At 45.5% G+C, this 143,406-nt stretch overlaps 1 protein-coding gene across 1 annotated transcript; it reads left to right on the top strand.

The window, feature by feature from the left end:
- Positions 1 to 58,140: 58,140 nt before the first annotated feature.
- On the top strand, positions 58,141 to 141,691 carry ADAMTS9 (ADAM metallopeptidase with thrombospondin type 1 motif 9). Its single transcript, XM_075713654.1, has 40 exons — positions 58,141 to 58,234; positions 58,358 to 58,746; positions 60,020 to 60,182; positions 73,281 to 73,567; positions 74,533 to 74,616; positions 74,719 to 74,840; positions 75,246 to 75,286; positions 75,409 to 75,514; positions 77,509 to 77,655; positions 78,517 to 78,658; positions 78,875 to 78,982; positions 83,614 to 83,759; positions 90,505 to 90,686; positions 90,788 to 90,924; positions 91,545 to 91,662; positions 91,926 to 92,021; positions 94,798 to 94,964; positions 95,073 to 95,202; positions 95,785 to 95,911; positions 97,664 to 97,874; positions 98,626 to 98,790; positions 99,972 to 100,136; positions 101,010 to 101,129; positions 102,906 to 103,010; positions 103,156 to 103,323; positions 103,519 to 103,803; positions 104,450 to 104,611; positions 105,196 to 105,372; positions 119,207 to 119,374; positions 124,572 to 124,745; positions 130,678 to 130,848; positions 132,350 to 132,544; positions 134,865 to 134,997; positions 135,243 to 135,337; positions 135,496 to 135,590; positions 135,685 to 135,818; positions 137,308 to 137,399; positions 138,647 to 138,781; positions 139,399 to 139,503; positions 141,602 to 141,691. Exons 1-40 carry the CDS (start codon positions 58,141 to 58,143, stop codon positions 141,689 to 141,691), a joined length of 5,931 nt encoding a protein of 1,976 aa, XP_075569769.1.
- Positions 141,692 to 143,406: the final 1,715 nt, after the last annotated feature.

Below are 143,406 nucleotides of genomic sequence, written 5' to 3'. Positions count from 1 at the left end.
AAGGCCCTGCTTCCAGCATGGTGTCCACCCGCCTGGCAATGGTATGAGGACGATGACAAGAATGACTGTGCTTGAAAAGCCCTCCTCCCTCTAGTCCAAGAGGTATATAAAACTTGGAGTAAGCTAACTTGTATCACCTTTTGCACACATCGTTCTTATTTTTAGTAGACTGCCCCTTATTCATGCACATCAATCCTTTTAAGCTCTCTTGAGAGCACACAAACAAGGAACAGTCTACTGTCTTAATTGTCAATGTGTGAAAAGTGCTGAAATTGAATTGTCAATTATGGAATATCTATTTAAGTCAGGAGCATGCTTTGATGTAATGGTTAAGGCAAAGAGCTCAGTAGGAGTCAAAGAAAAGTGAAAAGTGAACAAAACTGAATAAAGATACTTGAATGTTCCAACTTTAGGCTATAAACTAATTATTGAATATATGAAGTCAGAGAAAAATTTTCCCCAGCACAGCTGGTGAATAATTATCAAATAGGAGTGTTATAATTTACACAGCAATGCCAGGGATGATATTTGTCTATAGTGGACATTAATCTCCTGGTAGAGCAATGCTCTTGTTCCTTGTCTTCTGCAGTAGCAAGAAAGTTGATCAAATGGCTTAACATCCATAGAACATCCATATTCCGAGTTCAGTCATTTGTATTGCTATCATATGTAATTATTGCATATGATATCGATTTCTTTAAAGGTCTTTCAGTCAGAGTTAACAGCCCTCTTGTATTGACCTACTTATAAACTTTGTTTTAGACTCTCAGCAGCCATGCAGAAGCTGGCATGCCATCTGAAAATCTAGCTTCTTTCTTCACAGACCCTATAGATTAAAGGGAGAAAGGTCCCTAATTCTCAATTACATTAGCACTCCTTCTCGTGGTTTAAAGAGAAAGGGGTGAGAAAGGCAGGGTACTTGGTGTTCTCAGCCTGGCTTCTTTTATAGTTGAAAGCAGGGAAGTTTGAGTCCCCACCCCTGTGGGATTTCATTAATACTTCTTCCAGGTGAACTTAGCCCCTCACAAAAGGCTTCTTTGTATTTTGTCTTTAATCAGCTCTTTGTTTGGGCAGATATCCAGGCCAGTAAGAAAAAAATGTCAATATTCTCTGTTGAATCAGTGACTTTTTCCTGCTGTAAGTTTCAAAAGAGAGTTTCAGAGACAATGTGGTTATGATTGGACATAGATATAAATGCATGTGTGTATATATGCACATGAGGAAGAAATACAGAATTTGCATTGAAAAACATAAATTTCTCTCAAAGAGGAAAAACTAATGAAACAATGCCCCTAATGTGGTTTTGTTTTGGTTTTTTTTTTAAAGACAAGTGATTTGCCCAGATGGATATTAAGATGAAAATAGCCAGAAATTGCCCTTAAACCCCCTGACCTCATACCAACATTTTTGCTGTGCGTATGTAGCTATGGATGAAGGGAGAAATGCAGAACTTGATCCAGGCACGCTTTCCAGAGGGTAGAAGTTAACGGTGCATTTGGGAGCGTCCATACCTGTGAGTCGCAGCTGGCAGGATTCACGCCGCGTGCTCTGTGGGATGGACTGAGGCCACCGGCAGCAGCTCTGCATTTGCTCTGCATGCACCAGAAGTTTTCCTGCTCCTCTGAACCACTGCACATAGGTCGTGTGTTACAGCTTTAAGTGGCTCAATTCTGTTCATTTTACTTCTGGCCCCTCTACTGATAACTGATATCCCAAAGAGCCCGTACTTGTAGTAACTTCTGGAGACAGTCTGAAAACAGGCAGCTTTAATATGAGCTTCTTGTTAGGCTTGCAAGAATACAGATACTGTGCCATGTAGAGCTCGCTGGTACCGTTGTGTCTCCCATCACCATGACATCTGAGCATCTGTGGCTTTAATGTAGTTATTCTCCTAATGCGGAAGGTAGACAAATACTACTGTCCTCATTCTAACGGTGTGGTGTTAAAGCAGTGAGAGTCGCATCCAGATTCCTCAAAATATTTCAGTGCCTAATTAAAGACAGGGTAATGAATACAGCGGTTTGAATCTGAGACTAGTGTCCTACCTGCCAGACCAGGTTTCTTTCCCTAAAACAGTTCATAAGTGATTGTCTTATTCTGTAGGTGTTGCAGTGAGGTTCCTCTTCCTTAATACAGACATTTATCTAAATAAATTTGTTTCCTCCTGGTAAACTTGTGTGTGTCATCTGTAGTTACAGAAGTGGAAGCAGGAATCAGAAAAGCGCTATTGATAGGCTGCTTTTCATTTCTCAGTTTGAATAGACTATCTTTTCTGAAAAGACCCCTTACACCTGAGCATTTGATAATTTTTTTTTTTAAATATTTTTTCCCTCCTCCTGTGGGGAGAACATGCAACAACCTTGGTAGACAACCATTGCACTTTGTTACGCTAATCTGGCATTGAACTGGGACCCATCAGTGGCATGTCTCTTTCTAAAGAGCAAAAAGAAGAGGAGGAAAAATAAATTTAAAAAAGACCCAAACAACTTGCGCTTACTTCATCTCACCAGAATGTAAACTAAAGTGAATCTTTGATGTTACATGCACAGATGTTGTAGTTGACATATCTCATGGCAAGCACCAAGCAAGAAGTGACAGAACGGCAGGAAGTTGAGTAGACCACAAACATCCAACGCTACAGGGATGGCCCAGAGTGGCAACCTACACAAACATAATGATCTAACTCCATTCTTAATTAAAGCAGTGTTTTCTGAGATACGATAGAAAATCAGTGCTGTATTTGGACTCTGATTTTTAGCTGCAGTTATTGATGCTAAAGTAAGATCTGGGACCAGTGATCAATATGCAGGCACCCACCCAGAAGAGATGCATTTATTGCAGTCTGCCAGCATGCAATAAGCTGTGATATCTGGGTGCTCTTTAAAGAGTTACAGATTTTTGGATAACCAAAGAGCTAACATATGTCAGTTGTTTGCCCATGAATTTAACCATTATTTTATTAGCTAGACAGATACTCCTATTTCACAATTTATTATGCTTTCTGTTCTTGGAGTATCTGCGAGCAGGGAGGATGTCTTCCTCTTGTCATAAAAATAAACTTTTGCAAAAAATATTTTAAAGGATGTTTAGACTTAATCACAGACTATTGACTCCATGTTTTATGCTCAATGTTAACATGGAGTTTAAATCAACCAATTATCATCAGTTATATTCATATTTCAGTTCTGGGATTTGAATATGCAGTGTTATAGAAGAGTCAGCTGTATTATATAGTCTCCTACTTCCACCCCTTTACATGGAGATTTGGGGGGCAGTGTTGCACAGAAAGAAAAGAAATGTGAATGTCTGTATTCAGTAAAATGCACCAAAAAAAAAAAAACCCGGAACCATTTCTTTATGGGCCAGGAGAGCTTTTGTCTTGATGCAAACTGACCGCACGCGTTTGCACAGCCCTCACATGAAAATGTGTGTTCAACCTTCGTGGTGTTCATTTAGTTCCCCTTTTGAATCCCAAGTGGCTTTGGGAGCAGTAGCTTGTACCATGTGAGCAGCACTGCTCCGTCCTCTGAATGACTTCTGGGGGACAACACTTGAGCTTACAAGCTTAAAATTCTTATTGCAAGCACTGATGCAGCAAACTCCAGTGGAAAAGTCTGGCTGGAACAAACTCATTTCAAATACAATTGTAATGCTCACAGGTGATTTTTATTTTTCTTGTGCTCTCTTTCCATTGCCTGTGTGCTTCCTTGTGTACTGCTGTGATGAGATGCTAGCATGCTGCATAATGAAAACCCGGTGTTAGACCCATGCAAGAATAAGTTGTTTTATGTAATGGATGTAGTTGGATTCTATTGAGTGCATCTGTAACGCTACTGCCATTGTCCTCAATACACTCCTTCGGCTTTTGATGGTTTTGATGTTGACAGTGGATTGTTCTAATTTCTCCAAGACTTGATAGTTTAAATAAAAAGTTCAAGATGGTAGGAGAACGCCCAATGTATTTGGACCTAAATATTACAAAAAAGTGTATAAAAAGATGTGTACAATCTGTCAAGAAATGTAGCACAATAGCTGTTAAATGTTACCAATTTATCACCAATATTAGTAACTCTGTGTGGGGCAATATGTTTCATATATGTGCTGCTGGGAGCGTTCCCAGTGGGAAGTTGGAGGGGACATGCTTGGGACAATGCACTGTTTCTAATCAGCTATATAAATGTTGGTGAATGGCAGCAGATTTATCATCTGAAATTATTTCCTCCAAGTAGGTTTTTTTTTTTTAATTGCAATACCAGGAAACTAGTCCTTTTTTTTTTTTTTTTTTTTTTTTTTTTTTCCCTCCAAGTGCTTTATTGAAATCATCTGGATATACTCTACCTAATAAAACAGTAGTCTATGGCTGCTGGACTTCCTGTGAGAAAGAAGAATTAATCAGATATGCACAGACACTATAAAGGGGAATGGAAGTTGTATCAGTTGCTGTAACATAATGGAAAATATGTTGGATCCAGGCGTCAGTGGGTGTAAGATGGTTTAAGCACAGGGCTGGTCACTGGAGCCATATCCACTTTCCCCAGCTGAAGATGGCGTATTTGTGTTACAGTTGCTCACATACTAGAGACAAACCAAGCAGGAACACTGGTACAAATGTTTCAGGAGTTATTTTATTTCCCTTGCAGTCAGCAAAAGCAATGTTTGGAAGCTGTTCTGGGTGGAAATCATTCCAAGTGGGAGGCTTGAATGCGAGCAGCCTATTGTCTGCTGCTTACCCAGAGCCTCTTGCAAAGAAAGACGCGGTGCATCGCGGGGTGCTTCGGAGATGTGCATGTTGAGCCATCTTGGATGACTTATTGTCTGATCGGTGCACAGAGCAACTTTGGCTTTGCTGTACGTAAGAAGCAACTGCAGATCTGGTTCCCAAGTCTGAAAATGAAGAAACAAAGAGCTGCCCTTCAGGATGTCTGATTTTGCACTGTGCAAGCAAATAATGGCTTGCCCACATGTCACTGGCCATTTAAAACTCCAGGATGCTCTGCAGAGGTGCAGAGAACCCTCTTTCTAGAGCCACTTGTATAATTTAGGTCTGTATTAGGAAAAACCTTTCTTCTTGGTTGTTCTGCATATGCTATTGCAGTTGTCTCATTGCTGTAATATCTAACTGCTCACTAATCGTGCACTAAGTGATGTAGCTAATACAGACCCTGTGTGTTTCTCATCCAGGGGCAAATACCTGTTTACTGTTTTGATCTTAGGGAGGGGTTTTTTTTTTCCCAAAAAAATTTGTTTGCTGCTCTGTCTCTTGCAGAAAAGAGACCTGGCTAAAATTGCCTTACTTCTCTCTTGGAGAATGTTTTTTCAATGGATGAGGAGGAAAGTCAGTAAAATTGAATTGGTCAATGCTTGTATGCAGATTATTTCTTTCTTTACCCCCTGAAGATAGCTGGGGAAAAATTATTTCACTTTTCCAAGAGCCAGCAAGTTAATTTTAAAAAAAGTTGACATAGTCTGTCTGAGCATTCTCCTCTCCCTATTACCTGGCGGATAAAGTGAAAATGCTTGCAAGAAGGAAAGGAAGTCATAGAAGACCAAAATGATGAAGGCTGTGAGACCATGAGGAGACCAGGCTGCAAGGCAGACTGATATGGGAAAATGTAGTGTCTGGCAGCGAGATAACAGGACTTGTGGTGTCTGTGGCCAGATTGGTTTTGATGAATGACCAGCTTAGTGGTGTTGTCTCTATGACTCACTTCTTAGCTATCTAAAGAGGTCCCAGCTAAATAGCACTTGCAGTTTTACACTCAACAGTTTTCTCTCTCCCACTGTGAATTCATGGCCGGAAAGCACTTGAATTAGCTTTGTCCAGGGTAAAATTTTGGTTTGGAAGCCTTGTTTTATATCAAAAACATATTTTTCCTGTTTGAAGGAAAAGGATTTCCAAAAGTCTTTTGTAACATCGATCTTAAATAAGCAATAGATAATGTGGTACACTGTCTCCAGCTAGTACTTGTCTTCAAAGGCAGGAGCACTTAAAATGTAGCAATGAATGGGCCATTTGCTCATTTGCACCTTTCTGGAGACGCATACATTAGCGGTCAGTCTGGAAATGTCATGCTGTCATGGATTCTTGCTTTGAGCTTATTTTGCCTTATTTATCCCTTGCCCAGACCAGGCTGGCAGCTGCCTTGGGATGTGATTACTTAATTCAATGGTTCCCGGACATGGAGAGCAGCCTTCCTGGTGAGCAGGTCACTGAGGAGGGACAAGTTCAGGGGTTTTCTGTGACTTCTCAGCAAGGCAGAGAACAGTGAATAAATGGGTCACCTCCTTTTGGATGCTGGCAGCAAGAAACTCTTCTTCTTTGCCTGTTACTGCTTCCAAATGGGGGAAAAAAAAGTCTTTCCTGTGCCACAAAGTGCTGTGAGAATGATGGTTACTGTAAAAATCTTCATGTCTGGTGGATCTGTCTAGAAGTCTAATGGCTTGCCTGCATGAGAGCATTCAGGTGACATAATCCAGGGTAATTAAAGCTTGAATTTAAAAGGGTATTAGGCCTTGTAGTTTTAGTAAGACAGCTTCAGTTCTGACTAAAGGTATCTGCCCAGAGGTCTGACGCAGTCTTAACTCATCCACTGTGAACTCAGAGTGATTTTGCTGAGTGTCCCTGCATAGCTGAGAAGAGGCAAGATGGATAAGCAGACAAAGTGCTGAAGATTCCTCTCTCATCAGCTGTATTAATTTTAGGTGCTTCCCCAAGCCAATCCCCACCCACCCTTCAGCTTCAGTCCTGGTGGCCTCCTTCATTTCCCTGCCCCAGAAGGTCCCCTTCATCCTGCTCACTCTGTATACATTGCAGTTGTAGAAATACGTGGATATTTTTTATGGTTAAGTCAAAGTCCCTTATGCCCCCATGTGCATTTTGCACATAATTTTTCATATTCTTGAACTATGTCCACAAGCCTCCGGGTGCCAGTAGAAATCTCTGATTTTTTTTTTTTTTTTTTTTTTTTTTCCTGTTTGCACAGAGGGTTTGTTTCTGATTTGCAAGGGTTAGGAGAAACAAGCTGGAGTCCAGCTGTAAGCCCTGTGCATTTTTATATGACTTTATTCAATAGCACCCCTGAGTAATATTTACAGTGCCTTGCAGTGGGCTTCCAGATCTTGACTCCTGCATACGCACACAAGCAAGACAATATCTGTGGAGAACTATTAACTCTTATATCTAACTTCAGGCTAGTTCCCTAGGCTACTAGGGACAGAAAGGCAGGCAGGACCCCAGAGCTAGAGCGGTCACCCTGTATTTATTGGTCACTTTTCTCCTGTTGAAGACAAAGTATTTTTTGGCATATGGGTGACATCTGACCTTCAAGGACCAGAGATGGCGCAGCTAACACAGGGGCCTCCTCCTGCTCAGAGTACAGGCAGTGGCCAGAGAAGAGGGCTCTGATTCAGAGCCTGGGATGAATCTGTCTTCTGCACCCTACAGTGCTCTGTCAAAGAAAGGTGTCAGGGTTGGGGGCTTTTTTTGAGACTACTCCCAAGCAGCCATCTATGAATCTGCTTATAAGCAGAACATGTTTGATGGTGTCTGTAGAAAATGACATAACCTCAGGCAAGTTATAAATAGAAGTTTCTATTAATGTATATCCCAGCCCTTCACTAGCTGAAGTCACTGGCAGTGGGAACAGGCCCCGAATCAGCTTGAGTGACATGAGTGAAGCAGTTTTTATTTAAAAAAAAAAAACAAAACAACAAACACCTTATTGTGTGGTCTTTGGGAAAACAGCTACTAATTCAGTTGTATTTATTAATAGCTTTGCTGTTTTGAGCCTTTCCCAACATCTTCCTGGGTTTTGCCAAACTTTTGTTTTAATTAAGATCAAGGGATGCTGTACTTCTCCCTGATTCATGGCTAGCAAAAGAAGTGATGATACAGAGTCTGTGCACACACCATCACTTGGGCAAGAGGGTGCTGTGTTCAAGTGACACGTACTAAAAATGCAGCCTCTGCTTGTGGCATTGACTCAGCCTTCCCACTGCCTACCAAGAGCAACCATGCTGCAGCAGCTGGAACAGCTGGGATGGAGAAAATTCTGCAGAGAATGGGGGGAGATGGTCTGCGCTTGGAAGAGAGGGTTCTGGGCAGAAAAAAACTCAGCTAGGGCTTTTGATGTGGGCTCAGGACTGAGAGTCCCGTTCTGGCATTTGTGAGGGGGTTTCTTCTTTTTGGTGTGTTGTGGAGGTCTGTCTTCTTTTTCCATGTTGTTCCCTGCATTTTGGTTCTTTGTCCATCTAGAGATGGCACTGTGTCAAATTTTGAGTGACGAAAGTTGCACCATTCTCTGTGCTGTAAAAATTCCAAGTCTCTCTTTAAAGAAAATTCTCTCTTCTTATCAAATGTGCCCAGCCAGAAGTTTGGGTCTCTGTTACAGATTTGGTACACAGGGGCTCACAAAACATGCTGCTCCATCCTCACTACCGTCACAGGCAGTAGCTCTGCTTTTTGATACGGTACGTGTCACAGTATTTGTGCCTTGGTGTTATGGCTGTCCCCTGGTCTTCAAATGACAACACATCTATTCCCTGCAAAGGCATGGTAGATATCCTTCCCACCAGCTCGTTCCACATCAATGCCTCTGAAATACTTGCAGAACAGAGAAGTATCTCCTATTTTGTAGCCTTTTAGACTAGAATTAGGTTTTGCCCACCTGATTTCTTATCCATGGCTCATTACATTTATTCATTACCATCTCTTTCCTTCTCATCTCTGTTTCTTGGAAAGAAGAATTTCTCACCATACATTGCTTGGAATATGATTGCTACATTGTGCCCCCATCCTACACTAGGATCCTTGTGTCAGTCCCTTTTTCTTGGACTGAGACTACATGAATTCTGGGGTTGTTCACGTAGATCTTATGATGTATTTGACTCTTCCAGCGTGTCAGAGGATATCAGATTTTAGCTGTTAAGTGGCTGATCTGGGAGGTGGCATGGCAGAATAGGGAAGCTGGTCCCTCAGGCAGGGGAGATATCCTTTCTTATCTCTACTTAATGAAGGTGGGTCTGACTTTAAACATGCAGAAGTCTAGTGAGCCCTCAGGATGAGGATGTGAAGTAACTTGTAGCTGAGCCTTTTCTTTCCCCCCTTTTTGCTCAACTAGTTCCAGCTCCCACATTGTTTCATTGCCTGAAAGAAAAGCTCTTGTTATAATACTGGAACATGCAGTGTGGGTAGCTTAGGGAAGCAATGCCTATTTGCTCCCAAGTCAGAGAGGGATGTGGGGAAGTAGCAGTAGTAAACGTTTGGTTTAAACCAGAGATCTTAGGTATGATTTCCTTCCTTGCTATTATCTTAAGTGAGGGTGAATAACACAAACTCAATGAAAATGCATCATACAACCAAGGAATGTCCTGCAACATGCTCTCAACCGTTGAGCCCAATGTTTGAAAACCATTGATATTTCACTGTTTCTCTTGGGAATATGGCAACAAACCATTCTTCATTGGAACATCCTGAATAAGTTGGTGAGTGAAATTGCTCAGAGAAACCTGCCTTTCAGCCCTGTGGAGTGCTGGAGCTGCTAGCTGGAGCGCAATGGCCAGAAGATGCCTGGCTGGCCTCCACGCAGCTGGCTCTGCTCCAGTCCCCTCCTCTCCTTCAAGAGAAAGGGGAATTTTATGGGTGTGCCATGTACGTGGCAGGATCAGCTCACAGTGTACAGATCCTCTGCACCTGCTGCCCTGGGGAGCCGTGTTATGCAAAGGCAGTGTACAGTCATCTTTGCTTCCTCTGCCCGGGTTTTGCACCGTGTGGCTCATCCTGACCTTCACCTCTGCCCCATCTTTACTTCACTAGCTTGTTTTGTTCTCTTTGGCAATTTCCGGAGTACATTTTAATTGATTCTGCCTCCTCCTCCTCCTCTTCAATCGCCTGGCTACTGTTCATCTATTCTTCATGTACAAACATAAACAAACAGCTGAAAAGTGGTACAACCCCAGGTCAGAGCTCAACTAATGCCTTCATCTTCAAAGGCTTCAGTTATGTGGACAAGGAGCTGCTAGTCATGACCACCTTGAGATGCCTTTGGCACTGAGGCAGGTATTTTTGTCTACTGGACAGAATCCTAGGTTTTTACCCTGGGGTTCAATGGCAGGGCTGTTACCTCTAGAGCCACTCACCACTTGGAAATTATTTAATGTGAATCATTGTCTCTCTGTGCAAGATCTTTGAAATAGAATGGAATAATCAACTTTTTTTTTTCTCTCTTCTGAGAAGAGGGTAGAAGTGGTGTCTGGGCGTTGTATGCATATTTGGTGATAGGCCATTCTCTGTGCTGTTTCAAAGAGGTAATTACAATTGTAGCTTATAAATCATTGGGGAGGTATAGGACTGTCCCCTCTTAATGCGGCTTTTTGCAAGTGAGTGCTGATTATTTACTTCCTGATGGTGTAGCTGTATCTGGTCTGAACTTACCATACAGATTGCATACCGCTGTGATTATGTATTTGCCTCTCTGAGGCTGCCAGACACATACAGGGAAGCACGTGTGAGCTAACCTCTAGCAGAGGCTCTACAATTGTGGTTTCTTTCCCCTTAATCCCATTTCCAAGCAGTGGTATCGCTAAGACAAAGTTTACCACCTGAACTATCACAGCAGGACAGAGGACAGTTGTGCTAGGGTACAGTTTATCCTGGAGGAGGATATTTTGGCCAGTTGGTATAGCTGGTGTAAGTGGCATCAACAGCATGAGAGGATCCACTATGTTGTAGCCAAAATGCAATGGCTTAAGTATGGTATTAATAGACACATAACTACTAATGACACTTTAAGGATTAGATATAACATGGCTCAAGTTTGAACTTAATAAAAATCTGGGAGCAAGCTGGTAGAGATCAGTTCTAGTTGTGAAATACATGCAATTGTTAGGTATCATAAAAGGGGTTGACTCTGCAACGCTAACTGATGGTTGCTTACGCAAATGAGTAATGCCAAGGAAAAATCTGAACTGTTCTGCTCACAATATTTTCTCCCCTTACAAACAGAGGAAGCAGTGGCTTTGGGATTAGTAACACTTAACACAGCGCAAGAACAAAACTATCTATATTTTGGCTGGTCAAAACACTTAGGGAAAATAATCTATTGCTGGATTTCTCTGTGAAATTGGCAGAGAAAGCAACCTTGAGCCGGGTCCTATTAAACCCACCAGTTTCAGGACTGGGGAGGTCATCCCTTCAGTTGATGGGCCCACACTGAGCGGTTCCCACCTCTGCCCACAGCAGGCTCTTGTTCCTGTCACATGTTCCCAAACCATGTGGCTATGAAGTAAGCAGGGCAGAGGTCTCTTTGGCTAAAATTGTTCTGATTTTCACTGAATAATTAAAAAAAAGAATGAAAGGGGGCCTGGAGTGTATTGGTTAGGACACTGACCTGGAAGTAGAGATACTGGGACCCAGGCCCTGGAAATTATGTGTTATTGTTTAAATACAGAATAAATACCTAGGTTAGGCTGTCAGGTTCTGCTGTGATGACAAGGTGCCCAAGTACTTTGGTATGTTTAGCTATATAAATAGATGTTTGTCTATCTAAATGTGGTGTGGTCGTAGAGAGATTTTTCTAAAGTATCCAGTACACCAGAAACACCAGGTGTATGTTGGCATTTTTAGATGACAAAAAGCTTTTTACAGTTTGTGTTCCAAAGCCATTTATGGAAGCAGACTTTAGACTCCTGGGCACCTTACTCATAAGTCACTTTAATGTCACTCATCCCAGAATAGGGCAGTAATTTAAAGCAAAAGTTCCTAAATTTCAAGCTCATATTCTAACTGGGAGACTTTCTCTGCAGAGATGTTTTTCATTCCCAATGGCGAAAGGGGACAGGGAAGAAAGAAAAATATTTGACAAAGGGAGAGGGAGAAAGGAAACCCTTTGTGCAATTTGGTAATAGTTCCCTTCCCTCCCCACCCCCTCCACCCCCATTTAAATCTTCCAGATACAGGCAATCCATAGAAGTCACTAGTAAAATTCACATAAAGATAATAATTTAGCCCATCTAAAAAAAAAAAATACATCACATCGTTTGCAAATTGAGAAACTCTGTTGTATTGTTACAAAATTTCCATGAACATCCATTAAATATTCAAACAATGCTGTTTCTTCATATCTGAAATGAGCTCTTGTTAACTTTGCTTTGAACTTTATTTAGCTATAAACTTTGAAAATAGGTTGTCTGTATGTTTATGTAACTTCTGTGTCTTTCTCCTATGAATTTTCCAGTCTTAAGGTTCTCTGATGGCCATAATGATTAGAGAAGGGACTACATTTAAATCCACCAGCTGAATTTTTGAGAGATCTGACATCCGATTTAGCCCCATTACTCTCACAGCTGGTCTGTTCCTCAAAGAGCCATAGCCAGATATGCCCAACTTCAGGGACTTTCAGCTCTAGCTTCCCATTGTGCTGATGACTGTGACTGTAATTTCTGCCCTCTTTACCATTTTACACTGGATAGGGATAATAAAAGATTTTCCCACATGCTTGGTGACCCCCAGTGTTTGCACGTCACCTGTGTGCCCCATCCAGTCTGGTCACCTGTTGTCACCGCCTGATGTTGGGTACCCAAGCACCCACTCCAGCATCCAGGATTGCTGGATACTCAAGGTCCTGTGCCCAGGCGTGTTATTCGAAGTGCATAGTTGCCTCAGTCCATCTCTCGAGCAGTCTTTTTGTCTGTAGCTTCATGCAGACAAAGAGTTGATGGAGACACAGTTGAGCGAGGAGGGTGTTAGCCTCTGCTATGTATGATTTTGCCAGCATTGTGAAATCAAGTCTTGCAAACTGAGTGCTGTAATTGTGCCTCATTGTGAAATCAAGCATAATATGCCTGCATTTGTGCTTTGTGTTGTGATGGAAAAGGCACTCACCAGTATATTTGAAAATGCCTGTCTTTGTGTGCAGTTCCCAGAATCTTTTCTTACCGTTCGCACATCTGTATTTTTCTTGCATCCAGACTGTGTGGTTGTATCTAATCCAGGCAGGAAACTTTTCCATGGGGAAAGGTAGTAAGTTCAGTGTTTACCTGTAGTTAAAAAACAAAACCAAAAACACTACAGAGCACAAAAATTTTGCATGTTTCTAGACATTAGGAAGAGGATAGGGGAGTATACACCCTAAAAAGCGTCTGCATGTTAGGTGCACTTAACAGTATGAATGTAATATTCAAACAATTCAGATAGTTTTATTGTGCATTCAATTATCCCGGCTCATGAGAAGTTTTTGCAAATTAAAGTGAGCTAGTAATTACCCTCCAAGTATCCATCAGTGCTCCAAGTAGCGCTGAAGTAGGTTTTAATGGTTCAAATGCACTGTATGCCTCTTGGCATGGCAGCATGAGTTTGGCTTTGCTGCCGTTATGGTCTATCTCAGTGTGTCGGTAAGTATTGGAAACTGGAGACAGATAAATCTTTCCTTAAAATATGTAAAGAAACAGAGCCAGTGAAGCACTCTGTAAGCTGTTATTGTAACTTTTCATATTCACTGGGTTAGAGGCGGGGGGGGTGGAGTATTTTGTGGTACATTAAGATCATGATCACATTGTAGTCGATCAGTAGGTTGTATGTATGTAAGTTGATGTATTAAGTAATGCTGCTCTTCAAAATCTCACTCTTCTACTCCTGTGTGTCACCAATTTTGGCACTTTACCAAGGGGGGCATCCTAGCTTTGGTGCCCCCATACCCCTCCCTGCCAATGGCCCAGGTCATCTACCACTGCCTTCTGGTTTGGGGTGAAGGCTTCTCTTAAGTTAGGGTCCCACAGGGTCAGACATCTACACCTCCTTTCCTACTCCCCTGATCTGGGGTGATATTCTTTTGGCTAGATTTTAAAATCCACTGAAAAATCTGGTGTGCCTATTGAAGCCTAAAGGCGAGCTTTTGGAACACTGTGCATCTTTCAAAACTGGTTTATTTGCCTATGTGTCTAGAAGGGAACTGAGTTCCTCTTGAAAAAGCAAAGCAAAAGAATCCCACTTAACCTCCTGGGAAAGATTTAACTCCTTGACTTTAAACAGAAAAAATAAAAAGCTTTAATAGAAATACATCCTCAACTTCACTGAAACTTGTTTACCATTAAAACTTATCTCTGAGCTTGCAATTGCAGAAGCTGGTGTAGTAAGTATAGTAGAGCCATATAGCACATACTTTAAAGCAATTTACAGTACTGAGAATCTAATAAAGGTAGTTGACAAGATAATTGCCAAATTATATGAATGCATTACCACCAGTTGCACACAAATGCTCTTTAATTATTTTTTGGCATCTGAGGAAAGGAAGAGAAATGCTGAGTTAATAGACAACATGTAATCCATCTGTGTTTGTTTTGGTGCATCCTGGATTTGTGGAAGATACCAACAAGAGACGTTGCCTGGGGTACAATGACCTTTGTTCACAGGAAAAAAATTGCCACTCGCTAGACTAATAGTGTAAAACAAGAGAGTTGCTTGTCTTTGGATTATGACCCGGTCACCTAAAGCATGTGGGAAAAATGTGTTCAGATAAAGGCTACAAAATTGTTAACACTTTTAATTATGTTTAGATTACAGAGCATTATACAACTAGCAGTGTCCGTGTTATTGAAAACCTTATCAGCTGCCATTCAGTGAATGGCCCCACTAATAAAGTGCTTCATGGAATTTCTGCATGTATTTGTGCCTGGTGTTTGTCCAGCCACATCTCGGAGGTTTCCTTCTGAGGCATCCATCTGATCCTAATCCCAGCCAACAATAGCCGTTTTATTCTATTATACTCTATCACACAGTAATTAAAGAAATTATTTCCTTGCTATCATTATCATTGGCTGTCTATGCATCACACAGATGAAAATAAGAAGAATATTTCTTGTTTAGACAGTCATCTGAGGTATTATTCAGCCACTTGTCTGTAATGCTTTCTTGATCCATTTAGAAAATGACTTCAAATTACAATGGTATGGAACTCTTTAATAGCATCATTGTCCGATTTTTTTTTTTTTTTTTTTAAATGAAGTCAGCAGTCTATTCTGTGAGGGGTGATGGTAAAATGTTCCTCATTTGTAATACCCTGTTCAAAGCTTGCTGCTTCAGGTGGCAGAAACAAAATGCTTAATGAAAACTGACTTATATTACAACAGGAAATATCGGTCACACATTTCTTATGCATAGGACAGATAGATGAATAATTCTTCTTGTAAAAGAAGGCTCACTGGCAGTGCAGAATACCAGGGTTATGTGACCATGTACTTTTCCCTGCTTAATGCATTCAGCATCCCCAAAGTACTCTGTAGAACCAAATTAATTTGGTAACTTGAAAACCTGAGTTGGTGGTTTGGTACTGAAGAAGCCATCAGACAGGGGTGGGGGGGATCAGCATTAGCATTCAGCATTGACACTTTTGTGCGCCAGGGAAGGGAACACAGGAATAGAAGGGGAGAGCAAGGAGGCATGGAGAGGACCTTGGAGGAGAGGGAATTAATCTTGTGACTGTGCCATGGCCCTGGGCAGAGCATGCTCCTTATCTGTAAAGAAAGGGTGAGATCGCGTGCACGTGGGGCTGGGGATACCTGGCACAAACTTGTCGGATATCTTCTTATACCTGGCACAACCAGGTACTTTGGGAGAATAAAAGGGGTAATCCTCTCCAATTGCTCCACAGAGCAGGGAAGTGATGACAGATGGTAGATATCTGCTCAATGAGAGTTGGTTGGAAATCCTTTCCTCCCAGAATCCAAAAGCTTGGACTGTTTCATGGCCCAAACCTATTAGTCTAGGTTTCCGAGTAAAAGCTTCCAAGAAAAACGAAGGCTTGCCCTGAGGTGTTATTTGAAAGCCCTGATTTTGACTTGTGGGGATGGGAGCATACTTGGAAAAAGCTTTGGGTGGTGATTGTTGTTCAACAGCTGTCAGGAGGCTGCACCTTCCCCTCCCCTCCCGCCCCTCTTTTTTTCTTTTGAACTGCTTAGTTGTTTTTCCAGCAGTGCAAGGCAATCGCATCTTCAGTCACCAGTGCCATGCTCTTTGGAGACATGTAGAATTTGGGATGGGCAAAAAGAATGGTAGGATTTCAGGTAGCTGTAATATCTGGAAGAAAATGGAAACCCTTTCAGAGGATTTGTGTTCACCACCCCAGGAGCCAGCACAGCCTTCAAATGTGCCTACTACCAACCGGCTCCCCTGGGAACACGTTCCTGGCAGCTGGCTTGACAGGGCATGCAGATTCATTGTTTTTGCCTGTGTTACTTGAATGCAGATGTTTCTGTCACACAGCAGTTGTCTGACTTGGTGTAGGCACAACATCAGTCCAAGCTGAACCAGCTGCTTTGGCAGTTCCTGTAACACCTTGGCAGAGCAGTATCTTGTCCTGTCAGTGCTCAGCCTTGTCCCAGCTGGGGTTAATACAACCATCAGACTCCATACAAGGAAGCTCCCAATAACAATGTAATCATTTTGGCTAAAAATATTTATTTTTGAAGGTATGGGACTTCCAAGTAAGTCTTCTATTTGTTCTCAGTCAGGCCTATGGTGTGGGCCTGCGGTTACAGCTGTGGACAGCACATCTGTTCTCATTAGTTACTCAGGCTCAGTCAGATCTCTCATCAGCCCTGTAAGATTTACCCCTCGTTCAAGCACATGGTGCAATTGCAAGTTAATTGGCTACCAAGGTACTTTTCCTGGATAGGAATTTTGAGACCAGCTTCCTAATCGGTTTTGCCATTTCCTACTCAGATCCGATTTCCACTGCCATCGTTGGCATCAACAGGAAATCTGCCTCTGTGTGTTTGTCAGCATTAGAGCAAAGCCTACAGCTCTCAAAACAGCATACATCTTTTCAGTGCATGGCAAAGGGATGTTTTTGAACACATCACATGAGCATCATCTCCAGTATGGAATAATTCACCCTTATGTTAAGTTTTTTTGCTCACAAATGCATGGTTGAGGAGTATAAGCTGGTCTTCCAATAGTATTGATCCTTTAGGGTACTTAAACATGTGCATTATTTAGGTACCATTATATAATGAATAATATAATTGCAGAAGCTTTACCAGAACATGGGTACTGAAGTGATCTCAATCTGCAGGTATTGGCTCAAGAATTGTTTCTAAGGCATGTTGTCTTCTGTGATCATTTGGTTTGCAGGCTCATTGAGCTGTACTGGGGTTGATGGGAAACAGTAAGAACAGGTTATCACCCTTAAACAAAACTCATTTTCATTCTTTTTCTTTATTTCTCTGTATTCTTAATTAATCAAAAAGTGGAGGTGGTGGGGCTGAGACAAACATGCCCTCAGTGTGCAAAGATCTGCGGAGGGCAGAGAAATAATTACTCTATAGAAAATCTTACAGAGTTGCTTTAAAGATTTCTTATTTCTTCCCACACACAAATTCTACTCTCATAAATCCTCTATGTTTTTGCTCATGCTTTGAATAATCCATATATGTCACCAGATTTTTGTTGAATTTTGTCTTCTCTTTTTTTATGAGAAATAGGATAAGATCAACAGGCCATGTTTTTACTCAGCTATTTTGTGTACCACTAGTTTTAAACAACTTTCCAATTATGAGTGAATCATTTCTCGTTAGGTTTTTCTTATCTCATGGGGTCTCTGAATCAGATTTCACCCCTGTGCAGTTAAGAATTTAAACACACTTTACTAAGGCCTAAATATGTGCTTAAAACTAAGGCTGTAAGTGAGTATTTTTCTCAGATATAAGCGACTGTAAGTTCACGCTGCTATTATTTTCTGCAGGGTTGTATGTGAGTCACTTTATTCAAGCACCGCAGCAGTCCTGAGGTCTGTGAAATTTCTAGCGCACATACAGTTAACCTTGGATAAGTGGTTGTGGCATCTGGACTTTGGTTTCAAGAATATATTTTGTAAATGTAAACATTGTCTCTCATTAGTATGCTTCAGTATCTGCTTAAAACATGTTGTTTGTGTGAAATTCCTAGCAGAGAGATTTCCTAACAAATTATACTTGCACAGCAGCAAAACTGCAGCAAACTCATTTGTGGGGTAGAATAAATGCATACAAGGTACTACAGACAGCAGCCATCCAGTTTGCACTGACAGCATTTTCATTACAACACATTTGTGATTTAAAAAATAAAAATCACAGAGCACAGTAAAAGCTAGGCTGGGGTCTGTCCTTGTCTTTGGGGAGAGAGCAAGTATGAAGACTCCCTTGCTCGCATCATTGATTTTCTATTTAACTTTCATGATACTTCAAGTAGTTACGCTGCTAGCAGGTAGAGTAACAACTGATTAAAGCTGTTTCTGAACTATTTCTCTTTAGCTGTAACTAACAGGCATAAATATTTACTCTGTAGTTATCAGTAAAATATATTTTTCTGCAAGTACCAATAACAAACCAATCCCCTAATTAGGATATAAAACAGCTGGTGGCATTCACAGAAACATTTCCCTTTGACAGATAACTCAAAGAGCAGAGAACGGTGCTATTTTCATTTGGACCCTTTCAAAGAAACAGGAAAATAGGAAGGGAGTTTTAAAATTATATTCTACATGCACATTAACTCCCACATTGTTTTCTGCCCAAGATTATAAACGGTGTTTATTTGAGCGGCTTTAGATTTGTTCATGTTTCAAATACTGTAGGGAATGATTAAAGACATTGAACGTTAATCTCGTGGTGGTACATCAGAGGCACCTCCAGCTTGTGCCCCCCAAGCTAAGCCCTGTGCAAACACTGGAGGTATGTAACCTTTTTGCTGCTCGCAGATCGTTCGGTGAAAATTTCATCAAATACTTGGCTCTTTTTGATGTCTGCCTATGTGGTGCCTGTCAAGAGTTGGAAAGATAGATTGGTGTCAAATAACTACTGTTTGGATCCAAAAGGCTTTTAATAGCTGTGTTACGATCCCTAGAAACTGCTCAGGGATTCTTTAACAGTAGTTAATGAATGTGTCTTAGTGACGAGAACAAAATAAAGTCAGGGCAGGCTGAACTTTTCCAAATGGTTTGTAAATACTAAACACAAGATCTATTCTATTCTTAACTTCATCCCACAGTTTATAAATTGATATGTGAATGAGGGTGATGGGAAGATACGGCTTATAGTCAGCTGTTGTCTCATGCTTTTGAGAGCAAGCAGACTGAAATTCAAAGCATCTGTTGCAAAACTAAATGAATTCTGGTTGAAATTTATTTCTAGAAAAGTTGTCCATTGGGACATTCCTGTAGTAAGTTGAATATTTATTTCTACTGTGAGACAAAATTGCATCTGCTGTGTGTTTTTGATTTCTGAATGTCTGAGGGCCAAATCTCAGTTGCTCTAAATGGGTATAGCTGTTCTCACTTCTTTTCTTACAGAAAACTTTGAGATATCAAACCAAGCGAAAGATTTCTTGTAAGGAGAAGACTTTGGATTAGTTCATTTTTTTTGGTGGGTTTGGGGTTTTTTCCTTGTGGAGATAGGGTCAAACTACAAGTAGAATACAGGCAGAAATGATGTTCTGCTGTGGCTGGTAAAAAAACTAGTTTAAATAGTTACCTTAATAAAAAAAAAAAAAAAAAGGGGATGTTCTAGTGAAAGTTATTCTTTTGTTTTGCTCAAGCTTCTATTTCCTATGGGCATAATAATATTTCTTTAACAACTTGAACATTTTCATTCAAAATGGTGCCGCTGCTCCTTGTGGGGAGTATGAGGTCTTCATGCTCCGACCCTTCACTGTGGGCCAGGCTCCCTGGCTGAACTGGTGTCCATTATGGGGAAGAACATAAACTCTTCCTCTGCCTGGTTTCAAATGACAGAATTTGGGGTTTGGGAGTATTTTGGGGGGCATTTTGGGGTTTGGGTTTTTTTTTTTTTTAGGAAGAAAATACTTTATTTTTAATACCTTTAGCTTTGTACTTTTTATCAATGTCCACAGCAAGATCTTTTGCTCAGCAATCGTTTTGCCCTTGAGGGAAGGGTTATATATGGGGCTACTTCTATGATCTCCCAACATATCTCCACAAAGCTTCTCTAGTGTCATTTATTGCATGTTGTAGAAGGTTCTTATGGGAACAGCGGCATGCAGATAGCGTAGGTACACATCCCTTTCCGTACCTCATTGCTGGTGCCCTTGTGGATCTCAATGTGAGAGTGGTGAAATATCTTTATAATGTTATAATTTTAATACAGAGGGGTTTGAGTTTTTCAGGATTTTCAGCCTAACTTTGTTTCTTAGTTCTTTGTCTAGCTACTTGGTGCATGAAATAATTAATGTGGTTTGGACATCTATTCAGGAGAAGGCTTTAAGTTCAACTTTTAAACTGTTTCGTTTGTGTATGAGAAATTTTTTCCCACTAGCTTTACTTTGGGCTATTAGCCATAGCTGTATCCTGGCCAAGCTTTTTCATGAAGCATCAAGAATCTACTGAGTGCATGTGTTCATTTTTTTTTTTTTTTTTTTTCCTGTGGGACTACCTTTCTCCTACAATCCAGCCTGGAAAAGAAACTTACCGCTAAACCTTCACACTTTGCACAACGTTTCCTATACTTATACTCAGGTTCTTCAGGAAACCAGCACCAATGGGGCAGTGTAAAAAAACTGCAAGTAAAATGCAACTTTACAGTCTTACAACTCTTAACAGAAAAATCACAATTTAAACAAATAAATGTGAGTGGTGAACATGTGCCAGAAGACAGAATAGGACTGGTTAGCAATTTAGTTGGTATGCAGAAATCTTTACTGCTTCATTAGTGTTGACACCATGTGCTGGTCTAAGCTTTAGAAACTTGGAAACAAATTTCTAATCACAGAGGGTCAAAAGTGGGAAACTCAGCTGAGGCACTTCCATCAGCTGCCTGCTTACCCCAGGCCCTCAATAGTGAGTAGATGTGACCAGGCTGCAGAGCTGGGTGTCTCGTACTTGCCAGAATGTATCTATCACCAGATTTTATTACAGGTTATAGTTGTTATTTCTTCAGAATAGATGAGGCACACTACGGTCTGCATTGCCTGCTGGAAGGCTTACACCTTCCAGTACCAGGGTTCAGCAAATGTTGGAAAGGGTGGGAGAGGCTGAGAGCTGATTCAGCTCGCGAGGTGGTTAGAGGGATGCAGCTGGGGGGAGCTACATATATCATTTTTCTTGGTAAATCCACATTCAGGGGTGCTTTCAGTGTGGAGATAAGCCCTAAAGCCTGCTGTGTATTGGACAAGTTGGTTTCTACTGGATGAGGTTGCACAGCAAACATTTTGTGGAACTGCTTACCTTGCTTCTCAAACCCAACTCCTTCAAACATTTCCTTTTCAATTTTTCATGAATACTTAGTACTGACACAGGATGCTGGATTGCTTGCTTAGCTCTAGAGACACAACAGCATTTGCTTGATGTAGTGATTTTTCAGCATAAGATGTTTGTCCTACTTCTTGAGACTGGTGAAAGTGCCAGCCAGTGAAAATACGATGAAACCTGTTACGTTTTTAACGAGGTCTTTCTTGGCCACTGATGTCTGTATGTAGGGTGTTCAAATCTGTTGCTCTGAGTTGTGAAGACCCAATTCATGTTGTTTTTTTAACCAGACAAACTGAACATGCTTTGACTTTCAACAGAAGACAGGCAACCCAGGAAGAACACAATAGTCCCCAGCCCACTGATTTTTTTTTTTTTTTTCTGACTTCATCTTCCAATATCCTGTCCTTTGCTATTAGTTTCCCAGGAAACCTAGCCTTGCAACACTCCACTTCTTTCTCAGTTAGTATCTGTGAGTTATTTACATTATTTAAGATTGCCCAGCTTGAAGCAGATTTTCCAACAAGGGTGGAGGACTCCAGCTGCTTAGGTCCTTTAAGAAGTCTTAAATTTTACAGCCAAACAATCATGTAAGCAACTTACCACACCACACCTGAAACTCTGGGCTGTAGATTAGTCATTTACAATAGCACCAGCTGGTTGTTTCTGTTCAGGTTGCGCATGGCTACAGCAGCAGTACTGAAACTCTGCCTGTACTCTTGTGTAGCCAACCTCCGCACACCTTTTGAGTCCACATATTGTTATGCGTTTGCACAGCTCTCGCATGTAGCTGGTTGTTATCTGCTTTCTCTCTTTCCTACAAAAACATTGTACAAGTTTCTCTGCCTGCTTTAATAGGGTATCACGTTAACATCAGCAACCTCCTTTTTGCTGAAGAATACTCATGAATATGAAGCAAAAGTTTTCATGGGTTTGGGTTTTATCTTATTTGGCTAGACACTTTGGACTGAAAGCTTAGTAGAAATGAACTTTACCTTTGCAATGAACAGCATCACTTTTTCCATAGCTGTTGACTGTATACTCTTTGCCCTGGATCTCCAGGGGCTCTTGTGAATGTCTTGGTTCCCAATCACTGAGTGTGACTGGCCAAGGACTGAGATCTACGGGTCAGAGTCACTGTATTAGTTTTACCTTCTCCTCCAACTTGACTGATTGCCAGGCAGGGTGCAGATGTTTTCAGGTAGTCCCACTTGTTGACATCAGGACACCATTTTGTACTTTATAACTGTATGTACTGTGGTATAACTTTGCCTTGTGTGCTCCAAGTTGCTGGTCTGATTTTTTAGGAATCTTAGTGTAGTATCGCTGGAGTTTGAAATCGGTAAATTGGTAACATTCCTTGTTTTGTCCTGGGGGAAAAAAAAAAACCCCTACCTCTTTCTACATATTTAAAAAAAACCAAACAAACGAAAAAACCCACCCAAACCTGCTTTGATTATAAACGCTACATAAATGTTCTGTATAACTATGTGACAGACGAAGCAGAATAAGTTGTTGCAATTTGGTGAGTTCATATTGGGTATTTAGCTTGCAGCAGGAATAAGAAATTTGCCAGTTTTGTCCACTATTTTGTTGAGGACTATCACTAACAATGATAACAATGATAAAAATGACAAGATGACAAGACCACATGTGCACTTAAGGGGGGGGAAGCAGGATTAATTCAATCTGTAGATTTAATTTTCATGCTCTTGCAGTCTCTAAGGACTTATGTGACTGACAACTCTAATAGCAAAAAGCTGGATCTGAGGGTCTTCCTCCACTGACCCAGTAAACCTTTGCCAAGTCATGATGGTTGCCTGATGCACAGCCTGAGTGTCAGCTGAAGAAAGAGAAACACCTGGGATTCAAGAGCTGAAAAAGATATTTAAAAAGGAAATACAAGCTGAAGTGGAAGAAGGTCACAGGCAAAGAGCAAAGACTGGGGTAGCTAAAACTAATAATATGGAGGAGCAGACATCACTGGAGATGAGGCCGCTCCTGCCTTGTGGATCATATGGATTTCCAGCCTAGGTTTTCATAGAATCATAGAATCGTTTAGGTTGGAAAAGACCTTTAAGATCATCCAGTCCAACCATTAACCTAACATTACTAAGTCCACACTAAACCAATTAAGGGTAGGGTAGACTAAACCATGTCCCGAAGTGCTACCTGTTTTTTGAACACAATGTCACTAGTGATACAATGCTATTGTGATGTTACTGTTTCAAGCCTGGATCTTCTCTAAATGTCCATTGTGTAGCAATGCTCTGGGCAATGGGCAGTCCTCTACCTCTGAAAAGAGTACTATCTACATCCAGGTGCAAGTGCCAGGCAAGAGGATGCACCAGGGAGAAGTGGCCTGCAAGGAGAAAGGTTTTGCTGCCAACTGGGAATGTCACAGAGCTGATCTGCAGATTTGAGCTCCTATTTCATGTGATTTCCAGCAAATCTTTAATCAAGTTCATGATTATGACTGACCAGCCATTCTTATGTCACTTTTATCTGGATCTCTCTTGTCTCACCCCATAAAAAGTGCTTTTTATGAAGATGTGGAGTAGCCTACTGCACAAGTGACGCATCACCTCCTGAAATCTAATAGAGCTGTCATCCTCATGTCACCATTGTATCTGTTAAAGTGATCAGCTGAACATCTGTCCCTCCGTATTTTATACATCACAATCCACTCTGCCAACTCCCTCCACCCAGCCAGGTTCCTGGAAATGCTGCATTTTAAATGCTTTTAGAGTGGGAGGAAAGAGGGAGTGTTTTTTCATTTTTCAGTCAGCTGCGTCTGATAAAACAACAATTTGTAGCGCTGGGTAACCCCAAACATGTAAAAGCTGGTTTGCAAGCCATGCTGCAGTATTATAAAAAGGACTGGAGCTCTTCAAAATCCATTCGATTGGAATCACATTGGGCCCAAATTTGGCAAGAAAACCACCTAATTTCAGTGCTGAAATCTGTAACAAACTGGAAGTAATTCTCCATTAGCATGGAGTTCATATAAATCAAGGCTTCTGCTTCCAAAACTGAATTATCCACAACAGCACAAGCTATTGTTGCTCTTAAGAGCAGACATCCAAAGCCAAGCATGGCCAGTTCCAGGTGTTCAATGCTGTAATGGGGGCCAGGATTTTTTGGAGACATTTGGATACATTAAACAGCATGTTGAACTCTTCTGAAAAATCTGGTCCTCTCTTGGCTGCTATGGAAGGGATTTATACCTTTTCAAAAAAATCTGACCCCTTTTTTTTCTGATTGTGAACATTTTTGGAAAGTCCATTTTCTGACAGGATCTTTGTATTCGTTTTGCTGCTGCCCACAGGAAAGAAACGCAAAATGCTCATGAGTCTGGACTAGCAGCAGAAAGCTGGAGAAAGCAGTGATGAAATGGAGGGAGCAGGAAGGGGAGCAGACTGCAGGGCACGGCCACAGGAGCTTGCTTAGCAAGTTGCTCTTCCCCCACGCACTTGGATAACACAACTTCGTCACATGCACCTCAAACAGAATTTCATCTCCTTCTAATGAATGAAGAGCTGAGCAGATTTCTATTAAAATCAATTATATTTCATAGCATTAGCTGTAGGCTTGCAAACACAAAATAGCAGACTGCTTTTTTTTTTTTTCCCCCTTTGTTTTGATGCTTTTTGCCTAAATGGCAGCAGGTGTTCTGGGCTGCCCTGCCAGCACTTCCATATGGGTCAGGAACCAAATCAGCTACCAAATACTGATGCGAAGTAATTAATTATTTCTGCAGTACTTCTCAACTCTCTCTTTCAGATATTGCATTTCATTTCATTTATGGGCTGTACTTGTCTATGGGGCAGTTTCCAGGTTAGTGTCTACCTTTCTGTTTTCAACTTGGTGTGAGTAAAAAGAGAAAAACCTCCTTTCCTATCCTTAATTCTAAATTTTACTAGTGTGGGGTTGGTTTTTCTTTTTTTTTTTTTCCTGACACCCCTTTGCTTAGACATGGCTGGAGAGCCAAACCATGTGCAAAGATGCTGTATGTTTAATACAGTCCTATTGGGATTGACATGGGATATGCAGTATTTGAAAGTTCATCCTGAGGGAAAAGTCACAGTACAAGCAGTTTATTAGCTGTGATGGTTCTTGATATCTTGAGAAACTCACCCTGTTACACCTGCCAAGAAAGACTGTCTCCTTGAAAAGCTAAGGTAGTTTATCTCAATAAATACTTGGATACAGCATAAAGGATACTTGCTGGCTGTGTACCTGCAATCAAAACGGGTTAAGAATAAACTGTGTGTGTCTGCAGCCTGATTATGTGCTACTGATAAACTTGTAATCAAAGAAGTAAAACTCTTTTGAAGATCAAAGGAACTGTTATTCATGTGGATGTGTACAACATATCTGATTACAGGCAATGGTCTAGCAGTGTCTTACAGCAGCAAATACAACCAGGGAAACAAACAGCAGTGGTTGGGATGGATGGGGCTTTAGCACTCTCTTCTCTGGTCTTGGGCACTCTGACCCAGTGTTAGGAGTAAAATACGCATCGCCAGGATAACTCCAGTTCCTTTTCCAAACTGAGTTTTCATTCAAGTGGAGAGACCTAGGAAGGATAGTGAAACTGTCAGAAATATTTTGTCATGGAAAGCTATCCTGATTTTTAGGGAGAAAGGAAAGCTGTACTTTCTCCCCCTCCTTCTCATTTTCCATTGCAGACATGGCCAAGAACCGGGGAGGGGGGGGAGAAGTCTTATTCAGCTAAGACTTCTCTCATCTTTACATTTTTAGTGTTATTCATGTTGCGTGGTTTAGGTTTTGCCCTAGTACTAATGTACTTTCTAGCATAGTAATACAAATACATAATTAAGAGGTCTCAGTGCCCGCTCCTCCTCAGAGGGCATACTCTCAGCACTCCTCACCAGGACGATAACCCTGTCTGTCTCCTGAGGTTTTGGAGGACAAGAGGAATTTTTGTAGGCTCAGGGCACAGAGTTCAAGGAGTCCCTGAGACAAAAGTAGCTGTGTGCTAAGACCAGTGTTGATGGGGTGTGGAGGAGTTTGATTAATATGCTGAAACTTAAGCTGTGTCTGCCAGAGGCTGGTACCAAAGCACCAAAAAAAATTGCAACAAGATACATGTTTGAGAAATGCTATAGATGGCCTCACGTTGGCTGGGGCACAGTGAAGAGAAACTTGCCGCCTTGTATATCTGCACAGGCCAGACTTTGTTGCTGGTAGATATTTAAAAGCATGAGAAAAAGGATAAATTGAATATCTGGCGACAGGGATTTCCCCCGGAGCCACCCCAACAGCAACCACAGAAGAGGTTTTTCAATCCAAAGCAGGTGAGATGCACTAACATGGGCCGTAACTAATCCTTCCCTCGCACATCCTCCATTCCAGGCAAAATCATATGTGCCTGTCAACACCTCTAGCAACCGTGGTGTAACGGGTTTGTACAATGATCCCAGTCTCATCCAGGGTATAGAGTGCTCATGCTCCCTGCCCCCCTGCCCCGTGTATTCCAGCAATGGATTTCCCAGAGCTTTTCTATCCTGTCAATAAAATGTGCTGTCACTCTTGCTCGTCTGCCAGAGAAACTGGTTAACACCTGAAAATGGGAAGGGAAAGAAAAGAATTATTTCCTGATAAATGACAAATTACTTTTTGTAAACTAAGAAATTTAGAACAAGTGAGTCAAAAGTATATCTTGAGGAGGAGGGAGGTTCATGCTAAGAGATAGTAAGGCATTGTATATTGCAAATTTCATCTGCTCTAAGATTTTTCTGTGAATGATCATGTTTCAAGTCCTGGATCAACGTTGTTTGAGAAATGCCTCATGAAGAAAAAAACATCTCATGATTATAAGAATGTCCTGGTCTTGCTATTTCCCGGGCATGTTGGATTGTGCCTTGCTCTTGCCAAGGTCAAATGGTGTCACTCTGGTAGAGTGGGAAATGGGGCTGGTAGGCCACTTCCCTCCTATTAGTTTTCACACACTCCATCTAAACAAAGACTGAAGCATAATCTGTTGGCGTGAGGTTGACTGAACTAGGGTATACAGACAAAGAACTTTTTCAAATACTTGAGCGCTTAACATTTCAGTCTCAACCAAGGTTTACATCTGAAGTAATTTGGAGGTTTATTTTGATTAGAATCTGAATAGTCATTTTTGATTAGCAGACTGCATAGATCAGAAATGATACTGCAAAGCTGACACCATGCAGATTGCCAAAGGTAACATGCTATCTTTGCTTACTCAGGTTTTCAGTGCTGAACTTATTTGAAGTTGAGCTGAACCATGGAATAGTTGTTTGTTTTGCAACTGTTGTCTACCCATGTGCTTTAGGTTTTGCTTGGTTTCAGGGAGGGTTGGATTGTTTGGGCATTTTGGTTTTTATTAAGGACGTTGAGTGCATTAATCCTCTGAAACATCAAAACGCCCTCAAGACTAATTACAGATATGGGTCAGCTATTTGTTGCATTCTACCCATATGAAACAGGTGTTTGGGTTGGCAAGTCAAACACAGGCAAGGGAAGGACTTAATAGATGAGAAGCATCACTGTGACTTTTTTTTTCTTTCTTTGAGTTTATGGTGAAAACAAGTTTTACATATTCTTCAGGAGTCAATTACTTCAAATGTCTTGTTCTGCAAATGATCCTCACTGGAATGGTTTCATAGAATCATGGAACAGTTAAGGTTGGGAAGAAAAATTGCAGGTCATCTAGACCAATCCCTGCATAAAGCAGGACTAGCTGCCAATGTCTTCATCATAGTCACCCATGAGGTAGCTGGAGAAAGCAGTTAGATGCACCCATCCTCAGCGCTCTCTTTTCCAGGCTGGACAAACACTGTTCTCAGTCTGCCCTATGCTCCAGCCCTTGTCTACCTTGGCTACAGGTTGTTCATGTCTTCTTGACTGCAGTACTTCTGACGTAGCCTTCCTATAGGAATACAGGGTAATAATCGCTTCCCCTGACCTGCTGGCTAAGTTGTGAGTTCAGTGCAGTAGGTGGTTGACCTCCTTTGGTGCATTGCTGGATCACACTCAATTCCTGTCCACCTAGTCCCCACCTCCTTCACCTCCTTCTCTGCAAAGCTGCTTTCTATTTAGTTAATCTGCAGCATGTGTGGGGATTATTGCTTCAGGTGCAGGAGTTTGGTAGTGGACTTTGGATTTCATGAGGTTTCTGTTAGTTGACTTCACCTGCCAGTCAAGGTGTAGCTGAACAGAGCCCTACCCTCTGGCATATATCAGCGGTTCCCACCAATTTAGTATCTTATGTGAACACATTGAAGGTGCACTCCATCCTGTTGATCAGGTTAATGTGGGTAAACACAGCGAGCCCCAGTATCAAACTCTGAGGTGCTCCACTGATGATCAGCTACCAGTTGAGCATCAAGTCACTAACCACTACTCTCTGAGCCTGGCAGCCCACCTGTTTGTCCTATATGTCTCCATGTGTCCCCTGAAAGGCTGGCTGGGGTAGAGGATAGTGCAGATAAGGTCTGGGGAGATAAAATGGGAAGGCAGTGAATTCACAACTAGAGGACAGGCATCATTTGCTAAATGGCTTTCAGTGGGAGGTGATGTGCTCGCAGTGTTTTCTCTTGGGGGAATCTCTTTCAGTAGCATATGTCAGCGTTCCAGAGACTTGGGACCCAGATTTGTTTTCCTAAGATCTATTTGGCAAGTGAATAATGCTTCCAGCAGCCAACAGTGCTGCAAATTTGATACAGTGGGGAGCCCTCTCATTAGGTAGAAGGGATTCAGACTACAGGGGTTAAATCCAAGTGCCAGAGTCCCAGTCCGGTGCTGTGGAAGGCCACTCTTAAGAAGAGCTTGTTTGCCAAATGCTGACGGATGACTGTCTCTTCCTCAACAGCTAAACTCTTGTTTAGCTTTATTTCGAATGTTTACTTTTCTGCTGGGATTTCAATAAAAGACCCTTGTCTTGCAGCAGCAGCAGCAAGTCATCCAGCACAAGAATGGGGTCTGTAAAACTGTCCTCATTTTGTGCTTGTAAAGCTCTGAGAGAGAGAGAGAGTGTGCGCTACCCATCCTGTGTTTTGTTTTTGGAAGGAAGTTAAACATACATTATTTAAGTTATTTGTGTTATAGTTAGATCATCAGGACAAAGGGGATGACTGGTAGCAAGCATAAAATAGTGGAAATATATGCCCCTATGATTCTTTTTCAAAACAAAACAAACCCTCAAAACAGGAAAAAAAAAAAAAATAAAGATCAGTCATTAGGTTTTGAGCTGCTTTGGCTTCTGGGTTATCCTTTTTCTTCTGAGCTCCTATTAGCCTATTGCATCTCCAGTCCCCAGAAATAAGGCCACTTATTTGGTTTCTCTAATAGAACAATTGCTCTTGAAAAGGAAATTCTGCAGATAGATCATTGGTATATGAGGTTCACTGAGGAGGAGTGCATCCAGAGCAGTAGTGTGCAGTAGTGTGCAGTTGCTTCTCTTTTCTGGTGGCTTTTCCTTCTGCTACTGCACAGTGATCATCTCCCCATCACTAAACTGATGCTACAGCAGCTCTGGACAGGAGCAGAAACCTGTATTTTAAAGTTCTATTTGCCTTTTTCCATTTCAAGATTTAAATGGTGCCAAGTAGTGGAAAAAAACCCAAGCTTGGAGGCCAGGTAGGAGCAGCTCTCAAGCTTGTGAGCTCTGCAGATGCAGCCCCCATTCACAGCTTACCCAGCGTTCCTAGTTTCTGCGACTTTTCAGCAGCTCCCACCACATCCAGCCCAAGTGCAATACTGAATTCACCTCTTCTTCCTGACCTCTGAAGAGGGGGGAGCCATGGAGGCAAAACCTTCGGGTCCTTCTCCCCCACTGGTGTTGACTAAATCATGTGAGAGGGATTAAGGAGACCAGTGAAGCATTTTTAACCCTGCCCTCACCGCAAGAGCAGTGGGGACCTGGTGTGTTCACTTAATAACCAGGCATGTGTATCGAAGAGGCCAGTGTATGAAAGGGGGAGTGAGGCGGAATTTAACAAACAGCCCTTCATCCAGTTAGCTCCTGATGCTGATGATGGGGACGCAACTTGGAACTAAAGAGTCTGCGCTCCAGGATTTCCTTTACGGGACTGTAAAAGTGACGTGTTCCCTCCGGACAGTGAGCATTAAGGATCCTTTGCTGCTTTTAGGACGGCAGCAGTGCTGCAGCAGATTTGTGTGGTGCTCCCACAGTCATTCCCACTCCTCCCTGGAGCTTTCTGAAACCCCTCTGCCTTTTCATAGTGGCCCAGCTCCCCAGTTCAGTGCCTCGTCTTTGTGCAGGCACCACGGAGTCCGCGCTGGAAGGGAGATAATACTTCCTGAAGTGCTCTTTTAGCCCAGCGGGAGAGAGGCAGCTAGCAGCATCCACACGGGTTATTAAGCTACACTGGAAAGAAAGAGCAAACTGCAGAGTTGTATTAGTTTATGTATTATCAGCATTTGTAAGGTACCTGTTGCCTTAGTAACGAGGAACAATGTATATAGCTTTGACCAGGCAAAATCACCTTCTGGTCAGGGAAATAAAAAATTCATGGCCTTTCCTCAGGAGCCACTCCTCCTGTGCTTGGGGAGGGGAGCTTAGGAGGCAGAAGAAACTGAGCTGGTTGTTATGATCTTACAATCCCGGTTTCTGTTCATTCACTGCTCCTGGGAACCCTGCAGAGCTGCTAACAAGCTGTGTGTATATTGAGAGCACATAGGAATATGTTGGAGGCAGGGGGGCCAGAGGGGTATGCAAGCTCATGTAACCCAAAGCACGCACAGTGCCTTTCAGTGCAAGGGGCTTGGGGTTATCCTGAGCTGTCCTTTAGGTGTCCCTCCTGCCCTCATCTCCAATGGACCCATGCCTGGTTGGGGAGCACGTTAGCGGTGCTTCTCCGGGCCCTATCCACCCTGGGAACTGGACTGTTTCCGCATGAGAGGAGTGACGAGCTCTACTGTTTGTGTGGCAATTGCATGTGTGGCACTGTTCTTGCTTCTCTGAGTTTCATGCTTTATCATTAAATGGGAATAACAGTATTGCCCAACCTGAAAAGCTGCCATAGGTCTCACAGTAGCAATTACTCTTCTACAGTGGGCTGAATGAGTGAATGCATCAGATACCGCTACTGTTTGTCTCGCAGGAAGGTCTGAGGGCCATTGTGCTGGGCACTGGGAGCTCAGCGCTGGCACAGTGGTCCCACTGGGGCACGGCAGGGTTGTCCCATCTCTGGAGCAGGGAGCGTGCCCCACGTATACGGCCCTCTGGACTTTCAGATGCTTGACACTTGATATTTCCCTTGTGGAAAAATAGTCTGCTCTGTGTAAATAGTGTAACAAGATAAACATTGCGCTCAGCATGACAACCAAGAAAAATACTGCAAGGTCAACTTAAAGGCTGAGATGGGTTCAGAAGACAATGCTGACTTTGTGTCAAAATCAGGGGAGACTCATCGCACAGGTCCCGGCAGTCGCAGGAGATAAAGCAGCACTTTCTATCGCACGTGGGTCAGCAAGCAGAGGCTTGTTCCTTTTATTTCTTCTATATGCTGGCTAATGACAATACAGTTATTGTTCTTACACCTGTTTGCAAAAGCAAAGGAACCACTGACAGAATTTTAGAGCCTCTCCATGAGGCAAATGGGTCAGGTTTCTTTTTTTTTTTTTTCTTTTTTCTTCCATTTACTGCAGTACATCTGGTCTCGCAAACCTGAGCTGCAGCCCAAGATATATATAGGCAATTCAGAGCCTTGTTTTATCATCTTCTAAAGGACGATAAAGTCAGTCATGAAAATCTCCACCAGGGTAAAATAAGAGGTGAGATTCTGATAGTTGTAAACCAGGCAGCCAGCTAAGGTGAATCCAATTACTTGTGGCATCGCAGGTTTTTGCTGCAGGAACATGTCACATGTGGTAGCCAGCAGCACAAAACTTACTTCACTTTGGCTTGACACTTGTTTTCACAATTGCTAAACAAACAATGAAAATGCATCATTTATTACTGTTCCACCCTCCTATCACTCTCTCCTCGTTGCATCAGAAGAGATTTATCTTCACCCTCTATCATCCACTGCAGTGGTTGCTGCCACTATTACTTTGACTATAATTTTATTTGCCTATAGATGTTGCACTGATCTTCTTTCTGACACTGAAAGATTTAACAGTGGTGTTAAGCTTCAGGATCGATGTTAACAAGTCTTTACTTGGGACTATTTTATTTAATGGACTTTCATAGCTACTAGGGGTGATTTACAAAGCTGACCTCCACTGACTGTCTGGAAAACCAGAGAATCAGCAAATACATTTCTTCAGCAAGTAATTGACCCTTCCTTATTGGGAATCACCCTGGCCCCTAAGTCATGGCCACAGCTTTACCTGCCCCAAAGCATTACTGCTCTAACTTTTAACCAGGTGATTTATTGCCCTGTGAAGGGCAAAATAAAACCAACCTTCTTGTTCAAGACGTTTTAAGATGTGGCAGCAGAGATGGAAGTAGCTGATTACTTGCAGTGCAGAGCATCTTCCCGTGTCTAGCTGAGCTGGCAGTGTAGTTTTAAAGGTCCCAAGTAATAGGAGTCTGAACCAAATGCTGTAAAAGATATGGTATGGAACAGCCAGGCTTTGATGGAGACATGGCTGGCTAACCTAACAGGCATTCCTTGGCTTTAACAACCCTGCTACAATGTACAATGATTTGTGTGGCTTTGAGTTCAATATGAAGGTTTCTGCTTTAAAAAGTAAAGGGGAAAAAAAAATTGCATTGGCATTCTGTTCTGACGGACAACGTGCCACTGGGACCGTGCTCCCCGGTGAAAATGCCGTAGAGACAATCTGTCTGCTCCTACCCATCACATTTCTTTCCACGCCAGTGGCTGGCAGGGCACTTCCATCCGTATGCAAAATCCAGGCTGCTGACTGCAGTGGTATTTGCAAAGGTGAAATCATGCAGCTGTTCCAGAAGTTTGCTTGCTCCCAATCAGAAAAGCCAATAAGCATTCTATGGATGATAGGTTTGGACAGTTCTTCTGAAGTGACTCCACTCTGCTTCCTTTTGCCCTCTGGTCTGACTGTTGTAGATGCTGTATGTACTTCATAGTAAATTATATAATAAAGGGTTATTAAGTGATACAAGTGTGCTAAGAAGTGCTATCCACAAATCAGTATAAAATATTACAGGTTATTATAAGACCCTATTACAAGAAAATTGAAGGATTTTGCATCAGTTGATTAACCAGTTATGAAACTGTGCCTCTTATTAAACTTTCATATGACACATTAAATATACAGTTGTAAATGAAAGGCGACTAGGCCATTTATTGCAAAACAAATGGATTGATATGATAAAAAGGGGGTTGTGTGGGGATACTGCCATGAGGCATAGGAAGAGCTGTCCCAAAAATGAGAATGCCACAATGTGTTTTTACTCCACCACTGAGTCCTGAATTTGCCCTGTTAGAAAAATCTATCGCAGGGACTTGAGTGAAGCATTATCTAACCATCTGAGACACAGCCCTATAATTCATGGGTCATTGACACAGTAGAGAAGATCAGTTCTGTCTATTGTAGCAGTGGAGGGACTCTTAATCCATGGATTATTAACGTGGAAAATTGAAGGGGCTGTTACAGGCTTGTGGTTTATTAGACTATTGTGGATTTAGGGAGCTTTAATTTGAAGATTATGGGCACAATGGAGTGCAACAGATCCCTTGACAATGTCAGTGGCAAGGCTTTTGTACAGGAGAAAGCTTCTGCCTGAATTCTGGCCTTCCCTATCCCACAGGATACTGCTTAGAGAAACACTTATGGGGCTGTAATCACCTTTGAAACTCATTTGATCAAAACAACTCAGAAACACACTTCTCTGAAGATAACGTTCCTGGAGCTCTCCAGTCTGGAAATTATTTTGTTCTAGGGAAGATTTTCTTGCTAGCGCTTGATCTGCACCCACTGTTGTTTTGTCTTGCAAACATTTGATGCTATACATCATTAGATCCATAGGATGTTTTGTAGTGCTAGTGAGCTGAATGTATGTCACAGGTTAGAGAAGAACCAAGGAGTGAAACCTTGGACTTCTGCTACCAACCGCTTTAAGAAATACGCTCCTGCCCCTGAGCCCCACCTCAAAGGAGCTGAGTGAGACTATCTCCGTTTCCAATCCACTGTGAAGGACTAACAGAGATGTGAGGAATTTGTGGGTATGGAAAGGCACAGTGAGGTTTGAACACAACCTTAGTTCAAAAGACAATCAGCCTGCTCTGTAAAGGCCACCAGGGAGAGTTTCTCTCCTACCCAAGCATCTTGCAGTTTGCATGTTCTTCTTTTATCCTCTTCTGTTCCCGAAGCAGGGAAGGGAACCAGAAGTCATTACAGGAAACACTGCAAGGAGGGTTGGGCTTAAAGTGTGGTGAGTAAGACTCAAAGTTGGCATTGGAGTAAGCTCTGCAACTGTAATGATATTTGAGAATGTGAATAGTTTGCCTCTGGAGGGCATGAGCCTCTGTCACTGGTAGTATCTGAGAGCAGGTAAAACATCTGCTGGGAAGGTTTCAGCGGTAAGATGCTCCACCGCAGAGCAAAGCATGAAATGGATGACCTTCCCCCTCAATTATCTGATTTATGTTTGCAATAAAAGAGGAAGGAGCTATGAGAAGAACTAATGTAAAATGGCTGGTTGGATTGAGGGTCTCGACGTGTCCTCTGAGCACATGCTCTGCTCAGCGTGTCTGTGCTTTTACGGGTCAGATTTGCAGCTCTTGCATGAATGTCTGCAGCTGTGGGTGGACCGAGGGGAAGCAGGGAGGAAAACCAAAATGCCATCTGTCCCTGGCATTGTTTGGTTTATTGCACTGTTGTCCAGAAAAGCACGATTTGTTCGTGAAGCTCCTTGCCGCTGGAAGTTGAGGAAGCCAAAGCATGAATGGGATCAAAAGGAGCTACACAAATCCATGGGAAACAGCTCATGAATGGCTTTTGAACGATGGTTCAGACACAACCTTGGGACAAAGATTTCTAGAAATTGGGACGATGGAGGGAGAAACAGGCCATGCTTGTCCTCCTGTCTAGGTTCTTTCCCTAAGCTGGATACTGCCTACTGTTTCTACTCTATTTCATTTTAGGGCCAGACAAAACCTTAGAAGCTTTTCTAATAAAGGACTGAAGGAAGAAGAAAACTATACAAAGTAAACTATAGGGTACATGAATTGAGGAAGGGGAAGAGAAAGGAAGTGGGGAGCTCTCCCAGGCCAAGAGAGGAGCAGAGAGGTGAACTGAATACTCCCATTTCTAACCCATTGGTGTTAGGTAAGGAGTCAAAGGCACTGCATGATGGAGTTCACAGCATGAGGACAGGCTTAAGTCAGCAAAGCTGTTTCTCATATTTGTCTCTATTTTGCAAGAAGGGAATGCTGGAGGAGAAAGCATGTGCAAGACTTCAGAAACTGGCTCAAGAGAGTTTCTAGGAGCAGTCTTGGGCACTAGGATGGTCTCTGTCCTCTGATGCTCCAATGTGTACCAAGGGCTTGGTTTCTCTGCAAAATCCCAGCAGCCGTGCAGAGCCCTGATTAAATCAATGTGAAATTGGTTGAGGTATTTCACTAGCCCGAGTGTTTATTTTAATTTGAAAAAATACATATTTACTTGAAATAAACTCTGCTTTCTCAACTATGCTTACGTTACACAGATAGCTTGGTTTATATTTAAATAGAAAATGTTTAATATTCAGCCTGGGAATAGTTGTTTAGCACAAATAACTGTTTCTTCAATATTAATTTCCACTTCAAGTATTTACATTTGCTTGCTTTCCCTCCCTTGCCCTCTTCCATCCCCACCCCCTCCCCCAAATTTACTTATATTTCCTGGGGAATAGATGTGGTTTAGAGTAATGTAAAACAAATGATGGATTGAGTGTATTGGCAATGGCCTTTGAAAACCGTCCCAGTGTCCAAAGACTGCTCAGTTTTATTCCTCTGTGTTCTGTGCTTACTGCTGCAACATATCATCTACACAGCCAGGAAGTAGTACAAGATATACAAGATTCAAGCCAAGAGGATAAAATCTAACTGATCTTTTAGTCAGCTTTTGAAATTAATAGAATTTTGTGACCCAGAACTCTAGAAATTAATATTAACTGAGTGGTCAAACACAGATGGTGCATATGAAGTTTTTTGTGTAACTTCTAATTTGACACATGAAATGTTTTATATCATTTTAAAATATACCAGGATTTTGAGCACTATGTTACTTAAGGAAGCACATATTGTTGCAATAAGAACTTTCTGAGAAGTGCTTGGTTTTAGAAGATAACTAGGTTTAAACAGTGTTCAGGATTTGTGTAATATGGTTATTGAGTTAATATTCTAGCCTAATCTATGGATGTACCAGCCATGAGATATTCTGAAACTGCCAATTGTAAAATCTGCGCAGTTTGAAGATGTCTTGCAAACTTAAAAATTTTGATGTTTGGATTTGTGAAGACAGGACAATGGCTGCTAGTGCTCTTGCAAACTCAGGTCTGTAGTCAGGTGTCAAGCTGTTCAATGAGAAGCTAGGAGTGAGGGTCAGGGCTCTTGCTGGTAATGGTGCTGAATCAATACCAGAAAGCAAACTGGTGTGTACAGACCTCTCCAAAGGGAGGAGGAAGTATCATATCACATTGTGCCTGAGCCCCCTCTGGCCTGCTCTGCTGAGCACACGTATCTTCTGCCTAAGCTAAAGATGCCTGATTTTTGGCAAGTACTGTACGTGCAACTGCATGAAAAGGGAGCTTACCTTTTAATAGTGATGTACTGGATACCTGCAAGGCGTTCTGAAAACTTTGGTTGTTCTGAAGCCCTAAACTCTAAAGCAGTGGGAACCTTTCCATTGACTTCAGCAGATGTCTTCCACGAGTATGCAACAAAATATTTGTCTTAATATTAGCAGTAGTTTTTAGGTTATGAAATAGCCGAAGGTCAGAACTTTATTTTCTCTCGAGCATGGCGCTGAATGAACAATAGCTGAATAACTTGTAGTCACTGGTTACACTCCCTCAAGATATTCTCGCAATTGTTTATTCTTCCAGTTCTGCTTAATAAAGTGGTTGGGGTTTGGTAAACAGCTGGAGAGAAAGGGGTGTGGGAGGTAAAACTACTGTAAAAACGAGGTAGGTGAGATGTTCTCCTGGTGAGTATAGGAGGGAAGGAAAGGAAAAACACTTGAGTTCCTGGAGCTCCGGGCATCACCCTCCCTGTGAGAGGATTGTGAAATAATGCATATTTTGGTCATTTGGTTGCTAACGTTCAGAGCAGAATCATATCCTAGTTGTAAGGTTTTTGCCAGCAGATGAAGCTTTCTTACTGAAGTCTAGAAAGTGGAATGGTCGTTTGACGCTCATCCTCAGAGGAGATACCTAGGGCTGTTTGTTGGACAAAGACTCCCCACCATGCGTGGTGAATAGGGGCTCCCCTTGCCATTGCGGGGTAAACCACTGAAACTTGTCCCCAGGGGTGGAGGGGAATAATGCTGCCTGGACAACTTCACCAAATTCCTCCTACTCGGGCTACGGCTGTCCTCTGTCTTGTGACTTTCCTGTACAGCAAGGTCAGATGGAGAGCCATCAGAAGGCTGCTGACACTAATTCAGAGCAAGCTTATCTATCTCTCCTCTTCAGCTTTGCCAACACAACCATCTCTGCTATGGAGAACCAAGGTGGAAATTTCTTCTTTCTTCACTTGATTAAAGCAGTCAAATTACCTCCTTTTGGAGCTTTACATATTAGCGTTGCATAACATTTCTTTTCACTTAACTACTCCAGCCATTCATTATCCATCCAAATGGAACCTGGCAGCGCTTTCTGTATTCGAGTTTTTTTGGATCAGTAGTTATATCTGTTGTCAGTCCAGAAAATGTCAGCTTTCATCTATCTTCTCCCTCGCATGGAGCTTTTCCTATTAAACCAAATTTTTTGTTTAAATATTTAAACATTAATTTATTTAAGTAGCAAACTGGTGCATCCCCTGCTCATGTCAGATTTCACTAAACTGCATTTCTCTGGCTTTGGTTGTTGTCTTATGGCTCAGCAGATAACATATTAATGGTCTGTAAGAAAACCCAGCAGGATGTATCCTGGGGAGAAAATGGACTATGTCTGTATTTCTTGATGGTCCTTCAACTAGGAAATGTTACTCGGAAACATGTTGTGACTCTGATGGAACAAATACAGCTGTTTCTTTGCATGTACTACATCCACAAGGAAAGATCTTCCATGGTCGCTTGTCTTGTATCAAAAGTTGCTGGCGTCTCCTACAGGAACGCTAAGCTCTGTGTTTATTAGTCAAATAAATGGCTGTCATCTAATGCTCCAACCAATCCTCCTAGTAATTACAATCAGCATGCTGTGCATCAGTGATGGTTCGTGAACTTGCTTCAGTAACTTCCCGTGAGTCATCACTAGAGTTGACACAGCTGAAGTGTAGACAAATGAAACTACAATCACATAGTTTTGTTGGGTTTTTCTTAAGCATGGTTTCCTAAAGAGATTTCCACCATCACACTGTAAGTCAGACTCTACATCTGAATACATTGCTAAGTTTCATCCAAATTTGACAGGCAGCTAGATATGTCAGCAATAGCAAGATAAGCAACTGAGGAAAGGAGAGATTAAATTCATGCCCCCCAATCAGGAACAAAAGTTGCCCTGTAATCTCAAGTAAATCTCCAGATCTCACAAACTACTCATAGGAAAAGTATTTCCGCTATAGGAGATGTTCTGATTTGATTTTGTGCGTTGCTACCCAGAGACTGGCCCAACCCTGAGCCAGGGAGCCAAAGGAAACAAGGCTTTGCAGCTTCTGTTGCTTACAGATTGGCCTCTTGTTAAACACTTTCCTAAATTCACTGTCAGAGATGCGTGTCGGCTTTTGGTTTTTTTGTTTTAAATATACAAAGATGTTTTTTCCATTAAATATTGTGCAACTGTCCTGGGAGGTACATTTCCAGTACTTTCTTTACTAATAATTCTTGCGCACAGGAGGGAAATGGAACCAGAGGGCAGAGGGCAATGAAAGCTTTATTGCATTAGATGGGATGGCAACCTGAGAACATCTCTGGTGTGGGACAGAGGCTTGTATAAGAAGAAAATGCAAACATGCCAGATTCATATGACATGGTGCGATGCCTTCATGATCCCAGAACTCTGCCTGGGGTGTTGACATTTGGACCACAATGGTCCTCTGATGAACGCTGATAAAAAGGTGAGTTTCTGCAGACATCAGGTGTGTTGCATGGCAGGGAAAAAATGCGGGCTGTTTTTCAGCTCTGTGGTTTTGGTAGACCATCATGACCAACAGCACAGCCTATCATTGCTCAGAAAAGGTGTTGGAGCTGAACCCCACTTTCAGGTCTGAAGCTTCCTCCAAGTCTGCACGAGCATCTGTTGCTATGTGTAAAAGAAGGAAAGCAACATATAGGAAGCGAGACATAGTATAGGCTCTAGGTAGTATTGCCGAACATGAGGACAACGGTTCTGATGATCAGTATTTCATAGGTCATTCATGTCTGGTAAAGATGAGAAGCCATACATTCAACTTTCCATATGCCTCCTTCTATCTCCTTTTTTCAGCTGACTTGTTTGCTGGAGCACCTCACTCTCCTGATCCTTCCTCATAAGAGGAAATCACTAGTTTTGGCGTTTTCTAAATAGGAAGAGTGGAGGCAGGGAAAACTAAATCTCTTGAAGCAAATTAGGAGAGAAAGAGGCACAAAGAACAATTCTCAAAATTCTCCCCAAATGTCCAGCTCCCCTTGGCACCAGGCGTTAAAGAAATTCCTATAAGTTTTCTGTCTGCATCTTTGCAAACCTAAATCCCTCTGAGTATCTGGCACTAAATCATCTACCCATGGTTACAGAAGGAATTTGAAGTATCACAGGGAACTGATCCTTCTTCAGCAACAAAAATGGTGTTTAATTGCTGTCTTTTCCATCTCGTGTGGTGCATTCTAGAGAGTTTGCCAGCTTGAACTGGGTGCATTTCAGCTGCCAAATTCCTTGTTGAGGGAAACTTCCAAACTGCTTTGCATCAGGAACAAATGTGTGTGTATATGTATATCTATATATATTAAAAAAAAAAGTATATATAAGTGTGTGTGTATATCTATATAAAAAAAATATACATAGCGTGTGTATGCATTTGTGTGTATACAAAATATATTTACAGTATCAAGAAAACAAGAAATAAGGGAGCTTCTGAGATTCCCAATTCTCCTCCAGAGGAGAATTATTCTTGTTGCTAGTGGCTCATGAAAACATTTGAAGTGCAAGTGCTAGGTTGCACTACATTCCTTCTAAAACTTAAAGGTGGCAAATGAACACTAGTAAATTCTGAGTAGCTTTTTTTTTTCCCCCAACTTATTGAACTTTTTCCAGTAAACTCCCTCTCACCAGAAGCTCAGCTGGGACTGCTTGCTTAAATTTATTTTGCTTAAAACAGGAACTGAGCCTTAAAACCATTATTAATAAACAGTTTATTTTTTACTGTGAGGCATCCAAATGTAATTCATAAATTATTGTCCATTTAATTAAAGACACTCACCTTTCCAGCTGTTTCTCTAATCAGCCTAATCTAAAGCAAATAAATTCAATGGATGCTTTGCCAGTAACATCAGGGACTTTGATGCAGGCACAAGCACTTTCAGGGCTCCTTTCCTCATCACCCCGGGTGTTACAGGGTCCTGTTGGAGCTGATTTGCAGAGGCCCTGAGACATGCTTGAACTCTGAGGACAATGCCTCTTCACCAGCAGGTTGTCCAAGGTGGGGGCTACCTCTCCTCTTTACTTTTTTCTTATTCTCCTTGAATTCAAAAGTAGACCTGTGAGAAATTAAACTTAGCCACAGCTATCCTAGAAGAGCAAGTCTGCCATTGACATAGCCAGCAACTTGCTCAATGACACTTCAAGCTAACCCATATACAAGATCATTCCCTGTGAAATGGAGTGGGATGGTTCAGGCAGCTGGTTGGAGAGTGGAGCCTGTCAGTGGCTATTACCCACAGGGGAGGGAAAAAAAAAAAAAAAAAAAAAAAATCTCACTTTCGGTCCTTTCTACAAATGGTGCTCTGTGAGCCTCCTGAGTTCAGGAGTAACCAAATGAGTTCATGGAAAATAATTCTACTGAGGACTATAAAGTACAAAGACACCCATGAAGTTTGTTAGAGAGGCTTCAGAAGAAATGCGATGGGCAACAGAAGATAAAGGTAGCTGGAAATGGCTGGGCTGGTAAAATTCTCCCCACTTTCAGTGACCTGCAAAAGAGGGGGAAGTGGGTTAACCTTTGTTTATAGAGATGTGCATTTTTCTTCTCTGCATCTCACCTTTAATTGACTTCTATTCCCAGTCCTTGTATGCTCCAGTGGCATCTGTGATGTGATTCAAACAGGGGTGAGAGCCTGCGATGACTGCAGATAGGAGAAACCAAGACCTGTCAATAATTACAGGTAGCTAGGCATTATTCTGCAATAACACAGAATGCGACTAGCTGACTCTCACTGTGATCTGCTTTAACTTTGTCAGGCATCAGAAAGCTGCCTTGATCCTGTGTTTATGTGTGCGGGGCAGACAGAAAAGGGATTAAATGCTCATTCTGCAATGTTTTTTCAAGCATCTGAGCCATCTCTGCTGACCAAGTAGCTGCACTTTAGTGACTGTATCATCTGCATGGTGGCATCAGCAGTGGTTTTTGATTAGATAACACTTCTCAGAAAGGGAAATTTAATCTGTTGGATTACTTTTCCAAGTAATTGGGGGAAAAAATAGAAACAGGGAAGCTTTGCAAGGCCAGAGTTTGCTTTTTCCTTATGACGTCCTTTAAAACAAAGGTTAACCATCTGGTCAGAGAAGCCCTTGTAGGGCTAAGGTTCAAAACTGAAAGTAATAGCCCAGCAAAAGTGTGCTAATACTAGACATGAGTGATACTTGCATAGCCAGTCAGGAGCTATGATAAATCTGAATTGTAACAAGAATCTGTGAGGGCTTGGGTGTTGGCTATTTTGGGTTACTTTCTCACTTTCTGAATTTTTAACATTACTTACTATTGCACTCAGTCCTGTTGAGTGGTTTGTTTATTTATTCTTTATGAACCCCATAAAAGAAAACCTTTTTAGGTGGGAGAGAGCTGGAAGAGAAGGATGAAGGCAACCTGGGAGGCTGTCCCCAGCCCCTTTGTCCTCAGAGGCAGATTTCCTCCCTGCCACTTGACCTGGTTTGGGATTTTTTTTTCCCCTCTGCAGCCCTGTCCAGGAGCCATTCCATGAGGCAGGATCACTAACAAAAGCCTGCAGGACTGTACCGGGACCAGGGGCTTGCTTTGCAGAAGAGCCCCTTCATGTTCTGCAGCAAAACTGGAGCTGGTGCTGCTTGACTGAATTGGGTCCTGTGTTTGTGGATTTAACTTCATGTTCTGCTACGGGCCTCCTGGTATGTAAGAAAGCAAATTCAAGCATGCCACTGTGTTCACTGAGGCAGCAAACTTGGGGCGGGGGGCAGGGGGAAGAAGAAAATTCTCCTCCTTCTGCAGTTCACGGTGTTCTGCTAAACTATTTAAAAATAGGTCTACTGTAGCCAGTGTTTGCATTTGGATGGCTTCACTGTTCTCATTTTCAAGGCTTCTCTCAGATCTGAAAGTAAAGGTCAGGTTGACTCCCCTCATTTGAAATAGAGGGGAAGAAAGTTAACCCTGTGGGCAGGTGGCTCTAACGCAGTAATTCCTGGGAACACGAGTGAGTCCTCTCATGCACGGCAGGGGCAGAGCTCCGAGCCCGCTCTCCCTTTTGCTCCGTTTTCATTTCCCTGCCTTCTTCATCAGCTGATGGTAGTTCTAACTTCCTGCATCCTTTCAAAGAGATCCCCCCACATCATTTGGGATCTCATCTGGGACTCATGAAATGCAGATATCTGGTAAGCAGCACAAATCACACGCTTCTGGCCCGTGCTTGCCAGAAGCCCCGGATAAGTTTTCAGCTGAGTTTATACTTCGCCTCCTCCACTCTACAGAAGAATAATATATGGCTCCATTTGCTCCAGAAAAACTTGCACCAAAAACCAACAATCTATTTTGTGAAGGATTATTTTTTGCTGATTGAGAGGTGTTTGGAGATGACAGGCATCTGATCTCATCTTAAGCCTTAAATTGCAGTAAATCCTGTATTTATTTACTTTTTACTTCAACCAAATAGGACATTATCCTGCCTTTGAGTTAATGCTTTCAGTGCTTGCCTTAGCTGAGTGCTGCATGCCAAAGGCATTATTATCTACCGTCACTGGACAAGAAACCGCACAGAGCCACCAATTCATGTATGAAAGAGCTAAAACACTAAATAGGATTATGTGGCTCATAAGACACAGAGAATCAGAACCAGCCTGTTAAGCAGTCTTTAGGTTGTACTGCATATATGTAACAATCGTTTTGCTTCTGCATGGGGCAGTTGAAGGACAGGTAAAACACTGAAATGGCCTGCGATACTGCGTTGTGTGTATGGGCACAGGATGTGATGCCTCGTCATCTTCCTGATGTTGGCATCCAAAGGCTGGGAGTAAGAAAGGTCTCAGTGGATATTTTCTCAAGGTCACAACCTGTATCTGAATGAAGAAAACATGGCTTTGAATAAGGGTGTGCAAAAATTCACGTCTGAAATGGAAAACACTTTTTGGGTTTGGTTTTTTTTGTGGTTTTTTTGGTTTTGTTAAATAATCAGAGCACCTTACCCTCCTGTATCCACAGGACCTGGCTAGCAACCTTCTTCAGAATGTATTATCTTCAATTCAAATGGTACATTTACTTTGGGATGGGTTACTAGTAAATAGAGGTTTCTAGGTGTTCTGAATGTGGGGAATGTATGTGGTAGGTTGGTACATTATGAACCTAAACAAAGAAGACTTATAAAACTAAATATTGTTTTATTGCCTATTTAAGACTTTGAGATTAAATGTTTGTATAAAAGAAGGTGCATTATCCGAAGACAGCGGTTTTATTTCTGCTATTACTAGCACAGTGGTACAAAGACCCAAAAGATCTCTGTAAACTCTGCTCTGACTGAGCTATGAATGAAGGCCAAGATGAACTTCTCACAGTAAGTCCCAATCACTGAGACAAGGCACTCGCCTTCAGAGGGGTGTCCTGGGCAATAAGGCTAGAGGTGGTCTGATCAATAACAGAGCTAGTTCATATACATTTTTACTGATGTATGGGTTTTTTCACCCAACAATAAGGTGTGCAGGTGTAATTTCTTTTAGCACAGAAGCACTGAAAAATTAATTGCCCCTGCTCTCCTTGGATGTGTTCAGCTGCAACTTGTTCTGAACATCCCACAGGCTCTGAGGGATGGTTTCTGCGCAGGCAGTAGCTGTTACCCTGGCAAATAAGTGTTCACCCTCTGTTTAGAAACCTGATTTTCTTCCCCTATTTGTTGTGGGGAAAAATTGCATGGCATTCTTGTCACAGAATTCCTTTTCTTGTTTTCCTGTGTTTTGCACTCTCGCAATCTCTGCAATTATCTTTGGCACAGCGATTATTATTGTACCAGCTGTAATTCTTGCAGTAGGTGATCCTAATGAAATATGGTTAGGTGTCTTCTGAAATTCCAGCACCGGTGAGAACGGACCCCACCAGAGCTTCTATTATAGACTTCTGCTGATTTGTTTGGGTATGCACATGAAGGCCTTGATGTGATTTACCTCGCATGCCATAGCAAAGTGAATTGCCAAAATTATTTACCTCTGAACTGTGTTCTTTTATTTAGAAAAGTGGTTTATGGCAGGTGTTTAGCGATGAGTTTCTGCACAGTGTGTTTTTTCAATCAATGCCTCAGTTGAATGCCACAGGTTTTAATTTTATACATCACTGAAAAAAGCAAACTTACAAAGCACAGCTTATGAGAACTATCTCTGTATTTCAAAAACTGTTATAATTATTACAAAATCGTTTATTTTAATATCTTGTCATTTCAAATTTTATTTTTGTAGATCTATTTCAATTACAGAGACTAGCCATATATATATTCATGGAGACCTTAAAAGTCGAATTTGTTTTTACATTTCTTCCATTTACATTGATTAAAAGTCATACACTAAATAATTCCCATACCCATTAACATATGATTTGCCCACTAGTAATTACTTTGTCATCTTTACTTCCTCAGGCTATTTTCAACTTTAAGCCACTGTTAATCCATGACCTTAGTGCTTTTGTCTCCAGGTCTGAATTATATAAGTATTATGGAACAAGGATTGAAATGAACTACTCTTGGCTTTATTGTACAATTACAGTCAGCTGATTGGCTTTTCTATTTCCACTAACTAAACTAATAGAGTAAATTTAATTCCTTTATGAAAGGATCATAAGATTTTTTTTTTTCTTCAGTGTAGCAAGGCCGAATAAGAAATACTTCTAAGGGGAACATAAAAATGGAGGAAAATAACAACTGTCTGCTTTTCTGGGTGTTCAGGATTGCTGCCAAGTGGACACAAATTCAATTGAAGCAGGAGTTGTACCCTGCACTCTGCAGTGGCCACTGCAATGGTAATTGAATAAAATCTGCTGAGAGCAAAAAAACAAGCACTTTGGTCATGGAGTTGAAATGGAAAAGTAGGTGCCTTTAAAAGACCTTTTTGTAGTGTGTCTCCTCAAACTCTTTCTCCCTCCATGAGACTACCCAAAAAGCAGAACACCTGTTGAAAGTCAAGTTTCTTTTTGGATGCAGGAGCACAGCATCATATAGCATGCTCGTGTCTCTAACAGGCTGGGCAGTTTGCTATTGCTCCTGTTCCAGGCGAGCTGGCTGATTCTTGTCTGAAATGCTATAGCTAAGCTGCTTTTGTTCCATTCCTTACTTTCATGAAAGGTTATAATCAAAAGGCCAGACTTTTGAAAGAGTTTGGCTCCCTTATATGATACCAGTTTCCAAGTGGCATGTAAATAAGGGGTCACATTTTCCAAAGCGAGTACTGCCCCACTGTTGGTGCTGTGAGAAATCTGCTTTGCAGCTCCACGGCTGTATTTAGGGGGAAACATTGCTGACAGGCTGAGTCAGTGGCCCAAATTCTCCTCCCTTTATCCATATAACCACATGAAAGCTTGTGCCTCCTATCCACAGAGTGTGCATGAATAATTTGCTTGGCATGGGACTGGAGCTAGCTAGCACAATAACTATGCTTTTGTAGGCTCCATATGTCCCTTGCCTTGGAGCTTTTCAAATGATACAAAACTCTGGTGCTGTGACTAAAATGAGAAAAGCCTGGGCAATGACTTCAGAAGCAATTGGGAGTGACCTAAAGCTCATGAAAGGACTCTTGGCTTCAATGGATGTTGACCCAAGTCCATAAGAGACTTAAGAGTTACATCCAGACCCAACGGAGATCCTGGAATGACCCCTGTAGTCTGCAAAGGGATTGGTTTTTCCAATCGGTGCAAGGGAGTCCTAACTTCCTTCAGAAACACCTGATTCTTTAACTGTACTTCTCGAAATATGCTCAAGAAATCCATGTGCACACACATTGCCTATCCCTCTCCTCCTCTATGCACTGAACATTTTTGGTGTAGGAGAGTTCAGTAACGGAAGTGTAAACCTTCTGTTTACATCTACAAACAAGATAAGGCACGAATTGCTGCAATACAATCTTCCTTGCTCTGGCCCTCCACTGACCTCAGCTATAAACGACAAGAAGCCTCCTTTCTCACAGTTGCAGGAGACTCCAGCCTCTAGGACAAAGTTTCAACCAGCAAACGTGCTTGCAAAATCTTCTGTGTGAATTTTTCCAACTGCTATGCTATTCATATGCCACCCTCGGGGCCAGGGATTTGTTCCTGTGGCATGAAGGCCAGATGCTGCCGTACCCACACTTGCCGGGTACTCCAGGCACCTCCAGCTGCAGGGTGAGGCTGTTGCATTTGCACGTGTTTCCTAAAATCAAGAAATGAGCTACATCCACTTTTGCCAAAAGGCTTGGATAGGGAAGTGCATGCTTGTACCACGTTTCAGACTAACTGACAGCAGACATCCATGTCACTGTATCATATGCTCATGTCTTCTCCTGGAAGCTCTTTGCTGGGTCAGATAAATTTGTTGCAAAATATCTAAGATTCTGCCAAGTAAACACAAGTATAATTAGATTAAAAAGCTACTCATGCATTGCCTTATTTTTATAGATTTCAACGGATGCAGAAGGAGATCTGTTGATAAGCCAAGAGCTGGTTTCTAGGTACGGGAACCCGACTCCTTGGTGACCTGGATGGATGATACATGGCCTGAAGGAAGGATGCAAGGAGAGGGCTGGGATATGAGAAAAGTCTTAGGAAATGGGGCAGAAAAGAGAAAGGGACTTTTGTCCCTGACAGCTGTAATTATAGCTCCATGCACTGAAAGATCTCACAGCCCTTTCTGCTAAAAGCTCACAGCCATTGGCAATCCTAGTCTGGCTGCACATGCATGCCATTGAGACTACAGTGGGGTTTTTTTAATCAGAATTAGTTAATCTGGGGTTTCCACAGCCATGTCTGTTCTGGGTGCTCGGTGGAAGCTATCACGCTTGGTATCAATGTCAGACTGTAGGGCAGTGCAAGGCCAAGCTTTTCAGCACCAACACTGCATTTGCAAGAGGGCAAGACTGACGATGATGTTTGTATCTCCCCAGGCAGGACTCGGGTCCCTTTCCTCCTGGAGCAGCTCAGCAGAGGGGCACAAGGACATCACCTCTGGCACAGGTCACCCAGCGGCAGATCCCCAGAAGGTGGACTGGTGCTCAGGTGAGGCACTGCTGTAAGCTTACCTTGTTCTTACCCTGCCAGCGTTGAATGGTCACCTTTGACATGCCCTAGAGATAGCATGAAATGGCCCTAACAGGGCAGCAGTTCTTATATGTTTAAGCAATGCAGAAGCTCTTCTTCCATTCCTTGTGCTGTGCAGTGGGTTGCAGGAGAGTGGCTCAGGGATAGCTGCAAGAGAGAAGGGCCATGGGGACAGTTCTTTGTCAGAGCTGTTACAAGGCTGCCAAAGCAGCAGAGAGGTGGTAACTCTGGATCCTTCCTGGTGCTCTCAGTAGAAGCATGTCACATCTTGAAAACTGCTGACTGCTGGCCCAGAGGCCTTTTTTCTATTCATAGTGGTGTTCAAAAAAATGTCATGCAGTCAATTAGATACTGCTGGTCTAAACCAGTTGGTTTTATATATACTTCACCAGGTCTATAATATTACATTCTCACTGTTCGGAGGGGTTAATTAATTCACAGAATCAAACAGGATAAGCATGAGTTTGTTTTAATGAGCCCAGTACTACACATCTGTTCGGGGGGGGGGGGGGGGGGGTGGCATGTTCTTTTGGCCCTTGGGGGTGTTTAGTCGACCCGTGGGTGCTGGGACATGCCAGCATGGCTCACAAGCTATGACAGGTCTAGGGCTCTCAGCCATGGGCCAGCACCTCCCTGTCCTGGTGTTGCATGAACACAAATGTCCACTTTGTTGGTAGATGAAATGGCTCAAAATTGGACAATTCCTTGGTTTGAATACAGGCTTTGAGTTACAAATTGCTGTGGGCAGTAACCTGCTATGAAAACAGTAGAGAGAAACAACATTGCTGCCGTGTACCAGTTTTTCCTCTCCCTGTAACAAATGCCCCTCTTAGCTGGCTGGCTAGCGGGGAGTAACGCATTAACTGAGTGTGATAAGGCAGGCGAACTCTGATACTCCATTTTCAGTCCTGTGTTTGTTCTGCAGTTAGCACAAAGGGGTCTTGGTCCCTCGGTAGGCCCTGTCATGTCAAAACAATGTCAGTTAAGCCAAGAAATCCATTCATGTTACAGTGATTTCCAAGTCATGCTTCCTCCCTTTAAAAATTCTGGATGGAAATGTTAGGGATATTTAAGAATTAAGCTGATAAAACATGGGGAGAAAATGTGGAAACAGCTGGCTCACAAACACGAGCCTGATTCCCATCGCCAACATTCAGTAATGTTATTTATATTCTAGTGTATACAGAAAGCAGAGAGGCCTGAAAAATATGACATGTATATCCCAATATACATGCATCGTAGGACAGGAAATTACCTCCTTAGCAGAGCTGCCATATCTCCAGGCATGCAAGATGTGCTGTCCATGTGCACACCTCCTCAGGTCTGCCATGCACCTGCAGGTGATGAGGAGCTGCAGGAGGGTCATGGTTATCAAGAAGGTCTAAATGGTCCAAATCCTCTAAATACGTCTGGGTAACACTTCTGGCTGGGAAAGAAATATCACGCCCTCCAACTGGGGTATATGGGAACTCCATTCCTGGTGTCACCCAGTTCAGCCCCTGATAGGTAATAGTGCTATAATCTTTACTGCAAACTGATCACATTTTGTTTTAGAAATAAGTTGGGTGTATGAAAGCAACATCTATATTACTGGCAGGTTGCTAGCTAACTCTTTCAGCCGTATTACTTATTCCTACTGGCATCCTTATGGATCCTATCCCAGCTCATCCCTCCTTACAACCAAAAGACAAAATAAGGCTTGGTTTAAAAGTCTCAGGAATTTTGAGGACTGATCCACATGGTTTTGTGTGCTTAGAGTTGACAAAATTAGCTGCTGGCTTCATTGACTGAAAACAGATAAAAAGAAATACCTGCTTGTGCAATGAATAATTCATCGGTGAAAGAAAGTGTTGCAGGATACTATTTGGGATGAAAACTGCTTAATGTTAGTTTCCACGAGTCAATCTGCTACCTATAAAGTTAAAGGAAGGGATTCCTGCTGGCTGTCCTCTCTTCAGGAAAAAAACAAAGAGAGAAAAATCCCTCCTCTTAATGCTGCCTGCATTTAGAAACAGCCTACGTTTTCAGTAATTAAAACTGATGACCCTGACAAACATTCGCCTCCAAAGAAATAGTATTGTAAACTATTGTAAACGTAAACTCTCAAGATCCTTCCAGGCATACCAGCGCAACTCTCTCCTAAAAATTCTTCCCAAGCCATCTGGTGCCTTATCTTTGTAGCCAAGCCATACAATAATTTTAAAAGAGGATTGCTGCTAGCAGGCTCTACTCTCAGGACTACAGATTCCCTTGGAAGTATCACAGCTAGCTCTGGCTGTGTGAATACTCCACTTCTTTCTATCATGACCCAAAATGTCCAGCTGTGGTTCTTTGGGGAGATCCCTTCCTCATGTGGTTCACGAAGGGAGTGAAGGAGTTACAGGGAGAAGCTGGAGATGCTGTGCACTTCCAAACAGGGATTTACACTCCATTAATTCTCTCTGCAGCGGCCCAGCCTGAGTGGCATGACATGAATGTGGTTACAAAGGCCGCAGCCAATTCACATCATTTGGGTAGCTCTCCCCGCACCTGCGAGGGGAACGTATGGATTCCAGGTTCGCTCCTACGCAGCCTTTGTCATCAAAAAAAGGTATTTAGTGAGTGAGCAGGCAGGAAGGCATGGAGCAGAGATAGCCAATGGAAACAGCTGGGAAGGAGAGGACAACACTGTTTCGCTTTGCAGATCATCCAGAGTTTGCTCTCCCTTGGTTGCATCCCACTACTTCTGAGCCTGTTCCTTAACATCTCACCTAAATTCCATCATGTAAGAAACACTGAATTCCTACTGTTAAGTGCCCTATTTTGGTTGCACAAGCAGAGCTTGACAGTGAAGTTAAGCAACAAAGCCAAGGCTGCAGGCACCTGACAGCAAAGCAATGATCCAGGCACAAACCGGAGCCAGGGATCCTGTGGTAGCTGTGCCCAACTGCTCAGGCGGGGCAACAGCCATCATGAGAAACAGGTTGTTGCAGACTATACGGCTGAAAATAGACCATGCTCACTGCTTGCTCATCCAGAGCAAACATGACATAATAGGGGGGAAACTGAACCTCCTTTTTGGATTTTTGTCATACATTTATATGCTGACTCTCCACTGCCTAAGCATCCCTAGTCTGTTCCTTATCAATGCCGGTTTCAGAGGAAATGAGGTGCAAGAGTACAGGAGCACGTGTAGGAGGAGAGCTCCTTCCTCAGCACACCCTGCACTCAGCAAGTTGGAGACTGCTGGAAGTTGCATCTGCACTATCACATTTAAGCAACATCTCTTATTCCTTTAGCTTCCGTGGGAGCAATCCCACATCCCTGCTCTGGTGTGGTGCACCTTCTGGCCAAGGTGCGATGATGTGATGCCAACAGTTGTTCTGAGTGACGGAGCTACCATTAGATTATCTTCTCCCTCCCTGTGCCAGTCTGTGCTGGCAATCCTCAGCTACCTGGGCAGCGTTTTAAGATGCTCTGGTTTTTGGTGATGCACCTTAGGGAGGAGAGCCATTTTTCAAAGTTAGAGAGAAATGTTTTTTCAAGCTGTTGTATCTTGGTAAAGAAATATGGGGTGGTATATATGCTTGTCAGGTGGATATTAATGACCATGATGTGATGCTGTAAAATAGCTTCTGGAAATGACAGACGCCCCAATTCTGCACTTCTCCAAGTGCAGTGGAAGTTTTGTTGATTAATTTTGACAGGAGCTGGATTAGGCCTAAAACATCCCCATTTTTTAGCCATTGACAATATTTTTTGATGGTTTTATAACCAGTACAGGCTTCCTACCACTATACAAATGCAACAACATCACAGAGACTTGCCCCAGGGAGATGTCTTTGCTTTTAGCTGGCTACCTTGTGACACCCCAAGGGAAATGAAACCGTTTAGGGAAAAAGAACTTGGTATCTGTAAAGCTGCTTAGCTTTCTTCCCTACTCTAATGGATATTTGGATTTTATTATCTCTGGAGACAATCTACTATTTGGGGAAAGAATGAAAACAACCCTCCTAAAATAGAGTTTTACAGTTTAATGGTCCCTGCACTGAAGTATTACATTGTACACTTAAACTGCATGCAAGCTTGAGTGGGAGGGCAGAACTGATCACAGGGGCAGAGCTCCACGACTCCATGTCCTTTGCCAAATCGACCATCTCTGTCTCCTCTTCATAAGGTGATGGTGATACTGCACAGAGCCATTATGATAATTAGTTTATAGGAATAAAAGTACATGGCTCGAGGGGTAAAGCTTTTTGTACCTGCAGAACTTCCAACATTCCCAGGTTGCCTTTTGGTGTGGGATTACAGAACATCTGTTCTGTTTAGTCCTCCTAGTATTACTGTTAACGTTTTGGCAAAAGCACCTGGAACACAGCATAGATGCACATGTACATAATATCACAAGTCAAAAGTATTCAGGTCCCGTTTGATTTATAGTATGTCAAACACAAAAGATAAACCAATATAATGTTTAGCTTGATGGCTTAATTTGCACAAAAATGGGAAGATCCAGAATTAAGTGTTTCTCAGCTACTTCAGGACCTGTCCCAGATTGCTACCTGTAGTAAAAAGGGTAGAAGATGGGGTCTTTAAATGCCTGTCGGGCCAAAGGAACTGGAAAACAAAACCCAGAAGCTGGGCTACTCTGAGCATGCATTTTCCACAAGGCAGATAAGAGGTGCAAGCACAAGGAGCAGCGTGCGAACGGTCTGTGGCAATGCTGGGAGCAGGGGAGGGGCGAGCTGGAACCAGCGGTTTTAACTGGAAAGCCTCAAGGGATCATTATGTCCATCAGTGCTGACCTGAAGCCGAAAATCCCACACATTTGCAGCGTCTACGTGGGCTTTGCTGTTCCTCCCACCCAGTCCCTAGTTTCTACTCATGTATCTGTTTTCCAGGGTCAAAGTTGTTTCTCAGGCAAACTGAGAGCCAGTTTCCTTCAATGCGAGTGGAGCAATACGAGAGACTTGTTTGCTTTTCCTCTTTCACCTTCTGTTCCCAAATGGTCATTCCCTGCCCAGGCAAGGAGCAGGGATGATGTCTGCAAGGACAGGGTTATTCTTGCATTTCCACTGCACCCAGCTTGTGCCTCTGCGCAGAGAGATGACTCCCACAGGACGCAGCTCCTGCTGCAGTGCGCTGGGTGGGAAGACATTTGAGTTGCACAGTTTGACCCCGGACAAAGCTGAAGGACGTTTGGGTCTTATTTGCTTGGGTGACCTTGGATTAGTCACTTCAACGTGCACATCTTGGTATTCAGGGGACCGGGATGGGACCAAGAGCTGAATTCTGCTCTGCAGCATCCAGGCATATCATTTCACATCTCCCACTGCCACTGGCCCTAAAATAGGGACCATGACGCAGGCCCGCAGAGGGCAAGTTGTGACAGCAGTGACAGAAGTGCTGTGCTGGTACTGCTGTGAATCGGAGGTACCACTTTCCAGCCTTCTACGGGTTCGAGGAGCAAACTCCAAAGCAGCCGAGCGATTCAGACCTCGATGGCAGCAGCATGCTACGCAAGGCACGGCTATGGGTAAGAACAGAGAGCCCCACAGAGGAAGCAGGAGCTTAAAAGGCTACTGTAGATGAGTTAAACTGTATATTTAAATCCTTTTAACCAGGATCAAAAAGAGTTGGCTTGGCACAGACAACAAGTCTGAAAATTAAGTATACACCAACAACCTGCAAGTCTCAGCCCCTCCAAACAAGCGAGAATGGCTTAAAACAACTTAAAAATCCAGCCTTGACACAATTGGTGAAAACATTCCTTTAAAGAGAAGCCTTTAGGTGAGCAGAACAGCTTCCTAAACTGAGAGAAAGGCAGCAAAGAGCAGTATCCTTGTTACCAGCATAGGCAGACGAGCAGGAGAGGTTGAAATCCAGCCAGCAAGCAGTTGTCTGTTTGAAGGAAATGAAATCTTTCACTTTCTGACCACACAGATTAGACACAAGGAGAAAATGTTTGCTGTCTTCAGTTATCTTGTGGCATTGAAGAGCAACCATCAAAGGGAAACAGTCTGCCTTCTGGGATAATAGTTGGGCAAGCGAGTGGATGCAGCAGATAAAGGAAGATGACGCTTACCCGGAGAGGCTGAGCGGCAAAGAACAAAGATTAGTGACTGGGGATTGCCCTCACCTATGGGGGAAAGGAAATGGTAATGGGGGTGAAAAGCAGTGCAAAAACTGCAGGAAATTTGGGTTCCTTGAGTGTATTCTTGCAGCGGCATGCACTGCCTTAAATTTCCCACTGAAGTTTTGCTGTTATGATCAAGTTCTTATTTTGTAGTTTATAGAAGAGGCATTTGCAGCTCGACTTTTGCAGTATTTATGTAGGCAAAATTCCCAGTGTTTTAAGGGGATTTTTCCATGGGTAGGTACGGGCTCTTAGGGGTTACTGTTGACTGGGTGAGGACTTGGAGTCTGCACAATTACCATACCGTAAGTATTAATAGATCCTTCCTAATAGGAAAGTTATTTGAATTTAAGATTGTAGCTTAGTTTCTCTAAACTCCACATAATCTATTTACTTGTGCTAGAGCTTTCCTTCTGCACTTCCTAATGTCCAGCTGTAAAGACTCAAAACGCTGCACAACACGCAACTTTTCTGTATATCAATGGAAATGGCATTGTAAGCAGGTAACGCCATGTTCCTAGAACGTATTTAGTCCCATTGCAAAGCCAGGATTTGGTCCCGAGAGCACTTTAGTCCGCTCCCAACTCTGCCCCATAATTGAGACCTAGTTAGTCCCTCCATGGGTCATCTCCCCTCTTCTGAAAGATGGAGGGGTTTTGTTTCTTGCCTGCCCTCATGTCTGTATGTGCCAAGGTTTCAGATCAGTGAGCAAGCCCGCGAGGATGCTCCTCTACAAGACGGCCTCGCTCCATGCAGCTCAGTGCCAAAAAGAAAAGGGTCCCACCCACCCAAGTCACAGGTAGGTGCTGCCACTTCTCACCCTGTGCCAGCTCCTGAGCATCTTTGAACCCCACCCCAGAATCAAATTAACTGGTTACCTTGTAGAAAACTAACTAAGCAGAAAAAGCAAAGCCTTGATAGGTTTTCCTGGGTCAGTGAGCCGAACAGGAGCAAGGCAGCTCCCGCCAGCACCAGACCCGGCACAAGGGGATGCTGAGGCTGGGAGCGGTGGGATGCGGGGCGCTTGTGAAACGGGGACAGAGGCTGGCCTGGGGCACTCTGCAACCCAGATAAACCACCAGCAGACCTGCGTCCCAACACCATCACGATCCGAGGATGAGGAGATGAGCGAAGGCTGCACCTCTCTCCCTCAGGATGCTGGCAGGACTAGCTCCACGTAAGCCTCCTCCCCTCCCCTCTGACTCAGCTCTAATGTTATGCTCAGCTTTTCACTCTCTCCTTCCTCAGGCAACTCGGTTCGCTCCTCTTCACTCCCCCTTTGCTGACCGGCAGCTCGATATCGCTCAACACGCCCAACTGGCAGCGCCGGCTCGCCCCGGCACTCCTGGGATACGTGTCTGCACCCACCTGAGCGCAGGATACGGCCTCCCCCTCCCTTTCTAGGGCCGTATCCCAAGCTTGAGCACCCTGCATCCCTCTCCCCATGAAGTCCGAAAGGTTTGGGGCACACGTCAAGTTGTGGGAAGGTGCTGGAAGACTGTCAGGGGTTCAGTAACATACAGGGTCCTCCTGCTAGCCCTGTGGAGCAGCACCACAGCTCAGGGCCCAGATATTACTCCTGCTATGAGTTAACTCATTTATTTGACAATGAGACAGAGAAAGCCCAAAGAAAAGAATCGGAGCAAGAATATGTGCCTGGAGGGAAGCCTGGGCTACTATGTGATGATGTTACGAGATTCCTCTTTTTGTTCATCCAGCAGCCCAAGGACCTCAGTGGCTTTTCTGACTCAGGACACAATTCAGTGTGGGACGGGCGGGGATGCCACGCTCTTTCATGCCGAGCCAGGAACGGCCATGCAAGCCAGGGGTTTGCCTGGAAGCCCCAGCAGGCTTTGCAGATTTAAGTTATTTTAGAATAGTTTGGTCTTTCTCCTCTTCTGAGGATTTCTTTCTTAATGTGTGTGCATGAGCAAGCAATTAGCTGCTAGGATAGGAAGATGTTACTGTGCAGGCCCTTTGCGGCAAATCTGGTCCATAAACTCACCCATAAACAGGTGAGTGCATGGAGATACAGCCGCATTTGGTTATCGGGAAGAGCTGCTCCTGGCAGTAGATGACACCTCCCAGAACGGGCATGTCACTGCTCCTACACACCCACAGTGGAAGCAGGGAGACACCTCTGCTCCCCAGAACTGGGGAGCATCAGGCAGCCGTGGCTGTGCTCACGCCAGCCCTAAGGCTTCTAAGGCTGAGAAGACCCAACGCCGCTGTCGGAGCTGGCTGCACGCGAGGCAACTCAAGTCCGGAAGCAGCCTGGCTTTGCCAAGCCCCCGAAGCTAATATGGGTGAGTTATCTTACTGTAAGCATCCTAAACTTAAATTACACGTGGTTTATAAGTGTGGGCACAATGCCATGCTGGGAGGTTATGTTACAGGCCGTTACACCTTGCCCTAAAGGTGTGCTGGCTTGGGTCTCCACCAACGTGGAGATTCCTGCGCTGTGCTCGGCTGCAGGCCTGCCCAGCAGCACCCTCCCACCCCGGGCCAGCCGGCCGCAGAGTTAGACACAGGGCTTTGCAGGTGATGCTTTGCTTACTTTTATATTCATTGTACAAAATTAATAATTTACTGCTAATGATTGAGGTTTGTAAGGCTTCAGCAGTTAGTTTAGAAGAGCCAAGTGGTGCTATTCTGCCCAGAGGTGGATTCTGAATTGATTTTTTTTCTTTTTTAAAGCTTTCCCTTTCTGCAGAAAATACTGGTATTTCAGTTCTTTGTCCCAAAGTTGACTGAAGGAAGTACAGAACTTTGAAATTTTCTATAGAAGTGCAAATCCGAACTTCCAACCATCTATTTTCTTTTGCCTTGTCTACAGGCTTTAAATTTTGTTGCATCTTTCCCCATTTTGGGAAAAAAGAACCAACCAAAAAAAAACCCCAAGGTTTTGGGTTTTGGTTTGAGGAAGGGTAGAAGACAATGCTTAATTACACTTAGCTTTAAAGGATGTCTTAAATTTTTACAGAAAACTTCCAAATTGTAAAACAAAACAAACTCAGATAAGGAAATAATCTTTCTTTTCCCTCAGGGTGCCTTGAAAACTCCACAACGTAAAAATAACCCTAAGTGAAAGCTGCTTTAAGAGCCTCATATCTGAGAAATGCAGATGAAAACAACTGCTATAAAAAGTGTCACACGGGGGATTCTTTGCTTGTTGGTACGCTTCTTCGAGCTGTCTTAAAAAAAAAAAACAAAACAAAAAAAAACAACATAGAAGGAAAAACTTCAATTATGTAAGAAAACTCGGCTCTCCTCCCGGTGAGTGACAAAGTGGCTCTTCCCTCCGGGACCTGGCAGATCAGGCAGCAGCCGGTGCCGCTCTGCCCGGGCCACTTTTTAAGCGTTTTTAGAAGCGCTCTGCCAAGGGGCCGGCGGGGAGCGGCGGCGGCCGGGGGTGCGAGGCCGCGGCTCGGCCCCCCCGTCCGGCCACGGCGAGGGCTTTTCTTGGCGAAAACCTGCGATTCCGGCGTTCCTCGGGAATGAAAGAAAGTGACATGTTGGAAGGCGCGGGGGGGGGGGGGGGGGGAGAGGAGCGGAGGAAGGGCTGTCCCTGCTCCTGCAGGGCGGGATCTTTTCTCCTGCTTGATCTATGGAGCCCGCCCCCTTAAATTGGCTCCCGGGAGCGCCCCGTCCACCAGCCCGACGGGGGGAGAGGCGGAAAGCGAGGGAGAGCAGGCAGGCAGGCGGGCGGGCGGCTCCCCCGTCCCGGCCCGTCGGTCCCGGCCCGTCCGCCCCCGCGCACCATGCGCGGCCCCCGGCGCCCCGCGCCCCGCCGGCCCGCCCGCCCCTAACGCCGCCCGGCTCCGCGCCTTCCCCCGGCCGCGCACCGGGGCGGGGAGGGGGAGAAAGGGGGCGGAAAAAAAAAAAAAAAAAAAAAAAAAAAAAAGGAGGAGAAAAAAAAAAAAAGGAAAAGGGAGGAAAAAAGAAAGAGGAAAAGAGCCCGAGGAAAGCGGGGGAAGGCTGCTCTCCTCTGAGGACAGCGCGCAGCACCATGCAGCTGGCGCCGCTGGCGCTGGCACTCACCACGCTCTTCATCGACGGCTTGAGGATAGGAGCGAGGAGGCAGAAGCTGCACCCCAGGCAAGGTAAGGGGGTGCTCGGGGAGGGGGGCGGAATCCGGGGGGGGAGGGTGCTGGGCTGCCCCCCCCCCCCCCCCCGTGGGGGCTCGGCCTCCCCGCTCAGGGGCATGTGCTTCCCCTCCCTTGCAGCCAAGCTGCTGGAGAAGCTCAGCGAGTACGAGATCGTGACTCCTACCCGGGTGAATGAGTTTGGCGAGCCCTTCCCCACCGATGTCCACTTCAGGCGGCGGCGGCGGAGCACCAGCGCTGCCCCCGACGCCTGGACGGCCGCCGCCGCCGCCTCCCCCAAGGCGCACTACAGGCTCTCCGCCTTCGGGCAGCAGTTCCTCTTCAACCTGACGGCCAGCTCGGCCTTCATCGCCCCGCTCTTCACCGTCAGCCTCCTGGGAGAGCCCGCCGCCGACCAGCGGCGCCTCTACGCCGAGGCGGCCGACGCCGACGTGAAGCACTGCTTCTACCGGGGGCACGTCAACGCCCGCCCGCGGCACACCGCCGTCATCAGCCTCTGCTCCGGCATGGTGAGACCCGCGGCCCGCTCCCGGCTCAGCCCCGGCCCCGCCGGGCGCCCAGCGGCGGCGCGCCGGGGCGGAAGCGCGGAGGAGGAGGAGGAGGAGGAGGAGCAGGGCGAGGGAGGGTGGGCAGAGGGGATGGGGCCGGCCCTTTCCCCCCGCCCCCCGGCTGCGGGATGGGGCTGGCGGCTGCGGCTCGCCCCGCGTCGGGGGTTTCTCCCACCCCGCTTTTATTATTCCGTCGGGTTCCGGCAGCGGGGTGAAGCCCTCCGGCTCCGCGGCTTTTGGGGGGAAAAACTGCCACCCAGCGGCACCCCCGGGGGGAGGGCAGCGGGCGCAGACCCCGGGCACGGACACCCTCCTGCCCCCGGGGCGCCGAATGGGCTGCAAAGGGGTGACGGGGGGGTCCCCGGGGCAGGGGCATGGCCCGAGGAGAGAGGCGGGCAGGCTTCCCGGGCGCCCCCCTGGTGCCCCTCTGCGCAGGGGGATGCTGGCAAAGGGGGGAGCAGGAGCTCCCGGCACAGCTGACCCTTCTGTCTGCCCCGGCGCCTTCCAGCACCCCGGGGTGCCTGTCCCAGGGGCTCCCCTGGGGGGTCTCTGCTGGCCCCCATCTGGTCCAGGAGCTCTCCCGGGTGAGCGCGTTCACCCAGGCTAGCGCACGTGTGCCTGGCCGGGCAGGCCTCCCTCCCAGTTACCGGTCATGCGTCCCAGTCTAGGGTGGCTGGCAGGATGTTTTTTGTCTCGGCTATCTTTTATTTACCCGCCAAATCCCTACATTCAGAGTCACGTGCAACTAGGAGCGTTGGTGTCTTCTCACAAGCAGGGATTTCACTGGCTGGGCACCTCCCTCTGGTCCTTACCTATGGGTTTAAAGCTTGTCTCGGGGAGAGCTGCTGTATGAAAACCAGCACAATGTGATGGGGCTGCACCGAGGCCTCCAGCGCGCTGCAGCACCATCTCCCCTCGGGCAGGGGTGGCTTGGTGAACGTCACTGGCATAGGTATGGGGTCTGGCAGACATCTCCCTCTCGTGCTCCCTGCCTACAGATTAGTAATTTGTTTTCCGTATGTTCTAGCAGGATGGCTGCAGGGAGCAGTGCAGCCTGGTGTGGGTGCAAGCGGTGTGACAGGAGCTGGAGCTCCAGCCCATGCCTTCGCAGGGGTCGCTGCAGAACCAGGTGCTCATGCACCTCCCTCGTTAACCACTCATTTTGTTGGGTAGTCCTGCTCCATGGTTTGCGTTGCCCGAAGCTGACCGCCTGTTCCTCTCTGGTCCCTCTCAGCTAGGCACGTTCAAGTCTGATGATGGGGACTATTTTGTAGAGCCGCTGCTATCGCTCGAAGAACAGGAGTATGAAGAAGAGCACAATAAACCACACCTAGTCTACCGACACCGCATACCTCCAACCAACTCTTCAGGGGACAGGCAGACTTGCGATACTCCAGGTATTCATTTTGTTATTGCCCTTGATGACTTGGTGCTTATGAAAGGGAACTAATTTGTAGTAATTAGTAGGTTTGTGTGGGACAGAAGGGATGTGGAGTTGAGGGACCTCTCTAGAAATGGTACCGCGTGTGCAAGGACTGGACTTGCGGTAGTACTGCTGTCCTGGAGAGATGTGGTGCTCCTGTGCTTTTTAGTAATCAGTTATAGGGAAGTTGCGGTCAGGAGAAATGTTATGGTTTCCATTTCATCCCTGCTGTAAGGCTGGCAAGAGATCCTTCGGGCTGTCTTGCCTTAAATATCCTATGAGCCTTTAAACTTGCTTTCTGTCCTCTCCTATGTGTAATTTCTAACCATCCTAATCTGATTTGCTTTCTATCTGAAATTCTGTTTCTGTCCTTTAAATGAAATCCTTCTGTCTTGGTCTCATTGTGCTCCTGGTCTTCCCTCCCCAACTCTGGTTGTGAGTTGCAATGTCTCATTTCTTTCTAGTGGAAATGAGAAGGTCCTAACACCAACCCTGACAGTTCTTCCCTTATTAATCACTTTTCCATGGTTCATTTTCAAAGGCTTTTTTTTCCTTGTGGCCCTTCCTCCACCAGCACCATCTCCCTGAACTCCTCGCTCCCTCTTTCTAGTCTTTGCACATATGAAAGAGCACAAGCCTTTTTATCTCCCCTTCACGTGCCTTGGTGAGCAATAGCCTTGCTCCTACTGTCCCTATTATCTGCAGTGGCCTCCTGCCGCTCTCTGCTTCGTTGACTTCCTGGTTTTCACAACTAATCCTCTCCTTTGGCAGCAAAAGTTCTCTCTGAAGAAGCTTATTCCTTCGGTCTCCTGTTTCACCTGCTGTTTTGCCGTCCTTTGGCCTGCAGCTGGATCTACAGGAGCTTTAAAGCCTAAACAGAGTAGACCTTGACTGGCTTCCCTTGCGCGGGCTGCGAGCTGCTCATGTGCTGCAAAGCAGGTGGAGTTACTCAGGGAGTAAAGGTACCACCAGAGGAGAAGTGTGGTGCCAAACTTAGACTGCATTTAGCATGTGTGACTCTCTTGGCACCCATGACTGTGGATCGTGGCTGTGCTGTTGAGCTGTCGGTCTGTTCAGCTTGCGCTGATTGTGTGCCGAGTCAGAAGATGCTCTGGTGCTCTGTGACCAGCCAGAGCTGATGCACTAGCAACATGTGTTTCTTCTAGAAGACATGTGGATAGATGTCCACATGCAAACATACGTGCTGGGGGACAATGGTACCTCTCACAAGGCTGTCGTTGTTTGTTCTTCCAAGGGTTGCTGCTGGACTATGCCATTCTGGTTTCTCTCTTCCAGCTGTTTCTGCTCCCTTCTTTGAGATCAGATGCAGGAGACTCAGAACAGTTGGAAAGAAACACGGAATCTGGCACATTGCATCAGTAGCCCTTGGAGGAACGGAGCAGCAGATCACAGGACTCATTGAATCAAAGGTAGCTGGGAGGGCTCTGACATTCACTTGTGGACTTTATTCTGTGTAGTTATAATAGTCTGCTGTATTTCACCCCGCTTACGCGTATCTTAGCTTGTATTTAGGGTATTATTCTTCTGGACCATGATTCACAAGAACAATACTCCATCTATGATATTACCTATGTGGTGTATATCTCCTTCTCCTCTTTTCCAACATGCTTTGCCTTTGGCTTGTCTTTGTTTCTGTGCTTTTCTCAGTTGCTTTGTGCAGCGGAGGGAGGATGTCTCTTCTCTTAAATACAAGCTTAAGGGTTCCAAATAGGTGTGACAGTCTTACTTGTCCTCCTGTCCTCTTCCCCTCCATCTCTCCCTCTCCCTTTTACCGTTGTCCAAGTTTTTGAAAGGGAATGATGCTTCGGTCATACACATATGGTGAAAAGTCTTGGTCACCTCATTTAAGGAACAAGCACAGGGCAACTTGGGCAATGCTGAACCTTGGTGTTCCCCCTGGGGTTATGTCTGATGGAGAGAAGGTATCTCATGTGTCTTTGGAGCAGAAAGGAAAATGCAAAATCTAGCAGCACTCACTGTTTTGGACGGGGTGCATGTGTCACTCCTACCAGAGAAGAATAGTTTTGTGAGAGTTTTAGAGGGTTTTTTTTTATAGCTGTAGGGTGTTGTGCAAATCCAGCCTTTTGTCAGAAGAACATGTGAAAAGGTGCGTTTGCATTGCAGGCTTCTGGCAGGGATTGAAATTTGCTCAAAGAGGAAATTCGTGCAAGGGAAATCTTAAGTACCCACCCTGCAGTGAGCAAGGGAGCCCACGTTGCCGGGCAGTGGTGCTATTAAGAATGGCTTTCTGATAGTCTTCTTCCTGGAAATGATTAATAAGCAACATACTGGTGTGCCCTTGCTATGATGATGTAATTATAGACTTCTTGTAGTGTCCAGGAAAAGTTTCCCTTGTGAGTTGACTGACAGATTGAGTAAAAGCTTTCATTTCCAGCGGTCTCCCTCGTGTTACTTTTAGTTTTCAGCATCCTCAGGTCAGCTTAGAAAAACAGGTATTTGATCTTGTTAAGTTCTAATTAGCAGTTTCTGATAACAGTTTTAGGTCCTCTGACATTTGAGATACTCTGCAGATGTTCTGAAAAAAAAGACCTTTTTCCTCTGAACGCTGATGGATATCAAATGCAAACTGTGCTCTGCATATGAACTTTCATAGCACAGCGCCGGGGTCTCCTGGCAATGCTCTTCAGCCGTCTGGCGTATAGCTCAACTGCCGCAATAAAAACTTTTGACAAAGTTTTCCTTGGGGTAATGGGTTAATGTAGTTTCAGTCATAGGAAATGGTGCAATTTCGCCTCCTTCCCTTCTTTTAGTTAGTACCGTGAATCAATTTGTCATCTGGTCGAGGATCTGGCAGAATAATTAGTTGTGTTTTACTGAATAGCCCTGACGGGATGAAGACTTGGCCAGGCTGACAGCATGATGTCACTAGGTGCAGCGCCGCTACCACCCATCGCTTCACGATAGCAAGCTTTTCCGATCCAAATTATTAAATGTCCGCTTTTTTGAGGTGGAGGAGGAAGAGAAAGAAATTCTGATCCTAAAAAAAGAAAAAAAGGAAGTGTCTCATTGCGAAGCTGGAGAGCGGAGCTTTCCTGCGCCCCGCAGAGGAACAATCTGACTCCGATGATAAAAGCCGCGTAGCTGCATCCTGTGGCACCGCAGGGAGCTGTGCCCGCCGTGCCGGCCGGCTTTGGGGGGCCAGCAGCAGCTCTCCGACCCCCCCTATCCAGTCTGACGTCCTGCCAGGAGCAGACCAGCAAGCCCTACCCACCGGTTTCCATGTGAAACCCCGAAGGTTTGGTCTTGCAGAGAGATGTCCAGCTCCAGATGCCAACAGGACACTGCCTCTGCTCATCGCCTAAATAAACCACTTCAGGCCACCTCTTGCTCTGTGTCTTGTGTCCCTTTCTGCTGCCGCTCCTTTCTCTCATGTTTCCCACACTTTTGTCATTGATACGTTTATACGTGTATTTTTGGTTGATGGCTTCTCTGGAGCTCTTCCAGTTTTGTTGGGTTTTGTAATAGCTTTGGCCTTTTGCTGAATTTTATTCAATCATTCTGCCTGTTGGTCACCCCTTGTTCCGAGATAGACATGGCCTCTCCCTGCCTGGTGGCACCAAGCCAGAATTGCCCTCTGGCCATGAGTATAAATGCAAGAGCTGGGCTTCTCGTCTCCCCACTTCTGCTGCATGCTCAGCTATTTTATTGCTCCAAACTTTGCAAATACCTTGCAGCTTTTACTGTGACCCCGGTGCAGGGTTCCTGAATGAACTCTTTTGGGCAGCTCCTTCTTTGTTCCCAGTACGTTCACTTTTCTGCTCTCCTGATCTGTGCTTTCCATTCCATTCCCAGCTTCATTAGTTAAATACCTCCCTATTCTTGCCTCATTTTTCATAATTCTTTTATATTCAAGACCCATCTGTGGTTGAGATTAATAAAACAAGGACTGAATATATAGCGAGCGCTAGCTGTTCCCATGACTCGTTGGTGGTCAGCCGTGCCTGTCCAGAGTCTGGTGTTAGATGTGGGCTCTGGGGCTGCATGTGAGGATCTTGCACAGAGTCCTGGCTCCTTAATGAGAGTGGTTAAAGCGGGAATATCCACCACGGGCAAAACTCCTCATGCAGAAGCAGCAATAACACTCTGATGGTGCCAAACTAGTAGGAAGATGATTAGAGCTTTTTCTGTTTCTGGAGGAGAGCCAAAGGGCCATAGCCAGCAAAGAGGCCTTCCAGCAGTCTGCGCTGCAGTGGTGAGATTTTGGACGTGGGCTTAGATGAGCGCAGGACGGAACAGATCTTACCTGCACAGAGCTGGCTGTGCCCCACTGCTGGCGGAGGTGGGAAAGCCCGGTGACTCGGCTGCTGAGGTTGCTTTCCAGAAACCACCAAGCATTGCTAGCATAGATGGCTGCGGGGCACAGCCTGGAGGCTTAGCGCATCTCAGTACCTGCCAGAAACGGACGCAAAAGGGTCTCAGATCTGCAACTAGTATTGAGTTGCAAGGCGTTAAAGCGGTTTGACTACTCGGGAGGCAGCACATGTGCAGCCAGGCACAGCAGCTCCAAAAAGGCAAGGCTCATGTGCTCATCTGGGTGAGGAGGAGAAAAGAAGCTGCGTGTGCGTAAGTTGCGTTGAGAAGGCTGCTATAAAAAGCGCAAGACAAATCGGCGGCGTGAACCAAGTCTTGCCGCTGAGCTAGCGTAACACAGGCGTAATCAGTAATTTGTCACTGATTTTTCAGTTGCATTAATGAGTAATTTGTAATAGATTACCCTTTCATAGTAACTTTAACAACCCTTCCCACTGAACGTGACACTGGGGAGCCACCGGAGCAGAGGAGTGCTGCCCTGTGTCTTGAGCAAGCAAATGCCTGGTGCTGCCAGCTCGATGATTGCAATCCCGTTCCTGCGTTATAATTAGCACCAGCCCACTCAGCCCTTACAGATGTTTGTCATCTCTCTCCCAATGCCACCCAGCTGCACGGGAAGTCGTTGGTGAACCCGTGGTACAAGCAGGAGATGGTCCTGCCGCCGCGTTCCCGTGTGCTTGGGAAGGGGTAGCTGGGCTGAGGTTGCCAGGGTGTGGATTTGTTAATGTGTTCTCACTGTCCTGACCGGGGAGGTGACCTGGGGGGAAAGTGTTGAGGGTCTGGCACCACAGCTGAAGCCCGACTTTGTCCCTTTCCATGTAACATGGCCTCTTGTTGGTGCAAGGTGGGTGATGAGCTCTTGCTGCTGCCTGAGCTGTGGTTTGAGGTGTATGTCTGGTGTTAGAACTGGCGATGGTGGGGAACGGGGCCAGACAGGCCAGAGGTGGAAAATATCATACTCATTCTACAGACAGTTTATATGTGTTACGTTCTTATTTTATAGCGGTTTTGAGGCAGAAACTTTAAATGCCTTTTGCACAGGACTCAATGTTTGCACCCTTGTGAGTGGTCCATGGTGAAATCCCAGATCCTTTGCAGTCAAGCTGTTGGTCTAGAGCCCTTTTGTATTTTCGCTAGTCCTTTTGGACTGTTTGTCTTGCTTCCAACTGTGACCTTATTTTGGTTTTCAAGCCCTTCATCCAGCAGTATTTCACATTCTGGGTGTCTAGTTTCCAGGCAGGTCTTCAGGCAAATTCTGTACTGCTGAGTGTCACGTAACTGTGGGGTTGCAGAAGATCTGCAGGGAGGTTTTCCTAAGCCTTTGCTTCCAGGTTGAGCAATCCTTGAGCTCTTTCAAAAGTCTGTTTAAGCTGTCAGCTTTGCTTTTGGCCTCAGGGTAAAACATTAACTTCGTTCTTTCCCTCAGAAAAGTTTCTCATTTTAAGGAAGTCAATTGTAATTTATAGTCAGATAGTAATTATTTCAGGTTTCCTTCCCTCCCAAAACCAGCAAACGAGAGAGTTACGTCACGAGTCCCATATGCTAATGTAATTAATTCTATTTCTGGCTTCCTATTGAGGTAATAGCACAGTAACAGCCAACTAGTACTTGGTCAAATGGGCCTGGGATGTCAAACACAAGCGTTTCCCAGACTGAGTTGGGAAAGGGATCAGGCTGTAATGTTTGTGCTATCTTGCTGTGATGTTGGCAAGTGAAATAAGATACTAGACTGACTTCAGTTAACAAAATTGATCACAGCCAATGACACAGATCCCATAATTGCAGTTTTGTGTGAAAATTTCTCAGTGTGAGCTATAAGCAAGGTGCATGCATTTTGTTGTTGTTACACTTAGTATTGAAAATGTATCAAGCATCCATCTGGCAAGAAAGTTTAATTCCCTAATGGTGGAAGATCAAGATTGTGTCTAAATAAATTATTATTGATTGGTTATTGTTTTGCGACATAGACATGGTAAATGAACAGAGTTAAATTATTCTCTTGAAATCAAAATGGATGTACTTGCAGTTTCGCAACTACTTTTGCATTGCGTGGACATCTCCTGAAGAAGGGTGGGTGGGAGAAGTAGGGAGGTATCACCTTGGTACTTTTCATCAGTACCCCATGGCATATACACCTGAAAAGAAACAGGCTGACTGTTCTGTGGCTTCTCATCCCACGTGCCTGTAGTGTCATTACCAGCATCCCTGTGGCCAATTGCTAGGCAAAGTTTCTTTCTTTCTAATGGGATATTCTTTCTCGTCTTTTACTGAGCGTCAGTACAAAGATGTGATCTCAGTGTTGTTCTTGTTGGCACGGTACCTCATCGGTATCACTAGGTATGAGTGCGGATAACGTGTTGGTGTACTTGCGACTGTTATGCGCTGAAAGTTGCATTAAGAGCAAGCAAACACGCACAGGAGTTTGGGTGCTCAGGTGGCTTTGCAAGGCAGAAGTCGCATTCAGCAAGTGCAACCTCTAGAGCTCTGCGGGCAAATAGGTTCAGTTAGCCCAGGCAGCACAGAAGGCAGCAGCCCTGGCTCTTTTCCTGATGTGCTGAAATGCCACCGGTGTGTGTCAGTGTGCCTGTGGTATATTTGTACTGGTTTGACCCACAACCTGGCTGAGATGCATGTCTACTCATAGGTGAAACACTGGGAATGTACTTCAGCAAACTGCCCAGCCCCTTGCAGTGTCAGGGTGGTTTTCAAGGGTGCTTTGCCATGGTTTTTTTTAGTCATTCTGCAAGGCTAGTTTATTTTTCTTCCTGAACCAGTGGATTATGGAACTGGTATCAGTGATTTTTCATCTGTTTTGTTCATTAATCTAGTTTCCGTCTACTGTGCAAAACTGATAGCTTTCACGTACAACTCTTTACCTTAGGCAGAAAAAAATTCTTTACAACTGGAATGCATTCTCACATACATCATCAGGAAAGGAAACATCTAGATTATGTGTGGTCTTCGGTGTTTGCATGGTATAAAACCAGAGAATATTGTCTTACTAAGGCAAGTTGATTGGTGCTAACTGCAAGTCTGTGGTTCTCAAGCACTCTGGTTCAAGCAGCAGGAAGAAAGGCAGGATCACCCCAAAAGACATAGGTGGATTCAGCATCGCCTTGAGCTTTGGCACCTCCAAGCTTGGAGTCTCCATAGCACAGGCTGCAGTGGGTGAGTGGAGGTGGGACTGTTGATTTTGGTATCGGTGATGCTTCATGCTGGTCTAAACTGCTCATGGCTCTACAGTGTTGCTTGCTGGCCTTAGAGTATTTTCACATATTACAAACACAAATCCCAGGCTCTGTGGTTCAGCTGACTTCAGCAGCAGGTGCTCCTGGACATGGACCTTTCTGAGGATCTGAACATTGCTCCAGTCGGACATCTAGGAAGCTCCTTAGTGAAGTCTATGTGCAAAACTCAAAGTGGAGGAAGGCAAGAAAATCAACGAGCAGGTGTGCCTGGGTTATGAGGGCTTATGATCTGTTTGTGCAAATGTTTCTCTTAGTAGCAAAGAAAACGTTTTTATAGAAGCCCAACGTGTTGATTCTCCTGAAAGAGTTTGGGAGGGAACTCTTTTGAGCCCAGGTTGTTTCCTAATTCAAAGGAAAGTATGAACAGCATGTGGAAAATTAAAGTTTCCCTCCTTCATATTGCTCTAATAGTGGCACCTGTGAAAGGTCTGATATTTTACTGCATTTTCAATAGTTCCAACCATGAAAGTTTGATCTATGCAGTTTTGTCTAGCTCTTGCCAATGAAGGCTGAAACTCCAGTTGATCTCTCTGTTAAGTGGGTTCAGACTGATTTGCGTTTGAACACTTTCCAGTTTGGAGATTAGATAAATTGAGGAAACTTTCATTTTTACCCTTAGTGCAGAATACCTTTCTCTTTTGATCCTGGCTGGCCCGGATCCTTCATTTCCCTTCTGATGTAGGTCACTGATCTCGCTTCTATCAATAAAGACAATTTCCCTTTCTAGCTGTAGCAGCGGCTCCAATTGCACAGCCAAGCATCTATCCAGAGGGAAGGCAGGACTGGTCCAGCTCACAGGACTGGTCATCTCAGTGTGGTGCAGAGCAAGGTAGTCACTTCTCCCCCATTACGTTACAATCCCTGGCTGTGGTCCGAGCAGGGCAAGAAGCTGCTGGCAGCAAAGGAGTGTTCAGCTCTGGGCTATGCTGGCCATAGCAGCACACCCACAGTAACAGAGGTGAGAACTTGCCTTCATGCAAATTCATCTGAGACGTATCTGTAGATATATTAAAAGATAGAGATATAAAACATATCGATATAGAATTAAAACAGACCCAGGGCGAGAAAAAACCTTTGGTCCAGCTTAGGATCTGTTTGGGTCCTAAAGAGGAAGCAGTTTCCATCCCTGGCAAGAGGAGCCTAAAGATGTGGCTTGATTTTTAGCCAGTCTGACCTCTGCATGAAGAAAATCCATTTTGCCTCTTGCCTCTGTTTTTGAAGTGGTGGTAGTCACTTCAGTGGCCTCTGTTGTACCAGCTACAGGCAGCAAATTCGGGCCAGCTGCCTGTAGCCGGCGGTTGTAGCAAAGCATTTGGGCAGGGTTTGCTGCTGTGGCTCCTGCTCGAGTCGAGGGAGGCAGGTCACACGCCGACTGACTGCCTGGAGGCAGCTCAGCTGCATTTTGATCTGCTTTATGGAGGTGTGCAATAAATAATTAACTTCCAAACGATGGTTTTATCATCTGCACAGCTGGATCAGAGCAGGTCTAGGAGTGTTATGGGCCAACTGCTGGGCAGCAAACTTTTGTGTTAAAAATCCTAGGTCACGCATTCCCAACACGTATGATAGTAAGTTGGTTTGAGAGGACCACGCGCCTTTTCTAGCAGGGGGAGGTTGTTAACGTTATTAGCTCAAGAAACAGATTTTTTTTTTTTTTCCCCTGTCTTGCTTTCTCTCTTTTACTTCTCCCTTTTTTTTTTTTTTTTTTTTTGGTGTGTCCCTCCCCCTCCGCCCCCCGCCATGTGCAGCTCTCCTGAACTTGGAGTTGAACTAGAATTGCTTTCATTGTCACATTGTCTTACTTAATTGTGCAAATTACTTTCTATTCCAAGGACAAGTAAATGCAGAAATGGAAAGGATTAGAACTGTTGGAATAAGTGATCGCTCTTTCTTTTAATTTTTGGTTTTAGCATAACAATAGCTACTATTTCAAAAGCAGTCCCTGGCTCTGCCCTGTTACCCTTTCATGCAGGCGAAGTAGTCCTACTTCGCGTAGGGCCTGAGTCTCCCCTGCCCTCTCCTTTGGGATAGATCCAAAGTCCATTAATCAGCAGGAATCATCCATAAATCAGCTCAGTGGGCTCTGGGCTGAGGCTTCTTGCGCAAGCAAAAATAAATGGCATGGGTGGGAAGATGCGATCAGGAAGGAATAACCCTGTCATAGGATCGGGTCTCCTTTTTAAGTCCCACATAGTAAAGGAGAAACCAAGCAGAAAAAAAATGAACATACACCTCCAGGTCTGTCTAAAGACTGTGCAAACACCATAGACTGTCTTAGTAAAGCAAGCAGTAAAATGGATGTTATTCCACCAGCCTTTTAGCCACCTTTTAAATGAATATTAACTGTTCAATCAGCGCATAGGTTCGCCTAGTACTTGAATTATTGATCTGTAGTTTGCGTGGTTTTAAAGCATTTGTCTACTCATTGGGGTTTTGTTTCTTCTGCAAATTAAAGAAAATGTATTGTTACTTCAACCCATCCAATTACTGCCATGTGTAGGTAGATGTTTTTCAGGTCATTCGCAGAGATTGAGAGCTTGCCAAGCAAACCATTTTCCTTCCTGATTTCTGTTAATGTATTAACACAATAGAAAAAAAAGCAAAACCAGGTGGAAAAATATCACACCCTTTTTTTGGTGTTGTGTGTGGCAGTAGGAAGCTGTTGCTGTAAAATTGCCGTTTTCTTGCGTAACGTGAGAGACTTTCACTCCTGCTTGATTAAATGGCAGTATGCTGCACCATTGAGTAAGAGCATTTCTGTTGTGGCCGTCGTAACAGAGCGAGTTATCAGCAGCATCAGGCACATGGAGTACCGGCAGTGCCTGTATGCAACTCCTGTTAACGCTGGTGGGGGTTTTATGGATGGGTTGAGAGCAGTGCACTGCCGTTAGCGTTTAATTTTTTACAGTTGAATGTGCACCATCTCTGAGTGTAGTTATATGCAGAAAAGATGGGTGAAGATAACAGTTGACTACTATCAAAGTCCAGGAGTGGCTTTACATGCAACGTATCCCCTCTCGCTTGTGCTTGGTTTTACAGTAACTAGGCTGGCAAACATTCTATATGTGACTTGTCCAAATAGCATGCTTTAAATGTTGGGGTGACTTCATGGCTGGAAAAAAAATATGTTAGTTTTTGAAGGGATGATGTGGCTGACTTGATTTGTGTGCTGGATGGGGAAGTACAGTGATACTGTACCAACACTTGGCAGTGTTAACGATTGGACTCAATGATCTTAAGGGTCTTTTCCAATCTAAATGAATCTATGATTCTATGGCACCACGCCAGGTCTCTGTAACAGAAAGGAAGGCAGGTTTTCCTCTGTGCTTGGGTGTACCTGACTGTGTTGGGCTCTGGTTCTCCTGTGTGGTGGGTCGGGTGGGGGCTCTCAGAACCAGACCTGGCATTTCATGTGGACCTCTCTGGTTTTGGCTGGTATTCTTTTTTTTTTGAGCGTGTGACAACACTAACTGCAGGATATCAGTGCAAGCCTGGGAATGTAAATTAATTTCTTTAAACACCTCCTGTATAACAGGTGTCTCTTCAAAGAATCCTTTGCATTTCCCTCTTCTTTTGCTATCTAACCTCTCTCTGTGAGGTTGGCCGGAGGAGAAGACGCCTGAGCCCCGTGGTCCCATTTGGGGCTCTGCAGAGCCGTGGTGGCGGATAGTGCAGAGCTCTGCCTTCACACCGCAGCCTTGCCTTCAGCCTCACTCAAGCCCTGTTGAGCATCTCCCCATCCTTAACGCGTTTTTCCTTGAGTGCCGCCTGCTTTTGGAAGTTAGTTATTCAAAAGGGAAATTTAAGTGACTGGCTGAGCGTGCGGAGAGGAGGGGAACTGGGTGGAGGGCTGAGGTTAGCACTTTCTCCTCAGTCTGGTCTTCTTCTCACCTTTAAGATATTTGTATGCATAGTTGGCTTCCTGCACTGATTGGCACTGAATGAGTTGGGATAATGTCACGGTTGCCCACAAAACTGTGCCAGCGTGAGAGCACAACCTTGCCAACACGAGGGCATTGATTAGTGCAGAGGAACTAGGGCAATCCAATTATAACCACAAATGCCATTGGCTTTCTCGGATTCTTACTCAAATAACTGAGGACTCTCTGCTGTATTAAGGTGGCCTGGACTATATTGAGAAAGGGGAATTTGTAGGACTTGGGTAGTGCCGAGTGAACAGGATTTAATTCTTAAATACTCTATTGCCTATTTACACACAGGGCAAAAGGATAGTATTTTTCAGACAGGTAGCAGCTGGCTGACCCCCCTTGCCTGCCTTGATATTAGACAATGTATTTTTTATTTCTTTTTTTGGAAATTATTACAAAATATCCTAGAAGGAAACTATACAGGAAAAATAGCTAAGAAGTTTCCTATCATTTCAATCTTGTTTGAGCATTGAATATCCCTTTGTTCCCTAATATTATGCTTCCTCTAACCTACTCAGTGGGTCAGATAAGGAAATGTGATATTTTTCACGACCATGACGAAATTAAACTAAAGCTACAAAGAGCATAGCCTGAAGTCTTAGATGAGTAGTTCAGATCTGGCTTTTATATTAAATGCAGAAGCGAACAGTCTCTCATGGATGAATCGCATTCAATTAGCTACTTCCTATGATGAACTGATTAAAAATTAAGTAGCATCAAATAAGACTGATTTTGCTTTTACATTTAAATAATGCTATAATTACATACTAATCAGATGGTAAATCTTAATTGTACACGTTCCATATGTTTTACTTGCCTCTTCTCCCTCTTCACTTTGTCGTCTTTGTGTCAGCATGGAGTATATTTTCAGGCTGCTTTTATGTTTGGCCTAATTGAATATCAAAAGCAGTATATGTGAAACTTCCTGAATTCTATTCTTTAGCCAGTGGCAGCTGTGCTATTAGATGACCTTTACCATTCCTGTAGCACAGAATAATAAAGGGAGGGAGGGAATTGAAGCCCAGCCATGTTATTGTTAGAGACAGAAATAAATCATATATAATTGCTTCGCTATGAAGGCCAAATCCTGCTGTCCTTCATGCCTGAGTTAGAAATACAGGATTTGGACCTTTGTTTCCTGTGGTTTCCTGGCCACCTTGGACGTGCCCAGAATCCTCACGCTGCTGCGGCGGTGGCTAATTACCATCACCGGGCTCACGTCACGTTAAACTGAACTGCAGCCCAGGCTCCATCCCTCCTGCCTGGGCAAGGAGACAGCTCTGCCGCAGGAAAGCCTTTACATGAATGTCTGTCTTTAAGTGTTGCTGGCTTACGTAAGATTACTTTAAAAATAAAGACAAGCCTTAGAAGTTGAATTACATGGTGGGCTTCCACAGAGTGCTTCTGTTTTGGTTAGCTCTTTGGAACAAGCCTGCTAACTCTTCATTGAAGTAAATGGGTATTTTGGCATAACATGCATGTGGTATTAACTTTATTCACTCCAGAATGTACCTTATGTTTTCGTCTGCTTTTTAATCCTAGATCGTGAACACAGTCACAAAAAGAACAAGCGGAAACACTGGAGAAGACAGTGGGCAAAAAGCAGCATATTATCTGACATGGAGATGTTGAAACACAGCCTGGAAGTGAATTCGTTTTCTGCGGATAATAACGAGACTGGGAACGTCAGTGAAAAGAAGAGCCACAAACGAACAAAGCGGTTTCTCTCCTACCCTCGGTTTGTGGAAGTGATGGTGGTGGCTGACAGCAGGATGGTCGCCTACCATGGAGCTAATCTACAGCACTATGTCTTAACGTTAATGTCAATAGTGAGTATTCAACTAGCGGGAATAGAATCGCCCATGGATCATTTTCTAGTGGTCACAGAGCACCCTTTCTGCTGCGTTCGTATGCAATACTGTCAGTTTGCCTCGGCCAGGCATGGAGATAATGCTGGGATTAGAGTAAAGCTTGGTAAAACCTGGCTGGGGAACACTGGTTGGAGTCTTCTGCCTTCCCAAGCCCAGCACATTTCCAAACTCTTCCCACACCTCTCCCTTTTAGCTTTCAGGCAGCAGGAGAAATATCGCTGTCCCTTTAGTCCACATGCTGTACTCTTGTTTTTATTTAAGCACGTGTGAAATAGCAGATGAATTAAAAAGGTACTTCAGGGACTGTGTCCTCCAAGGGACTGATGCTAGTAGGTTATGCAGTTGCCTGACTTCCCTTGCTGTTGCAAGGAGAAAGAGCCTGTGGTCACCTTGATCCTTGGCATGGTGCTAGGGTTGGTTTTCCAGGCTGAAGATGAGCATTTTAGTAGCTGCTGGTAGTAGGATGCAGTAGTGCAGTCCCAAAACAGGCAGCTTTGTAGATGCAGAGTGACTGGAAGTGAGTATCCAGCATAGTTGTGTCACTGGAGGGTTTTTCATCCTATTCGAGGGTAGAAGTGCAGTGAATACAGTTGTCCATGTCAAAATGAGGCACTTGAGAGAATGAGTTGCTTTTGACAGTCTTGGCTGGTGGTCATTGTATCTCAGAGCAGAATGATCCCGTAATTTGGTGAAATATGTGCTAAAGCAAAAGGAAACGTTGGGTTTCTGCTATACTAGCAGGTTTGTTTCATTCTAAAATTGTGCTCTCTGGCAGGAGGTCTCTCCAAGTAGCATCAGAGCACTGAGTGGGGCAGAAGAGCAGTGCAGGAGAAAAACAGTTGCAAAATAGAAAACACACGTGTGTTGTCTTAATTGTTTGTTTCCTTGAATGTTAGTAATAATTCTGAATATTTCTGAAACAGGTGGCTTCTATCTACAAAGACCCAAGCATTGGAAATTTAATTAATATTGTTATTGTGAAATTGGTCGTGATACATAATGAACAGGTAATGGAAGTGATTTTCTTCACCTTCTATTTGACAGTGGCATTTGTAGCGAACATTGCAATGAATAATTAAAATACCTGCTTTCTGTGTGTTGCTTATTAGGATGGTCCTGCAATATCTTACAATGCCCAGACAACCTTAAAAAACTTTTGCCAATGGCAGCAATCCCAGAACCATCCTGAAGGAAGTCACCTTCAACATGATACAGCTGTGCTTGTTACCAGGTATGGTGAATATTCTCATGAAAACTGTAGCCAGTCATGTGTCAGAGGCTGTGAGCACATAATATATCCAGCTATGGGAAATGTTTGGGTTTTGATGTGGGTGTAACGACATTTGCAATTGTGGGAGCAGTGTAACTGTGAGCAGAATTGGGATAATGTGTCCACCATAGCAGTAGATGACTTTGAGAGGTTCAGGACTGTCCAAGGTCTGCCCATGGGTTCAACATAAGACGAAAAACTCTGACTATGGTAGGGAGTTGGTTCAGATTCTGACTGGACAATGTGGCAAACCCGCATGAGAAGGTCCATTGGGGGACCAAGAATTGTTTTTGGATATTGTTATTATTGTGCTTATTATTTGCTGCTGCACTGAAAATTAATGTGTCAGGTCTGTTCTGCTTTCAGACAGGATATTTGTAGAGCGCACGACAAATGTGATACTCTCGGTAAGAAGAACCTTTTCCTTTGTCTTTTAATAACTTTTTTTTGTAGTGACAATGTTAGTTGCCTTTGCTGAACCGTGGGCGACCTTTCTTTTTCTATCGTAAACCTCTTTGTTCTCTCCTAGGTCTGGCAGAGCTGGGCACAGTCTGTGACCCGTACAGGAGCTGTTCAATTAGTGAAGATAACGGACTGAGCACTGCTTTCACAATAGCACATGAACTTGGCCATGTGTATGTTTTATGTAAATACATTTACATTTAAATAGCCCAAGATTTATGCTAGCTACGGCTTGCCAGCCAGGCTAGGACTTGGTACCTGCTGAGCCTAATTATTTGAGAGGAGATAAATATACTTGGGCAGCAGATGCACCACCGAGGAAGATTAAACTGTGGTGTGACTCTGGGAGGTGGTGGGGTGCTCTGGAGCCTATCTGAGAGCAGCAAAACCAGCAGACCCACATTTTGGGGAGGATGAGTGACAGGGTGCCCCAAGCAGCACCTAAGCGTGGGAGAAGAGCTAACAAAATATCCATTATTACTGCATCTTCTTACATCTACGTGTGGATGTCAGCAGGACCTGCCCCAGCAGCTGTGATGTCCTGGCCAAATCACCAGGAATAGCCAGGATTTTGGCCGGCGCTGGGAGGTGCTGGGTGCCTCAGGGAGGACCATGGTGAGGGGCACAGGCAGGTCTCACCTGGCCTTCGGGACTGACGTCTTCTCCGAGAGCAGGTCCTCAGCCTGCCACAGCTCATCCCACTGCTGTGCGTGGTGCTACTGTAGGCAGCGCAGCAGCTGTGTGTGGAGGGAGGAATTTACCCAGGGAGTCTGGCAGGTGATCAGGGTGCATAAGTGAGCCTGACGCACCTCCTGAACTATTTCATGAGGGACAATCTCACGCTGCTGGACATCCCCAGAACAGATGCTGTCATTCAAGATGCACCTCTTCCAGTGGAAATTTCTTCTAACTGGTTTTGACTTTTTTTGAGGGTGGTAGTGGGAAAAATCATCTTAGATCACATAGTCCTTTACCCCCCAGCTACAACTCTTAGGCAGCTGGTTCAGTCCAAAACTACCTCATGTCTGGTTTGCAGTGGAGGTCTGTAGGTCTGGGATGGATGAGTACTCCAGAACAGATCTCTCATTGTTTTAAACTCGCTTTTTCTTTACGGAGCGCTGGCTGAGATGGTCTATTTTTAACTACAGTAGTGTTTGTTTAAATGAGATTTCCTGACAGAAAGTCCACGAAGGTTTGGCGTTCCCAACACCCAACCTGTGGCTAATTCCTTCGCTAATGCTGCCCCAGAGCTGCCAGAGGGGTTAGCGGCGCTTCCGAGCAGGAAATGCTTCTTTGCTCTTTTACAGGGAGCAGAGTGAAAAGGTGGTTCATTGGAGGTAATCTTAATGGGATATAAACTCCCCAGCCTTCGAACGCAGGATCACACCGGGTCATTTCCCCTTCTCCACTTCAAACAGCAAAGCGCTTTAAGCCATTCTGTCTCTGTTACTGTATTTGCCGCATTCTTCAATATGTCATGTGCTGCAAACTTTGCGTGGGTTTCTGCTGATATTGATGCTTGATGGCATTTCGTAAACCTACCACATAAAGTATAGGAGCCAAGTCTATTCCCAGCGCAACCCTATTTAAACAACAGCATGAGGGATCGGCATGGCCCAAGGTATTCAACTGCATTAGAAAACGTTTTGCAGCCAACGTAGGGTGCTGCCTATGTACATGAGGGACTTCACGCAGCGGTGGTCAGTGGGCTCAAGTTGTTCATCTCCTTCAGAAACTTATTCCCCCCACATCAACTCTTGGCTCTTTGGCTCAATTCCAGGGAACTTGCCATTTTTATGAAGGTGGGGCCAGACTCCAGCCTGCCTGCAGGATCATGTCCATCAGCTGAAAAGGAAACTGCAGCTGAAATTGCTCTCTCAAGGCTTTCTCAAGGACTTGTCTGGCTAAATACTTGCTGTCATGGCGTGGAGAGCTTACTGGGGTCCTGCATAGTTTTTTGCAGACAAATGCTAGGTACCCAATTTGAGCAATGCTTGTTGGCACTTATAAATATGTGCATATTAATACTTTCATTCTGTAATATCTGTCAGTAGCATATCTAGGAAAAATTGTTGGGTTTGCTTACATTTAGTTCTCACTGTTGCTATACTAAATACTTGACATTTGCCATTTAACTGACTGTACTTTTTGCTGCTGTTTTTCTCAGATTTAACATGCCACACGATGACAATCATAAGTGCAAAGAAGATGGAGGTAAAAATCAACAGCATGTCATGGCACCAACACTGAACTTCTACACCAATCCCTGGATGTGGTCAAAATGCAGTAGGAAATACATCACTGAATTTCTGGAGTAAGGACTTGCATATGCATGTGTTAGGCTGTTTTGACATATGCATGCGCCCCATGGGGTTCATCAGTTAATCTGAAATGCTAGTGTGCAGCATTTGAAGGAAATCAGAAGGATTTTTGTGTGCACACATCCTTTACATAAAGCAGGAATGCACCCCTGGCATCCAGTCCCTGCCAGTTCAGCCTCGTGATAAGCTGGCAAGGACCAGCCTCTCTATGGGGAAGAATAAGTCTTCCCCCATGGATATTGCTTTTAAGGAATGTACGTTCTCCTCGAACCTGAAGAGTGAGTTCTCCAAGCCCTGTGGCCCAGATACAGAGCCGTGTTTTAGGAGGCAGATTGAACCTGCCTTTCCACTCCACAGGTCAAGATAAAGCCCTGGCCCTAGTCCATGGTGGGAACACTGCTCCCTGAGCCCATGGGTCAGCTTGATGCACAGTGATCGCCCATTTTGCCATGATGCCTTCCCACGTGTTGTGATGGGGAGCAGAACGAGAGCCACGATGGTGTCCTGGCAAATCCAGGAGCTCGGTTCCTTGGGCGGTTCTTCTGCTAATCAATGATTTTCTTTCTAAATATATACCAGAGCATGCTCAGCAACTAAATGCAGGTCGTGCACGCTCAGAAATGCTTTTGCCAGGGTAGCTGTGACTGCACCGTGGTGGATGGTTGTTAGCACAGCACGGGGGTGGTGGTGTAATGCAGCCTCCTACCCTCCTGTGCCGGAGCCTGCAGTACCTGTTGTAGTGCTTGTTAAATATGGCAAATGTGCATCTGCCCTAAGGCTGACTCAGGTAAACACCAATGTGTTCTAGTCTCATCGCCTCCTGTTTAACACCATTTTTCTGCTTTGTGCTGTAGCACTGGTTATGGGGAGTGTTTGCTTGATGAACCTTCATCAAGAACTTACGCGTTGCCTCAGCAGCTCCCGGGGCTGATTTATGACGTCAACAAACAATGTGAGTTAATTTTTGGACCCGGATCTCAAGTGTGCCCGTATATGGTAAGTGAAATTCCACACCTTGGTTTTCCTGGTGTTGCCAGGGCAAAATAAGGCCTCCTAGGGTTGGATGAATGGGAGGCTCACAAGCCATCAAATTATTGTCAAGCTTGTGAGTTAATGATAAATGTTAGGGGGATAATTTCATAAAGGATCATCTATCTGGTAAGGCATGTAGCACATATTTATTTAATATTTTGATCTTTTCAATAACTTCAGCAGATGCAGTGTCGGCGACTTTGGTGTATTAACATTGATGGCGCACACAAGGGATGTCGTACCCAACACACACCTTGGGCTGATGGGACAGAATGTGAGCCTGGAAAGGTTTGTAATACCTGCTGGTTCGTGCCTTGTAGCTATGTTTCCTAGGGCTCAGCCTAAGCATATCGGCCAAAATCATCCCATCCCAATGGCCAGTTTTATGGGGCACAGCTTCTGACTGTGAGGGTGGAAGCCCAAAGCAGCTCTGTGTGTTTTAAGTGGGGTATGCATAGGTCAACTCTATGCCAGATAACGTGATTAAAATCGACTGGTTGGCATAACATGGTCTAAAGCAGGTATTCCTTCTGGAGTGCTTATCTTTTTAAATTAAAGCCCTCGAGTGAACTCTTGAGCAAAACTTTTGCAAAACTTCCCTAGGCTTTTATTAGGAATTTCCTATGCAATGTGAGCAATTAGTAATTTTGTGTAACATAAACTTGCCAACTGCCTTCTCATCTTGACAACTTCAGAGTAAAATATAGAACTGGTTGACATTTTCTGTATGGAACAGTTTTGGCAGTAGTTCATAGAAACTTGCAATTTCCATGCGCAATGTTAGTTTTCAGCTAGCATTGTAGTTTCTAGAATAAGTATTTAGTTTTTAGTTGTCCAGATCAGGAGAAAAATAGTTGAGAGGATTTTTCTTTTTATTTTCTTGAGATACTGAAGCTTTTGAAGAAAAATGCTAACTATTTTTCAGAATTCTTGTCTGAACAAAAATGTTCTCCATCTAGGTCTAGTAAAAAAAGTGTGATTTTATTCTACAAGGTATAGCTTAAAAAATTGCTTTTCTGACTATTAATGATCAACAGTTAAAGTTTTCTTTAGAAAGAGTCAACATTTTAATTAATGGTCTTTCAAATGTATTTTAATAAAAATATCTGGATGCTATTTTAGATATAACTTTCCATAAATCTTTAATTAATCTTTAGTTGCATGTGTCCGAAAGGTCAATTGTTCAACAACACTTGACTGATTTCCTTCAAGACAATGGGCATAATGTATCAATTTGCCTTCCTTTCTTAGGGAAAAGCGCAGTCGACACATTTGTTTTTATTGTTGAGAATGTGCATTAGAGATGTGGTTGAAAATCCTAGTTCTGTGCTACTGTTTGGAGCCAGTGGTGCACCAATATTTAATGTTTTTATGTAAAATCCCCCCTTTTTTGAGACTCAGGATAAAGCTTAGGCATCTGTGGAGTCCCCTTGACTTGAGACCTTGTGTCTTCAATTTCTCTGTTTGTGAGCTTGGGGTCTGCTCACTGCTGGAAGCTCAGAAATAACTATTTTTTTGAAATTCAAAAATCTGGGCTGCAATTTCGTTCCGACAAACCTGCTGTTACCCTTGGATATGGCCAGAGTGATGTGCAAACAACTGCAATTGAGCAGATTAGCACCTCCTCAGAGCTACCATGTCATCCAAGAGGCAGCGTCCAGCTGCATGGCTCTTAATAAAGGTCACGTAAGCAAAAACATTTCAGCCCACAAATTTAGACAATTTGACAAGTTTAGACAAATTAGATAAGTGTGACCTGAACTTCTCAGCAGAGAACTGATGGGCTGTTAAGAAAAGCTAAGGCAGTCCACTCGTGTTCAGGCATTTGAATGTGTTCTCACAAAAAGGCTTTACAGAGTAATTCTTGTGTCTGTGTGTTGGTCTAATTCAAGCTTAAGGTTTGGATCATCATAAACTCTCTTCTTCTCGGTGTTTACTTGGGCTTGTGAAGTGCTGAGGTGCGACTCTGGAGTGCTTTTCATTGGAATAAATCACTATTTTGGTACTCTGCTGTGGCCAGGAGCCCCATCAAACTGCTCCTTGCTGACTAATGCCTTGCCTCAAGTCTGCATGTTTAAAGCCTGTGATACATGGGTTGGCAGATGGAGAAAATACTGTGCCATTTTTTTATGGAGATATCTTTGGAAATGAGGGAGCCTGAATAGCTAAGAAAAATCTAGCTGAAACTACTGGGATGTAGATTTAACCAGGCTCTAAATTTATCTTTAAATCAAGGACACTAAAACAACATGGGAGTATTAGCTTATGCATATTTTGCATGTGAGGACACTGAATTTGATATCACTAAATCAAGTAATAAGCCCAGCTCAGAGTTTGGCCTTTGCTGGGTGAGCACCAGTCATGATGGTTTACAGTGTTTCACAGCACCAGTGCATTGTCGTGTGGAAATAAATCACTAAAAGAAAATGAAGAGGGTCGTAAACTTGGGCCTCCATCTCTTGTGGTTTTCAGGGTTGTTTAAAGAATGAAAAAAGAAGAGCAGACGAATAGTAATCATTTCTGTCTCCTGCCGTATGGCAGCAGGTAGCATATATGTTATGCATGCATGAAGCTGCACAGCATTTGTCTGCCCCCTGCTAATCTATTCAGCCAAAGTCAGCCCAACGATGGGAGCTGGATTTGGGGAATTATCTGGGACTCCAGTGGCAAGACAAAGGAAAGGAAAGTCTGTTGTAGTGTCTCCCATCCCTGCCATTGCTCTCCTGCTCAACTGTGTGTCTAAGTTATTTTGAACTTGCTCCAGACAAAAACTCTTTCATTCTCTTCATTCTCTGATCTGTAAGCTCATAGGAAAGAGAGCCCTGGCAGGCTTTTTAGTTTTCTGTTGTAACTCAAGGCAGAAATTATTTTTAAAATACAAAAGGCACGAAGGTTGCACAGCCAGAATATGCACAGTGTGGTTCCAAGAAACACCATTGCGTTTCCATAAGATAATCTTGCTGTTTATTTAAAACGGCTGCTCTTTTTTTTGCCCCTTTGATTTACCATCAACTCCAACCCCCCAATTTTTTAATAAAATCAAGGGATATAGGTGATTTCCTGGTTAATTCTCAACCATCGGATGGGAGATATATAGGTCATGTCACGGTCTGTTAGCTGTGTACATTCACTAGTTAGCTATTCAGTCGTCTTCTCTGGGTCAGTGGTGCCAAGCATGACTGTGGTTATATATTTAGCTGTGAGCATCAACATTGCTGCGAGAAGTTCTCCACCGGGACAGCACTGTTGGATTGGTGTCATGTATTTTTGTTCGTTGATGATAGCTGTTGGACCGCTTTGTCCCCGTACAGGACTGGCATGGGGTCCCCATCCTGCAGTGTTTTTCAACCCTCTAAATGCCAGGAGGAGTTGTGCATCACAAGGGTTTGTCCTCCAGCCAAAGAAACAGGCATTTCAGCTTATTTTATTCCTGTCCTTTACTGTAGCAGATATTTTTCAGCCAGTTTCTATCTAGGGAATCAAATCTTCAGGGCACATTGCAGCCTAGAGTCCATGCTCGTCTCTGAGCAAACACCACATTTAGAGCCCAAGCTACGAGTTGTTCAGCCATCCTGCAAACCATGCCCATAGGCAAATGCACCCGAGGTCAGCTTTCTTTATCAGCAAAGCAACGTGGCAAGCTGGCCATCGTGGGCAAAAGGTGTTAAATGTTCTGTGGAGCCAGTGTCCTATAAGCTGCATGCACAACCCCCATGATAGCCTGATTTTGCTTTGTTTTCCTACATAGCTTTCTCTAAGGTGAATCATAAGGATGTCTAAAAAAGGGGATGAGCTTATGGTGCATCTTGATACAACCTTGTTCTGGTATTAGTGAAAGGGTTGGAAAAACATGGCACATCAGTAATTCAATTCCGTTGCCATAAAGATCGTCAGGTGTTTCCCTGCCTGAACAGCATCTTGTGCAGAGAAATATTGCAAGGGAATATTTTAATGATGCACTACATGTTTTCTTCTTTAAGTCTGTAACCTCTTCTAATCTCTGAGCAATCACCAATGTTTGGGCTTCCTATAATTGCAAAGATTTAGGCATCCACCAGCAGATGAGCACGTCTCTGGGTTGAAATCTGCTTTAGCAAGCACTGTTCAGTGAGAGGGAAGCCCTGCTCGCACGGGTCTTGGGGACACTTTTCCATCTGCTCTGGTGGGGCCAGAAGGTGACTCTCCCCTAGATCTCACCTCTCCAGAAGTCTGTGTAGTCAAACTAGCAAACATACCCCAAAGGGACACAATTTATACCATAAAAATGGGGGACAGGGGCTTGCCAAGATAATTTAAGCCAGTTTTCCAAACAATAGAAAACAAGAGTTATAGCTGGAGAACAAAAGTGTAGGCCAGGCCTTGGCAAGTGCCATGTTATGGCTGAGTGAAAAAAAATACTTTGGATTGAGGAATTCATTTTTCTATTTTATTTGCCTTTGGGTTTGGAAGTTTCCTTTCCCTCTTTGTACAGCTGTGGGGATGTTTGAGTTTTCCCTGGTGTTTTCCCCATTGCCTGTCTCCTCCCCTGACACTGTGTGGTTCCTGCTGCTCTCCAGGAAATCAGATAAGCAGCTTTTTTGAAAAGCCAGTGCCGCGAGCATTGCCGTGCTGTTCTGCACCAGTAAACAGGGAATATTCTGTGGTTGCTGTTGTCCTCAGTCTTCTTCCCGTAAATCACTCCTGTGGACTCAGCACCTTGCCTTCACTTCTCCATTTGAGGGTGCAGAGAAGGAAAAATGTGGGGATGACAGACAAAAAAAAGTTTAATTTTATTTGATTGCAAAATCTTTGCTGCAGTTTGCGTGTGGTTGAGAAATCAGTAAGCCTGAGTCTTGTTGTCCAGACTGGACGCTGTCGGTCGGCTCGTAATGCAAAAGCAACGCAAACTCACCTTTCCTGTCACTCTCCTTTGCGTGCAGCACTGCCGGTTTGGGATGTGCGTGCCCAAAGAGCGAGAGGCGCCGGTGATAGACGGAGCGTGGGGGACGTGGAGCCCTTTCGGGACCTGCTCGAGAACCTGTGGCGGTGGCATAAAGACAGCGATACGAGAGTGCAACAGGCCCGAGTAAGTGCGTGAAGGGGAAGCGCCGGTGGGTGAAATGGGGAAAAGCAACTGGGTTTCCCAAATGGGCTGAAGTCCCCTTTGGCTGTTCCCAGCCACGTGTGCCCTGGGGACTGGTGGCTTGACCCCGGGAATGGGTGGCTTTGCCTAGCACGGATGAGACAGCATGGGAAGCCCGGAGGAGCCGGTCACAGGTTTGGTTTGTGGGTAAAGTGCGCTTAAAAAGGGATCCGTTCAGTGGAGACAGAAGGAAAAAGCTAATATCTGTGTGGGTTTATTGCCTCCTGTTTTCCTGGCAAGGCACAGCTGGGGTCCCACTTCCAAAGGTGTTTTTCTTCCTCCGAAGCTGTGGATCAGAAAGGAGGGAGAAGGGAAAGAGCCATGTTTTTATCCATTTTTCACCATTTTACCCCTGCTTTGGCTGCTTTTGCAGCTGTTCCTACAGGCCAGATCTTTTATATAGTTTTCTACCATTTTACTCCTGCTTTGACTGGTTTTGCAGCTCATCCTTTATACAGTTACATGGCAGCTGGTGCAGACTAGCCAAACCTCAGCAGAAATCTGTGCCCCATTAAATTGTGGCACTCAAAAATGTTTGCCGTCAGCCTGGAATGCAAAATCCTGCACCCTTTGAAATGGCAGGGAATTTTGCCATGGGCTTCAAGGAGACAAATGTGTGGCCTGTGAAATATTAGTACCAAGTTGAGCAACTGGTATGAAAACAGGCTGTTTACATAAATTGTGAACTGTGCTGGTTTCTGTTTAACTGCCTCCTTTCAGCCCACAAGAGCAAGAAGTGGGGTGGGCACAGTGCTTTCCAGGCTCTCATTTGGGACTGAGACACAGAGAGGAGAGGGATCTGCGGAGCTGGTTGGACCAACGGGTCTTAAAAAGATTGAGCAGGCTCGTTCCTCGTTCTCGTCATTGGTGTTGGATGGCTTATTGCCAAGGAAATTGCTATTAGTGATGCACCAGTGACAGTTTCATCACTGCTAATGGGAGAAGGGAGAGCTTGTACATGCGGCACCAGTGGCGAAGTGGCAGGAGAGGCTGGCTCAGCGCGGCTGGGCAAGTGTCAAAAGAGAAGAGAAGGGTTGAGGGTAAGCAAGTCAAACACCAGCACGTTAATTAAAATGATGCTGAGAAACACACCAGCACAAAGGAGTTCTCCTCTCGCTGTGCTGAGTCAGCACATGCCATATGGTCTTCCAGTAGCCATGGAGACGCAAAAAGAAAAATATCTTTCCACACGCAAAAATAGCTATGCTGCCAAACCTTTGGATGCTGTCAGTGAGATGTATTCCCATCTTCTGGAGAGGCATCTGTTTGGACTGATAGCTTTTTGTGATAGGAAATCTCTTTTATCCTAAAGGCTAGCCAAGGGATTTTAAATTCCATCTTCCCTTACAGCTTGTGTTTTGCATCTTGGTGTTTCATGAGGCATATCACTTTGGCTGGGATTTGCAAAAGCACTTAAATATGCTAGGCACCAAGCTACCTGTGAAATCCCCTGCGCTTGTCACTAATAGTGGTTATTTTCCAGGCCTCTTTTTGAGACCCTTGCAGCTGGCACTGGCCTCTTCTCCAGCCCCTCACGAAATCTCCGCAGGGGGTCATCTGTACTAGCACCGTCCACAGAGCTTTACACTGACTCTATTGTTTGGTCCCCATAATTTGACATCGCAGAGTGGGCTCCCACCCTCTGCATCCCTGTTATTGTGGGGCTGCTGAGACGATGCAACTGGACAAGACACTGCTGGGTACTCTTCTGCCTCTCCCACTTCTCAAAGTACTTAAAAAATATACAGAATAGGTCTAGTCTCTGTTTCTTCTCTGCTGTAGAAGGCAGGAAAACGAACCCAGGTACCTTGAAATACTTTTCAGTAAGTCTTTTATATTCAAAGATGGCTTAACTTTTTAAAGCTTTTTCTGTGCACAGGGATCTGGGGCGGTATCTTGCATGCCAATAAAATATGGTGTTAAATATGGCATTGAAAATTAACCCCCCTGCCATGGTACAGAAAATAAGGCTGCAGCTCCTGCCTCTGTTTGTAATGTGCTCTGACACCTACGTGGATGAGTATCTTGCAGGGCTGTAGGAAGAGCTGTAAGCCTCTGAAATGGCAGCAGACTGTGTTTTGACATACAGTGAAGGAATGTATTAGCTAACCAGACCAGACCCTTCCCACCAAGATTGCCCACTTGGGAATTCGAGGCTCGCTGGTACAGACAAAGCCCACGGCTGCAGCACGTCACGTAGAGGGTCTGTGGTGCAAGCCCTGGTTTTCAAAGCAAGGCATAGCTGCAGAATTATGGGGAAAAGGCATATTTCATAAGATGTCAATACCAGGAGCCCTGTTTTCAGGAATGGCTTTCTGGATGGGGGAGTGTTATCTCTGGATGCGAGTCTGATCACGTCTGCGTTTTAGTCCATCACAAAAGTATCCACCTGTGCAGAAAGCTGTCTGAGCTTGACAAGTAAACACATCAATAGATAACTGTGCTGGCCACTGGCAGCACATGTACCAATTCCCGGTCCCAGGACTTCCCAGGATGGTGCGAAGGAGATCTCAAACTGATCTGTGCATGCTAGGGCTTCACAGATTTTTCTGCGGTCACTGCATGAGCACAGGCACACAGGCAGGCGTGCAGATGGACACACGTGCCCCATAGTTGGTCTCCAGGGTCCTTTTGTTGTGGCAGCCTGAGTGCCCCCCGGCAGAGCCGCTGCCCTTGGGGCTGAGCACATGCAAAGCACCCCCAAAACTGCACTTCTCAGCAAGGTGCCTCTACCTGCCGCTGCCAGGGCACTGAGATTTGGGTGCTGCCTCGAGGTCTGCCTGTGAAATTATTCAAGTTTAATAGGTGCAGGTGGTGCATTAAGCATTACATATTTAAGACATGTTGGGAGAAATGCAGCAAAGCCTGGGTGTGCTCCGGACCCTGTAAGGGGAACGATGCTAGATAGAAAGCAGGTCCACACCGGACGTTTGCTGATCAAATAGATGATTCAGAGAGAAGGGAAATTAAGAGAGAACAAGGAGGTTTCTATGCATGCACTGCTTTCCCTTCCATCTCTGCGGTTCATCATTGATGATTATCCATAAAAGTATTATGTAGTGTAAGTATCCCATATTTCTTCATGACACTGAAAATCAATGTTATATGAGGCTGACTTATTTCTCAGGGTCAGCTCTTTCTGTTTATTCAGACTCTGTGAAAAACAATGCTGGTTTAAAAAAAACACCCTACCACTGTCAGGATGGTTTGGGACTGTTTTGAAATGTCAGAAGTGTGAGTCTGCTTCAGCCCCAAGCACTGGCTGCGGGGAGATTTACTGCCACAGTTATAAAGCTGACAGTTTGCAACACGATGGCGAGTTTTAGCATCCTTCAGTTTGTGGTGTGTCCATGTGTTCAATGTTATCTTAATCTCATGGGTCACGTCCAGAGAAAAGGAAACTATACAGTAGCTTAGGATCTTTGGATTTTGTTAGACATACCCTTAAAAAAAAAAAAAGGCTCCTGCATGTTCTTCTTAACTAACTTAATATTTAAAAGTCTCGTTTTAATTAAGTTGATTTATATTGGAAGCAATGTGTTTACCATAAAAATGTTGTAATTGCAATTTTTTAAAGAAATGCCCTGCTAGAGGTTTGCATTATTTAGAGCCTTTGTCAAACTGCAGCGGTCCTGCTGTGGTATAAATGCTTTTGAAGTGAAAATGATGAATCCTGGTAACTCCCCCATGAATGATTCGGACTCACCAAGGTCTGGAGTGTGCTGCTGCCACAGCTAAGTGTGCTGTGTAGTGAGATGGTCGAGACGTCCCTTTGTAGCTGGAAGTAGATAATATTCCTGCATGGGAATAGTCTGCGGGATGGGCTCCAGCGGTGGGAAACCCCCGGCAATCACCGTTGAGCCTCCGAGGCAGGAGGAGTCCGGGATGCATCTGCAGGGGCTGCTGCACTGGGTTAGCTCTGGAGCGGTCCCAAGTGTAAATCTGTTAAATTAATCCAAGTTGTTTGTCATACCAAGGTGGAGAATAGCCTAAATTGGTACAAACCAGGTTTAGACTTGCTCCACTAGGAACTGGTGTGAAATCAGTCCGTAAACTGAAATCTGCACTGGGAACTGTGCGTTTGGTTGGGCTTTTTAGCACTGTTACTTGCCTAATTGCAGGCACCAGAAACCTTTGCAAGTGACACGCGTTTAGTTTCCAGATGGCGTGTGAGAGTCGCCCTCGGAGCAGGTAGAGCTGATGCGTTACCAGCTACGGCTCCAGGCTGTGCCTAAAGACAAATCATACCCCTCAGCATTTAGGACAGGACTTGAGGGGTCTGCACCACAGCAGTGCGTATCTCAGCGAGGAGGGGATGCTGGCAGGAGAAATCCCATGCGTGTAGCTGGTGGTGCCCTGCATCTTGCCCGCGGCTGCTGGAGGAGGCAACTCCTTCTGCCAAACCTGTGAGCAACCCTAGCGCAGTGTTGATAAGTGGTGGGAAGTCTGCCCGCCCTTCCCCACTTTGCAGGTAATCTTTTGGCAAGCGCAAGCCCCTCTGCGTGCCTCTGTCTCCCCATTTATTTCACAGGAACTCTGCTACTTGAGTCACAAATAGTCTTCAAACGCAGGAGTGAAGAATTGTTATTTGTGGGAGAAAAGACACTGCTGGGCTTCCTAGGTGGCTGATGTGCAGAGATGCTAAAAAAAATTGTGTTCAGTTGTAGGAACTGGTTGACTCACTGTGTGTAGAGACCCTCGTACATGTGCAGGGGGTTTCTGTCTCTGTTAGGTTAGGAGACGCTGGCTGCATGCAACGTGGAGAGCTTATGGTGGGCATCTCCATGCTAAGGGCAGGGGTGACTCCTGTTCATCACTCGTTGGTTCGTGTTTTGGAGGGTGTCCAAGCATGCAAACTGGCTTCCTTCCCGAGGAGGCTCAAAGGGAAGATGTGTTCTGCCAGCATCCCTGAGGCACTGATGGGCATCTGGTCCTGGGATGAGGCAGCGCTGATCCTGAAGAAAAGCCCTGAGAGGCAGGAGGTGGGGGTGCCAGGAGCTCAGCGCCTGGCGAGTCGCTTTTCTGATCTGCGCTTCTTCCTAGCACAGGCACTTGTTTTGTTCAGGGGTTGGGTAGAAGGTGTAGGTTTAGTCATTATTTTGCAGCAGAGGCTGAAGCTGGGCATAGACGTCCTGAGCTTCGAGGGCCACTACCTGCCTCTGTAGATGTGCCCCAGCACGACGTGGTCAGGACATGCTGGCTCTGGCCACTCAGGATGCTCTTGTCCTCTGCTGACTCCTCTGAAATGGCCTGTTAACGGGAGAGGCTGGGGCTAACCTCAGGCAGTGAAGGCTTTGCCATGCTGATGGCTGAGATGCACATTAACTTCATCTCCCTTGAGTGCAGGTCTTAGTTGGTATAGTTTTTCCTTTTTGGATAATTACGGCTTTGCCCAAGCTGACCCTGGCAACACTTCATCCGGATTGCAGTATCTTTCCTTCTGTAACATCGGGGAAAAGCAAAGCTGCTTGGGTGGTACTGCAGTTTTTATTATGCATATTAATGGTGGTAGCTTGTAGAAGCCTCCACCATGCCCTCCAAATTTCATTTGAAGTTTCAGAAGAGAGCAGTAGAGACAGTGGTGATTTTTTTGAACATTTAAAGCACGGTGCATCCTTCTTTATTTTATTATTACAATTTATTATATACACAGAGGGTTGCATGTAGGTGGGCATATGAAATCTTACCCGAGTTCCTAGAAGAAATGTTCTTTGAACAGACAGTAAATAGGATAGCCTGTATCCCAAGGGTACTTTCCTCGCAGCATTACCATAGCTGAAAATGAGTCCTCGCCAGAAAAGTGCCTTCTGCTGGGCTCCTCTGATGCCGTCCACATGCAGCTCGCTTCTGCACTGCTGCTGACAGCGGCTGGCGTGGGAGAGGCTTTTTCAGTCCCCAAAGCGAGCTGTTATCTGGCAAAGGCTCCGTCTACGTACGAGGACAAAAATAGGTTTATGACTATGGCCCTGAATCTGGCAGTTCAGGAAATTCAAAATTACAATTTCTCCTAGGCTTATCCACTCGCTTTTAAGTGGCTTGGATGGTATCAGTCTCCCCAGTTTATACCAGAGTCATTCTATTATAAAATGGGTGTAAAGTATTTACTGGTCGTCTTTGGTGCTTTCTGGAATACATGGAGACAAAGTTGTTTAAAAGTGTCTAGCATTACCATTTCTACCATCTTGGGCTAGAAGTCCTGAAGGACTAAGTCCTGCCTGGCCTTTCAGCCTCCACAGGGAAGCCCTTTCTCATTTCTGCCATGATGTTTAGTTATTTGCAACCCACCAGATCAGATGCAAACCCTCAGCCACCAAATCCATAAGACTGATGGGGTTGTGGAGGGATGGTCCCCCTGTATGGGATCCCTCAGTGTGAAACTAAATCCTCAGATGGGGAAGACGACATTGCTCTTCCTCCCTGGCTTCTCTCACTACCGGTGCATTCATCAGAGAGCAAATATTCCCTTTTTCATCCCTTTTTAGCAGTGCATATATGGTCTTTTTTATTAGACACCTGCATAATCTTTCCTGCTTCTCAGCCTGGGTTATTAATTAAAGACACGCATAGATGTAGACAGAGCCATCAAAATGCTGTCACGAATACTGACTGTGCTGAACAGGTTGCAGAACTGCAATTGCATCTTGTTTCCAGCCCGATCCCAGCTGGCTTCTCTTTCTTGTTTCTGCAGGCCTAAAAACGGTGGGAAATATTGCGTGGGTCGTCGCATGAAGTTTAAATCCTGCAACACCGAACCGTGCTCGAAGCTAAAGAAGGATTTCCGGGACGAGCAGTGCGCCGACTTCGATGGGAAGCACTTTAATATCAACGGGCTGCCCACAAACGTGCGCTGGGTTCCCAAATACAGCGGCAGTAAGTGGCGGGGGGGATGCAGATCCTGCCTCCTGCATCGCCTCGTTGGGATGATGGCATCGGGATAATGTGCTTCTGGTTTTCCTCCCTCCCATCCCCAGTCCTGATGAAGGATCGGTGCAAGTTGTTCTGCCGCGTGGCAGGAAACACAGCGTATTACCAGCTGCGGGATCGCGTCATCGACGGGACGCCCTGCGGCCCCGACACGAATGACATCTGCGTGCAGGGGCTTTGCCGGGTAAGTATTTTCCCTTTAGCGAGGGTGATTGCAGTTTTGCACGGCAGGATGGCTCTTCTGCACCTTGCTCCACCCGGTCGCTGGCGTGCCCTCTTCGCTCGGGGGCTGCCGGCAGCATCTGCAGGCTCCGCGAGCCCCGGCTGGTCTGAAGCCTGTGCCAACCTTCAGATTTGCAGAAGAGCCACGCGTGGAGGATGTCTGTACGTCTGCCCTAAGTTACCGAGGGCTGTGGAGGTCTGAGCTTGAATCCAAATGATGCTTCCTTCTGTGCTCTGCCCCGGTTCTTCCCAGTCAGACCCCGGAGCGCTTTACGTTTCCATTCACGATTATTTTTCACACTTTTCTCTATGGGAACAATCAATGCAAGAAGTTTTCGCTAGCGCAGACATCATCTGGTGCGAATGGCAGTTCTGATTCTCGCTTTGTAAAAAAGCCTTTTGTTTGAAAATGGTGTGGGATGGCCACACTGTAAATCAGCGCAAAAATGTGGGGAAGCAAAACAATTTGTCTCATGGCAGCCTTTTGCATACAAAGCTTTTGTGTGCCTTAATTGGGAGTTTTGTAAATGCTGTTCTAGCCTGTATTTGCTCAATCTAGTTTTTTCAATTTTTCTCTTAAAGCAAGCTGGATGCGATCATGTGCTGAATTCGAAGGCAAGAAGAGATAAATGTGGTGTTTGTGGTGGGGATAATTCTTCATGCAAAACTGTTGCAGGCACATTTAACACGGTGCATTATGGTAAGAATCTGTTGCTAAAAACTTTATAGTGAAAAATGCGGGTCTATAAAAGCCATTACCACACTTAATTTACAAAAGCACTGATGTAAAATGCAAAATCCTTCTAGCTATAGCATATCCATTTTGTAACTATTTATACTATCCCTAAATGAAAAGTATCGGCTTGTGTAATGTGAGGTAATTTTGCTCATTTCCCTTCCCCCTGTAAAAAGCAAATGAAATGTCTCTGTAATAGCCTTGACTTTCTGTTAAATCTTTTCTAGGCTATAACGTTGTGGTCCGCATCCCAGCTGGTGCAACTAATATTGATGTGCGTCAGCACAGTTACTCAGGGAAACCAGAGGATGACAACTACCTGGGTGAGTTGCAGTCCTTGTTTCAGTCCAGAATTCTGCTTTATTGTCTGGTTGTGGTGATATATCTACTGGCTGCTCTCTGCTAGGGAGGATGAAGAATTCGTTTAAGGGAGAGGTTTTCTTACCAAGAATTTATCTTGGATATCTACCAAGCATTCAGCCTTATCTTGTTCCTTCTTTTTGTTCATGCCATCCTTGATGCAAAGTTTGGGAGGTTCACAGATTATAAGAAATATCCCCTTAGAGTGCCTCTGGGGCTGGGAAGGATTGTCAAGCCTGGGCTGTGGGAGGGAGCTGAGGTGCGAAGGTGGGAACCAAACAGGCTTCTGAGTTCTGCTGTAGTCTCCTCATCGCAACTTAACACGTCTGTGCTGTCTTGGCTGGAGAGCAAACGTGCCATACCCTGAAAGAGGTGTACAAACAAATCCAAAAGGAAATTATTGTCTATTTCTCTGAGAATAATAGTTCCAATTTCACCTAGACTGAGCCCTTCGTGTCCCTTCCTGACAGTGATATGTAACTGTAAAGAAATACGCTGCACCAAAGATGTTGGTTTGATTTAAACCTAACGATAACTTGGCCTTTGGCTGTTGGACATCCATAGTCACCGTTTTCTCTGATCTGTGGGTGTGTCTCTAGAGGCAGATGAAGATGCTTGTGGTGCTGTGTTAGACCAGTCTGCTGCACGCACATATGCTTTTAGCATGGCCATCTCTTTCCCACCATGCTGATCAGTAATTCACTCCATAGAGAGTTCTGTTTGGGTTCAATAGTGGAGACAACACAAACACACATTACAACTGATGTTACACCTGCCAGTCAAAGGCTGGTTTTGCCATTAAGTCCTGTTTGAGTCCCTCAGAGTCTGTTCAGGCTGCTGATGGAGCCAGGACTCAGGCTGTGGCCCCTCGCAGTCCCAGGGAGATGCCTGCTGTCCCAGCTCTGTTCCTCCTCTGCACGCCCCGTGCCTGTCACTGCCAGATGCTCTCTGGTAGCTTAGGGTCCCATATTTACATCCCCGAGTAGGGCACTTGATCTCATTTCATCTTGCAAAATCCCTGAGTTGTTGAGTGTTTTTGCAAAATATGGGGCTTAGCCTAAGTGCTCACTGTAACTGCGTATGTTAAAAACAGGACTAGGCAGGGGGTTCCTAGCCCGTTGAAGGTAAAGGAACTCACAAAACAAGTAGAGGAGGCTATCGTGCACCAAAGGGAAACGGTGCTGTCAGCTTTGGCTGTCGCTCTGAAATGCCATCCATGTGGCTGAACCCTTCATTTGGGCAAAAAGCTGAGCGGGTCCTCCCTGTCCTCATTGCCAGGCTGGGGTCATGCAGGGCTGGCCGTCCCTGCACGCACACAGCTGTTCGCTTACAGCCACCTTGCATCGTTTCTGCGCATTCACAGCAATGAAATGAGACAGTGCAGCGCAAATGCGCATCAATACCAAGAAAACCTTACTGAGGTTTTCCATCCTGGGGGAAGGAGATACCTTTCATTTTACCATCATACCATTCATCTTTTCTAGAAAAGCAATCCTCCCTGCGTTGTGCCTGTTCAAACTGGTTCACCCCAGAAGGAGCCCCAAAGAACTTCTCAGCTCTTCTTGGAGGGCCTTTAATCTTCTTGGGAAGCAATGAAGTCAAATCTTCTTTAATGTTGCTTTAATATTGCTGGGAAAGCATCTCTTCACATTAGGCCTGACTAGAAGCAAATGAGAAGTATGCATGTGTCCACTTATTTTGCAGCTCACTGAGTGTGAAATCTTGGGCCCTCAGTACTGTGAACCTTGTAGTTGCTTAACAATTTAGGAGGAATTTGATGTTGTCATCAAGTCCAAGACGTGTACCTACTGTTGTAGGAGATACAGTAAATGGGAAGGAATCCTTTAATGAGTTTTACTACTGCCTAATGACATTAAAGCCTCCAAAGTGAGGAATTCAGTTGAGTATAGCGTCTGTTCTGTGAGTTTTTCTCCATCTATGGCTGTTTGCTACCGAGCAGTGTTTTGCTTCATTATCTCTCCTCATTCAGTGTAAAAACCTTCCCTTTGGTGTTTTGGTGTTAAGTTTAGATTTTTCAGTACAGAGGCTTTGTAGTAATGTAGCTGTGATGGGTGAAATGGTGGGGAAACTAACTTAGGAAATTAGCTACATAATCGCATTAGTGTGAAGTTGTGCAGCAGACTGCTGTTTTCAGGAAACTGTTCCTTTTATAAAGCATTTAGGCTTTAAGCCTTCAGTGCTTTCACATACCTTAAGATTTGGAATAATAAAAAGTACAGGGGGAGGAGGGAGAGGGAGATACTGACCAAACTCCCTGTAATTATCTACTAGAAAATGACGTTTGGGCAATTAGGGTACATACATTTACCCTAAGAACACATCTGGAAACAACAGGGAAGCCACTCTATCTGCACGGCTAACACAAAGATTTGGGCAGGATTATTTCTGCAGTATACGAGGGGATACGCACTGTGTGTTCTGCGTACAGTGGCCGGCCAGGCATGCCTTTCGGGTATCTCTCTGGGTTTAGGGGGAACTATTTAGCAACAACTTCAGGCATTCAGCCTTCGTTTTAATGAGGCTCTCCAGTGGAAAAAGGAGAAGGCACAACGTCTGTAAGAGCTCTGCTGCTCTCTTTACATCCTTTTTGTTTGAGAGTGCCAGTGGGCTTTTCCTCCCACCCCAATGAAAAGGAGCACTGAGAGCGCATGACCCACGTTATTATGTACGTATAAGTTAATTCTGCGTCTTTAGTTCTTGTTTTTTGCACCTATGCAGCCTTATCTAACAGTCAAGGAGACTTTATATTAAATGGAGACTTTGTCGTCAGTATGTTTAAAAGGGAAATCAAAGTTGGGAATGCTGTGATCGAATACAGCGGATCGGATAATGCTATTGAAAGGATTAATTCTACAGATCGGATTGAGCAAGAAATAACGCTTCAGGTGAAGTATACGTTGTGCATGTGGAAAAGTCCGCCCAGCATTATCGGATTGAAAACCGGGGGCAGCAAAGTCTCTTGGTTTACTCTGCTTCATCTTTTTTTCTCTCAGGTTTTATCAGTGGGCAATTTGTACAATCCTGACGTTCGTTACACATTTAATATCCCCATTGAGGACAAAGCTCAGCAGTTTTACTGGAATGCGTATGGCCCGTGGCAGCCCTGCAGTAAGCTCTGCCAAGGTGGGTTGCTTGGGGAGGCTTAGCTTTGTCCTGGATTCGTCTGGGATCTGGGCAGTGCTGTCAAATCCCTCTCCGTCTGATTTCTTTGAGATTCGCACATTATGGGCGTGATTGTTTCCCTGGGCTGTAGTAGTGGAAAACATCGTACAAGGTGTAGCACCGCTCTGCTGCTTCTCTGTTTCAGAGCAGGGCACCTTTACAGCCCCTCTGAGCCAGGTAAGCTTTGCAACCTGCTTGGCAGGTGAGGAAGCTCAAGCACAGAAAAGGTGATGTGGCATTTCCTAAGGCTGCAAAAGGTATTGCTGTCTGGTTTTGGGTCTGACGTCCAGTCATTCCCACCTGCAAAACACACAGAGCCCGTCCTTGCAGGCGTGCTGCAGCTCTTCTGCCTGAGTTAAACCCCTCACCTGCGTTAAACCCCTTCTGCTCTTCTTAGAGAGTCTTAGCCCCCTCCCTGCTTCTGAAAGAGATTTAAAAAGCATAATTACATGTCTCCTAATTGCTACTCAAAAAGGAGTAAGAGAAATAACTGATTTGATCGCTTTCCTGTATGGCTCCAACAACACGTTTTTTTCTGTGTAGGAGAACGCAAAAGGAAACCCGTGTGTACGAGAGAGTCGGATCAACTCACGGTGTCGGACCAAAGATGTGATCGAATTCCCCAGCCTGACCCCATCACTGAGCCTTGTAGCACAGAATGTGAATTAAGGTGCACTCTACTCAGCCGTGTATATACATTACATCATATATTTATTGTTTACTCCTCTTTCCTTTCACCCCTCACCATAATTCCTTGTCTCACCAGCCTGTATTAGATTTGAACAAAGAAAAGGATTAGCAGTTGCCTCTTTGTCAACCAAGAGAGATTGATATCCACCAGCTGTGTTTTGAGAGACGCTTTTCTACGTTTTCACGTTTCTCTTGTTGGATTAAATTAGTGCTAACTATGAAAAAAAATTCACCTAATGCTGAAAAATCTCCCTGTGCAATACAGTGCCTGAAATTTGCATCTGCCTGGAGCGGAAATGCTCAGCACTATCCTACAAACAGCCTGCAAAGAGAGAAAAGCGTACGCTCAAAGCAAAAGAGAAACTAAGACTTGGGTTTATCATCGTTTTCTTGAAGCAAATAATAGGCTTAAGTGTAGAGTGGGTTTGGGGCTGTCCCCAGACAATTCCTGGCGAGCTGGAATCGATGGAGCATGGCCTAAATCATTACAACCCGTTTTCCTTTAAAAAAACCAATCTGTTTTCCTTCCTGGAACTTAAATATGGTAGCATTAAACGGCTCCTGGTGAAGCAATTCAGATGGCCATGTTTCCCGAGGGGTTTCTCTGGCTGTGTTAAACCCTGGGGCTGTATAGGGGCTATATAGGGGCTGTAGGTCGGGTTGTCGCGGTAACAGCTGTTGCCATTGCAACAGGTTGGAAACTTGAGAAGGAGTTTGAAAAGCAGGCGGGGATGTGAGGGCTCCCGCCATTCAGGAGCTATTGACTTCAAATCCCCTTGATCTTATTCTTCTCCGAGCTGTGCTGAAGTTTGCTCTCTCCGCTTAGGAGCGGAGCTCCGCGCTCCCCGCATGGGCACTTTTAACAGCCCAGGGGTCTGCAGGACCCACAGGGGCCATCACTGCACCCTTCCCCGGGAGCCCTCCCTGCGAGGCGCGGGGGGAAATCAGCTCCTGTTGACTCCACGGTCTCCGACATCTCCCTGGATCAGGCCTCCTGCCCAGCATCTCTTGCCAGAGCTGGGGCTGGGGCCGATATAAAACAGGGGTGTATCCCCCGGTGGGTCCTTGAGGGCCACCAGCACCAGCCCTTGCTCCCCATCTCGGGAAGGAGGCACCAGGGTGGGAGTCTGTTTGTCCAGAGGGAACACCCCTAATCCCTGCTGACACCTCTGGGGCTCCTGTGTCTTGGAGCAAGTCATTCGCTCACGCTTCGGAGTGCTGAAACTGTTTTGCAGGCATCCTGCTGTGTGGAGTGCCTTGTCGCGCCTTTCAAGCCTGTGTGCATCATTTTCTGACGCCGTATTTTTCAGGTTTTCATTTTTAGAGGCCGAGATGGCACTCCTGCAGGGGAACGTGGGGCAGAAAGCTGTCAAAGCACTGCTCCTTGCTTGGCCCCGCCGCCTTGCATGGTCCTGCAGGGTCGCAGCGTGGCTTTGCTGCCTGTAAGAGGGACCTGGTGACAGTTCCTTCCCCCCAGGGAGCAATGCAGCGTTAATTGCTTCATATTTTTGGAAGCCACAAAGCTTTGGGAAGTACTGTAAACGGCCAAAATTTCCAGTTCACGAGCGTATATTCCCTATGTATGTCAAACGCCCCCAAGCACGTTACCTGCAGACTCCCAGAGCCCCCACAGCTCTTTCCGCCTCTTCTCATCCTCTCCAAGGCAGGTGCCTTCATGTGGGGTCGTGGGTTTTTGTCACACCAGGGCTGACATTTGCTCTCCTCGGCTTAGGTGGCACATCGCGAGGAAGAGCGAGTGCACAGCCCAGTGCGGGCTGGGGTACCGCACCCTGGAGATCTACTGCTCCAAGTACAGCAGGCTGGAGGGGAAGATAGAGAAGGTCGACGACCGCTTCTGCAGCAGCCAGCCCAAGCCGAGCACGAGGGAGAAGTGCACTGGAGACTGTAACGTGGGAGGGTGGCGGTACTCGGCATGGACCGAGGTAAGGGATGCTCAGCAATACGGCAGGCACTGTCTCCTCCTTGCTTGGGGCTGCCGGGCTGTTTAGGTTGCATACAGCGTATAAAATTTGGCCCCAGTGATTCTGCTTCCGTTACTTTTTCCGGAGGACACTGTACTCCAGATCAGCCTGGTACTCCTCATTTTCCACTGCAATGAATTTACACTTTTAAGCATCCCAAGGTCTGTCTTCTTTAGGCTGAACCCTGCCGGCTGTCTTCTCCCATCACAGCCAGCCCCACTGGCAGGAGCCAGGAGGACCTGTTACTATCAGTGGAGGACTTCTGAAATTTGTTTCCTTTGTGCTTTTTAGCAGAGTACTTTTCCATGGCCAAGAATATTCCTGAATGCAGATTGAGAATCTGGGGCTTTCCAGGGAGGGCATGGTGAAGGGGGATGGCTGGTTAGAGAGAATTAATCTCTCCTAAAATGAGAACAAGCAACAGCCATTTGAGAGAACTGAAAGGCAACACTTGTAAAAGTAATAATGGTGTTATAACCTGAAAGGAATTTGTGAAACTCATTGCCGTGAGATTTTTATTAAGCTTAGCAAGATTGGATTTTTAAAGGAATATATAAAGTAACAGGCTGTTACTTAAAGTACAAATTGTTCTTCCGGAGGTTTTCAGCAGTCTCTTCGCAGTCCTGACTGCAAGGAGGGAGAAGGCAATAAATGGGCTCTCGGCCTGTAATAGAGTGGCAGAAAGTATTTACTCAGTGTCTCTGCTTCCCAGTGCTCCAAGAGCTGCGGCGGGGGCACGCGGCGGCGGCGAGCCATGTGCGTGAACACCTACAATGACGTCCTGGATGACAGCAAGTGCAGTCAGCAGGAGAAGCTGACGGTGCAGCGGTGCAGCGACTTCTTGTGCCCCCAGTGGAAGACCGGCGACTGGTCCGAGGTAGGTGCTGGTCACCACGGTGGGCTCAGCCTGCTGGTCCCCCACCCTGAGGGACTGGTGCCTGCAAAGTGGTATCTCTGTCCATGCTCACCCCTCGTGTTTTGTTTGCGTAGCCTGCGAGTGCCATGCCCTGGGGTGCGGTGGAACCCCGCCTGCTGCAGGAGGTCTCCCTAAGCCCGTGCACAGGGACGCTTGAGGCAGGCAGCGAAGTCACTGGCCTTGTCACCGCTGCTCACGTGGCCAATTTCCTCTCTGCAAAGCCACTGGGGGGTAATTCCTCTCCAATCCTGCAGTAATTTCTCCCCAGTTTTTCCACGGTTCCTCTGCAGCTTTGAGAAGAAAAATACCTTCTGCCCTCATTTTCCCTTGAGATCGTCCTCATGAGCCCCGGCAGCTCTGGCTGTCGCTGGAGGGCAGGATTTCACCCTACTAATATCTTGCTCAGCCCTCTCCCTGCTGCTTATTACCATTACCTCTTCCGCTGCTGCTGGTGTCCTTTGCAATGCAACAAAACTGTATCTTGAAAACCTTCTCCCTGCAGCAGGACCAGGGATGCTGAAGAACAGTCTTCAAAGGCTGCTCATCACTTTTGTGGCCAAATAGCTCTCGTTTCTGTGAATCACATCCTTTTAGGAAATAATAAAAGCAATTAAATGGGAACAGGGTTTGTTCTCTGCAAAACATCTGTCTTCTGGGTCAAGTTGCTGCCAGCCTGAGCCATGCCGGGGCAGTGGAAGGGGCACTTGCAGCCCATGGGAGCCGAGACCCTTATTGCACGTGCTCAGAGCTGAGCAAGTTTTTCTGCAAGCCTTTGGCACCCCGTTGCGCACAGCTAAAGCCCTGTCAGGCAGTGCTGTGGCTTTGCTCTATGTCTCATATCTGCTGGAATTAAAGAGCCTTCGTGGTCTTGCTTTGCCCGTGCTGAAGGGTCCCAGCCTGGCCGTGCTCTCCACACTCCAGCCTCCGCTCGGGACCAGCTCCTGAGAGCAATCCCGTCTCATTGCAAGACACTCGTGTGTTTTCCAGTGCACGTGGTCATTAGCTAAATAGCTGCCTCTCGGCACCAGTCTTTAAGCGGTGTTTTGCAGCACATCTCCAGGTTTCTTCTTCAGCGCCAGGGCAGGTGCTGAGCTGGCAGCGCATCCCCAGCACCGCCTGAGCTTGCGTTTTACTCCTCGCAGTGCCTGGTCACCTGTGGAAAAGGGCATAAACACCGCCAGACCTGGTGCCAGTTTGGAGAAGATCGATTAAACGACAGGTTTTGCGACCCTGAAACAAAGCCGGAGTCGGTGCAGACGTGCCAGCAGCAGGAGTGTGCTTCGTGGCAAGTGGGGCCGTGGGGCCAGGTACCGCAGAGCTGCCGCGGGGCTCCCGGCCGGTGGGACCTGGGTGCTGGTGGCTGAGGCTGGGCGCTTCCCTTTCATCCAAATTCAGTGACATAACTGTGTTAATTGATTTGCACACCAAAGCAGCCCTCTGTTCGCTTGGGTTCAGCGGATGGGCAGCAATAACAGTACCTGCCCTTTGTGCTAAATTTAATCTGTGTCGTACTAAATTCGCTGTGATTTTCAAAAAAAGGGGGTTCCAAGGTTATGCTTCTAAATCCATATTTAGGCACATAAATACATGGCCTAATTTTCACAGAGAAGCTGCTCCCATTGAGTAGCTTTTGTTGCTTTTAATGTTTTCCAGTTTCTGGGTTGGTGAGGGGTTTTTTCTGTTAAAATAGAAGTTGCTCATTTCTCCTGGTGTGTTCTGGCATCTCCTTTTCCACAAAGCTGTTAGCTCTTGACTTTAAAAAAAAAAAAACAACAAACCCAGACCGGTTGTCCCAGTCAGACTTATTTCCCATCAGCAAAATTATTCATTAGCCGCTTGTGCTACCATGGGGCTGAACAACCACTTTTAAAGGAGGATGTGATGCAAGTTGTACCAGACTATGATTTACTGTGTGCAGCAACATAAGTCATTTAAATGCTCGCACCTTCATTCCCAAGGAAGCAAGTGAAGCGTGCGAGGCTCCGGTGGGCGCAGTGAATTAAAACTTTGACCTAATTTAAAGCTGAAATGCATGAAGTGGAGAGAAACCAGAAGGCAAGCTGGGTTTGATTTTTGCTGCTCATGCTGCGTGCCTAAACACAGGCTGGGCTGATTAATACTTTCTAACTGAAGCAACTACTCAGACCCAGCACTTCTTTCTCCCATCTGTCCTCTCCCAGTGCACGATGACCTGTGGCCAAGGCTACCAGATGAGAGCGGTGAAGTGTGTCGTGGGCACCTACGTGTCAGTGGTGGATGATAATGAGTGTAATGCTGCAACCAGGCCAACAGATACCCAGGTAAATCCTGCTGTCCTGTCTCCATCTTTTGCCAGCGTACATACGGAGGCATCCAGGCTGCAGCTTTGAGGGATGTGTTGCTCTGCGGCAAAGGCTTGTCCTGAACATCAGCCTATGCAGAGCAGTGTCTTGGTCTGCTATATGGCTGTTGGAGACGTGCAGCACAGCATCCCGTTTTGGTGGAGGTGGGACAGAGAAGCTGTATTCAGGGAATTCCCATCCAGACCCTCTCCATGTGGTTACCCTTATGCTCTGAAGCACCAGATTGCCAAAAAGGCAACGGACAGCTCATTATGAGGGCATCAAGACTTCGTGGGGTAAAAATTACCTTTGCTTATGGTTTATATGCATGGAGCTCTAGTCATAGGGTGGAATGTGCAAGGGGCTGTCCAGATTCAGAGCTAAAACTGGTGTCTAAGAGCTCATGAGCTAAAGAAGTGGCAGTAGCTGAATATGGGAAGACAACCAGAGAGTAGAAGGGTACACGTCCTTTGGCTCGCAGGGGGTCTGGGATGCCTGGCTGCAGTCTGGGCTCACTTGGCTGCAGGACCATTGCTCTGTGGTACTAATGACGACCAGGGGCCATCATTTCTTGTCTGCTGCATGTGACAATGTAGTGTATGTGCCAGCTACAATTCCAGGTGCATCCCCCCGGCCAGATAAATTGAGAAAGGTTGCACACCCTTTGCAAATTTGCTGAAGAGGCTTTCCATGCCGTGTTTGCTGGTACATGGAAGCAAGCATGTAAATTCCCATTTCAAGTGTTGGTTGTGTCCATGGTGTCTGAAGGAGTTGAATAAAGCAGAATGTTACCATCTGTCTGTCATCTAAGGAAGTCGCAGTGCTAATGCCCTGCCCAGCTTCAGTCCTGTATGACTTCAGAGTTTAACTAAGGCCACAACATTTAGGAAAGCACTGTTTTTCCCATGTATGGAGACCAATTGCACTGCAGTCAAGGGGTAGCAAACCCACTTGTCATCAGCCATTGCTTGGCACGCACATCTCCAGTGTAAGTAAAATCACAGCAATGCGGAAATCATTTATGCCATTTGTCAAGAGCCTCTCTCTCCCTTGCAGTGACGATCAGTATTAATTTCCTTTTTGGCAATGACTACTCATAGGCTCATGGAGTAAAGTCATGGCTATTCATCATTTCTGTTGCCAGACCTCCCAGGAGGTCCAGACAGGACCAGAGCCCTCCTGTTAGGCACTGTACCAAGACTGAGCAGAATGACATGCCTGTCCCCAAAACCTTGCATGCTGAGTGTGTGGTAAAGATCAGCACGTGGATCTAGGTGGTCTGGTGGGCTGCAGGGAATCAAAGGGCTGCAATCAGCTCAGCAGCATCACCTTTATTAAGTGGGCTGCAGGTCTCGCACTGAAGAAAGGGAGCTTTGAAGGGAGATAAAGTTGCTGCTTTGCAGATGTGTGTTCATACCAGAACTCTCTTAATGAACTTTCCTCTTTCGCCTCAAAAACATCTGGTTTTAATGCATGGAGATGACACTTGGTTCTGGGGATCCCTGTTGTAGAGTTCTGAAGAAGTCAAAAAATCCACCGAGGTTCTGCATAGGAAGCCCTCGGGGTATTGATACCAAATTTTGCTGATTCAACAAGACGATATAAGGAGAGAGCCTGCCAACACACAAGCATGGAGGTCACAGATTTTTCAAGTCATTGTGTGGTGTTGATAATTACATTGGAAAGGAGGTGGTTTAACTGAAACATCTGCAAATTCTTTATTTCCCTCTTTTCCCTCGTGTATTTCACGTACAGGACTGTGAAATAGCAGCATGTCCTCCCCATCCAAATAGTCCTGAAGCCAAGAGATCCATATCAGGCATTCATAGGACGCAGTGGAGATTTGGATCCTGGACACCGGTAAGCATGTATCGTAATACTTCCAGGATTATTTTACAGTGGGCAATGTGATACTTTTAAGTGCATTTGACCAACTTTTCGTTCCAAAGCCCTTGTAATATATATCAGGAAACTTTCTAGCGGAGTGCTTGTTGCTCTTCCCTAGTGCTCTGCAACATGTGGGAAGGGTACCCGGATGAGATATGTCAGCTGTCGAGATGACCAGGGCTCGGTGGCCGACGAGTCAGCGTGTTTCCACCTCCCGAAGCCGTCAGCCACAGAAATGTGCACTGTGACGCCGTGCGGGCAGTGGAAGGCCTTGGAGTGGAGCTCTGTAAGCATCACGCTGTCTCTTGCAGGAGAGCCTTATAGACCTCATTGCTGGAAACATGTTTCATTAATCTGTCACGCTTGCCCTTTTATAACTGGGGAGATTAAGGTTTTCTGCTGTTCGTTATTAGCAATAGCTGGCTGCCTGATTTTCAAAGCTGGAAATGTGACTGTGTCTCCTTTTCCCACTGTAACGCAGTGCTCGGTGACTTGTGGTCAAGGTAAGGCAACGCGACAAGTGATCTGCATCAATTACAGTGACCAGCTGGTGGATAGGAGTGAGTGCGATCCAGATGACCTCCCTGCCACCGAGCAAGACTGCTCCATGTCTCCTTGTCATCCGAACAGCCATGACTACGGCAGGCCCATCCATCCTTTCCTCTATCCGGATCATCGCCTGAAGCTGCACCCTGGGGGCAGCCCGAACCGAAACCGTGCACATGTACCGGGAGGCAATCAGTGGAGGATTGGCCCCTGGGGTGCCGTAAGTGCCCTGATTTTCTTATTACTGTTTCTGGGTTTTTTTTCCTGGGCTAATCCAGGCTTTTCTTAACATCATCACGCAGGGAAAAGAGGGACCCTTCTCCCCACTTTCTGCTCCCTGCTCACACAAACAAGTGTTGCAGTAGGGTGCAGGCATCACTTCTCAGGCTCTCACACCTCCAATCTCCAAGGCTCTCCAGACAGAAAGCTGACAGCATCATTTTCCGTGAGACAAAGGGCAGCCTCTGCTTCTGGGATGTCTCCCAGGACATTTACAGCTGTGCAGAGCTGTTGCCAAAGCACAGCAGAGCCTTAAAGCCAGCTCTGCTCACCCTGACCACTTTGCAGTGCTTTATCATGGAAGTCCCTAAAGGGAATTAAGCACAAATGGGATGTCAGACACTACATTAAAGGCAGTGGGGATTACTCACCTGCTTAAAACTAGGCTCGTGTTTATTTTCTTTGCTTAGTCAGCACCTAAGTCATTGCACTGCTTTTAGTAATAGCTGGGTTTTGAAGTTAATAGTGCCTGTTAGCTGTATTAAATTTCTAGCGGTGCATTCCCACGGTGCAAGGCACTGCGAAGGAGCTGGGAATGCAAAATTATTCCTGGACTCAACCAAGCCGTGGGCAATTGTGTCTTCCAGTGCTCTAGCACGTGTGCGGGGGGGTTCCAGCGGCGGGTCGTGGTGTGCCAGGATGAAAACGGATACACTGCAAATAACTGCGATGAGAAAAGCAAACCCATGGAGCAGAGATCGTGCGAATCTGGCCCCTGTCCTCAGTGGGCTTATGGCAACTGGGGAGAGGTGAGTGCACCGTTCATCCTGGGCTCCCTGCGCAGGGGAAGGCTTTCATTAGCGGGTGGCTGAAAAATGGGACAAGAGGGGGATATTGCGGTGACATTTATTAGAAAGATGGGAGCATGAAAGGCAGCCTCTGATAAATGAGTGAACCCTAGCAACTGCTTGGTGGTGTTTTCCTTTCCATTTCTCATGGGAAAATTTTCTTCCCAGACAAAAGCAAATTCTACAAAAATCAAGATTTCCCCTCCCACCCCCCCTCCTTTTTAAGAGAAGTCTAGTTTAAGTGAAGGCCTTTTTTCTCCCTTCTGAAAATTTGGGACGAGCAATTAGAGACATTAACCTCCAGTATCACGTTGGCTCTGGTAGTATCGCTGTGCAGCAGCACAAACAGCTTTGGGAAGAGAGAAGCTGAAGCAGCTGATGCCCCACCTGAGGCTCATACAGCATTTGGGGGGATCTGGCCAGAGTGGGCTGGTTGGGAACAGAAACAACCATCGGGTCTTGAGAGGTGCTAGTGCTTCCAGCGGCCGATCAGCAGTGGTTTTGCTGCCCAGACGCTGATTGCTCTGTCCTTTGCTCACTTCCAGTGCACGAAGCCATGCGGGGCGGGGACAAGAACACGGCTGGTGGTGTGCCAGCGCCCTAATGGAGAAAGGTTTACGGATCTGAGCTGTGAAATCCTTGACAAGCCGCCGGACAGAGAGCAGTGCAATGTGCAGGACTGTCCTAGAGATGCTGCCTGGAGCGCTGGTCCTTGGAGCTCGGTACGCCCATAAACTCTTTCTCTTTGTGAACCGTTTTGTGGATATCCCGTAACAACAGATTTAATTTGCTTCAAACCAAGGTGCTAATGCTTCATGTCTTAAAACTGCACTTAAAGAGGATTATTGACAATATATTCAGAATAACACCTGTTCAGGAAGGGCTTACATTAGGGGAGCTCGAGTCCTTTAATTTAAAAGGCACTTTCTGCTAAGTAGCCACCTTTGTCCGTTTTATTACACTCCGTGAGCGCTGTGCATTGTGAGCCTTGGTTCTGACTGAGTTCTCTGCATATGGATTTACACCTGGCATTTAAGCAGTACATTTCCACTGAAGTTAAAATTGTTCTGATATTTAATGGTAATACTGCACTGTGCACCTACTGGTTTACCAGTCGTGTGTTCTCTGCCAAAAGCAAGATGACAGGGGGAAATGTGACTAAATCGCGTCAACTCCCAAGCATGTACAAGTGTGTGTAGATGTGTGTGCACGTCCCTAGCTGCCCACACACACAGCTATATAGAAACGTGTGCATTCACACCCGTGCTCTATTTCTGTTCCCGTATATATATAATACGAGTGTGATGTACTGTGCAAGGGCACCCGTAAGCTATTCTCATGCATCTCTCTGGTTCTGGGGAGTTGTCTGGCCTGATCTCCAGCTGCTGCTCTAGCTATCATTAAGTCAGCAAGGGATCAGCAAGGCGGTGGAAGGCTTAAAACCCTGGGATTTTTCTAATAACAAAATAGTGTTTGGAGCAGAGGTGTCTTACACTGCTCCACTGGAGGAGTCTGCTACAAGGATGGTCTTGCGAGGGCAGAGCAGCCCTGAACCAGGGGGCTGGGATGCTGTTTGGGGTCCCACAGCTTTGCAATTCTCCGTGCCCAGAGCAGCACCTTCTGCTCGGTGCAGAGCCCTGGTGTGCAGCGCGGGGCTGAGCCCTGCGCCAAGGCGAGCGCTGCCTGGGGCACTTCTGGCTCCTTGGAAACCACGGACCTGCCGGTTTTGGAGTGGCCTTCAAACAAATGTCGACCTTTATTGCGTATTTTTGTTATAAAAGCATTTGAAGAAGACTTTTGAAAAAAAAAAAAAAAATTTAATTTGACTCAAAAGCACTTTATAGGTAAAGAAAAAAAAGAGGCCTGTTTGTAATGTATTGGACTTCCTTAATTGTCATGGTTTGAAAAGTCATCTTGCTAAAACGTAACCGCACTCTGGTTTCTGCGGGTGCTTTCAGTCACGCGGATGCCTTCAGTAACGCTCCTCAATATCTTTACCATACCTCAGTGAGTTATGCAATAGCCATAAAACTGCTGAACTGGTGTTTATACGGTGCTTCACCAGTACAAGGGACAGTGATATGAAATATTTCATTTGAGGTGCTAATGTATCACTTGTACGCTGATATAGTTGGTGCTAAAAATGAGCGAGGTGAGCTAAGCAGAGCCAGCAGCCCATGCGGTGGCTTCCCCGCAGAATTACCAGCTGGGAGTTGCTGCCAACCTTTGTTACCGGTGCTGGACCATTTGCAAGGACCAAAGGTGTGGACAGAGTTGTGTTGCATTTTGGGGTCGCTCAGCGTTCAGCCTCCTCACAACTGTTCAGGAGCAGGCTCCAGGGCTGCGTCTGCTCTTCTGTGTTGGAAACGCAGGATGCAGTCCTCTATTTTGGTTTCGGGTTGGTTTTTTTTCACCCAAGAAAAATTCCCTTGACTGTACTAAGTCATACTAACTTCAGTGGGTTGTCCCTTGCTCCGGTCTCCTGGGAGCAGGTGGGATGTCGGGCAAACAGGCAGAGGGCAGGGGCATCCTATTCTGCCTGCAGCATCTCCTCGCCTGGCCTCCCGCAGGTGAAGGGGCTGCAGAGCTGAGCCCCAGTCGTTGCCACAAAGTGACTTGATTTTTCAGGTCTTATTACTGAGGTGGCATTTGGCTCTGACATAGGGGACCCCAGAGCTGTTTGAAGACTGAATTGTATGTATGGGGTCAGCAGGGCCTTGTGTCCCTCCTCCAAAATACTCCCCATATATGTCTACCTCGTGCTACTACTGTAGGTAGTAACGTCCACATTTTTTTTCTTTACTGTGGTATCACCTGGATTTGCTTTAGCTCTGTCATCGGTTGCAAACACCATTCTGTAGCTGTACATACTTCATCTGTTGGGATGGAGTGTCACTACCATATTTTTTTTGGTCACTTTTGAAACAAGAGTATAGTATTAGCTGAAACTTTTCAGCAGTATGGATTTATGTATTTATGTAAAAGTGTATTTATTTTTCCAATATTGTTATTTAATTTTATATAAATATTGCATACAATTACGATGTTTAATGTTAATGTTGAACAGTGAAAATTAAAGACAAGTAGAATGTAATCATAAATGAATTTGTATAATGATTTCTTGAGTCTTTTGCTAAATGAAGATCATATACTTAGTTTGGGTAACTTTTACTAGATTTTCTGAAATGGTACTCCAGTGTTCCATCTTTTGACTTGCTTTTCTTTTACTTGCTTTGTTCTCCAGCAGAAACTGTCATTCTCAATAATTAAACACAGTTAAAAGTGTGTGAATGATGAAGTTTGGATAACTAATTTCTTGCAAGCATCTGATTGGCTTAGCTTCACTCAAGTTTCAGTGAAGTTAGTACTATAGAATACAAACAAATTAAAGCAGAGAGAATCTGAAGAGTCCAGCCCTCAGACCTCAGGCAAAATTCCATGGGCATTTTATACAGTACACAAGTGATTTTATCTGTCTGGTTAAATCCAGGTTTTAGAGAGATAATTAAATGAATAAACAGATTCTGTATGTAAATGATAATTTTATAACAGGAGACTGGTGAGATGCCTTGTCATTATAATGTGTGTTCAAAGAGCGCTAAGAGGAGATGACACTTTTGTTTCCTTGCTTATTTAAGAACATGTATTTAAACACTGCAGAATTGTACACCATGTGATAGACCTGACCTTTTTATTAAAATTACACTTTAGAAAACATGCAGAGACTGTCACCAGCATAGAGAGAGTGGTTTTTCTCCTCTGAATGCCTCATGTTATGAATGCAGATCTCCACACACGCTCTTGAATACCGAGGGGAAATCTCACCATGTTCTCCAGAACGAGGGAGATGCTCACAAAGGGTATTATCCATCGCTTCACTTAAAACCCAAGGCTGAAGCCACTTCTCAGAGCAGACCTGCTCCTTGCAATAATCTCTGTGAAATTTTGGCGCTGTAGAGTTTACCATAACATACAGCTGTATCCTGATACAATTTATGAATAATGCCAAGTTCGCTTGTCTTGGGCTTCTCATTCTTTTCGAGTTAGGAAATGGGCACAGATAAGGTAAAACAATTATATCTCACAGCACCATGTCCTGGTTCAGTCGGGTGAGTCATTTGGGCTTCACTGCACTGGGACAGTAATCGTTTGAATTTGACCTGTGCAAAATGGATGGGTGGGTTTTGGGGTTTAGGTTTTTTTTTCCCCTGTAAAGAATATTATAGTTCAAAAAGTAATCTACTTTGTCAGGTACTTACCGCTCTTGGGTATCAAAAGTTCTAGCTGCTAATGCAATGGTCGCCTAGTTCTTAGTGCCTGCAAAATGGTAGTGTGTGCTTCCTAGCTCTTTACCGGCATTTCTGCCCATTTGATATCTTAGTCTTGGAAGACCTTTTGATCTAACAATGAAGCACTGGAAGCGTCGAATAATATCAGCTGGCTAAGCTCCAAACTCTGTTATTGTCAATGTGAATTCAGGTTTGGGTTAGGACAACGATGCCGTATCCCCTTAGCCAGAGCTGGAAGCTGCTGGCATTGATGGCTTTGCAGGGCTCTTCGGCTGTGCACAGGGATGCAGGTAGCAGCGAAGGGGCTCTGGACTTGGTGGGAAGCGGGAGGACTGCCTGGCCAACATCCGTGTTGGGGAGCTGGCGTTCAGGAATTTTAATCTTAAAATTGGTGTCAATGGAAAGTTCAGGTTATTTGTATTTAATTCTACCAAAGCCCCAACACATTGTTTACAAAATGCCTTCCCTGGGAAGCTGGCCGAAAATAGGCTGTTCAACAGCAATATTCTCTGTGTCGTTGTTCTGGTAATATTCTTAGCAGACAGAATGTCAGCTCTTGCTAAGGCAGAAGTGATAACCAGGGGCAGATCTGGTTGCAAGTGTATATAAATCTGCTGTTCTCTTCCTCTCTTCTGCAGAAAATGAATTTGCTGTGACAGCAGCATTACTGAGCTGCTGTATGATTCTTTACACGTGTTTTGCAATAACAAAGCCATCCTTGAAAATGAAGTGATAGGCACGCTGAATTCTCCAGTCACTCAGTGATTCACGTTGCTTTTTCTGTCCTTCATTCATATGATGTTGGCTCAGGCTCTGAGAGTGCGACAGCAAGTCTGTATTTCTCTGTAGTGCCAGGTATTATCAGAAAACTAACAAAACCAATCCTAACCCGAGAGCCTGTGGGGGAAGGACAAATGTTGCAGCAGCAGAGGAAGGCTGCACGCATGGCCCCAGCACCCGTAACCCAGGCAGAGGCGTGCACTGAGTGGCTTGCATGCCTTTAGAAAAACAGATAGAAATAGATGCCGCAGTGAAGATTGAATAAAGCTGATCCAGACCAAAATGAGAACTTGGTAGCCTATGGATATCCCCAGCCATCTGTCTGAAGCTGTCCCCATCTCAAGAGCTGTTTACGGTATGCTTAGGCTGGCCCACCAAGGCTGTTGTCCCTCTTGGGTTCCTGGCTGTCTCCCCTCCAGGATCACTCAGACTGCCTGACTCCAGATTTTGCCACTTTTGTGTGCTGATGAAAGGCAAGAAGTTGTCTGCTTTGGTTCCCCGGTCAGAAAAAGGCCTTTGACTGTGCAGACCTCTCTGCTTCTGTTTAAAAAAGCAAACCAGACCCGTTTCAGGCCTTCCCTGTACTCCCTGCTGTGTGCCGCCCGTCCAGAGCATCCCACCGCCAGTGCCCAGCTTCAGCCACCCTCCAAAACTGCACATCCCTGGGTGATAGATGGGATGGGCAGAGCCGTGCCAGCCATCTTATTATTCACCTATTCGCTGTCTCGTGCCCTTCTTGGAGCTCATCCCAGAGGGTGAATGGAGTTGGGATTTTGTTTGTAGAGTTTCAGCCCGTTGCTTCTCCAGGGCAGCAATGATGGATGCTTCTGTGGCTCTTTGCTCAGCTCAATGCCCACCATCCCTGCTGAGACCCAGAGCCACAGCTGGTGGCTCTAAGCTGGTTACAGGTGGGTGAAGCCAGTGGTACCCAGTTGCCTGGCAGAGGAACATCACTTTATTCCTCTCTTGCTGCTCTAAAATCTCCAATTTTTATTTTCCTTTCCATTTTTGTTGTGTGCCTATCATCACCAGGCATCTTTCATTGCCACTTCCGTTTCTCCTTAAATAAGGAGAACTATATAGGTGTAGTTTTGCTATGGGTTCTGCTGTCTCCTGTTTGCTAGCGTTGATGCTCCATGAGCAGGAAAACAACCATTGAAGCCCATCTGCTACGCTGCAGGTGGGGGACCACCCTGCGGCACTGCGTGCTTAACACTGTGCCTGCACTTAAGCGCTTTGCTGGATCAGCTCCTCGCAGGACCGATTTCCTGCAACTTAACGCTCAGCTGTTGCAATCCACACTCCTCCCTCGCAGGCACTCGTTAGTCTTTGCACGTGTTGTAATCTGACTTGGTGGTTAAATCTAGTGTCTTTTAGTCTGATGGAGAAGTAAAAGGAGTGTCCCCTCTAACCTCCCCTAATCCAATAACCAAATGCTGGGGAAGTGCCAGGGTCATGAGCTGCAGAAAATGGCCAGTCCCAGTCTGCTCTCCTGCCACTGCCGGGACAGATGCAAGCTGGACCAGTGGTTGGACTCAGGAAGGTTATTTTCTTGTATCTTGAAACTTTTCTCTTTCCCCCACCCCCAGATGTTGCATCTTCTCCCCAGTTCCTCAGTGCACTTTTGCAGTCAGAGCAGGTAACTCCATTGGCATTCACTGATGTTTCTTACCATGTATAGTCCCATGTTTCTGTCCTAACTTACTGTAAAATACTTGCCTTTCTCCTCCTGAAGAAGGACAGTGGCTGTTTGGCTGCATTTGGTGTGCCTCTGTGGTTGCCTTTGTGCACCTCCCCTCTTACGCATTTTCTCAGTGAGATGGTCATTTTCTAGGCTGCACACAGCTGCCTTGAACTTGAACAACAAGTGGTGGGACTGCTGTTGAGCCATGACTGGCTTCAGTCTGGGTTGGCCCATCTGTGGCTGCTGGCTTCGTAAAGTCTGCAGACCTCCTATGCACGCAGATATGCACACGCTCACACACATAGGAGAAATAAAGCCATAAATAAAAGGGCAATTGCTGGGAACATTTGTCTCCCAACACACTGGCTTTAAGTGCAGTAATTGAAATATGCGCTAGGCTACAGGAGGTGCGCTAGGCTGCAGGAGACACGTTAGAGCAGTGATGTGCTTTCAAGGATGAGCTGTGAAGTTCAACATCTTGAAGCAGACCCCTGAGCGGAGCACTGGGAGGTCTGCATGCGTTTTTGCCCACATTCTGCATTCGCACCATGTACCCCAAACTGCAATAATCGCTGCTGCTCAGATCCTGGGGATTGCAGCATTTAGAAACAAGGATGTGTGATGATGGGGGACACTAAGCACAAAGACATTTACTGTGTTTCTAACTTTCCTGGTGACTGTTTTATGCAGTCATTAAGAAAAAATGATGTAGTCAATCTTGTTCCAAAGGCACTTAATGCTCTATTCATGTTTTAATTTTTACTCGCTCACAGAGAAGGTGAGCGAGCCAGCAGCATGGATGAAAATCTGTCTGATGCCCAAGACTGTATGCGGGCTGACAGACAGTATTTGATTCCCTAGTGCAATAAGCCAAGACTTTTCTTCATAAAACTGGGGAGCAAGAAGCAGCCCGGTGCTCCTACAAACCCCCGGTGTGATGCACACCTGTGCCATAGGGCTGACGTTCCTCGGAGAGCTCTTTACTTTCTGTTTCACTCCATCTGACACAGAGAAATCCTGTTCTTGAGTGGGATTTCTAAATGGCATTATAATACAACTGTTCACTAAAAATATGAAGTGTCAGTTAGCCTAGGCTGCTTGCTGCTTCAATTGCTACTTCCTTAAAAGTGCCACAGCATGGAAAATCGGCTTCATCAGTGCCTTCTGCATCCCATTATACTGGCATCCATGGGTAGCTCACACAACTCCTCCTAACTTGAGGAAATGCCATCTAATGCCTCCTTCCCTGGAGAGACCTGCAGTGGCTATTTGGGGGCTTTTGCTTGCTTGTTGTTCAAATTAAATAGCGTGGAGCAGGGCAGGGATGCAGCTTTTAAGGCAGCGTTGTGTGTTCACGGCCCTGCTGATCTCTGCTCCTGGTGAAGTCTTTGTACGGGACGCAACAACAGGGCTGGGGAAAGAGGGGGAGAAGGTGCGACTTGCTAGGTAGACACCACAGAAGAGGAGATGCATGGCTTCTCCTCCTGCTGCAGTTACCTGCTTTTCCCAGGTGTATCCTGTGAGGTTTCCCAGCTCAGGGAAATTCTTGTATTGACTTCAGTGCTCAGAGCCTTAAATCTTGCAGGATTTAAAGAGCCCAAGAGCATCCTTTCCTCTAGGGCAGTCTGTGCTGCTGAAGGAACGGGCTCCAGACACACCAGCATCTTCTCGCTGGTACAGCAATACATCAAGTTGTACCCTTCTCTTTGAGAAATCCCCCCCTTTTTTTCTTTTTTTTTTTTTCTTTTTTTTAACCTGTTGTGAGACATCATCCTGGATCCCTGGCCGGTCTTTGCAGCTTGGTTTGGCAGCAGGAAGGTGAAGATTTAGTGGATTGTTTTATTTCTCCCTTCTGCAAGTAACCACTTGGGAAACTCTGTGCCTCTGCTGCAGAGCTGAGAGCAGGGCAGCCGGAGGACACAGACCCCATGTGCACTGCCCCATGAGCCAGCATGGGCGTTCCCTCTCACTGGTGCCCGGGGCAAGGAGCACTCCTCGGGGACACTGGGGCAAAGCCTGCTCTTGTGCATGCCAAGGGCTGCCCCCCAGCTCTGGGAGGGCTCCTTGGGATGCTTCCACAGGGGTTCTGGACAATGCTCACAGACATACTTGGACCATACACTCCAAAATCCCTAATGTTCATGTCTTTTTTTCAATCCTCCCATTTCTCTGGGAAGTTAGCACGTATTAAGCATTTCTAAAGCCTCTTCCAAACTGCAGTGCAATGCTTTGGTTTGTTTTGCTCAGGTCTCTGGTCCAGTTACCCTCCGTTGAATGTAGAGCACTCTTCCCTTTTAAATATACAAAAATCAGATGTATTTTCTGGCCTTGTACCAGCTAAACTCACCATGACCATGCACTCTCTGCAGCTGTGTGTATTAAAGTATGGCTCAGTCTTAAAGTTTTGCAGGAAAGGAAAGCCCAGCTGGGTGAATCCTGCCCTGTGTAGCGTGGTCCCACCCTGCAGGCATGGTCTTCTCACTGTGCCGATGCAGCCAGGCGTGAGACCGCACTAAATATGGAAGGAACAAGGTCTCAAAGCAGCGCTAGGAATAAATATTTTCTAAACATCTCCTAAAGTGCTACAGCCACTGGAGAAACCATAGCATGGAGCTGCATCTTTGTTTTAAGCCTGTTGCTTGCCTCACTGAATCCAAAGGAGTTACCTGCTAAAATACCTTCCTGTTGTGAAGCTGATTTAGTTAGTTTGGATGCCACAGAGCCTCTGTGGCTGGATAATACACAAAGGTTCAGGCATTTAAGACTTCTAGTAAAGGTTCCGCTGGCAAGGAACGATCCAGGCTTTCCTTGGTGGTGTGTCTTCTGGAGTCCTTCGTGCTCAAGAGACTTCAGAGGTACCGGTGTCGTACGGCTGTGATTTCAGCATCTGCTAGCAGCAGCGTGAGTTATAGTAAGAGCTGATGTAGGCTAATAGGATGCTGAAACGTACCTATGAGGGTGCGTGGTTGGGCTCTGCTCGTAGTTGAAGTTTGCTGACATGCAGGAGCACAGCCCCTCACGGAAAGGGGGTGTAAAGTGCTGTAGGGCTCTGCCGTTTTTCTGTTTTATTTCATCTAGCACATGTTTAAGCTCAGATTGTTGGAAAGGATGAACGAGGGCTTACTTACAAGCACTTACTTTTCATATAATCCTTTATGTGTGGAAATCGAAACCTACAAGGATTGATTTTAATTTCCTCCAAAAAGTTGCTCCTGGCAGAATCTGATAAAGCCGTTTTTAGTCTAATTCTTCCCAGCCCCCAGCCCTGCCCTTGGTGAGCTATCGGAGCATACCTATCTTTGGGAATTCATTTGGTGATCACCGCAGCTTGCATTCATTAGCTCAAATACCTCCCAAATCGTAGGCTGATGCACAGGGGCCTGGAAAAGTGGCCTGACAGCATTTTCTGAAACTTTTCAGTTTTGGTGTCTGGGGGGGTGGAATGTTCCCAGCTTCTTGCCGGTGGTTTGCTTTTCTGCCCTGTGTTGAGCTTGCCCATTCAGTGCAGAAAATTAAGGAGAAGCAGAGCAGCTCCATAGCTCATGATTGCTCTGTGCTGCCTCTTTCTTTTCACCCAGATTTGCTCATTTGTGCCCAGGGTTGTTGAGTCCTTTCCGTGCCAGACCAACCTCGCTCCCAGCCTTCAGCCTGGCAGCAGCACGGCCCCAGCATGAGCTCCCTGTGCAGAAAAACAGGTCACGGTCTCCTGGAGGAAAGTCAGAACCTGGGCCCATTTTGTACAAATTTTTAAGAGCTTTTGGGGGTACATATTCTGGTTTCTTCCTGCTACCAGCCCGGTGAATCAGGTAGCAGCCTTCTGATGTTAGAGAGGTCTTAATGAACAAGATGTACCCTCATCTTCCAAAACATAAGAACAGGAAATGTAGCAAGCATTAGTTTAAAGCAATTTGCACATACTTGGTAAAACAGAATGATCCTTGTTATTCCTGAACTCTGAAACAGAAAGCAAATTTGTGTGGAAACAAAAACACAAGCTTGCCGCTGTGCTGGAACAAGAGCGATGCATCGCAGGAGAGATTTAGCATCGTGTTCTGACTTTTCTGGAAACAGTTGATACGGAAATATTTTTGTCATATTTATTTAAACTTTTTTCTTGCATTTGTTTAAACTAGGCAGTGTATTTATTTGAAAAAATCAGCAGCATGCCAATCCCCAGTTCTTGGCATCTTAACAAAACTAATCATGCAATAAATGTAATACCCTTAAATCTGTGCTCAAATGCTTTGATCCTAATGCTATTAGGAAAGTCCTTTTGTTCTTATTCCCTATGTAAAGCACCAGGTGCGACTGTGGTAATTTTAGGAGATAATAAAGATAATAACAAGAGGAAGGTTTACTAGAGTCTTTAGTGTAATGGCTATAGCTGGTTTTTGAAATAGTACTTCTCTATTATTTTATGTGCCACACTCATCTTGGTGGTTTTTTTTAAGAAAGAACACAATGTGTTGTTTTTGCACCATCCTCTATGCCTGGCTATCCTCCCAGGTTCACCTAGGGGTGCTATTTGTTGCCGTGCCTCTGCCACAGGCTGGGAACAGCATTTCAGAGACACATTTTCAAGCACTTGAGGGGAGACAGAGGCGAGTTGACCATGGGCATGCCCAAGTGCGTGTGATTCTCGACTCTAGGAAGCTGGTGAGTGAAAAAAGTCAATACAATACCTTGGCTACACCTTCAAGGCTGGATCCAGAGGTGATTAAAACCAGTAGAAGTCTTTCTGTTGACTTCAAAGAGCCTTGGATGAGGCTGCTATTCCACAGAGAGACACCCGTCCATCCCCAGTACTTTGAGGTATTTTCTACAGGAGGTGGGGGGTAGGAAAGAAATCAAGAAAAAGAAAGAGGAATATGAAAGGAGTGGTTTTATCTGTGCTTTTCAAATGTTTTAAAGAAGGCAATGTCAAAGCTTGCCTCACTATGGCACTATTATCAATAGATACCATAAGCGGGCGGCAGCATTCACAGCGATGACGAGTTCTGCTAATGAAATGCAAAGTTTCTCCAGGATCCAAAATAATTGATGAGGCTGATGGCAGTAGCTAGGTGTACTGCTTCCCTAAGTCACGTGGCATTGAGATGAAGCCCATTTCTGCATGTGGCTCACATATGCTTAAAACCTACGAGCCAAATAAAAGTTGGAAATACCTGAGATGAATTAGAAAGCAGTTATGAAGTAGCCTCTTTGCAAAGGAATTTTCAGTCTCTGATACTTGGTTACATTAGATTATTCAACTTCTCTTTTCTGTCAGTGCAAATGAGATCATAACTCACATGTGCATGAAAGCAAATGCGTGGTTTAGATCTAAAAATGCACAGCTGTCTAACTTTGATTTATATTAAAGACAGACATATAAATTATTAATTCCAGCATCTTGGGAATTACATTTAAGTAATAACAAAATTAGGCGAATTATGCCTCAGCCTCTGAGTGCACTAAGGTATGCATGCAGTCTTGTTTGATGGTGGGATGGCGAGATAAATGTCAGAATCAGGCTCCCCGCCAAAGTTCATCAATTTGTAGAAGGGGGATAACAATTTTGGAAATGACTAGCACCGTATTAATTGTGAGATCAAATATTTATCAACCATCTTCAGGTCCCCAGAAACGTCCTTGCATTGTTGCACAACGTGGTTATTCTTCCTTTAGAATAAGTAGTGGACGCAATGTATTTTTTAAATTAAAGAAAAGATGTACTTGGCTGTACCGGCTCAGGATGTAGGGCAAGAGAGAGTCCTGATCAAGTCTGTGAATTTACTCTTTAGCTTTGGGTGTCACAGTGAAGTGGCATCAACCCGCATGGAGTGCTTACCGAGGAGCACTTGAATTTTTGCTAAAGTGTCAGTGCTGGCCTTTAGTCCAAAGATAGTAAAGGGACGAAAGTATTAGAAGTTTACAACTGGGTTTGGTAGGATTTGACATGTCCTTCTTGCTGCTGATGTTCATTGCCTGGGGAGAGATGTAGAAAGAATGAAAAAACAAACTACTGATAAATTTGAAGGCTTATAAAAATAGGATAACGTTAACTCCATCTTTTTTCTGTTGATACTAAAGAAAAAAAGTGAAGTTTATGAATCTGGGTAACTTGTGAAAGTCTTATGTTAGAACAAGGGACAGCATTTCCTCTGTTTCTCAGCACAAGGTTGAATGTTGCACTTTGGGTTTTTTGGCCTATCTTGAAATTGGAACCGGGCTCAGGAAAATTCAGAGGCGGCCATCCCTACCGCAGGCTTGTCTGGCTTCCTGCCTCTCGTGGAGGAGCATCATTAATGGCTCTTAAACCCTATTGATCGCAAGGGACCTCAGCTACCTTTTGTCGATCTGTAACAGTCTTGCAGCAGGAAAACAGCCTTTTTCAGGGCATCGCTTATACAAGCTTCTAAGCAGCAACGTCTGATCTTATGGGTTGCATCCATTTCTCTCCACATTGGTCTGAACTTTTCCATTTCAGAGCAAGTTACTGGTGTCTCGCTGGTTCTTTGTGTACCTCTTAACACAATAGGGTCTGAGTTGGAAGTAGTACTGTAATTTAAAATAATTGCAGCTGTTAATGCATATGCCAATTTTGATTCTAATGGATCTTCCAGACCTGCTACATATATAAATTGTAGGTTTTTAGGTTTCAAATATATTCATAGGCTGGGAAGAGCTTGGGCTGTAATTTATTTCTTAGGAAATATACTGATGGAGTGGCTCCAAAACAAAGGAAGAAGCCTCATCTGAAAAGAAAGCAGAACATTTTATACTGAGAGATGGTTGCAACAGTGTGTTTGTGCTCAAGGATTAAACCAGGATGCTTGTGACATAGCATGTAATGACTTGCATAACACGTAATGAAGAAATTGAAGCTGAGTCTCTGGGTGCATCATGCTGAGTAAGAGGCTTGTTCTACACGAAACTGTCATATTAAATTCTTGTCGTGATTCCAGACCCCTTTGATTCCTAAATCTTTTGGAGGAGACTAATCTGAAATCAAAGTGAAGTTGCTTGGGGTTTGCATGCCAGAAGTGGTCACATTTGAAAAAGTTCAGTGAACCTGCAGAGGGAGGTTGAAATTAGTTGCTTCACTACAAAGCTTACAGCTAACATACCTGCTGATTCGCTTTTTGCTTTGATTCTTCAGGCTCTGCCTTCTTGCCACCTTCTGAGTTGTTTTCAAAATGCATAAATCTTAAGGATGAGCATGTCCTGATTTCAGTCTGATTAGTTAAAAAAAAAAAAATGTAAATCAGTCTACACTGGTAAAACAAACACAAGCTTTAACACCAAGGACTTGGAAAGACTGCATTTTTCTCTTCTGCCTTATGCTTTGTGCAGTTATTTCCCTCTGTGAAGGTGTATATCGCGCTTTACTCTCCTGATTTACCAACATTTGACCTCCCTTTATACCAAGGTAAATGGAAATGGTTCCTTTCAAGTTCTTCTAAGTAGATACTGAAGGGTCCTGCCTTGATACCTGTAAGATGACTCTGCTCCTTTGAAGCCACTGGAGCAATGCCAGGCATCCAGCCGGTTATCCCTGCTGAATGTCAGCTGCTTTCTCTATTGGCATTTTGGGGGGCTTTGACCAAGAATATCATGCCATATTCAGTGCAAATGGGAGCATTTCCAGCGGTTAAATTCTGCCCTTCCATATCCCTCTCAAGCTTTGTCTAGGCTGCCGGGAACCTGGGGATGTGTTTTTTGGTCCAGTTAAAAGAAAATGCCCTGAGTAGCCATGGCCCATGTATAACCATGAGGATGGCCCTGCGTGAAAGCTGATCTGTTGTTACTTTATATTTACAGTGTTCTGTCTCCTGTGGAAGGGGCCAAAAGCACCGCAATGTGTACTGTTTGTCAAAGGAAGGGAGGCATGTAGAAGAAGATTATTGCAAGCACCTTGCTAAGCCCAATGTGCAAAAGAAATGCAGAGGGGGCAGATGTCCGAAGTGGAAAGCAGGAGATTGGGGACAGGTGAGACGCATTGTGTACCCTTTTGCACCCTTTGATATTCTTCCTTCATCCAGTTGGTTAGAAGCTGTTTTTCCCATCACTTGTGTCCTCTTGAATTTTTCAAGGGTAAAAGTTTTGGCCCAGATCCTTAGGTGGTGTAAAACAGTGTAGCTTCATGGATAGCAGTGGAGCAGCACTGATTTGTACCAGCTGAAAACATGGCAACTTGCTTTTAGTATATAACTGAAAGCAAATTCCTTAGTATATAATATTAAAGAGAATCTACTATTTATTCATGTCACATCCCAAGCAAAATCTTCCTTAGTTTTGGAAATCTGAAATTAGTTTTATTATCAGCTTCCTGGGAAAGCCTAAAGAACAATCCAAGCTGTTGACTTAAAATGCTTTTCACTACCTTTTGTTTCTTAACAAGCTCATCAGTTAATTTTGCTTCATTAAAAAGTCAGACACTGATGCATAGAACAGAGCCTGCTGGAAATGTGAAAGTGCTTGGAGTTATTAAGCATCTTGTTTGCTGAATGCATAGCTTGAATCCTTGTTTTCCTGAAAATAATGTCTTTGTCATCACCTTGAATCTGCTGCATCCCATTTTTATCTCTGAACCTCGCTTTTCCCTCTGCCTCGTTAGTGTGCTAATCAGCAGAATTATTGAAAATCCTGGACTAAATGAACTGTTACTTGTAAAACATCATGTTCTCTGGAGGTCTGTCTTCCAAATTAAGGTGCAAAACACCAGTTCTCACTGTATGCCAGTTCCCTGAAAGATAAACCATTAACATCGCTACAGGCACCCATGTAAATGTTAGGACTAGGACAGCATACTCCTGCTTAATGTCGACTATTAAAAAAGACAATAAACCCATTGATGTTCTATGATTGTTTTCAGACTTGTATTTTTTTTTTTTAACACTTACCTTTGCATTTATAGGCTAGCAGTCTTTACCATTATGTGTGTAAAGGGCTAAATGTGCATTCACCATGGAGGTTCAGTTACTGAGGTCTGGGTCCTTTAGCCGAGGTATGGCTGGGAGCACCCAGCTGGCCCTGCGTAGCCCTCTGAAGTGCACAGTGCTGCTCCCGTACCGAAAATTAAGTCAATGTTATCACCTTTATTACCTGCAGGATTTAAACCTCAATTTTATACAGGAAGCTAGACTGAAAAGAAAAGAGGCTGTTAGATAGTCTTGTCATATCCAATTTGCACCTTATTTAAAGTGACTGCTCCTGAAAGCAATTTTTTACAGCTAATAATTGTAAACATAATAATGTAACGGTCTGTTGATTGAGTTAAAATACACTAATGTTAATTGATAAAAGTAAGTGTTTTCAAATTCCCAACATTCCACTGCATGAACAGAGTTAATTTTATGCAAGTGGAGAAAGAAACCAAAGTTAATAGGAGGATGAGGTGATTTATGGCCTGAGGTAATCTCTTGTGACTAGGCAATTAAGGAATATTTGTATGCTAATGATAAGACTAAGAATAGGCAGCGCATTTCCACATGCCGGTAGCTCCTCAGCCCTGGTCCCTGATGCTGTATATGTGCTCAGCCAGCCGGCATCTTGCTTGGGGAAAAAATAAAAGGGCAGAAACACCCATTCTGCAGTATCAAAGTGGGCTTTCCAAAGCCACATGAAATGCTCTGACACGGCTTCCTTGCATCCCGATCCCCACTCGTGCTGGCAGCGTTTCTTTGCCTGCGACAGATGAAAAGCGGGGCTGTCAGAAGTTTGGAGCGCCGCCGTGGCCATCCCTGCCAGAGGTGTGCAGGGCTTGCACGGCTTTGCAGAAGGATTTTATGCCTCAGAGCCGAGGTGGATTTAGGTGCTGAACTTCTCTTTAAGACTATGAAACAGGCAGGGGTTTGGCATTCTGAATACCCAGGATCTAAATGGGCACAGAAGCTCCATGTCACCTTCCCCATCACTGGTGACATTGTTGAAGATAGGGAGCCATGATCAGTTTGCACTTAGATACTATCAAAAAAGCTTTCTGTAGGTCTAACTGCCTCCGAAAGATAATCCCAAAGCCCAGCTGCTGTGAGCTGGGTGCTTTTTGTCCTGGGTAAACCAGCAGCAGTCTGTGTGAGAAATAAGGCAAGGTTTTCTCATGAAAGTGCATCCTTCTTGTCACCATATATGCACAGAACCTGTTGCATGTGCCTTTAGGGTTTTTTTTTCTTTTCCTTTTGGGAAAAGGAATGATTAAAAAAATCGGGACTAAATAATACAGGAATGGTTTAAAAATGAATCCCAGCCGGCTGAGCCAAGTGCTCCACTCCCAAGTTTTATTTCTCTCTGGATGTTTTGTATTCAGAGGCTGGGTAATTTTCCTCTAGATTGTTATGAATCCACTTTCCTGCAGCAAAGCATTTTTAATATATCTATAATAATCAGAAGGGGAGAAAACAGCTTTTTCTCCAAGTTTTAAATGTGGTTGTGTCTGCACTGAAATGTCAGATTTAATGTGTTTGCACCTCTGAAGTAGTATCAATTATGGCCATTTACCTTCCATTTAGCAAAAACACCAATATTTATTCTGCTGTCTGATACTTACATATTTCGGCTACAGGCTGAAATCCGGCCCTGTCCAAAAACACAGGTAGAGCATCAGGTAGAGCTTCTCCATAGCCGAGCTGGCACTCGGCAGTTTGGTGATGGACTTTCTCAGTGGAGAAAGGAGCACTCTTGGGAAAACATATAGACTCCACAGAAAGGCCAAACTGAAAGGCTGCCTGGCTTGTGGCATCCCAGAGAGGAATATATAAGTCCAGCACAAGCTGACTGCCCCCAAACTGAATCTCTTTTGGCAGTGTCAGCTGGCTATATTTCCCCAAGGTAGACACAGGGTGGCTGACCAGTATTCTGGATTAAAATAGCCAGGATGAAAGCGGTGTTAAAACCCACCTTTTCTTGCCTTTTTAATAGAGCATAATGGTGTTATTTTGAAGCCACCCATAAATCCAGCCAGCGCCACAGCAATACTGATCTCTCAAGGTCCCTTCCAACCCAAAGCATTCTATGATTCTATAATACTGATGCCGCAGCAGCGCAGGCAGCAGGAGGAAGCACCCCGCAGAACGAGATGCCTCGATCCACTGGGAAAACTCCCGTGGCCCCAGCTCACCAACTTTCGCCAAAGCTGGGTGCAGCCGCCGCCCCCTCCTCGGCAGGGCTGCGTGCTCCGGCAGCAGCGATGCCCTGGTGTGGCCGGGTCGGCCCCAGGGCTGGGCTCGCCTGCAGCTTCATCTTCATCTTCGCGGCCGGGGCCGCGCCGGTATCCCTCTCTCCCGTGCTGTGGCCGGATGGCATCGTGGCTGCCCAGGGTGCCTGGCCACCAAGTGCGCTTAGGAAGCCCGTTCAGCTAGGAAAAGCCTCCTCTACACACGCTCTCGCAATTAGTCCAAGGAAAAGCTCTTTGCTTGCTTGCTCGCAGCAGCGGGGTGCAAATCTCTTCCAAGGGATGGTCCAGGGCACGGCAGCCCTGGCCTGGGGTCCTGGAGGGACCTCGCTCCCCCACTGTGAGTCCGCCCACGGATTCGGTCGGGGTGCAGCATTTATCCTTGCGGGCTTACGCGGGGAGAAAGATTCATCCCAAGCGTGCTGCAAAAGGAGTCTCCAGCTTCGCCTGGTGCCCTGCTTTGCCCGGCACGGCCGGGGACCAGCCGCCTCCTCCCCAAACCCGCTCTGCCCGGGTGTCGCATGCAGCGCAGCCCCCCGTGGAAGAGCCGCGGCGTGACTTGCTCTCCCTTACCATACCCTAACCAGGCACGTGCTTTTTAGGTGGGTAACAAATGCAAACCAAAAGGCGTTTTAGAGCACGGCATGCATCCCCGTGTATATGTTTCTCCAAGTTTGTGGCCATCATTCAGTTTAACTGTCCCCTATGGAATGCGTAGGACAAACAGCACTGTTACTCACAGGGAGGCGGTGCAGCGTATGGGAATCATTTGCATCACCAGTGACAGAAATCTCACTGCTACTTTCAAAAGTTACACAAAAAAACCCTCCCACCCTCTCACAACTATCTGACGCAAGGCAAATTTTCGCAGTCAGCTTTTCTTTGGTCCTCCTGGCTTTATGGAACGTTCGGATAGTAAAGCAAATGGAGCGTTGCAGAGGAATACTCTGCAGAAGAGAGAATTGCTTCCCCGTTAGGCACTTAATTCCCTGCCTTCAGAAGGCTCGCTTTTATGGGTACTGCAATAATGGGTTGTAAACTTGTTTTCTTAGTTCCTGATGTATTAATAAGGTTGGTTATATTAATTGTTAATTCAGCAAATAGTTAATCGTAATAGCTGTGTTTTAAATGCATACCTTTGATTTTTTACACGCTTTCTTCTATAAATACAAATTCTTTTTATTCTGAATCTGTATCATATACTTTAAGATCTAGCCAGGAAGAATCCATACCAGCAAGAAGTTAAGTACTGCTAAACATATTACAGTGTGCAGTCACAACAATAAGGAATGTTGCATGAAAGAAAAAACAAGCTGTTAAAAGCACTGTAGTGTAGACAATAATTTGAAGATGTCTGAGAAACAGAGAAATTCAGGCTTTTCTTGCTGTGTCTGGGAGTGGGGAGAAATGTGCCCGCAGTTTAATGAAGGAAATGTGAAATGCAGCTAATTTTAAAAAAAGGCATTTCACAGACTAACAGTATGCCTTGGCTTGTGTGCATGTTTCGATGCATGCTGAAGAAATCCCAGCTGTATCATACCTTTACCTTTCTATTGCTCCAGACCTTCTTCTATATAATTCAGGTTTGCTTTTCATTAAAGTCCACTCCAGTGACACTTGTAGCATTTGATGTATTTTGAACTATTACTTTTTTGAGCCAAGTGCCTGAGAAGTAACATGCAGAGCCTTGCCGCCTCTGGTGTGTCGCGATGGTTTAGCAGCGCCGCTACCTCCAGAGTTTTTTGTAATATAAATCCCGTCCGGGAAATCCTGACCCCACTGAAGCCAATGACAAAAAATTCCCGGTGGCTTCAGCGGAGCAGGGATTTCAGCCTGTCTGCTCTGCCCTTGCCAAATTTTTCCCTTGTGCAAAGAAGAGCCTCACCTGGAAGTTTAAACGCCAGCGGTAGAGCATTGCTATCGCTGCCGTTGAGCGCAGAGCAGAGGGCGAAACCCAGGAGCTTACCGTGACGGGTGCGATGGGGACCGCCACTCACCTTTTGTCCCTTCCTCCAGTGCTCGGTGTCCTGCGGCCGGGGCGTCCAGCGGCGCGCCGTGCACTGCCACGGCGGCACCCCGAAGGCAGCCGAGGAGGCAGAGTGTGACCCGGCCGGCCGGCCCTCTCCGCAGCGGGACTGCCACCTCCCCGAGTGCCCCGCGCACCGCTGGGCAGCCGGCGAATGGCAAGCGGTAAGCGGGGTCCCCCCCCAGCCCGTCCCCGGGGTCACGTCACTTGTGCTCTCAAGCGTGCAGCGCGGGATGGTGCTGGAGACGGCCGATGCCGGAGATCGCTGCCGGAGGGCCGGGGTTTTGGGGTTGCAGCCCGTGCTTGCCAAAAAAAAAAAAAAAAAAAAAAAGCAGAGGAAACGCTCATGCGTGCTGGCTGGAAGGGGGAGCTGAAATACCTCCGTAGGGTTAACTTATTGCTTTGTGCTGCCCTGTGTTTGGCTGGGACCTATGCAAATATTGAGCAGGTTTTGGGTAGGGCGGATTTGGGTCTGTTCTGGGAAGCTGAGCGGTAACCCCGCTCGGACCGAGCCCTGCCGCGCTGCTGGGGCAGTGGGCCCCGTGCATGAGGGTTTGAAGGAATTGGGGAACATCGGTAATTCCCACTTTCCTGCCCCGTTACCCCGGCTCCTTCTGACAGCTCTCTCCTTTCGCTGAGCTCTGGGTCCATGCTTTTTGCCAAGCCGTGAGCAGCGCTGAGATGAGATCTCCCACGGGAGACGGTGCTTTTCTGAGTGACCAGGATCAGTTCCCAGCAAAACCAACCACTTAGGCTGGAGCAGGGGATAAAGCTGCTGCGCCGGTGGTTCGGGGAGCGACTCTGAGTCGCCTGCGCTGCAGGCGATGGGTGGGCGCCAGGCTGGTGGGTGGCAGGAGGACAAGGGGACTCTGGGCAGGAGGAAGGGCAGGAGGAGCCCTCCCATCAGCTGCCTGCAGGGTGCCATGGCAGACTTCGAGTGCACAACAGGGTTTGGCAGAGAGAGTTCAGACCAGGCACCAAAATTATTATTTTCATTCTGGTTTCATTCCATTTTCAGCCATTGCTGGGTGAAAGAGTTCTGCCCCGGTTCTCCTCCGTCCCTGTTCCACTGTCCCAGGCTCTTCCCTGCGGTTGCAGGGACTTCCAGCCTTGGAAGTGGGAAAGGCAACGGAGCTGCCAGCTCTGGGGAGCTGACTCCTGTGTCACACAGCCCGCAGAAGAGGCCACGACTCCCGCAGAGGGGATGTTCTTGTCACGTAGGGAGAAGGGGATTGCCCATCATGGGCCCTTCGTGGGGATGCAGGGGATGGAGTGGGGCAGAAGACCCCCCAACCCGGTGCATCAGCCCCCCTGCAAAACCATTGCTGGCCCCAGCGCAGGGCAGCAGGGGCTTGATCCTGCACCCTTTGGGCACCAAAGATCCCACTGACTCTGAAGGTGCACGATGAGAGCCTGATGCCGGTCATCCTGATGCCTGCAGCGCACAGCTCTGGGGAGCAGGATAAATATTAATCAAACGGGGCCCCGGCTTTCGTTGGCAGTCAGGCTGCTTTTATATTGCTCCTGCATGGCCCAGGGGGGCTTGAAGGGGAACGAAATTGGTCGAGGTCCCTTCCCCTGCTGAGACAGTGTAAAGAGGCCACAGTTTAAATGCAAAACAGGGCCTCCTGCTCCGGTAACAAAAGATGGGGAGGCACCGCCGGTTTCCTGCTCAAAGTCTTGGTGTTCGCAGACACTTCCAGAGCCTGCCTTTATTGTGTCGCTGAAAAAAAAAAAAGAAAAAAAGAAAGAAAAAGAGGGGGAGGATAAGAAAAGCAGATTTACTGACAAGAGAAAAAGCGTTTCACACATGCAGAGGCTGCGCAACTTTTCCGCTGCAGCAAGAGAAAATTCAAGGTTAAGGCAGCGTGCGCTTTCCTCTCATCTTCCCTTCCCCACGAGCTCGAGACGGCGCGGAGCACCCCGGACTGCAGGCAGCCGCGTGTGTGACATTAATATCCTCCCACCTGCGGTACCTCGGCCTGACGGGGATGGTGCAAACCAGTTTAGCTTCATTTCCCCGGTCTCGGCAGTGCTGGGAAGTTGTAATGGGTTTATAATCCTGTGTAACACGTCCACGGCTACAGGAGGCCGGAGGGGACCGTGCCCCGTTCCCACCTGCCAGAGAGCCGAGGTGTGATGGGATGCAAAGCCTAGCTGAGCATGCAGTCGTACCTGGTGGAAACATGCCAGCCTGGAAAAGAAATGTAGGAATGGCGGCTGAGGGGGCTCCAGCAAATTCCCTGCAATGAACTTTTGCTTTTACAGAGCCCATTAAATTTCTTCAGCTAATAAGTTTACAGGCGGCAAAGTAGGTAACCAAACAGCATGCAGTTGCAATCCTTATCCAACAGTGTAATTAGCCCTGAAAAGCCACAGCTTCTACCCCATCCTTTTGCCCTCTTTCCCTTATTTTTGCAACTTTTTAAACCAGCAGCGAGAGGCCCCTGCCTGCCCCTAGCCTGCCAAGCCCTTGCTGGGAGGCGGATACTGATGTTTTCCAAACTTTTCCAGCACTCCCCATTGCACTGGGGAAATTTTTAACGTGTTATGGAGACTTTTGTTTTTACCCCCCGAGGGGAGCTTTGCTAGGGGGGTGGGCTGGAAGTTTCCTCACCCATAAATAACCATTAACAGAAACATGCAGGAGATGGCCAGTGTGAGCTCACCCCTTTGGCTGACTCCAAGCAGTTCTTCTTCTGAGCACTTCTTATTTTGTTCTGATGTACCTGGCGAAAAAAAGCAATAGCACCTTCTCCCCAGCCATAAGTACTGGCCGCATGTTAGTTATAGTGAGGAGGCACAGATTGCACAAGTATTCTCTGAGCAGGGAACAGCAATGAACCCTAATTGGCATGAAGGGTGGGATGTAAAATAACATCCCAGCACTGTCTTGGTTTTGATTTCTTATCTTTAAAGGGAATCTGTTGAGAGGGGTTTTTTTATTGTTCCTTTTCATTATTTTTGTTGTTGTTGTTTAGAAAAAAAGTTGGTCTTGCCAATGAAAAGGAATAGGGAACTTATTGGAAACCATTTATTGCTCTGTTGGTGTATCACCATTAATTAGCTGTTCTCAGTACCCGCACCAGGGAGAAGAAAGTCAAAAGAAATGGCCTTGCTAATGTCAAAGTAAAACCCAAACCAGAGTCACAAAGAAAAAGGGAAAATTGGGAGAAAGAAGGGGTTTTTTTTTAATATGAACTTCTGTGGAACAACAGTGCACAGCTCTGGAAGCTGCAATGCAATTCTTGAATCTTTGATATTTGCTGTTTGGGGTAAAATTGTGCCATCCTTGCCTGATTTGGATTGCAGAGTTACCCAAGGCGTGTTTGAAGTGTTTGTGGCCTGGGGTTTTGTTTCATCTCTGTGTCAGATTACGATTTGGGGAATAAAAAAAAAAGAAAACAATGTTTTCGCAAAGCAATGCCTTTGGGCTTTTTTTAATTATTATTATTATTGCTCTCCTAAAACAGTTGTGGAAGTGCTTGAAATGGTCCTTAATTTGAACTGCCAGGAAAATAGTTCAAAATTTGGGAAACGAGGCAAGAGAGACAAATATCGTCAAGTGCCTGATCTGTTTTTCAGCTCTTGCTGTTATCCCCTGGCCCTGCTGGTTTATGTGAGATTTAGATCAGTCATGAACATGAGATTTCATACAAAATCTATCACCATATTAAAAGGAAAAATAGCCTTTTCATGCTAGCTGAACTGTCCACTTTCTATATGAATAATGTTTTATAACCTTGGGGTGGCTGATTGGAACCTCTGCAGTGTTTCTCTTTGATTTGTTTTATGATGGTCTCACTGTCTTTGAGCCCTATTTAATATCTCTTTGGGACTATTTAATTGCCAGTTATCCCCAAAAATACAAATAATCAATCTTTAATTTACTGGTGATGACAAAACGCACAGAGCTGGCTCAGGTTTATTTGGCCGTGTGACTGTTATCTGCAGAGAAGCCCAAAGCAGGCTGGCGTGTGTTCGAGAGCGTCAATCTCTCATCAGCAACTAATGATTTTAAATGAGGATGGGCTTTTGATATGATAGCTCTTAGTGGCCAATGTCAGAAGACCCATTGATGGTATAGAGATTATTCACCCTCCTAAAATTAAGCGTGAGCCAATGTACTTTGCAAATTTAGGCTTAAATAAATAAGGGGCGGAGACGAAATCAGCCTTTTTTTTTGTGCCTCGTTTGGCTATGAGCTGGAACAATTCACCCTACGCTGGTGACCACATGCTGGGTTGGTGTATGCCAAACCAGAGACAAGGGGAGCTTTGAGCATCCCATAGTCCCGCTCCCACCGTGCTGGAGAGTCCCTCGTTAGGAGGGAGCGGGAAGGTCGGGGTTCACGCTGCCCCGAAAGGTGCCGCTCAGGGAAGCTACGTGACGATGGAGTGCTCGCGATGCCTTATTCACATGCAATAACCCCTTTTCAGATTTTACTTGTATAATAAGGAGGTATCAGAGAAGGGCAAATATAGCACAGTTTGTTTGCTCTCTGGGGAAATCACACTCCAGCAAATTCCTCCAGCCCCCGTAGGATCACTGTGTTTCGGCACAGACCTAGAAGGAGCTTCCGCTCCAAGAACTTAAAGCAAGAGAGTAAATAAGGTTGAAAGCACATGAAGCCCTTGGGGTCTTTTGGCAGACTGTGGATTTTGCAATGTTGACTGTTGCCTAAGAGCTCCTAAGTTATTCTTTCGGAATAAATGCTGCTTTGTGGGGCTGCCTCTCCTTCCCCATCCCCTTCCACTTTACACAGTTACTAAATATTTACAACCAACATGATGTTGCACTCGATGCAGTTTTCCTGATTGGCTGCTCCTGCCACGGGTTGATCTGATTTTTCAAAGTTCTCACATAATTTGCAATCTTGGTTCTGACAGCTAATTACAGAATTAGCATGAATAGTGCCTGCGATTCACAATTAGGTGACCCTGCTAAGATCTTGCTAATTGTGGGCCAGCCAGGAGAGCAGGAGTTGCACTGGGGAGGCTGGAAACAATGTTTGGAGGGTGAGACTCTAACTAGATTAAACTGGCACGGTCCTCTGAGCCTAGGTGACTTCAAATGGTGTTCCTGTACAGATAGGGATGGCCTGATTGAATGTTTTATCCTTTTCCTTAGGGGAAGACATTTCCTGCACATTATATAAAATGATTATTTTCATGCATTTTTTTCTCCTTGTTAATCCAGTTAGTTGAAAGTGTTAGAAGTCCATTACAGGCGATAACTTTAAGAAAATACAGTTTTATCCAGACAGCTGCTCTTATGCTGATTTATTTTGGTTTATGTGTGTGTTTTGTAAGATGCGCTTTGAGCACAGACTTGCTCCCAGGAGTGCAGCCTCATGGTCCGTCTGGTTTTTCCAAGACAAGCAGAGAAAGAACAGAGTCCTTAAAGTCTCCAGAAGCCCTTGGGGAGCAGTTGTGCTCGTCTAGCAGGCGTTGCTCTTAATATCAGGCAGGGAAGCGTTTAAAAGAGAATAAATCCGTACAGTCCGCTCTGCTGCAGCGGTTGCAGAGATGTGCCCCACGCCGTGCCAGGGCAGGGTGCTGCCTCTCACCCACTGGCAGGGACCGGGCAAGGGGCTCCCCCGACACCAGACACAGCCAAGGGTGCGACGGCGTGTATTTTGGAAGGGAGATGGCTGGGTTGTCGTTCTCCAAGCAGCTGTATTTACTAGGGGCTGAAATGATGGGGGTTGGCCCCTTTCTTTTGCCCTTGCCCCATCTCCTGACCCTGCATGCCCACCCCTGCATCTCTTGGTCCCATCACAGCTGGACCCCACATGCACCCCATCCCAATACCTGCTGCCTTGGTTTCTCCTCTCTCCCTGTGCCTGCGATTTGGCTTGGTACCTCCAGAGGACAGGAGCAATTTGTCACTGGATGCTCCCGCAGCGCCTGGCACAGCGGGGCCCTGGTCTTAAATTTACCCCCAAGTGATACAAACGAGAGATGCCAACATGGGGCACAGAGCCATCAGCTCACTCGGACCGCTGGGAGGAGGGCTTGCTCGCTTTGCAGATGCAGATTCATTTGAATCTGAAGTTCCTCGTGGATCGCATGAGCCATTGTTTCTTGCAAACAGTGCATGAAGACGTGCGGGGAGGCGTCCCGGTACCGCAAGGTGGTCTGCGTGGATGAGAACAAGCGGGTGCAGAACAATGGCTACTGCGACACCAGCAAACGCCCCCCCGAAATCGAGAGCTGCGGGCTGCCGCCCTGCGAGTACATCTGGATCACCGGGGAGTGGTCGGAGGTGAGTCCCCAGCCCCACGCAGGCACCATGCTGCTCAGCACCAGCCTGTGCTCTCCTCTGCTCGCCTCCGGCCTCGCTGAGATATTGCAACCCAAATCAACAGTGGCAGGGCAGTGCTGCATGGTTTAATTATTATGTTTTGCTTTGTTTCTGAGTGCGATTTCCCCGCTGGAGAGACAGGAGCAGGGCTGTGGGAGAAGACCAGGATATTAAAGACTAAACGCCAGCATGCTCAGAGTCCTAGCTAATATCTAGAGGCAATTTTCTTCCAAAGCACATCGTATCCAGCAGACACCCTCTTTGGTTTTGTGCCATTTTATTTCATTTATTTATTTATTTGGTTTCATTCCCAGCCCCTCCCGGGGAGCTCCGGGGCCCCATGAGCTGTGTGAGGATCTGGGTGAGCATTCTGGGGGGGAAAGGCAAGCCTGGATGTGACCGTGGGGACACGTCCTGCCTCGGTGCTGGCTTTGGCAGGAGCGAGGACCCGGTGTGAGCGAAGGCAGCAGGTTCGCCCTCACAGCTGGGAGAGGGCTCGGCAAGGAAAATAGATGAGTTTTCTTTGCAGCAGGCACTGCATGCGGGAGGACCCGGGCTAATCTCAGCCTGTTTCCTTCTTCAGCGGGTGAAGTATTACTTTCCACTTGGAGGAGCAGCAGAGGGAAATGACAAGGCAGCTGCTGACACAGCACTGATTAAAAAGAAAAAACAAGAAAAGGGAAAAAAGAAAACATGCCTGGACTGAGGGGGAGGAGATACAAGCCACCCAAGATAGTGCAGGAGGGAGAAATGTGGAGAGAGAAGAATTTCTCAGAGCAGCCTGGTCTCCTGGGTAGTTTCCTAAGAGAAATATGAGGGTGCCTGTGAGGCTGGAGCCCTGGCTGCCCCTTGCCCAGATACCCTCTACCTGCTCCCACCGCCTGGGACCCCCTGGGAGCCCTCGGGCCCAGGAAGATAAGGAGGTGGGCGAGAGCTCACAGAGCTGATGCTCAGCTCGCCCCAGTTCCCGCTCAGCCTTTTGGTGAGGAGGTCAGAAGCACTGTTTGTCCTCTGCTTAGGAGGACAACCTTCCCTTTCTTCCAGTTGCTGCTGAATACCTGCAATTCAGGGTTAATCTTGACCATTTTCTTTCTCTGTGCATCCAATGGCAAAAAAAAAAAAAAAGACGACCCAAATAATAGACGCATTTCTGAGTTCCCAAGGATCTTCTGCTCCTTGCTTTGTCCTTGGGGAGAGACAACTTGTACCCAGGAGCCAACCTGGAGTAGGGGGTCCTGGAGCAGCTGTAGGAGCAGCACAGGGAGGAATTGCCTGCTCAAAGGCAGTGCCAGGCACCAGCCCACTTGTAGCCACTCACAATACTCGTGGCTGGCTTCAATAGTTACTAGTGATCCCTCGGAGCAGCTTGCTGTGTCAAAAGCTGGCAAGCCTGCTTTTCCTCCCCGTTGCAGGCAGCCTTCCCGAAGCATGCGGTGCTAACAGGCGCTTCCTCTGCCCGCAGTGCTCTGTCACGTGCGGGAAGGGATACAGGCAGCGCCTGGTGTCCTGCAGCGAGATTTACACCGGGAAGGACCACTACGAGTACGGGTACCAGAACACAGTCAACTGTCCCGGCACACAGCCGCCCAACATCCAGCCCTGCTACCTCGGGGAGTGCCCTGTCTCTGCATCCTGGCGTGTCGGCAACTGGGGAAGCGTAAGTTTGGCAAACTTCTTTTTTTAACCAAAAATTTTGAAACAGAGTTATTTTTCTTTACACCGAGGACACAGTCCGTACCTTTGGTGGGGGAATGTTTAAGAGCTGCATAAATTAATGCAATGAATACCCTCGTGCAGCAGCAGCCCCAGCGTGTGTAGGGCTCCTGCTCCAGACTGAACCCCATTGTATGGCGGAGTCCCAGCAGCTCCAGGCAGAGTCATGATCTCCATGAAAATTTGGATAGAGCCAAAATTTGTGGCAGTGTTGATGGTCATGCTGAATGCTTAGTCAGAAAGTGGAGTTGTTGCCAGAAAACAAGGGTTTGAAAGCCTTGTGCTAGAGGGATCGATGGATAGCTGGCAGCTGGGGTTGATCCCGCTTGGCCATGTGTATGAGCAAGACTTGGGAACCACCAATAGGCCAGAACACCGATAATTTGAGCCTTAAAAAGATTTTGTCTTTCTCCCCCGCCCCCATCCTTCTTACAAATGCTGGGACAGGGCAGAGGAAAGAACTCAGCCTTTCTGCTAAAGTTATTTGTGTTGACCCTCTTCTGGGGCCTGAACTACAAGATCAAATTTTAGTTAGGGTGATAACATTTCACTTCTTTTGGCTTCTGACGTTCTTTGAAATGTGATGTTTCTCCCATAAATTTGATTTATTAACCCAGCTCAGGCATTTGTAGGAATTTGTCAGACCTTTACAAGGCAATGAGAGTCAAGTCGAGCAAAATGCTAGTGGAAGTTGTCACAGTAAATGGCAGAGCTGTTTGAAGCCTAAGTTCCTCCTGTCCCATAGGAAGCTTCAGATCCTCCCTGTGAGTCAGGGCAGAGGAGTTACAACAAAGAGCTCAGCCTCAATTAATTTGTATTTTCTCCCAGAATTTCAGTGCAAAATGTCCAACTCGTTCGTACAACTTCATTGCAAAGGGTATCCATTTCAGAGAGCAAGACCTTTCTCCTCACTTTGGGCTGCTGAACATCCCAGTGACTACCGAGTGCCACGACCCTTCTCATCTCTGATTTTCAAAGGGATTTAATGTAAAATACCACCACCTTTGATGGACAAAGAGTTCAGGTCCTGCTCAGCTCCTTAGTTAAATTTTACGGATTTGGACTTGATAAAGAGTAAATGCCAAGCTGCGAATACCATGAGCCATTGAAGACCGTCTCCTTCGTGGTGTGCTCCTTTAGACTAATAATTTCTAAATAGATGAGCAGCATCAATCTGTACTTAAAGGGGGCTTATAAGAAAGATGGGGACAAACTTTTTAACAGAGTCTGTTGCAATGAGACAAGGGCTAATAGTTTTAAACTAAAAGAGGGTAGATTTAGACTGGATATAAGGAAGAAATTTTTTAAAATGAGGGTGGTGAACCGCTGGAACAGGTTGCCTAGAGAGGTGGTAGGTGCCCCATCCCTAGAAACATTCAAGGTCAGGTTGAACAGGGCTCTGAGCAACCTGATCTAGTTGAAGATGTCCCTGCTTATTGCAGGGGGCTTGGACTAGATGACCTTGAAAGGACCCTTGCAACCCAAACCATTCTATGATCCTATTCTATTCTATCATTTTCTCAGCAGCCTAACCTGGTACCTGTAGAAAGAGCTGATTTTCAGTTGTCAAGTACTGAAAGAACAAGTTGCAGAGGGGGAGCAAGATGCTCCCACCTCCCATTGCCTGTGCTCAGCAGCAGCCAATGCGGACAAGCTGCTGCTTGGTAGCTCCAGTAACTTGTGCAATTTCAGCCTTAAGATTACCCTTGATTTGGGCTGTTTGAGGATGACCCAGTGTTTGTGCAGATTTAGCTGTTTTTCCAGAGGGTGAGGGAAGAGAGCGTTTGGGGGCCGTGGGTTTTTTGATGCAATTTGGATAGAAAACAGCAAACCATGTCATGTTTTTTCAGAGGCCCCTGTTGCTCCCAAGCAATGTCTTCCAGCCACCAGGAGAGGATTTCTACCTTTCAGGGCTTCTGGTGAACATTTCTCTCTTGTACAACCTTCCTAGTGTGAAAAATAAACAATTTCATATAAGCGCATGGTTCACCTTAACCAATACTGCCTTATCCTGTAAAGTGTTTAAGTGCTAAGCGAAGTTCAGCAGTCTTCTTGAAATAATTAGTGATGATGATGATGATAATGAAGGGATTAATAATAAAAGGGATTACTTGTTTGATTCAAGTTAAGCCTGTGTTTAAACACTTTGCAGGATTGGGGCCTTTGCTGCTGTCTCTTGATAGGAGGGAAATGGGCTGTCTCTGTTCTTCTGGAGCCCAGAAACCCTTGAGATAAAATACGAATCTCTGTGTTCCGTCTTGCAGTGCTCCGTCACCTGTGGAGTTGGAGTCATGCACCGGTCAGTGCAGTGTTTGACAAACGATGACCAGGTCAGCAGCTTGTGCCATGTGGATCTGAAACCCGAAGAGATGAGGACATGCCACAACGTCCATGACTGTAAGTCTGTGGGTTTGCACCTTCCTTTGCCTTTCTTGTGGCTTGAGCATCTGTTCCCATCAAACTCCTAGAGATGTGCAGTATTTCCAGGCATTGGGAGCCATCCAACTAAGCACTAAGGCACTTCAGGGAGACCTCTGAAAAATAAACAAGGTGTTTTGATGCTTTGGATGCCTCACAGTGTTACAAAATAAATTTTGATGTGCAGTTTCTCAGTGACTACAAGTATTTCTGTTTTGTTTCAGGTGAATTACCAAGGAGTTGCAAAGACGTTAAAAATCTCAAAGGTGTCACTGAAGACGGCGAATATTTCCTTCAAGTCAAAGGAAAGACATTAAAGGTGCATTTCAGCAACAGATGGATAGTTAATGCATTTCCCAAAGGTGAAGAGGACCCTGGGTGTGCTCTTCACTTCCACTCTTGGATTTTCTACCTTCGGTTTTCTTGGCCATCCCTTTGCACATGATACCTGACAAAATTCTGGCTTCTCTCTCTCAGGTGTATTGCTCTGGGATGCAGACTGACAGCCCAAAGGAGTATGTGACCCTTGTAAATGGGGATGCAGAGAACTTTTCCGAAGTGTATGGATACAGGTAAGAAATCCCTTAATCCTGAGCTTCACGATACTTTTGTTTTCCATGGCAATATTTTCCGGTCATGAGTAGAAAGGGTTTTCTTTTGATTTAGATTGCATAACCCGACTGAATGTCCGTATAACGGGAGCAGACGAGAAGACTGCCAGTGTAGGAAAGATTACACAGCAGCTGGGTTTTCCACCTTCAGCAAAGTAAGGCTGGACCTGAACACTATGCAAATAATAAGTGAGTAAAAACAGGGCCTTGCCATTAAAAAAAAAATGTTTATTTTACACAAATATAGCTGTAATTACAAACAAGCAGTAGTATGCTAGCGGGCAATATTCCTGAGCTCTCCTGTTAAAAGCTGCTTTTAAACTTGGTCACCTGTTTGCTGCTTTACACTTAGAGACTGCAACTCGAGTGTATCAGAGATGCTCGTACTATTTCTCTGTAATACGGGAAAATATTAAAACGGTCCCTGGTGCATCTGCTGTACAAAATGAATATTTGCGTGCTCCCAGCAGGCCAGTGTGTTTTTTAAAGGATTTTATTTCATTTAGTCTCCTATTTTCAGACTGGACTCAGGCAGAAAGCTTAACCAGGGAGGAGCTGCCCCCCCATTTTACACACAGATGGGTCAGGAGATCCCAGTGCAGGGGACTCCACTGGGGTGGGGATGCTGCTCCCTCGGGCCAAGGCGGAGGAGGCTCTCGGCAGAGCCAGACCATGGGGAAATAACTTGTGCTGAGAGTGATGGAGCTGCGGCTGTGAATTTGCAGGGAAGGAGGGGACTGTAGCTGTGCAATACAAGTGATACCCTCTCTCTCTTATCATTCATGGGAGCTGGAGCCATCCCAGTGCTGGAAACCCTGCAGCATCCCATAGGGTTTCTGTTTCAGCCCCCGTGACTCCAGGGGTGCTATCAGTTTCCAGCAAATGTTTCAAAAATACAACATATTGTTGGGCTTCATTCAGTAAATAGCAGAGGTTTTTTAGTAAATCAAAATCCTTCCTTGTAAAATGACTCTTTATCTGATAAGGTTTTTTTATCACTTAATTTTCAAGCCATGAGACCTCCCAGTCTATCAATCTGTAAAAAGCTACTAATAGTCTGTAAAAGCTCCTAGGTAAAGATCTCAAAGGAACCACCCTCAGGGAATTTGATACCAGCTCCCTTTGAATTTCAAAAGGAGCTGGGCACCTACCTCTGTCAGGCAGGAGCTATCTCACATCCCCATCTAAATGAGTCTCGGTTATTTCAGATCACTCCAGAGCAAAATACCCCAATTCCCTTTGAAACCCTGACCCCTAGGCTGGGGCAGCCAGGAAAGCACAGAGATGGTTGTTTGCCTTTTTGTTTAAAAGGAAGATTTAGGAGGTCCCATGGCCTTCTTGAAAGTGGGGAATTTTCTGATAGAGAAATAAAACCCAAGTCATGGGTTGGAGTTTTGTTGTTATTTATACCCAGGCCCTAAATCACCAATGTACTTAAACTGAGCTGTAAACGCTGAGCGTGTAAGTGAGCTGTTAAATTCAGTGTTCATGTGCTGGGAGTCACATGTGGGATGAATTGGGGGATTTAATATTAAAAATCCAGCAGTCTCGACTCTCAAGATTAATGTATGAAACCAGCTTTAGTGAATTGAAACATTAGCAAAGAGCATGTTTACATTTATTTTGTCTCTCTCCCTGCATCTTTCTTTCCATGTTATTCACCAACTGTTCTCCACAGCGACCGATTTACAGTTTGCACGGACACATGATGGACGACCCGTTCCTTATGCCACTGCTGGGGACTGCTACAGTGCAGCCAAATGCCCGCAGGTATTTGACAATAGCATTTCATAGGAATTGGTGCCATTTGTTTTGTCCAGGCTCTCTATTAATTACTGCTGATCGCATCAGCCCAACACCAGTGAGTGTCACAATCTCATCTCAGTGGTTGGAAACTTTTCCCTTTGTCCATGCAGAAAGCATTCCCATCTGGGAAAATGTCAGGTTACTATCAGACCAGCGTGGGGACTGGCTAAGGGACATTCCTCAGGGCTCCCACAGCCCCGTGCAGGTCCTCAAACAGTCAACAGGAAAGGAGAAAAGGAGGAAGAAATAAGCTATGGGAGAAGGGCTGGGCTTTGCATGTGTAGTTGAAGGTAGGAGGGTCTGTCTGTGGAAGGGCTTGGTGGAAATGCTGGGCAGGGAGAGCAGCAGTGAATCAGGCCATCGGGATGCCCCGGGACCCCTCCTCCGAGTTCCGCGGTCCTCCTGTCTGCTGAAACTGCTGTTCACAGGGCTGCGGGAAGATGGGCGAGAGAACCCCTCTCGATGGAGAAGGCAGCAGACAGACAGCGGGACTCCTGCCCAGCCAGCTCAGGGGGGAGATACCCAAGAAGGAGAGGGCTTTTGCAGGGCAGGAACAGGTTGGGTTTCTGCTGCTGGACCGATGGACTCTGTCAGCCAGAGACTGCAATTGTACCAGCCAACCGCTGTCCCACCATCCCCACGCCCTGCTGCTTATTTTCACAGCAGCCCAGTGGGACCATCACCCACTCCACTTTGGGGCTGGGAAAACACTGACAAAACGAAGGCAGTGCCTGCACATCAGGGCAAATCCAGCCTGTCCCAGCACCACGAGGTACCTGGCCACAAAAGCACAGAGCTGGGCACAGGCTCAGTCGCATCCTCAGTAGCTTCAGGAGGCGATGCAGGACATCTAGCCCAGTCACTTGGAAGAAATCGGCTTTCTTGAAAGTCTTTAGGAGGCTAATTAACACTGTGCTACAGGTGGCTTGTTCCGTGTCCCCAGCACACCTAGTTTCTGTGGAGCTGGGGGATGATAAGTGGTATGTTTGGATAGTCCAAGGTGTTGGGTAGACCATATTTGCAAAGGGCATTAAGTAGAGAATTGCAGCAACAGACGGCAGAGGGCAAACCTCTCCAGCTCCTTCCCTCCCTGCATTCGGAGCTGACACTTTTCTGCACAGCTCAGCGGCTTAGGGATTGACTTCTTACCTCGGGAAGGCTCATGAATGTTAATATCCATCCACCTGACCCAGACAGTTTGGTCCTTGCAGAAAATCAACATTCCCAAGGCAGCAAGTGCAGGGAGCAAAGCTAACAGCCATCTGGTACCGCACAGCCGTGCTGGGCTGCGGGTCAGCCTGGGGATGCGGCCACAGGATCCCTCCTTGGGACCAGAAACAGGCAGGGTTGGGGTCTGCCATGGAGTAAAGGGAAGGCTGGGGGAATCTGCGTTGGATGCAGACATAGCACTTAATTTTCCATCCATTTTGTGCATTTTGAGACAGGGTGGAATGAAGTGAAGGATATTTTTGAGAAATAAACAAATGAAAGAGTTACTTGATTTTACTGAAGTCTGGGGCGGGGGGGGGGGGGGGGGGGGGAAGCCCAGTGGAAAATAAGGAAAATAAGGACAAGTGTGCCCTCTCCAGTTGAAGAGGGAGCAGCGAAAGCAGCTGCAGTGCATCCCTGGGGTACCTTTCCCATCAGCTGCTGGAGCACATCAGGCTCCACAGTTTGCCATGGAAAAGCCAAGAATGCCCTCAGCCGGCAAACTGCGAAAAAGCAGTGCAAAACCGAGAAAAAGCAGTGAAAAAACCAAGACGAAGCCCCTCCTTCCCTGCAGCCACCAACGAGAAGGAAATTCCTAACCAGAGACATGCTGTGATTTGTACAATATGTGCTAATCACTGTCAGAGCGATGGAAAAAATTGAAAACATTGCCGGCAAGATCCTGGTAGAAAAGTGACACTGTGGCAAAAGCACGGCATTTCAGGATAACCAGGCTCATCTGCTTGTTTTTTAGGGTCGCTTCAGCATAGACCTGTACGGGACGGGCCTGTCCTTAACAGGAACAGCAAAGTGGCTCTCACAAGGGAATTACGCAGTGTCGGAAATTCAAAAATCCCCAGTAAGTTGTAATTTTAATTATGTTTATATCCACTCATGAGAAGTTCCTAATTGTTGTCTTTTTCGGCAACATCTTCCAAGTAGAGACTAACAAAAATCTAACATCTGACGTCAGAAAAGAAGTGTTGCCCATAAATGTATGTGAGGTGGGGGGGGGGGGCCTAGTGGGTTTAACTTGATTTGAGTTATTCCAATTAATTAGTGAGCCTGCTTGACCGTGAAGCTGCAACGCTGAGTGCTGTAGGGCAGACATATCCTTAATTAGTTGTCTGAGATGTCCGGCACAGAGTGTGCATTACACGTCGGGCAGGACCAGGGCGTATGGGGTCAGGGCTGCAGAGCGGGTCTTGACCTGCCAGAGAGAGTCCGGGTGCCAGGCGAGTGCCCTGAGTAGGAATTGTTCCCAAAACATTGCTAATAAAGTGTGGGGGAGGTGGACCTCCCAATGGGCTGGTCTGGGTTTAAGTCCTTGGAAGAGACCCGAGCTCCGGTGGGCTGGGGCTGCCCCACAGCACGCTGCACCCCAGGGCACTGTCCCCTGCAGCTGCCCGTGGCCCTGACGCCTCCGGGTAAGCCAAGCAGAATCACTCCACAGCCAAATTTGAACTTGTACGGCTTAATTTGCCTGCCCGTTATCCCCTCCACTGCTGCGTGCCTTTGCACCATTGCTCCTGCGTCATGTTCTGAAATTGGAGAAACCCCGGGATGGCTTTTTTGGCTGCTATTTCATGCGAGTCATCCTGATTGCCCCTGTTAAAACTCTCCTAAGGAGGTCACCATAGCCATTTAACAAAAAGCAATTTGCAAAGTATCTTCTCCTGTGCCGCTTTCAATCTCCCTGGCTCTGGGGAGCCCCTTGAGCCCATGAGCCTCATCAGTGCTGGGACTCTTAAAGAAGAATTAAATGCTACTGGCCTGACCATGCTGCAGCAAAGTATCCTCCTGTGCAGGCAGAAGAGGACCAGCAGAGACCCCACGTGTTAGTTCTGGCAGGTGCTTTGCTATTCTCTTCCGAATGGAGAAGCCTGGACAGCCAACTTCGGGGCTGTGGAGAGCAGCCACAATCACAGGTGGCAGAATCAAGACAAACTTTAAGGGACAAGGGGTCTAAGAGACAACTCTTACCTCCATCACCTGGTGGCATCTGTCAAACGCTGTTCCGGGGGCGTAACTGCCCGCAGGAGCAGAAGAAAGAAAAGCATAGTGAGAAGAGATGATAGCAGCCTGCTGCAGTCACAGATCAATAGTGTCAAGGGCAGGATGGAGCTCATTTAAAAATAAATGCTTTGTGCTAGCTTGTCCTGCACTTAAGTCCAATTTTCTGGCAATTGAGGGTCGAATTCCCCTCAAGGACTGTCTGTCCATTGTAATGATCCAGAGGCGAAAGACTCTGCAGAGGTGGGGTAAGGAAGACCAGATGAAAGTATTAATCTTCTGACTCAAGACTGGAGTTGCACTGCGCTTGCTGGGCTCTCCTGGAGACCGGGCCAACCCCAGGACCGCTCCGCGTCTTCCTTTGTCTCTTCTGGCTGCGGAAATGCAGAGCTGAGGGGGGAGAGCGCCTTAGCAAGTGGCCTAGCCTCACCCCATCGCTTTCCCTCTCGTCTTGGCTCTGGGGCCACTCCAGGCCTTTCCCTTCCAAATGGATGTTTCTTGGGATTGCCTGCAAATATCCTTCCTGTGCCCTTCACGTGCTCAGGCACAACTGAGGCACTGTTGCTGTCTAGATGTGTTTTTTCTCTTGCATGATCCAAGTTTTCCTCTCAGTACAGCTATTCACTCTGGGGCAAATTGGAGAAAGCAGATACCCTTGAGATATCCCTCCAAATGTCCTTCTCCTTAGGCATCTCTCAATGTAATAAATCAAAACTACTCTTTCTTATTTGTGTTCACCATCTGACCTGGTAGCACTAAAGGGAATTACATTTGCATATATTTAAATATAATGGTGATTTCGTAGATTGATTTAGGCATAATTTGTTTTCCTTCCAAGACATTTTCTATTAAAAATCCCAGCTAGAATAACCCGGATCTGGCCCTTTCACAGCATGGAGTTCCTGAGTCCTTACGTGAGATGTTATTTCTGATTTTGCTTGCAGGATGGTACCAAAGTAGTAGGAAAATGTGGCGGTTACTGTGGGAAATGTACTCCATCATCTGGAACAGGCCTCGATGTTCAGGTGTTATAGCGATGGTGAGTTCCCAGCTGCTTCTGCACGAGGGCAAATCTTCCTGAAAACATCCTGAAGGAGCAGAAAAGGCCACACATGCAAAGGCACTCACGTGTTGAGTGCATCGGTGACAGCCACCCACCCCACGCAGCATCCAGGGAGCAATGGGATCCAGTGCTCCCAGCCCTCGCTTCCCCCAGTAACGCTTGTGGGTGTAACGCTGTCAACTGGAAACGCACTTCCCACCATGCTGGCACCCACTTTGGCTCGGCTCTTGCACTGTTGTCCCTAGTTACAGGTTTCAGAGGCAAAGTTGATGATCTGACTCTAATGCGCGCTTCGTATTTTCCAGGTTCTCTGAGAGCAGCCAGCAGAGATGAAGGATAGCGATGCAATACCTCTGCCTTCCACTTTTTTTCCTGTTTATGTGTGTATATAGATTGCGTATTCTTAATGTACAGTATAATATTTATGTTTGGAATTATTTATTTTGATTTAATATTTTTGTACGTAAAATCATTATATTAAGGCTGCTTTTACTATTTTTATTTTTTATTGTTAAAACCTGCAGTCAAACCACTGCATTTTGCGTACTCTACATTATATGTAGCATTATGACAAGTGATACTTTATTGTCACTGTATTCAGTTGTTTACTTTCAATCAGTAATTTTCCTTCAGTTATGGGCTGCTTTGGCCCTCTACGGTGCTACACGATCTGCATAGGGGTATTTTTGGCATTTAAATCTGTCTTTATGTAAGGAAAATAGACAAGATGTGCTTAAATTTTATTTTTAGGGATTAGGCCGATAGCACTCAAGGAAAACATGACAATGAATACAGTGCTAGTTGCATTAGCAATCTTTATCTTTTAGGTATGTTTTGAGTTTCACATGACCTCTGTGGCCAGTGCTAAAAGCACTGGTTTGGTGCTAACATGATATTTATTAATGCTCTGTAGTTTTAGTTAATCCAGTGCCTTTATCAGTGAAAAAAGGAAGAAAGCAGAAAAAAATTGTCAGGCGATTCAAATAAATTGAGATCTACCCCAGGTTTAGGAAAATTCCTGCAGATGGATCTTCAGCTCGAGCCCCTTTTTTGTAGGGTTCTGAAGTGAACTCGCTTTTTAAAAAAACATGTATTTGTCTCCTAATTGCATGTGCCACCGTGCTTCCTGGCTCCATCTGGAAGCGGGGTATTAGACATATCCAAGACAGGCTGATCAGGCCATATGTTTCCCTGGGCTGTGTGCTAAGAAGCACTGCAGTTTCTTACGGACATGGTCACCAAATCCTAACGCGAAGCCGAAAGCATCCCTGCCGTGTTAGCTCCCCGCGGGGCCGGCGAGGAGCGTGGGGTCTGCGGCAGAGGGTGGGGGCAGCACGCCCGGCCAAGCCGCCCCTTCCACTTGGCTGGGGGACGCCACTGCAGGCACCTGCAGCATTTCCCCGGCTTCCTACTCACTCACAGACCATCTGCAAAGGGAGGCTTCGGCGCCGGCTCTGCCTCGTTTCAACAAGATCACTCTGTACTTACAGATAACTCTGCCCCCCCCTTCAAAAACAGGCTGCTTTACGCCTACTTCTGCGTTGCTTCGGATCTTCCTGGTAAGGCATCTGTGCTCCTTGCCTATCCGCCATCCCGCGTACAACCAGACCTTTAGCGTTGGCTTTTTTTTTATAAATCGAGGAGACAGCTCCCATAGGCACAGAACGCGGCTGTGCGATGGCTCCC

The sequence above is a fragment of the Pelecanus crispus genome, chromosome 7, assembly GCF_030463565.1.
Source record: "Pelecanus crispus isolate bPelCri1 chromosome 7, bPelCri1.pri, whole genome shotgun sequence".
Classification (NCBI taxonomy): Eukaryota; Metazoa; Chordata; class Aves; order Pelecaniformes; family Pelecanidae; genus Pelecanus; species Pelecanus crispus.
This window is presented reverse-complemented; position numbering and strand designations above follow the sequence as displayed.

Bases quoted from the DNA above. Each gene is read 5' to 3' on its own strand.
- ADAMTS9 (XM_075713654.1), top strand. From the start codon at position 58,141: ATGCAGCTGGCGCCGCTGGCGCTGGCACTCACCACGCTCTTCATCGAC. The intron at 92,022-94,797 runs GTGAGTTGCAGT...GCACCTATGCAG, and splicing joins AGAGGATGACAACTACCTGG to CCTTATCTAACAGTCAAGGA. The intron at 119,375-124,571 runs GTGAGACGCATT...CCCTTCCTCCAG, and splicing joins AAGCAGGAGATTGGGGACAG to TGCTCGGTGTCCTGCGGCCG.